Here is a 144,179-nt window from a genome sequence, read left to right as displayed (position 1 = left end):
TGCCCGCGGCTGGAAGCTCCGCAAACCGCAGTCCACAGTGTTAAACAGGCCCAACACTCCAGAGCTCCACAAGGCGATCCCCAGTAAAGGCGGCGCCCGCTCTGCGATGGAATTCAGTGCTGCGCCGCTGCTGAAGCTCTGGCCGGTCTCCGACAGGAAAGGACACGCCATTCCAGATGGTAGGCTGCGAGGAGAGGGCAAAGTTGCGACTCGGAGAAAACCCGCACATCCGACCAGGTAGTTTCCCCTCTTTCCCCCTTCCCACCCCCCACATTAAAAAGACTAAGAAACCTCCTGAAACATACTTTTAGACAGACTAAAAATAACAAAAAAGATGAAAGGACTGACAAACTGCTGGCGAGGCTGCTGCTCGCAGCGCCTCCCGATGGATAGGTTCCAGAAGAGCAACATAGAAAACAAACAGTCGGGAACAGCTCTGTCCAAGCATGCAAGGAATTACAGAGATTTGTAGATGTAGCCCAGTCCATGACACAGACCAGACACCACACCATTGTAGATGTAGCCCAGTCCATCACAAAGACTAGACTCCCCACCAATGACTCCATCTAAACTTCATATTACTTGGATAATAGCTTTCCTATTAGTATTCAAAACAATTTTAAATTAAGAGAAGGACATTATAATTTAAGAGGGTTGTGTATTTTTTAAACATGTAAAGTGAGAACCAATGTAAAATATAGATGTGTCTCAGTTTTGGGAGTCAAATTATGGAACGGGCTTAGTGATGAGTTGAAATTTTGTAGCTCTCTGTCGAGTTTCAAAAAAGCCTTAAAATGTAAAATAATTAAGGATTATAATGTACAATGATTAAAATGTAAAATAAGTAAGGATTACAATTTAGAGTAAATTTTTTTTTCCTTTGTAATGCTGATATTCTGGGTCATTTTATGGATTGTGTAGGATAGGCAAAAATAAGCTTTGTGGCTTCAGCCTATTCCTTTTTTGGTCATTGATTATGTGAATGTTGTGTGAAATGGATACAGTGTTGGTTCAAATTCACACAGATTGTAAAGTTTTGTTCTTTTTAATATATGACCAAAATAAACTATTCATTCATTCATGCTGCCTTATAAAAGCAACCAAACTAATCAACTTGTCCAATCCCAGTCATTCCTGCTTCTCCCTGCTCCCATCCGGCAGAAGGTACAGAAGCTCAATAACGTTCTCCACCGGACTGAGGATGAGCCTCTGTCATCAGGCTTTTGAACTTGGGTACTGTCCAATTCACCTGTACCCCATTGCGGACATTGGGCTTTGTCTCTGGAACTGATGCGTTACAATGCTGAGAACAATATTCTGCACTCTGTATCTTCCCCTTTGCTCTACCTATTGGACTTGAGTTTAGCTTGCGTAGCATTAAATTATCTGATTGGATACCGTGAAAAACAAAGCTTTTCACTGTACCTCTATCCACGTGACAATAATAAACTTGAAACTAAACCGTCAACTTTGAAACTTGGATCTTCATGCTGCTGTCTTTATATTTGGTGTCTCTCTACCTGTCATAAAACCATAAATTCAGCAGTTCATAAGTGATAGGAGCAGAATTAGGCCATTCAGCATTCAATCATAGCTGATCCATCTTTCCCCCTCATCCCCATTCTCCTGCCTTCTCCCCATAAACCACTGATACACATACTGATCAGGAACCTGTCACTATCCGCCTTAAAAATACTCAGTGACTTGGCATTCACTGCCTTGTGGCAATGAAATCCACAAATTCACCACCCCTCTTATCCGAACATGCCAGTGGACTGTTCCTTAGAGAATGTCCTTCAGTTTGTGTCAAGAGTAGTAATCCCTCTTCCTTCTTGCAGTTTGAAGATTTGACTTGCTCTGTCACATTTTACATGGAAGATACAGAATCCTAGGGTCGTGGGTAATACAGAGAAATGTTGCATTTTAGGAAGTCTAACATGAGTAGGACCGACACAGTGAATGGTAGGTCTCTGGGGAGTGTGTGGAACAGAGGGATCTAGTGGTTCAAGTGCTTGGTTCCTTGAAGGTGGAGTCACAGTTAGATAGTGTGGCAAAAAGACTTTTGGCACATTGCCTCATCAGTCAGCGTATTGAGTATAGAAGTTGCAGTTGTATAGGGCGCATTTAGAGTATTGTGTTCAGTAACGAGCTCCATGTTATAGGAAAGATGTTTACAAGTTGGAAAGGGTACTGTGAAAACATATCAGGATGTTGCCAGGACTAGAGGGTCTGAGCTATAGGGAAAGGTTGAGTAGGCTGAGACTCATCCGCGGAGCGCACGCGGACGAGGGGTGATTACATCATGTGTATAATCATGAGAGGAATAGATCAGGTAGATTCACAGAGTCTCTTGCCCAGAGCAGGTGAATCAAGGACAAGAGGGCATAGATTTTAGGAGAAATTATTTAATAGGAATTTGAGGGTTAACTTTTTCACATAAAGAATGGTGGGTGTATGGAACACGCTGCCAGAGGTGGTAGTTGAGGCTCAGACTATCCCAATATTTAAGAAACAGTAAGACAGGTACACGGATAGGACATGTTTGGAAAGATATGGACAAAATGCAGGCCGGTGAGACAAGTGTAGCTAGGATGTGGTGGCCGATGTTGGCAAGTTGGGCTGAAGACTTTGACAATTCCACACTAGGATAAAGGTTTTGACTGTCTACCCTATCTATGTGTCCCGTGATTTTATCTAGTTCTGTTTTCTCTTTCCTCTGCCTCCGGCATTCCAGAGAAAACAATCCAAACTTGTCCAACTTCTCCTTGTAGCTCATCCCACCTAATCCAGCCAGCATTCTGGTAAACCTCCTCTGCACCCTCTCAAAGGCCTCTGTGTCCAAGTAATAAATGCCCTTGGTGGCATTCATCTCTCAACCAAGTTTACCAAAACAGGATACAAGCATTTACATATATATGAAACCTTGCTATTAAATTGTGGAAGAAGGATTGTGGAACTGCAGATGCTGGTTTACACTGAAGATAGACACAAAATGCTGGCGTGACTCAGCGGGACAGGCAGCACTTGTACAGGGACATGGATATGCAGAGAATAAAGGGAATTCTCTGTGGACTGTCACCTTGTCGTGACCGTGGAGAAGCTTGTGTGAATCTGAGATCCTGAGACCAATGCCGTCTGGAGATATGCTCCTGGTAGGGCCACCCATGGCAGTAAGGTTGAGGGGGAGAGCAATCCAACCAAGACCTCAATAGTGGAACAGGTGGAGGATGATGGCTGACCTTAGTGGAGCGTCACAACGGCTGGGAAGGCAGATGAAGGCTGCAGCAGAAAAGGGTCTCCCGTCGTCTTGGACTCCATGCCACTGGATCCTGACCCAGATCTGTCAAAGACCGTGGGGTGGTTGTCTGTGCACCAGTCTCCCCATCTATGCCTCTCATAATTTTATACACTTCTATCAAGTATCCCCTCAACCGCCGATGAAAACAATCCAATTCTATCCTTCCTCTTCCTGTAGCCGAAACCTTCTAAACTAGGCAGTATTTTAGTAAACCTCTGCATCCTTTCCAAAGTCTCCCCATCCTTCCTGTAATAAGGTGACCAGTACTGAACGTAAGTACGTAACATTTCTGTCCAAATATTCCACTTAATGTTGACAGTTATTAATTAAGGTTCATGGAAAATATGTTTTTTGTGGATTATCCTGGACAAAATCTGCTTCTATTTCTTTGTTTTTGACCAGTGAAAACACAGACGAATCGTATACGTGCGATGCTTTCCTCAATAAATTGGATAAATGTACAACTCGTGGATCTAAAAGAAAAATTTATGGATGGGTTCCATTTCAAAATTATAGGACTTAATGCAACTGCCTATACTGGCTACGTTATTAAACTGATTAAAAAGGTCTCCACCAAGGTTAAGGAAAGCATACCAGGAGCTCAGGTAAAACTTTATAAGAAATGCATATTCTGTTATCCAGTGAATTAATCCCCAGGATCTAATGGGATCTGTCCCAGGTTATTGAGAGAGGCAGGAGAGGAAATTGCCAGGGACTTGACCAAGATTATTGCATCTTCTCCAGCCACAGACGAGGATAGGAGAGTAAACAGTGTAGTTGATTCATTTAAGAAGGGAAGTTGAGTAGTTTTCTTCCGCTGACTGGTTGGCACCCACAAAAGCTTTTCATTGAACCTCGGTACACGTGTCAATAAACTGAACTGAACTGAACTAGAGAGAATCCAGAGAATTCTAGGCCAGTGAGCCTCACATCAAGCTATAGGAGAGGATTATTCAGGATAAGATTTACTATTTGGAAGAGAATAGGTTGGTCAGGGACAGTCAACATGGCTTTGCACATGGTTTATTAACTCGATCGAGATTTTTGAGAATGTGCCAAAGCTGATTGATGAGGCTAGGGCGGTGGATGTTGTCTATATGGACTTTAGTAAGGCATTTCAGAACGTTCCTGATGGTATGCTGATCCACAAAGTTAAGATGCATGGGATTAGCAGTGACTTCGGTTTTTTAGTTTTGTTTAGAGATGCTGCATGAAAACCGGCCCACCGAGTCCACACTGATCAACGATTCCACACATTAACACTACCCTACACACAGTAGGGACAATTTTACATTTATACCAAGCTAATTAACCTACAATCCTGGATAATTTTGGTGTGTGGTAGGAAACGGAAGATCTCAGAGAAAACTCACGCAGAACGTCCAAACTCCGCACAGCCAAGCACCTGTAGTCAGGATCGAACCAGGATCGAACCCGGATCTCTGGTGCTGTAAGGCAGTAGCTCTACCGCTGCACCATCATGCCTCCCTTGATCGTATGGATTCATAGCCAGCTTAATGTGGGAAGGCAGGGGGTTGTGTTAGACGGATAATATTCAGGCTGGTGGTCTGTGACCAGTGGAATTCCACAGGGTTCTGTGCTAGGACCTCTGCTGTTTGAGATATAAAGGCTGTCAAAGTATACAGCAGGATATAGATATAGCTACAGAAATAGGCAGAGAAATGGCATATAGAATTTAATCCAAGCAAGTGTGAAGTGTTGCACTATGGAATGTCAAACGTAAATTGAAATGATATAAATAATGGTATGCACCTTAACAGCATTGATGTGCAGATGGATCTTGGGGTCCAAGTCCATGTCCCTAAAAGGTTCAACACAAGTAGATAGAGTGGAAAAGAAGGCATATGGCAGATGAAGGGACTTGTCCCAAAATATCACCCATTCCTTCTCTCCAGAGATGCTGCTTGTCCCGCTGAGTTACTCCAGCTTTTTGTGTCTATCTTAGGCAAATGTAATGCTTGCTTTCATTGGTCAAGGCTCATACCCAATGAGTTATGAGGTCATGGTGCAGTTTTATGAGACTTTGGTTCAGTAGACAATGGGTGCAGGAGTAGACCATTCGGCCCTATGAGCCAGCACCGCCATTCATATCCGCTGACTCCACTATTTTTAAGAGCCCTATCTAGCTCTCTCTTGAAAGTATCCAGAGAACTGGCCTCCACTGCCCCCTGAGGCAGAGAATTCCACAGACTCACAACTCTAAGTGTGAAAAAGTGTTTCCTCCTCTCCCGTTCAAAATGGCTTATCCCTTCTTAAACTGTGGCCCCTGGTTCTGGACTCCCCCAACATCGGGAACATGTTTCCTGCCTCTAGCATGTCCAAACACTTAATAATCTTATATGCTTCAATAAGATATCCTATCATCCTTCTAAATTCCAGAGTATACAAGCCCAGCCACTTTATTCTCTCCACATATGACAGTCCCGCCATCACAGGAATTAACCTTGTAAACCTACACTGCACTCCCTCAATAGCAAGAATGTCCTTCCTCAAATTAGGGGACCAAAACTGCACACAATACTCCAGGTGTGGTCTCACTAGGACCCTGTACAACTGCAGAAGGACCTCTTTGCTCCTATACTCAACTCCTCTTGTTGTGAAGGCCAACATGCCATTCGCTTTCTTCACTGCATGTGTACCTGCATGCTTATTTTCATTGACTGATGAACAAGGACCCCCAGATCCTGTTGTACTTCCCCTTTTCCCAATTTGACCCCATTTAGATAATAATCTGCCTTCCTGTTTTTGCTCCCAAAGTGGATGACCTCACATTTATCCACATTAAACTGCATCTGCCCACTCCCCCAACCTGTCCAAGTCACCCTGCATTCTCATAGCATCCTCCTCACAGTTAACACTGCCATCCAGCTTTGTGTCATCTGCAAATTTGCTAATGTTACTTTGAATCCCTTCATTATGAAGGGAAGGGTGGCACGGTGGCGCAGCGGTACAGCTGCTGCTTTACAACACTGGAGTCCCAGGTTCGATCCTAACTACGGGTGCTGGCTATATTGAGTTTGTACATTCTCCCCTTGACCGTGTGGGATTTCCCAAGGTGCTCTGGTTTCCTCCCACATCCCAAAGATGTAGAGGTTTGTAGGTTAATTGGCCCTATGTAAATTGGCAGAGGACGTAGGTTTAAGGTGAGGGGAGAAAGATTTAATAGGAACCTGTGGGGCAACTTTTAGATGAAACGGTGGCACAGCTGTAGCGTTAATATTTTACAGTGCATGGGGTGCCGGAGACCCATGTTTGACCCCGACTACGGGTGCTGACTGCACAGAGTTTGTACGGTCTCCCCGTGACCACGTGGGTTTTTTCCAAAATCTTCGGTTTGCTCCCACACTCCAAAAACGTACAGGTTTGAAGGTTAATTGGCTTGGTGTAAATTGTAAATTGACCCAGTGTGTATAGGGTAGCGTTAATGTGCAGGGATCACTGGTCGGTGCAGACTCGGTGGGCTGAAAGGCCTGTTTCCGCGCTTTATCTCAAAATATGATTAAGGAGATGTGTGGAGGAAGGTGTGTGCACAGAGGGTGGTGGGTGCCTGGAACATGTTGCCGGGGTGGTGGTTGAGGAAGATACGATGGCATTTAAGAGAGTTTTGTAGAGGCATATGGATATGCAGGGAATGGAGGGATATGGATTATGTGCAGGCAGATGTTTGGATTAATTATAGTGGCATGGTGGAGCAGCGGTAGAGCTGCTGACTTACAGCGCCAGAGATCTGGGTTAGATCCTGACCTTGAGTGCAGTCTGTGCGGAGCTTTACGTTCTCCTTGTGACCGTGTGGGTTTTCTCCGGGTGCTCCGGTTTCCTTACACATTCCAAAGACGTACAGGTTTGAAGGTCGATTGGCTTTGGTAATATGCCCCTAGTGTGTAGGATGTAAAATTAATGGACAGGAGATCGATGATCGACGTGGGCTCGGTGGGACGAAGAGCCTGTTTCCACATTGTATCTATAAGCATAGGCATGAGCTAAGATAAGAGTTGGTCTTGGCAACATGTTCAATACAGACATTGTGTGCTACATGAGCCTGTTCTTGTGCTGTACTGTTCTATGTTCTACGTTCAGAAGGCTGCAGAAGTCAAGGCAATGGATATTTTTAAGGCAGAGATTGATAGATTCTTGATTTGTACGGTTGTCAGGGGATATGGGGAGAGGGCAGGAGAATGGGATTAGGAGGCAGAGATCGATTAGCCATGATTGAATGGTGGAGTATTGATGGGCCGAATGGTCTAATTCTGCACCTATGTTGACTTATGAAATAACAGTGAAGCATTTGAAAGTGAAATAATGATTTTCAGAACATTGAGATGCCCAGTTTTAGATAAACCCCCCCCCCACCCCCCCTTCCCTTCCCTCTTCCCTGTTTATCATCTTGATTCACATCCATTTTTCCTCTTCCAACCTCCCTTCTATTGACTCCATCTACACCTCACGCTGCCTCAGCAAGGCTGGCAGCATTATCAAGGATGGTCACTCCCTCTTCTCCCCTCTCCCATCAGGCAAAATGTATAGAAGTGTGAAAACGCACACCTCCAGATTCAGGGGCAGTTCCTTCCCAGCTGTTATCAGGCAACTGATCCATCCTACCACAACCAGGGAGCAGTGCTGAACTGCTATCTATCTCCTTGGAGACCCTTGGACTAACTTGATCGTACTTTGCTGACTTTACCTTGCACTAAATGTTATTCCCTCACCATGTATCTGAAAATGGATCAATTGTAATCATGTATTGGTCTTTCGGCTGACTGTTAGCTTGCAACAAAAGCTTTTCACCGAACATCAGTACAGGTGACAATAAACTAAACTGGGTTGAAACCCCTTCTTCCATTTATTCCCCAGGTCTCATTTAACGTTCCTTGGATTTGTAACACCAGTACTACAGTTTGCGCTGACCTTGTCTCAGCTTCCAAACATGCTGATTATGTTCATGTGGCCTCGTTTGACGTGCAGAAGCATATGTGGACAGATTGTTTTGCAAAAGCAAATGCTCCCTATCACCAGTCCATGACAGGTAAGTGGAATAAGCCAGAAGCAAAATCCTGCAGATGCCAGAAATGTGTAATATAACAGGAAATGCTGTTATATTTGCAGGTCTGGTAGCAAATGCGGAAAGAGAAACAGAGGTAATGTTTATAAATACAGTATAGAACGTGCCCCTCAACCCACCGAATCCACGCCGACCAGCGATCACCCATTCACACAACTCTGTTATCCTACTTTCCTATCCACTCCCGACACACTCGGGGCAATTTACAGTGGGACCAGTTAACCTACAATCCTGTGTAGGAAGGAACTGCAGATGCTGGTTTACACCGTCGATAGACACAAAATGCTGGAGTAACTTAGTGGGACAGGCAGCATCTCTGGAGAGAAGGAATCGGTGACGTTTCGGGTTGTGACTCCTTCTTGAGCTTGAGACTGCTTATATCTCTGTGTCTCCCTCTCCCCTGACTCTCAGTCTGAAGAGGGATCCCAAACCGAAACATCACCCATTCCTTCTATCCAGAGATGCTGCTTGTCCCACTGATTTACTCCAGCATTCTTGGTCTATCTCACCTACAAACCCGCACGTTTTGGGATGTGGGAGGAAACTGGAGCTCCTGGAGGAAACCCATGCGATCGCAGGGACGCTAGTACTGCAGGATCAAAGGGAACTGAGAAAGTGGGCAAAATAATAACATATGGAATTTAACTTGGACAAGTGTAAGATGTTGCATTCAGGTAAATTAGGGCAGGACCTACACTGTAAATAGCAGGATACTGGGGAGTGATGTGGAATTGGGTGATCTAGGGGTAAAGCAACATAGTTCCATGAACGTGGCAACACACAAAGAGGATGAGAGTTGCCCAAGCAGAAGGCAAAGATTGGAAGGAGATGCTCTTATCATATGTAGCAGCATATAGAGCTACACCACACAGCACAACGGGGCCGAGTCCCGCACAATTGTGATTTGGAAGGAAAATGAGATACCATGGGTTAGTGACATGTTAAATGATTAATATGTGAGAGATCATGAAGCAGAAAAGAAAGGGGCATCAGGGGTCTATGCAGACAGGAGACAAGGTGCCAGACCATCAGATGTGAGGCCAGGAGATGAGGTGCGAGTGAGGAGAGAAAGTGCAAGCAAAGTGGTCACACCCTTCTTTCCACAACCACACTCAGTGGTGCCCAGACAAGGGAATACAATGACTGTCCAATCGTCAGAAGGAGTAAATTATGATAGAAACACATTTATGTGAAAAAGTATCACCATTGTGATAGTCCAGGGACACTGCAAAATCAAGTTCAGACTGTGGGGGATCAGACTGAAGACAGCCAAATTGATGAGCCAAGAATGCACGAGTCTGAGGAGGAGACTATGTGAAAGCAGAATCGGGATGATGAACTGGTGGAACAGGACATGACAGATCAGAATCCAGTACAGATGCAGACAGAGGCAGTGGTCAGAGCAAAGCATCAGATAAGACCACCCAAGAGATACAAGAACTATGAGATGTATTGACATGTGAAAGTGATGCGTTATCAATGTAACGAGTGCCATATCCTAAACGGTGTTGGAATGTTCAGTTTACAATGTGACGATACAGATATCCTTTTAGTTTGATAAGGGAGGGATGTCATGGTAACTGACTTCATATTTACATGTATCATGTCTTACTATGAGTCAGAAAGGTCATAGGACGTATGCTGCCAGGATGTAAGGGAATGACAGATGAATAAAACAAAGAGTTTTTGTTCAGTGTTCTTGAAGCGTGTTTATTACATTCGGATCCAGGCAAGGATCTGACACTCCAGATTCAGGGACAGTTTCTTCCCAACCATTATCAGGCAACCGGACCATCCTATCACCAACTAGAGAGCGGACCTGAACTACTATCTACCTCATTGGCAACCCTCAGACTATCTTTGATCAGACTTTACTGGCTTTATCTTGCACTAGACGTCATTCATGTTAATCCCTTTATCGTGTATCCGCTCGATTGTAATCATGTATTGTCTTTGCACTAACTGATAAGCACGAAACAAAAAGTATTTCACTGTACCTCAGTACACATGACAATAAACTTAACAAATAAACTAAACTACCATTATCTGAAGTTTTTGGCTGGCCGAGGCCTCCCGTAATAAGATCTACTTGTCTAGGTTAAATGTTACTGCTGTCATTATTTTCTATCCCTTTCAGGAATCTCCAGTTATATAGAAAACGGCATGAAATCCGAGAAGATGATATTGATCGTTCCATGGTTCGGTCATGATTATCCATGCATTCGTTTGGTTGAGGTAAGATGTTGCTCTTGCCTAGATTTACAAGGATTGGGTTTTGAAAGTAAGTGGCAGGTTGAATTAAAGATTGGTTTCACAGAAGCTTAACAGACACGGCCACGCAGTAGAGTTGCTGCCTTAGAGCGCCAGAGATCTGGGTTCCATCCTGACTATGGGTGCTTGTCTGTATGGAATTTATACCTTCTCCCTATGACTTGTGTGGGTTTTCTCTGGGATATCTGGTTTCCTCCCACACTCCAAAGATGTGAAGGTTTGTAGGTTAATTGTAAATTGTCCCTAGCTTGTAAAATTGTAAATTGTCCCTAGATTGTGTAGGATATTGTTAGTGTGCGGGGATTACTGGTCAAAGTGGACTCAAAGCTAAACTAAACTAAGTGTGTAGGAAGGAACTACAGATTCTGGTTTACACCGAAAATACACACAAAATTCTGGAGTAATTCAGCAGGACAGACATCTCTGGATAGAAGGAAAGGGTGACGTTGCGGGTCGAGACCCATCTTCAGACTAACCTAAGTTCTATTTTCTCAATCGTTTACAATTTTCAGGCAGGTAGATGTGAATTAGAAAAGATAGCTTTTCATAAAGCACCCTGCAGTAATGTCAGAGCAACCAGGATCCCGTACAAAGATGTCATGAAACTTTTGCCCAAGTCAATGTCCGGAAAGATTTGGGATGACGACCAGAAAGCCCCATTTTTTGTCTACAAGGTAAGACCACTGGAGAATACACAGCTACGGTCAGTACATACAAATATGTTTTATATTATGGAAACATTGTCGTGTTTAACAAGTCAATTCACTTCCCAATTGAGTTGATGAACGGACCTGCCCAAGTCCGCAAAGAATCTCAGAGAATTGTGGATGTAGCCCAGTCCATCACACAGGCCACACTCCCCACCATCTACACTTTGCATTGCTTCAGAAAAGCATAATCAAAGACATGTCCCACCCCAGTCATTCCTTTTTCTCCCTGCTCCTGTCCGACAGAAGGTACAGAAGCTTGAACACACGGACCACCAGCTTCAGGAACAGCTTTTTCCCCTCTGTTACCAGGTTTCTGAACAGTCCTTCCACAAGTCAGTACAATTAGTCCAATAGTCCAATCCCCTACAACTCCATTGCGGAATTGTGTATTTTCTCTGGACCTGATGCGTTACAATGCTGAGAACTATTTTCTGCACCCTGTATCTTCCTCTTTGCTCTACATATTGTACTTGAATTTATCTTAGTTGTATTTATCAAGGTATTAGCAGATTTGATTGGATAGCATGCAAAACAAAGCTTTTCACTGTACCTCGGTACACGTGACAATAATGATCATAAACCTATAATATGAATCAAGATCTCGCAAATGTTAAATATGTATTCCAGATCCTCCAGTCTACCTCATTGTAGCTCTTGCACTTTTTCCCCCATAGAAAGTAGCACAATACAACACAGGAACTGGCCCTTTGACCCACCAGGTCTGTACGGAAAGTTAATAGGATCCAACTTTCCAGTCTGATAAAGGGTCCCGACCTGAAACGTTACCTGTCCATATTCTCCAGAGATATTGCCTCACCCTCTGTTACTCCAGCACTTTGTGTCTTTTTTATTATAGACTTTAAACTGCTTTGTTAAAGAAATCCAGCAGTGTTTCTCGGCCAGTGCACTGAACCAAACTAAGCCCACTCTTTGCTTCCACAACAGAAAGGTCAGGCGTTCCACGAAGTCTGGTACGACGATCCAGAGAGCATTTCATTGAGGACTACTTTCTTGAAGAAGTTCAAGCTGAGAGGCATTGGCATGTTGAATGCAGAGTTTGTCAACTATAGTTCTGATCCCTTTATTGCGATGAAAACTGAGGAGATGTGGAACGCTCTCTGCCCTCCCTGAGAGAAACGCCAAGCTTACGGTCATTTAATTATCATCAAATGTGACCATTACACTTTGCAATTAAACTTGGCTTTGAGTGAGTAGTATTGAACACACACAAAATAATATATTATTGCAGATCTGGGGATCAGTGCTTTGTCTAAAGAAAGAATTATCATCCACTAAATAAAATATATATAACTGTAATTTTCGTCAAAGGTCCCTATATCCTGACACAACTTTATACTTATGTCATATAGTCATACAGCATGGAAACAGCATGGGTGGTCATGGTGGCACAGCGGTAGAGTTGCTGCCTTACAGCAAAATGCAGCGCCAGAGACCCGGGGTTGATCCCGACTACAGGTGCTGAATGTATGGAGTTTGTACGTTCAGCAGTGTAAACAGTCCATATTGTGGGTGTGTGGGGGCTCTGGTAATGCCCTTAGCTCTTGTCAGACAGCGTTTGTAATCAATGTCCATGATGGAAGGAAGAGAAGTCCCAATGATTTTTTACGCTGTCCTCACCACTCTCTGAAGGCACTTCCAGTCCGCAGCTGTACAGCCACCGCACCACATAGAGATGCAGCTGGTCATGACTGATTCAATGGTGCTTCTGTAGAATGTGGTGAGGATGGGAGGGTGGAGGTGTGATCTTCTCATCCTACGGAGGAAGTACAAACGCTGCTGTGCCCGTTTTACCAGAGATGTGATGTTTGTAGTCCAAGTTAAGGTATCCGTTATATGCACTCCCAGGAACTTGATGCTTTTCACCTGCTCCACTGCTAAGTTGTTGATGCACAGCGGAGTGTGACTGGGCTGATTTTACTTTCTGAAGTCGACGACAATCTCCTTGGTTTTGTCCACATTTAGGAGAAGGTTGTTCCTGCTGCACCAGCTCACCAGCTGCTCCACCTCCTCTGTGTATGCCTGGTCGTCGTTGTTGCGGATGAGGCCCACTACTGTTGTGTCATCCGCATATTTGATGATATGGTTAGTAGTGGACCTGGCGACACAGTCATGTGTCATCAATGTGAAGAGCAGCGGACTCAGGACACAGCCCTGAGGGGAGCCGGTGCTCAATGTGATGACCGAGGAGGTGTTCTTCCCCACCCGCACAGACTGGGGTCTTTCAGAAAGGAAATCCAGGATCCAGTTGCATAGTGTGGTATTGAATCCTAGGGGTGCCAGTTTGCTCACCAGATGCTGGGGGATTATCGTATTGAATGCTAAGCTGAAGTCAACAAACAGCATCCGCATGTGGGTGTTCTTCTCCTCCAGGTGTTGTAGGCTCAGGTGGACTGCAGAGGAGATAGCATCCTCTGTGGAACGGTTCGGGCGATAAGCAAACTGGAACGGGTCAAAACTGTTGACTGCTAGCTGACGATGTAAAATTGGCTTAATGGAAGGAAGCAGAGTGTGATGGTGGAAGGTTGCTTATCGGACTGGAGGCCTTAGTTTAGTGGTGTGCCTCAGGGATTGTGTCACAAATCCTAACCCATTGCTACTTGTGGTTTATATCAATGATTTGGATGAGAATGTGCATGGCATGATTAGTAAGTTTGCAGATGACATTACAGTGGGTGGTATAGATAGTGAAGATGGTGAGCAACAATTACAGCAGGACCTTGATAAGCAGGTGGGTTGAGGAAGAGCTAATGGCATTTAATGCCGATCAGTGCAAGGTGGTGCATTTTGGTATGAAAGGCCAGGGCAGGACCTTCATAGTGAATGGTCGGGCCCTGGGAAGTGTTGCAGAGCAGATCTAGGCATACAAGCATATAGTTCCTTGAAAGTGGTGTCATAGACAGGCCCTTACGAAGCTTTTCCGAAAGGGGGGTGGCATGACAAACTTTTATGTGAAATAATATGCGCGCATCGCACATCACGAGCACGAAGCGGGCCCTGGAAACTCTGGGGTTCTAGATACCCTCTGGTGCATTCTGTGCCTTATTTTGGAGCATTTTTGCACCATATGTATGACCAACTAGACTAAGTGGGACTCGTTGGGTCCCAGCATCACACGGGAGGGCTGGTTCCCCAACGCAATATTCCACCTCTCCACCAATTCCAATATTGGTGGCCAGTGGGGGCTTTCTGGAGCGCTAGTTTGGGTGTTGTGGGCTGAAGGGACTGGATTTCAGAGGGCTAGTATGGACATTGTGGGCCGAATGGATTCTTGGGCTGGTGACTCAGTCACTCAAGCCTGTTGTGCTGGCAGCTCACTCACTCACGGCTGGTTGGCTGGCAGTTGACTCCCGGCTATTCCTTGAAATTCCATTTCAAGCAGGGTGCAAGGACATCAAATTCAAGTGCAGTTTCTTACCACTTCAAGCAGGGTGCAAGGCCACCAAATTCAAGTGCAGTTTCATACCATTTCAAGCAGGGTGCAAGGCCACTAAAGACAGTGAGTCGTGACCTCCCCCTCCTCCATCTTGCAGAGACTGAGCCACGCCCACACTTCTGGGTTTTATAGTCCCTCACACCCCTCCCAACAGAAGGGGCCTGGCCTTCATGGCGTGATTGACAGAAGAGAGAATCTCAACACATATTTTTCATCGATGGGAAAAATCCTTGGCACCTGATGAGTGGAGGGATACTCTGAGTAAGATGGCCAAAAATCACAGCCGTATGTGGTAGCGTTTTTTCTAAAATCGATATAAAGCGCAAACAGGAAGTGGTCAAGATTCGACTTTTAATTATATATAAGGCAAGGCAACTTTAATTAGGCAAGGCAACTTTAATTAGGCAAGGCAACTTTAATTAGGCAACACAGCGTTAGCATTTCCAAACCAAAGACAACACAGCTTTAGCATTTCCAAACCAAAGGCAACACAGCTTTAGCATTTCCAAACCAAAGGCAACACAGCTTTAGCATTTCCAAACCAAAGGCAACACAGCTTTAGCATTTCCAAACCAAAGGCAACACAGCTTTGGCATTTCCAAACCAAACGCAACACAGCTTTAGCATTTCCAAACCAAAGACAACACAGCTTTAGCTTTTCCAAACCAAATGCAACACAGCTTTAGCATTTTCAAACCAAAGGCAACACAGCTTTAGCATTTCCAAATAAAAGGCAACACAGCTTTAGTATTTCCAAACTATATTTTCAAACCACATTAAGGGCACTGACAGGTCAGTAAAACCACTCACAGTTTAGTAGACATGTGTTCAGTGTTATTCACAGCTCAGACTGAAAGACAGGACCCTTTCGCTCCCCCATCTTGCAGAGACTGACTGAGGCACTCAACACGTCCGGGTTTTATAGTCCCTCCGGAAGGGGCGTGGCCTTCAGGAGAGAGAATCTCAACATTTTTTAAACACTAATAACTCTTGTTTTTTATCAATGGAAAAAATCCTCTTGTCCTGCACAGCGGAGGGGGAATCTGAGTAAGATGGCCAAAAATCACAGCCGTAAGTGGCAGCATTTTATCTAAAATCAATATACAGAACAACAGGAAGTGGTCAAGATTAGACTTTTAGTAATATAGATATTTCAGAAATAATTTTGGTTGATTCAAGAGTAGTGGGTGGAATGGGATTGGGATCATTGTTGTATAAAAAAATTTAAATCATGAATTGAAGTTGTCCTTGTTTTAATAACCAAGTTGTACTGTTGTAAAATGTTATGTAAATGTTATAAAGGAACATGCAAAAACGGCAAATAAAATACTGTAAGTTTTTGCAGTAAAGAAAACCTTTTTTTAGAAAATGTTTTTGTGTTGATTTGATTGCCTGTTACTGTTTGACTGAGTTAGTGTGTGCAGTGCATCTTTAATGGTCCTCCTGACCTAACAACTTCACATCACATCAATTTCAACATTTAGTTCAACCTCAATTTCCATCATGAAAATTGAATCAAACTAAATGGTGCATTTACATTACTATGATCGCTTTCAAACGAACCTATTTTACTGTCATACTATTATAACACATTCTAGTTCCATGATGACTCATAAACAAGATCACAAATCACATTTTGAATTCTCAAACACAATGTGATTGTGATTAATTGCTGAGCTGCCAAGTTTCACCAAGCATTTCCGTACTTTGATGGCAGAAAATCAGTATTTTGTTGGGGAAATCTGTATTTCTAACATAAATGCAATAGAACGTACTACACAGGATTTTTGAAAATCAGTATTTTGCATGCAACCTCATGTATTCTCCAATATCAGTATGGAATATTGAAAATCTGTACTACTGAATTGTGAAACCATTTTTGAAATGTGAATTTATAATTTTTGATTTTGATTCAATCATATTATAAAATAACTATAAAACTCTGATCTTGGATGTGTGTGTGTGTGTGTATTTATTTATTTGTTTGGGTGTTTTGACATCTTCTCGAAAAAACGACGCATGAACGTGAATCTTTTTACATATTCTGCTGGAGATTTACCCCCTGGAGTCTGAAATTGGCTTACCTGAAATGTTTTTGCTTTATTTCTTGAATTATTAATGTTTACAAATCCAATCAAACTTTGACATCAAAACGCCTGTTTTTCGTTGATGACGTGACAATGGATCTGCCTGCCTGCCATCTGCTCGCGCTGCGACTGATGTCACCTCTCACCCCTCCCTCGTTCAAAAGTTGCCCTGTCGACTGAAGATGAAAGATCATAGTTGAAGACTGCGTCGACCCGACCGGTGCTCCTTTGGTCGACACTCACTCGCTCGCCCGCCGGTTCGTGCCTCGGCTTGGATCTCTTCCCATCCCCTCTCTCTCTCTCTCCCCTTTCCCCTCTCCACCCCCTCCCCCCTCTCCACCCCCTCCCCCCTCTCCAACCCCCCTCCCCCCCTCTCCACCCCCTCCCCTCTCTCTCTCTCCCCCCTTTCTCTCCTCCCCGCTTTCCTCCCCTCCTCCCCTCTCTCCACCCCCCTTTCTCCCCATCTCTCTCCCCACCTCTCTCTCTCCCCTTCCTCCCTCTCTCCCACAGGCCGCCCCCCTCCCCCCCGCAAACTCGCGTTGAGGGGACGGGACGTAATGGGTCCCACTTGGTCTAGTAACTATAAAAAGTCTGACCTGCGATGTAAGTGTGTTTGTTCGTGTGTGTGTTTGTTCATGTATAATCATATCTTCTTAAAAAAAATGACGCACTACCGGTAACATTTTTTACATATTCCGGTAGAGATTTGTCCCCTGGAGTCCAAAACCTCCTTATCTGAAAATGTCATGCTTTATTTCTCGAGTTATTAATGAAAATCTTCAAAAATTGACAAACTTTGAAGTCTTGCTCGCCATTGTCGTCACCCACCCCACCAACCCTCCCTCCTCCTTTGGTTGATGCCCGCTCCCTGCTGCCCACTCCCCGCTGCCTGATGCTCCTGTCCTCCCCTCCTCCTCCCCTCCTCTCCCCCCTCCTCTACCCCCCTCTCCCCCTTCCTCTCCCCCTTCCTCTCCCCCCCTCCTCTCCCCCCCTCCTCTCCCCCCCTCCTCCCCTACTTCTCTCCCCCTTCATCTCTCCCCCCCCTCCCCTCCCCTCCCCTCCCCTCCTCTCCCCTCCTCGGCCTCTCCTCTCATCCCCCACTCTTCTCCCCCCTCCTCTAACCCCGCCCCCCCCCCCGAGGGGGAGGGATAGAGATGGAGAGGGAGGGGTGGTAGAGAGGGAGGGGGCAGAGAGGGAGGGGGCAGAGAGGGAGGGCGATGGGGAGAGGGGTAGAGAGGTAGAGAGAAAGGGGGGTAGAGAGGGACGTGGTAGAGAAGGAGGGGGTAGAGAGGGAGGGTGAGGGGTGGGGAGAGAGGGGGTAGAGGGGAGGGGAGTTGCGAGGGATAGAGCGAGGGGTGGTAGAGGGAGGGGAGGTAGACTCGGAGGGTGGTAGAGAGTGTGGTTGAGAAGGGACAGAGAGGGAGGGGGTAGAGAGGCGTAGAGAGGGAGGAGGAGGGAGGGGGTAGAGAGAGAGAGGATAGAGAGGGTAGGGGATAGAGAGGAAGGGGGGTTAAGAGAGAGAGTGTAGATAGGGAGGGGAGAAAGAGAGGAAGGGGAAGGACGACTTGTTTTATTTGATCTTATTTGATTGTGCATGCCAAGGGTGAGTACATTGGTGGAAACAGGGTGAACCACGTGAGGGTTGCAATCTCCCACCCCTGTCCCAATTAGGTCCATCGTGATTGAACGTCTGTGAGGAGGCACTGTGACATCATCAATGGAAAGTGCTGCAAGAGTCTCCCACTGAAATAATTTATTAAAACTTTAAAAACTTCGGAAATATAGGTTGGAATGCAACAGGAAAATATTTATCCTGTTGAGGGAGAACAAGTGAGTGGCATGTGTGAAAATGGGAAGGCTGTGGCCTAGCATTTGGAAGAAGATACAAATTAAGGAGATTAAAAGAAAGCCAACACAACCCCGGCTCACACAGACATTTAGAATGTTAAGAACAAAGGGAAGAGCCTTGGTATAATATAGATAGGTGAGGGAGAGGGGGTCTGGAAAACAGAAATAATTGAAGAGACGAAGAGTGTGTGTGGTGTCCTGGACATAGGTCGGTAGGAATTGGGCCAGGGCGGTTAGGTTGGAGTCAAGGTGTGTGGAAATGAATTCAGTGGGACAGGAGCAGGCAGAAGCAATGCCACCCATTCTTTCTCTCCAGAGATGCTGCCTGACCCGCTGAGTTACTCCAGCATTTTGTGACGATCTTTGGTCTAAACCAGCATTGGCAGTTCCTCCCTATACATAAACTACATACGTCAGGGAAAAGGGAAAATTATAGCACCCATAGTTAGGATTAAACTGGCGCTGTGAGACAGCAACTCTACCGCTGCGCCACCATGCCGTAACTACCCCATTCACCATAATCCGCTCGATCAGCCTACCTTAGCGGACATTATCTAATGCCTTACGGAAATCCATGTAGACAACATCCACTACACTATCCTCATCAATCGTCTTTGTCACCTCCTTGAAAAAACCCAATAATGTTACTAAGACACAAGCTGTTGCATAAAAAGCCATGTTGCCTGTCCCTAATTAACCCATTTTCATCCAAATGAGAGTTAATCCTATCCCGAGGGATCCTGTCCAACAGCTTCCTATCAATCACATGAGGCTCTGTAATTCCCTGGAATATACCACCTTTCCTTCCTAACATCATTGGCTACGCTTCAGTCCTCTGGGACCTTGCCTGTGGCTAGAGATGATACAAAGGTCTTCATCATTGACCCAGTAATCTCCTCTCTTGTCTTGCTCAATTCCTCAGGTCCCTTTTAAATCTAAAGTTAACCTTTAGATTTTAGACTTTAGAGGTACAGCACGGAACAAGCCCTTCAGCCCACTGAGACCGTGCCGACCAACGATCACGAAAACACTAACTCTTTTCTACACACTAGGGACAATTTTACAGAAGCCAATTAACCTACAAACCTGTACATCTCTGGAATGTGGGAGGAAACTGAAGCAAACGGAGCCAAACCCCCGCGCTCACGGGAAGAACATATAAGCTCCATACGGACAGTTCCCATAGTCAGGGTCAAACATGGGGGTCTGACGCTGTCAGGCATAACTCTACCACTGCACCATCGTGCCGCACTAAACCTAAACCTTCAAGTTTTAGACTCTCCTAACCTGGTAAAATCTGTAATCTGTAATACTAAACTGCCATATCGACACCCTTCGTGACTTTATAAACCTCAACAAGGCTGATTTCTCCCCAGGGAAAATAGTCCCAATTTATCCATTCTCACCTCTTATCTGGCCAGTGCCAGCAACTTCCTTGTGCATCTTTTCTGCACCGTCTCCACTTTAATAAATCTTGGATTACAGTGTTTCCCAGAAACTTACCCTAAAACTTAGGCTTGGGCGGCACAGCGGTAGAGTTGTTGCCATACAGCGCTCACAGCTCCAGAGACCAGGATTTAATCCTGTCTACAGGTGCTGTCTGTACGGAGTTTGTACATTCCCCCCGTGACCTGCGTGTGTTTTCATCCAAGACCTTCGGATTCCTCCCAAGACTACAAAGACGCACAGGCTTGTAGGTTAATTGGCTTGGTATTGATGTAAAAATTGCCTCAAGTGTGGGATATTGTGCGGGCATCGCTGGTCGGTGGAGAAACGGAGTGCCGAATGGCCTGTTTCTGTGCTGTATCTCTAAACTTAACTGAAAAAAAACATTTAAATTTCACCCATCAGAGGGTTAAACATTTGATGCAGAACATGATTTCTCGCCAGATCAATCTCATTCTTTGAATCACTTTGTCAATAATTTTATTTTCAGGAGGCTGACAGACATGGTGTTCCCAGTGTTGCCTCACTGTCTGTGAAAACAGTTCCTTATCAGTTGGTTTCCAAGGATCTGTATGTTTTCACAATTTAGACTTTAATTGTTTCCGTATCTTAACCTTGTCCTCATCTGTCCTCATTTCTCCATTTTATGCCTGCAGCCTTTTACTATTAATATTGCTCTCTTACTGTCATGTGAAAAGCTTTTGTTTGCAAGCTATCCATTCAGGTCATTACAAACATGTGTGCAATTAAATCACGCACAAGTACAACGGGTAGTACAAAGTAATCCAGAAATCGGAGGTGCAAAGGGACTCGGGAGTGCTGGTGCAGGATTCCCTAAAAGTTCATTTGCAAGTTGAATCGGTAGTGAGGAAGGCAAATGCAATTCTAGCATTTATTTCAAGAGGGTTAGAATGCAAAAAATGGGGATGTGATGCTGAGGTGCTGGTCAGGCCGCATTTGGAATATTGTGTGCAATTTCCGGCCCCATATCTGAGGAAGGATGTGCTGGCTCAGGAGAGGGTCCAGAGGACGATTATGAGAATGATCCCATGAATGAGTGGGTTAACGCATGATGAGCCTTTGATGGCACAGGGCCTGTACTCGCTGGTTATGGGGGGATCTCATTGAAACGTACCGAATAGTGAAAGGTCTGGATAGAGTGGATGTGGAGAGGATGTTTTCACTAGTGGGAGAGTCTAGGACTAGAGGTCATAGACTCAGCATTAAATAATGTTCCTTTAAGAAGGAGATAAGGAGGAATTTCTTTAGTCAGAGGGTGGTGAATCTGTGGAATGCATTGGCACAGAAGGCTGTGGTGGCCAAGTCAATGGATATTTTTAAGGCAGAGATAGATAGATTCTTGATTAGTACGGGTGTCAGGGGTTATGGGGAGAAGGCTGCGGAATGGGGTTAGGGGAGAGAGATAGATCAGCCATGATTGACGCAACTCTACTGCTGCGCCACCGTGCAGTTGTAACCACATTCAGTCTAATCTAGGACAACGCAGGCCACTAGTTTGTGCTTTTCATCCATCCAATGGTCCACCCTCTCCATTGCCAGTGCGCATGTCTGGAGCCTGTGTCTTGGCCATTGCTCAACTTGGATCTCCATCTCCCAGTCTCGACACCTCCACCGTCAAACAACACGAGGGCGACAGGCACACAGGTACACCACCACCTGCAGGCGCCCCTCACTCCATCAGGCCTGAATGTCTAACTCTGATCCTCAGTTTCAGTTTAATTTATAGTCACGTGTACCGAGGTACAATAAAAAGCTTTTGTTGCATGCTAACCAGTCAGCAGAAAGACAATACATGATTACAATCGAGCCATTCACAGTGTACCGATACATGATAAGGGAATAATATTTAATTGAAGGCAACACAAATAAAGTCCAATCAAGGATAGTCCGAGGGTCACCAATGATGTAGATAGTAGTTCAGGACTGCTCTCTGGTTGTGGGAGGATGGTTCAGTTGCCTGATAACAGCTGGGAAAAAACTGTCCCAGAATCGGGAGGTGTGCGTTTTCACACTTCTATACATTTAGCCTGATGGGAGAAGGGAGAAGAGGGAGTGGCCAGGGTGCGACGTCCTTGATTATGCTGCTGGCCTTGCCGAGGCAGCTTGAGGTGTAGATGGAGTCAATGGAAGAGTGGTTGGTTTGTGTGATGGTCGTGGCTGCGTCCACAATTCCCTGCAATTTCTGTGGATGCTGAGGCGGAGAGGAGAGCTCTTCAGCGTGTCGTCCACAGAGCGCAGAAGATGATTAATACACAGCTACCAGCCTTAGAGGGCATCTACCACACACGGTGCCTCAGGAAGGCCGTCAGCATCCATAAAGACTCCTCACACTCTTGTAATGGACTGTTCGAACTACTTCCCTCCGGCAGACGTTACAAGGCCTTCTACACCCGAACCTCCAGACTCAGGAACAGCTTCATTCCCAGAGCTATAGCGGCTCTGAACCGGCCCTGCTGAGTGCCCCCCACCCCCATGGACTGTCTCCCTCGGATGGTCACGTCGCACAGACACATCTGCACTTTAGTCTTTTTGAACTGTTTTGACTATTTTACTATTCTTTTACAACCATGTTCTCGGAGTATCTAAATCTAAATTTTATTAGTTATTTATGTTATGCCATCGGATGGAAGCTGCATACCAAATCTTGTTGCGCTTATGTGCAATGACAATAAAATATATTATTATTATTATTATTATTCTTGCGGTCTTGGATGGAGCTGTTCTCAAACAAAGCTGTGATGCATCCTGATAAAAATCATTTCTAAATCCTCCACCCTCACTGAGTTGATGCTTGGGACCACAGGAGGAAGTCCTCCATCCAGGAGATCGCAGCAGTTCAAGAAGATGGTTGACCACCAATCTTCCTGAGGGCAATGTGCTTGCTGTAAACAAACACAATTGGGACCAGAGAAACCATAATTATCATGGCTGTAACCCTTTGGAATGGACGATGGACACAAAATGCTGGACTAACTCAGAGGGTCAGGCAGCATCTCTGGAGAAACATAGAAACATAGAAAATAGGTGTAGGAGTAAGCCATTTGGCCCTTCGAGCCTGCACCGCCATTCAATATGATCATGGCTGATCATCCAACTCAGTATCCTGTACCTGCCTTCTCTCCATACCCCCTGATCCCTTTAGCCACAAGGGCCACATCTAACTCCCTCTTAAATATAGCCAATGAACTGGCCTCAACTACCTTCTGTGGCAGAGAATTCCAGAGATTCACCACTCTCTGTGTGAAAAATGTTTTCCTCATCTCGGTCCTAAAAGATTTCCCCCTTATCCTTAAACTGTGACCCCTTGTTCTGGACTTCCCCAACATCGGGAACAATCTTCCTGCATCTAGCCTGACCAACCCCTTAAGAATTTTGTAAGTTTCTATAAGATCCCCCCTCAATCTTCTAAATTCTAGCGAGTACAAACCGAGTCTATCCAGTCTATCTTCATATGAAAGTCCTGACATCCCAGGAATCAGTCTGGTGAACCTTCTCTGTAAGGCAAGAATGTCCTTCGAGCAGTCGGTAACGTTTCTGGTCGAGACCCTTCTTCAGCCTATCTGAAGATGTGTCTCGACCTGAAATATGGTCTGAAGAAGGGTCTCAACCTGAAACATTAACTATTCCTTTTCTCCAGAGACGCAGTCTGACCCGCTGAGTTGCTCCAGCTTTTTGTATCTATCTTCGGTTTAAACCATCATCCACAGTTCCTTCCTCAAACTTTTACAAAGGACTGCCCATGGAACAGGTTGAGCTGGGCATATCAGTAACCACAATGGGATACCGGAGAGATGGACGTGAGCTGCATAATCCAACAGAAATTGTGCAGCGAGGCACGAAGAACTGGAATCTCCAGCTAAAGCCAAAGTGACGGAGGAACTCAGCGGGACGGGCAGCATTGGTGGCGGGACATTTCAGGTCGGGACCCTTCTTCTGTGGAATGATGCATGCCACCTTCTCAGTTTCAGATGGGCCAAACATAACAATTTCTCTTTGATACATTCCCGTGTTGCCATTAGCAGGGATTCACAATCTGTGTGTTCCATCTCTGCGCAGTAAAGACCTGTCCAGGGCAGTTCTATTGGCGTTAGCACGGTGCTGTTCTTTGCTGCCTGATGCTATCACCATGGAACTGAAACACAGCGGACAGAGAGAACCAAATAAACATTGATCAAAAGCTCGAGAGGCCACCATTCAGATCTTATCTTCTGCTGAGGGTGGAGCTACTCTTTGGAAAGACTTTACACTTTACAAACCATTTTCGACAGAGGATGGTTTGAAACTTGCGTCAACGGTTCACTGTCACCACGGAGGGCAGGAGAAAGAAAAGCAATCACGTACGGGCCAAGTTAATAAGTGAAATCCGTCGGAGGTCCCGAGGACAGGACAGAGCTGCGGAGGACAGCATGTGCCGAGGTTTGGATGTGGTCTTGGCGGTGCTGGTGATATGGGCTGGCAGTGGATCTGGGAAACCAAGCAGCAAATGTAAATGTATTCATGCAGCCCTCTGCCAACCTATACCCCAGAAGATTCACCATGCAATGGAGGTGGGTGACACGTACTGCTATGTAACGGGCTTACAGGTGGGGGGGGAGCGAGGGCTAGGGTGTATTGGCATGAAGGCGCAAGAGATGGCAGCACAGTGGCGCAGCTGGTAGAGCCGCTGCCTCGCGGCACCAGAAACCCGGGTTCGATCCTGACCTCGGGTGGTATGGTGTGTGTGTGTGGAGTTTGCACCTTCTCCTTGTGACCACGTGGGTTTCCTCCGGGTGCTCCGGTTTCCTCCAAAGATATGCTGGTTTGTCGGTTAATTGGCCCCAGAGTGTAGGGAGTGGATGAGGAAGTGGATAGCATAGAACTAGTGTGACGGGCGATCAAATGTCAGTGTGGACTTGGTGGGCTGAAGGACCTGTTTCCGTGCTGAATCTCTAATCTAATGGTGCTGGAATCTTGAACAAAAAAAAAGCAAGTAAAGTCCTGGCCCAAATACTACAATCCTCCTTTGTTTAAATTAATAAATTGGTCCTGGTATTAGTTTACTATTGTCACATGGAGCGAGGTACAGTGAAAAGCTTTTCATAGTCATAGCAGATAATTAGACAGTCTGAAGAAGGGTCCAGACCCGAAATACTGGGTGTACTGGGACAAATCTTTGATTGGGTTAGTTGCTTTCCCGGGGTAACATGTAGTGCAGAAGGAGTCAATGATGAGGAGAATGGTCTGTGTGATGGACTGGGCTACATCTACAACTCTGCGATTTGCAAATGTAACAGTAATGTGTAACTGACACCCCTTGTACCAGGTCCTTGTCTTTGACACTGGAGGAACAGATTGGATGTTTTATAATTGGCCTAAGGTTACGACTGTTGTGGCCATGGGGAAATATAACCCTGAACTCCTGTGCCATGCTCATGCCAATGGTGTTCGAGTTTTTATTCGAGGTAATTAATTTTATTTCAAAAATATGAAATGTTTTTCTGCATCCTGAAGATGATGGGTCACAGATCTAAGATAATGACCAAGGGAGGCACAAGGGTAGCCTTGGTACCTCGAGTTGATCCAGCCATCTCCAACACGTTAACAAGCGGGCCTGAGCTACAGGGGGGGAGGGGGGGGGGGGGGGCAGGCTTGGACGTTATTCCTTGGGGTGCAGGAGGATGAGGGGAGACCTTATGAAAGTGTCTAAAATCATGAGAGGAATACACAGGGTGAACACACATTGTTTTTACCACAGAGTAGGGGAATCAAGAACCAGAGGCTGAGGGGAAAGATTTAATATGAACCCGAGGGACAACATTTTCACAAAGCGATGCTGCCTGACCCGCTGAGTTACTCCAGCATTTTGTGTCTGCCTTTAGCTATGCGGAGAGGTTGGGCAAACTTGGATCGTTTTCTCTAGAGCATGGAGGATGAGGGGAAACCCTGATAGAAGTGTAGAAAATTAGGAGAGGCACAGGTATGGTAGATAGTTGGAGTATTTTCTCCAGGGTAGGTTCAAGGTGAGAGGGGCAAGTTTTTTTTAACACAATGGCGTTTGAGTGTATTATACTGTCATGTGTACCAAGATACAGTGATAAGCTTTTGTTGCGTGCTGACCAGTCAGCGGAAAGACACTACAATATTACAATTGACCGTCCACAGTGTACAGATACATGATAATTGGAAATGCCGTGAATAACGTTTAATGCAAGATAAAGCCAGTAAAGTCTGATTAAAGATAGTCAGAGGGTCTCCAATGAGGTAGATAGTAGTTCAGGATTGCTCTCTAGTTGGTGATAGGATGGTTCAGTTGCCTGATAACAGCTGGGAACAACCTGTTCCTGAATCTGAAGGTGTGGGTTGGTGCCTGGAACATGTTGCGGGGAGGGGTGGAAATGATAGTGGCATTTAAGAGGCAGGCATGAATGGAGGGGTATGGAACACTGCAGAAAGATAGGGGTAGTTTAATTTGGCATCAAGGTCGGCACAGACATTGTGGATCAAAGTTGTGTTCCTGTGTTGCACTGCACTAAACCTTCGCTCTGACTTCCTCCTGACTTTGGGAGCTCTGCCTAACAAATCAAAGATAGACACAGAATGCTGGAGTAACTCAGCGGGACAGGCAGCATCTCTGGAGAGACGGAATGGGTGATTTCCGGTCGAGACCATTCTTCAGACTGAGATTTAGGGAAGAGGGAAACTAGACGGTATGGAAGGGTTGGTTTCAAAGAGAATGTCAGCTGTGAAAACGACAGATCAAAGCAGATGATGGCCATAGAGCTGGAGAGCAGGAAGAATCACAGAGGGGAGGCAGCGAGAGAGGGTGGTGCAGAACTCTAGTCGAAGAGAGGAGGAGAACTTCTTCAAAGTAGGCATACCTTGATGAAATTTCACAGTGCAAAGTAGGCATATGTCGTGTAACGGTTAAACAGACAATTTCAGCTAAAATGTGAAATGGAGTTATCAGCTAAATTAGCAGCCCTCCATTCCATAGCCACTTGAAAACAATTTCTCCAAAAATTGACCTTGCACCTGTGTTCATTGCCTCAGAGCATAGCCTTTCTCAGGCCATTCTATGGGAAAGCATAGCGTTGGTGAACAAAACACAACAGCAATCGATGGGTAGACCACCCGCACCCCCCCCCCCTGCCGCTCAGAAACATTGCAGACAAGGGGAGCTTATGACTGGCTAGGGGAGGGGGCAGTGGCACGATCTGCTCTGATAAGAAATGCCATAAAAGATGGTGTTGGGCGCCGTTTCGGGAAGAGAGCCCCAGCCTTGGACCGTGTCGCGAACGTGCCAGGTGATCTTGAACATAACCTCCTGCGGTGTGCTCTGCTGTACACTCGGGGTTTGCGAGTGCGATCGGGGATATTTGGGGTTACGTGAGTGCATGTGCCTTATTTAGTAGTGTAATAAATTACTGAGTGAATCAAACTCTGTTGTCTGAATTTATCGAACACAACTGCATACTCAATATTGGGGTTATTTGGGGATCTTTGATCTTATCAAACTGCATTCATAACCGATGACCTTTGTGATTCATCAGACAATCTCCCACCATTGAAAATTCTAAACAATGCACAGAAAAGAAGAAATTGGATTAAAAAAAATGTGGATTTAGTAAAAAGTAAAGGTATGGATGGATTGAGTTTACACGTCAATGAGCGTGTTGTTAAATATTCTAAGCAGTCACAAGGAATAACTCAAGCTGTTCGTGAAGTCTTTGAAAAATTCCATAAGGAACTTCCTGGATCAAGGGTAAATGTATTTTTTTAATGTGATAAATTTAGTTTTTTAATTAAGTATGAAGGCAAATTAATTTTTTTGTGTTATGCAGATTGAAATTGATACAAATTGACTTTAGAGTTTAATTTAAACTTTAGAGATACAGCATGGAAACAGGCCATTTGGCCCATTGAATCCGCACTGACCAGTGATCACCCCGTACACTAGCACTATCCTACACACTAGGAACAATTTACACTTTACAGAAGTCAATTAACCTATAAACTTGTACGTCTTTGGAGGGTGCGAGGAAACCGGTGCATCCGGAGAAAACCCACGCAGGTCAAGGACAAAGGACAAAGGACAAAGGACATTTATTGTCACATACACCAAATGGTGTAGTGAAATTTGTCTTGCCATGCAGCACACAGATAAAGATTAGACACACCATTAAAGAAATTTAACAGTAAGCATAAAAACATCCCCCACAATGGTTCCCACTGTGTCCAGTCCCCATCCCCAGGTCACGGGGAGAACGTTCAAACTCTGTACAGATAGCACCCGTAGTCAGGATTGAACCCGGGTCTCTGGCGCTGTGAGGCAGCAGCTCTACCTCAGAGCCACCGTACCGCCCAAGGCACAATGTGTAGCAAACTTGGTGCTATGCAGAAAGGAACAATTGGATTATGGAAACAGACTGTGAGAAGGTAGGACCACTCAGCGATAACGGAGTGAGTTTATGCCTGGGAGACAGAGTGTGTGGGAGAGGTACTCAACAAGACCAAAGAAGGACCCGGCGTAGGGGGGGGGGGGGGGGGGGGCACCGAGGGAACAAAGAGGGATCATTGGGGAATACATTGGATAATTTGTACCTTGTCGGCGCCCTATAGGTAGTGCCTCTTTGCATACCTTTGTGTACGGTACACAAAACAAAGAAATTCACTGGGAAGTATCCGTAATAAAGTATCAGTCAATCAATCAAAAAATCAATGAATGAGAACTTTGCATTGGATTGTCCAAGCAAAGACATGGAAGACAGTGAGATCAGTGGGGCTGTGCTGATAAATTAGGGAGATGTTGAGATGATCAGGGCGGCACGGTAGTGCCATGGTAGAGTTGCTGCCTCATCGCGCCAGATACCCGGGTTCACTGACTACGGGTGTTGTCTGCACGGAGTTTGTACGTTCTCCCTGTGACCTGTGTGGGTTTTCTCCGGGTGCTTCGGTTTCATCCCACACTCCAAAGGCGTACAGGTTTGTAGGTAAATTAGCCTTGATTTCATTGTAAATTTTCCCTAGCGGGTGTAGGATATTGCTAGTGTGCGGGGATCGCTGGTCGGCACGGACAAGGTGGGCCGAAGGGCCTGTTTCCGCACTGTATATCTAGACAGAATTACAAATGTGGGAGAGGTGCTCGAGGAGAACCTTGCATTAACATGGAGCACAGTGAAATGAGTGGGGCTACGCCGATAGTCCAGAGAGATGGTACGATCAAGAAGGAAACATAGAAACATAGAAAATAGGTGCAGGAGTAGGCCATTCGGCCCTTCGAGCCTGCACCGTAGGAGTAGGCCATTCGATATGATCATGGCTGATCATCCAAACTCAGTATCCCATCCCTGCCTTCTCTCCATACCCCCTGATCCCATTAGCCACAAGGGCCACATCTAACTCGCTCTTAAATATAGCCAATGAACTGGCCTCAACTACCTTCTGTGGCAGAGAATTCCATAGATTCACCACTCTCTGTGTAAAAAATGATTTTCTCATCTCGGTCCTAAAAGACTTCCCTCTTATCCTTAAACTGTGACCCCTAGTTCTGGACTTCCCCAACATCTGGAATAATCTTCCTGCATCTAGCCTGTCCAACCCCTTGAGAATCTTGTAAGTTTCTATAAGATCCCCCCTCAACCCCCTCCCCTCTCAAGGTCATAAGGTCATATGTAATAGGAGCAGAATTAGGCCATTCGGCCCATCAAGGCCACGCCACCATTCAATCATGGCTGCTCTATCTTCCCTCTCAACTCATTCTCATGCCTTCCCCCCATAACCCCTGACACCCATCAGGGTTTTAAACATCTCCTTTAAACATTAAGGTGGATAAATCCCCAGGATCTGATGGGCTCCATCCCAGGTGTTATTGAGGGAGCATAAGACAAGACCCCAGTTACTGTTGTTCTTGCATCCACCATCACCGGTTCCCTCCCCACCAGTCCCTCCCTCTCCAGTTCGCCTTTCCTTGGGAACCGGCCGGGGCCGGGCTCAGTGGCTCCCTCTACAGGGTTGTTTCCAGTTCTGCAGCGGGTGAGCCAGGCCTGCCAAATGCCCGATGGTCCTAAACTTCTGGGTAACAAACTAGAAGAGCTCCAGTGCTGGAAGAACTTGGTATGTCGAGCAGTCCTGATAGAACATAGAACAGTAGAGAACAAGAACAGGCACTTCAGCCCACAATGTCTGTGCCGAACATGATGCAAAGACCATCACTTATCTGCCTGCACGTGACCCATATCTCTCCATTCCCTGCATATCCCTGTACCTGTCCAAAACTCTCTTAAACACCACTATCGTATCTGCCTCCACCACCACCACCAACGCATGCCAGGCACCCACCGTAAATGTAAAAAAACTTGCCCCGCAAATCTTCTTTAAACTTTGCCCCTGTGATCTTGAACCTAGTATTTTGATGTTTCCATCCTCGGAAAGAGATTCCATCTATCCTTGCTATGCCTATCGCACAATGCAAGGTTTTGATTTTAAAGGTTGACAATTCCTTTCATTCATTCATTCATTCCCTCCGCAGATGCTGCCTGACCTGCCGAGTTCTTCCAGCACTTTGTTTCTTGCTTCTCCCAGCATCTGCAGTCTCTTGTGTCTCCAAACTATGTGGTGTTTCACTGTGTACAGCTGTGAACACTGTAAAAACACACAGTTCCCATAAAGCACATGTGCTTGTGTAGGAAGGAACTGCAGATGGTGGTTTAAACCGAATATAGACAAAATGCTGCAGTAACTCTGGAGAGAAGAAAATGGGTGACGTTTCTGGTCGAGACCCTTCTTCAGATGCATGTACTTTTAGTCTGTATGAAAGGAATGTAAGGTCAATACAAAGAGGAGTCTTGGCACCATGTTCGGCACCAACATTTTGGATTGAAGAGCTTGTTCTTGTGCAGCAGTGTCTAATGTTCTAAGTTCTAAGAATCAAGAGAGTTTAATTGTCAGATGTAGCTGCAACTGAACAATTAAATTCTTACCTATTGCAGCTTTACAGCTCCATTAACGCAATAACATGCAGATAATTATACAATAAATGAATAATCAGTGGCACAGCTGGTAGAGCTGCTGCCTCAATGCAGCAGGTTCGATCCTGACCTCGGGTGCTGTATGTTTGGAGTTTGCATGTTCTTCCTGTGACCACGTGGGTTTTCTCCGGGTGTTCCCACGTTTAATCCCACGTGCCAAAGACATGTGGGTTTGTAGGTTAATCGGCCCTCTGTAAATTGCCCCTGGTGTGTGGGGAGTGGATGAGAAAGTGGGATAACATAGAACTAGTGTGAACGGGTGATCAATGGTCAGCATGGACTCGGTGGGCCGAAGGGCCTGCTTCCTTGCTGGGTCTCTATGCTATCGTGAAACTAGGTAACCAAACCACAATTGTCTGTGTGACCATCCAATGTCCTTTCTCACCGGTCTTTAGCTGATAATTGATGCCCCCTGGAAACCAGAATGTGCTTATGGCCGATGTTACGAATATGAAAAATTAGCAAATTACGCCGACTATCTCTTTGTGATGAGCTACAATATGCACACTACAAACAATGATGAGTGCTTTGCAAAGTCAAATTCCCCCTACACTAAAATGGTATCAGGTATGTACAGTAAGACCTTTCACTTTAATATTGACCAGCCACGCTTCAATGTTAATCTGAGACATGTTTTGCTTGCCTAGGCATCAAGTCATATATAAATCTGGGCATTGCCCCCAGTAAGCTTATCATGGGAGTGCCATGGTTTGGCATTGATTATCCTTGCAAGAAGTTGCATGAGGTAAGGAGAAAATAATCCATTTGATAACTAGTCTTAAATGGGACATTGATTTGTAGTTTAGAAATCGCAATATTTTTTCTTAAAATCATAGATTGCTTTTGAACCATTTCAACAACATTACTTCTGATGTAAAGATGTTTAATATCTATTTTATATCTTCTTTTCATTATACTAACCTTCAGCCCTGAAGCACTATCTACCTCATTGGTGACCCTCGGGCTATCTTTGATCAACTTTGCTGGCTTTACCTTGCATAAACGTTATTCCCTTATCATGTATCTATACACTGTAAATGGCTCGATTGTAATCATGTTTTATCTTTCCGCTGACGAGCGCTATCCAGGCAAATCATACCATATATGATTCCCAAAAAGCTAATCTGCAAGTTGAATCGGTAGTAAGGAAGGCAAGCACAATGCTATTTCAAGAAGGCTAGAATACAAAAACAGGGATGTAATGCTTAGGCTCTCTAAGGCACTGGTCAGGCAGTATTTGGAATACGGTGAGCAATTTTGGGCCCTATATCTGAGGAAGGATGTGCTGGCTCTGGAGATGGTCCAGAGGAGGTTTACAAGAATAATCTCAGGAATGAGTGGGTTAACATATGATGAGCGTTTGATGTCACTGGGCCTATACTCACTGGAGATTATAAGGATGAGGGATGATCTCATTACTGAATAGTGAAAGGCTTGGATAGAGTGGATGTGGATGTGGAAAGGGTGTTTCTACTGGTGGGAGAGTCTAGGACAAGAGGTCATAGCCTCAGAATTAAAGGACGCTCCTTTAGGAAGAAGCTGAGGAGGAATTTCTTTAGTCAGATGGTGGCGAACCTGTGGAATTCTTGCCACAGAAAGCTGTGGAGGCCAAGTCAATGGATATTTTTAATCACTGATGTCAGGGGTTATGGGGAGAAGGCAGGAGAATGGGGTAGAAGGAAGAGATGGATCAGGTATGATTGAATGACAGAGAAGAATTGATGGGCCGAATGGCCTAATTCTGCTCCTACCACTTATAACTTTATGACCTTAGTTGTACTGTATGCAAAGCAAATAATCTCACTGTACCAAGTACACCTGACAATAAAGTGTCAATCAATCAATCAATACTTGCTTTTGACCTCCTTATATTTTCCAGTCAGGTGGGTGTGAATTGATAAATAAACGTGGGAAGCATCCATGCAGTTTCCAATCCGGAAAAAAAGTCCCGTACAAGACTATCACCGAGATCCTGGCTAAAACAATGGCCAGGGTATTATGGCACAAAGAATTGAATGTACCATCGTTTAGCTACAAGGTAAGATTGTCAGTCAAAGCACCTTGCAGGCCTGAACCCGGTGTCAGCTTTAGGATATGTTTACACTTCTCCCTTTTGTGATTAAACAGTTTAGTTTAATTGCGAAAGACAGCGTGGAAACAGGCCCTTTGGCTCACCGAGTTCGCACCGATCAGTGATCTCCGCACACTGACACTATCCTTCACACACTAGGGACAATTTACACTTATACCAAGCCAACTAACCCACAAACCTGGACGTCTTTGGAGTGTGGGAGGAAACCGAGGATCTCGGGAAAAAACCCTTGCGGTCACGGGGAGAACGTACAAACTCCGTACAGACAGCACCCGTAGTCAGGATGGAACCTGGGTGTCTGGTGCTGGGAGGCAGCAGCTCTACCGCTGCGCTACCCTCACACTGATTAATCTGTTCCAAAGTAGGAAAAGAGAGGAGAAATTAGTCTTTTACCCTGTGTAGGGGAATCAAGAATCATAGGTTTAATGTGAGCCAGTCTGAAGAAGGGTCTTGACCTGAAACGTCACATATTCCTTTTCTCCAGAGATGCTGCCTGACCGCTGAGTTACTCAAGCTTTTTGCGTCTAGATCCTTTCGATGCGCCTCTTAATTTTGGCGTACGCTGCTGCTGTTACACAAAACGAGGGCCCAGCCTCTCAAGTGTTGCTGAAATAATCTATTCCAGCTTGTTTCTCACTATTTTATCTCTTTTTTCATGTCCAGCCTATGGCCATCCTTCTGCTAATGATACCATCCTGTATCCACCTATCATTCACCCAGAGATGCTGCCTGTCCTGCCTATGGTGTAAACCAGCATCTGCAGTTCCTTACTATACATATCACTTGCCAGGTTTTGTCCCCACCCCGCGCCTTCCTTTTTTCCCAGCTATAATTTATAATTATAAAAAGTAGAAACAAGTAGAAAGTTGAGACCCAACGAGTTACTCCAGCACGTTGAATTTTGGACACATAATTAACCTTTTAAATTATCCACCCTAATAATTCAATGGAGATAATTTTACTGAGATGGCCAAATAATACTAACCAGCAGATACATAAACTTTATCCCCTAATAAATTGTTAAAGATGGATGAACATTTTCATCTGTTGAAATTCTAATTTGTAAGTATGGACTTCTTTATTTCCCGACGTGTCTGACCGCATCTTATACCGCAAGCTCAATTATTTTATTTATTAAGAGTTTAAGACTGTGCCACCCCCATGTGTACAACTCTTTGATTTTTCAACAGACAGGGAAGGTATTCCATGAGGTCTGGTTTGACAATTTACAGAGTATTAAAATAAAGGTGGCTCTCATGAAGAAACTAAAACTTCGTGGAATTGGTATTTGGACAGGAAATTTCCTGACGTACAGTTCCAAAGCTGCGGAGGTGAGGAAGGCACAATCATTGTGGAACGCCCTACTCTAACAATGAACAAGAAGCATCAGCAGTGAATAACACCATTTTGTTTTCCTTCTGAAGAAATCTAGAGACCAGGACCGAAATTAGATTTAATATTTCAATTAGATTTAATATTTCATCGAATTAATGATTTCAGATCTTGCAAATTGATTCCAGAATGCACTCAAATCTTTGCTAGCAAATCCTTCAGCTGAATGAAGGCTCAAGTTGATGAAATTCAAGGGAAATTTGTGTTGTGTATTATATTAATTATGATGACAAGTGCAAGTATACACGAGATAATTACTGATATTTCATTTTCCAATGATTGAAGTCTTTGGAATGATCATTAACCAAGATGACTTCATAATATTCAATGAATGTAGTTCTTTTGCAACTGAGAGTATAAAATATTCCGATAATCTTTGTTTGCTGCTTCACATCTCAAAGTCAATTTGTTATATCTCACTGCCACACTTTACTGCTTCATTAATTTTTTAAGTCTCATAAACTTTCATAAGTCCATAGCTTCCTGAAACTGGCAACACTAGGAGATAGAATGGTAAAGGTGGTATATGATATGCATGCCTTCATGGACTGGGACATTAACGATAAGGTCTGAAGATAGCTAGTCACGGTGGCGCAGCGGTAGAGTTGCTGCCTTTTCTCCAGAGATGCTGCCTGACCGCTGAGTTACTCCAGCTTTTTGATGCGCCTCTTAATTTTGGCGTACGCTGCTGCTGTTACACAAAACGAGGGCCCAGCCTCTCAAGTGTTGCTGAAATAATCTATTCCAGCTTGTTTCTCACTATTTTATCTCTTTTTTCATGTCCAGCCTATGGCCATCCTTCTGCTAATGATACCATCCTGTATCCACCTATCATTCGCCCAGAGATGCTGCCTGTCCCGCCTATGGTGTAAACCAGCATCTGCAGTTCCTTACTATACATATCATTCGCCAGGTTTTGTCCCCACCCCGCGCCTTCCTTTTTTCCCAGCTATAATTTATAATTATAAAAAGTAGAAACAAGTAGAAAGTTGAGACCCAACGAGTTACTCCAGCACGTTGATTTTTGGACACATAATTAACCTTTTAAATTATCCACCCTAATAATTCAATGGAGTATAAGTGCGGAGTGATGCTCTACCTAGAGCTTTTCAGCGCACTACATCCAGATCCAGATCCAGGGCCTCGACCTGAAACATCGTCAATTCCTTGGATATGGATTCCTTCCATAGATGCTGCCTCATTTCGCCAGCATTTTGTGTCTACCTTCGATTTTACCACCATCTGCAGTTCTTATCTGCAGTTCTTTCTTAAACATTGAAGATGTCAGGAAATCATAACACAGCTTTATAGTGCTGTGCTTGTGGACTTTATCTTGCACTAAACGTTATCCCCTTTATCATGTATCTGTACACTGTGGAAGGCTCGATTGTAATCATGTATTGCCTTTCCGCAGACTTGATAGCACGCATAAAAAGCTTATCATTGTACCTCGGTACACGTGACAATAAATTAAACATAAACTCAGGGCCGTCAAACGCTCATCATACATTCCATCGATAGGTTTATGTTGTGTATTTGGTGCTTGAAACGGACTTTAAATAACACGGACATGGGAGGTAACTACCAAGCTTCTTTAATCTGAACTCCACATGATTCTCTCCTGCGCATGCGTACCATTGCGCAAGACATCAAATATGTTAATTATATTTCATACATAGCAGTTTACTAGTCAGGTAGTGGTTTCCTTCTGGTCTTTAGTCAGAGGGTGGTGAATCTGTGAAATCCATTGCCACAGAAGGCTGTGGAGGCTAAGTCAATTCATATTTTTAAGGTAGAGATAGATAGATTCTTGATTAGTATGGGTGTTAGGGGTTATGGGGAGAAGGCAGGAGAATGGGGTTAAAAGGGAAAGGTAGATCAGCCATGATTGAATGGCAGAGTAGACTCGATGGGCTGAACGGCCTATCATTAAATCACCTCAATCACATGAGCATATTACAATATTTATTTAGCAACTTGTAACCCTTCCTGGCTTGAAGTTTTGAAGTGTTGACACCTTATTGAGTCACATATTCCCCACCTGCTCAATGGTATTGGATTATTACTGTTACATGTACCGAGATACAATGAAAAGCATTGTATTGCATGCTATTCTGCTAGCATATTATTCCAGATTACATCAGGCTTGCAAAATGTAGTGTCCCAGATACAGAGAGTGCAGATTCCGCCGCTCTGCCCCAAACCTTGCCCCTTCTACTCCAGACTCCATCTCCTCCACCTCAGACTCCGTATCCTCCGTTCACACCGAGGTTTAGAGCCAATTTTTAAGATTAGTTTAGATTAGGGATACAGTAAGGAAACAGGCCCTTCGGCCCACCGAGTCCGCGCCCACCAGCGATCCCCACACAACTAACATTATCCTACACACACTAGGGACAATTTACACTTATACCATGCCAATTAAGTAAGTAAGGAAGTAAGTACATTTATTGGCCAAGTATTCACATACAAGGAATTTGCCTTGGTGCTCCGCCCACAAGTAACAACATGACATACAGTTACAGTTACGAATGACTCAGAAAACACTAAACATTAATAATAATAAAGCATTAATGATAAAACACCATTGATCAAGCATGTGAACCAACAATATACCAAATCAAAGGGAGGCTACAGATTTTTGGCTGTTGAGTAGAGCAACTTGTGGATAAAAACTGTTTTTATGTCTGGCTGTGGTAATTAACCTACAAACCTGCACGTCTTTGGAGTGTGGGAGGAAACGGAAGATCCCGGTGAAAACCCACGCGTTCACGGGGGGGGGGGTGGACTCTGTACAGACAGCACCCGTAGTCAGGATGGAACCCGGGTCTACTGTACCAGACAGCAACTCTATCATTGCTTCACCATGCAGCCCAATGTCTCCAGGGAGTTAGAAGGAACTACAGATGCTGGAATGTTCATAACTACTAGGAGCAGAATCAGGCCATTCGGCCCATCAAGTCTACTCCACCATTCAAAAACGGCTGATCAATCTCTCACTCTCAACCTCATTCTCCAGCATTCTCCCCATAACCCCTGAATCTTGAGTAAAACACAAAGTTCTGGAGAATCAGCATCTGTTGTGGGAATGGCCAGGCAACGTTGTGGGTCGGGGCGATTCTTCAACTCATTGTGTACATCCACCCTTCCACCACTACTTGTCGTCTAAAGCCTAAATTGACTTCTTTGACCCCCTGGATCCAGTGGGAAATGGAGGATGGAGTGAGAGGAGGCTTCCCCTAATAGTGGGATCGCTACTCAGCTGGTGTTGCTGTAAGTAAAAAGAAAGGTGGTTCCTCTTTGACTTCAAGCTTACCGTTGCTTGGGTGGAACAGTCTACTGCGTGACCATTTGCCCACTGTACTCATTTGCTGAGGAGTGAGAACATAAGGTCATAACTGATACGAGTAGAATTAGGCCGTTTGGCCCATCAAGTCTACTCTGCCATTTAATCTTGGCTGATCTATCTACAAGTTTGAAGCTTCTGTACCTACTGCCCGATGGGAGGAGGAAGTAGAAGAAATTACCAAGGTGGGACAAGTCCTTAATTAGGTTGGCTGCTTTCCCGAGGCAGCGTGAAGTGTAGATGGAGTCCATGGTGGGGAGTCATGTTCATAAGTGATAGGAGCAGAATTAGGCCATTCAGCCCATCAAGTCTACTCCGCCATTCAATCATAGCTGATCTATCTTTCCTTCCTAACCCCATTCTTCTGCCATCTCCTCATAACCCCTGACACCTGTATTAATCTAGAATTATCTATATCTGCCTTAAAAATATCCATTGATATTTGGTCTGTGTGATGGACTGGGTTACATCAACAACCCTCTGCGATTACCGAATGAGGATTAAAACAAAATCTTCCATTCATGCAGAGTGGTGAGTACCCAAGGACTTCACAGCCAACGTGGGGGCGGGTGGTGTTGTGATGCTGGGGTACGGGATAGCTCAGTGCCCTTCCGCATTACTAAGCAGCAAGGATGTTCAGGCCGTGGGGAGTAGAGGCACCGTGCAGCCGGTTCAGAGACGAGCGAGTCTTCTTCTGTGCCAACTCTGCTCGGAGGGCCTTGAGGTCCGTCAAAGTCTGCTTCCTCAGCTGTGAAAACAACAGAAGCCCCTGTAATGTCCGATTGCGATAGAAAGCTGAACGCAAGCGTCCAGAGTATTTCAAGAGTCAAGCGTTTTATTGTCATATGTCCCAGATAGAAGAATGAAATTCTTACTTGTAGCAGCACAACAGAATATGTAAACATAATATACCGTAAACAATGTGTGTGTGTGTGCGCGCGCGCGCACACACACACACACACACACACGCACACACACACACACACACACACACACACACACATATATATATATATATATATATATATACATTATATATATATATATCATGCACACATACGTACACAAAAAAAGCAATAATAGTACAATAATAACAATAATACTCTATGTTCTGAGCTTATTGGAGGATGTTGTGTTTAATAGCCTGATGGCTGCAGGGAGGAAGCTGGACCTGAACCTGGACATTAGAGTTTTCAGGCTCCTGTACCTTCATCCCGATGGCAGCCGTGAAATGAGTGTCCCTACGTACCAAAACAATTAAACATTTCTGCGTCAAAGGTTATCAGGAGAGGGCAGGAGAATGGGGTTGAGAACTAAACATTATTCCCTTCATGCTGTATCTATACATTGTGGACGGCTTGATTGTAATCATGTATTCAGACACAATGCTGATGGTACAAAAGTGGGTGGTTTTGCAGATCGTGAAGATGGTGGTGAAAAATTGCAGCAGGATCTTGATCGAATGGCCAGGTGGGCTGAGGAATTTAATACAGAGAAATGTGAGGTGTTGTATGTTAGGAAGTCTAACATGGGCAGGACCTATACAGCGAATGGTAGGACTCTGGGGAGTGTTGTAGAGCAGAGGGATCCAGGAGTACAGGTGCCTGTTCCTTGAAGGTGGCGTCACAAGTAGATAGGGCGGTCAAATAGGTTTTTTGCACATTGGCCTTCATCAGTCAGAGTATTGAGTATAGAAGTTGGGAGTTCACGTTGCAGATCTATAAGACGTTGGTGAAACCGCATTTAGAGTATTGTGTTCTGTTCTGGGCACCATGTTATGGGAAAGATGTTGTCAAGCTTGAAAGGGTACAGAAAAGATTTACAAGGATGTTGCCAGGACTAGAGGGTCTGAGCTATAAGGAGAGGTTGAGTAGGCTGGGACTCCATTCATGGAGCACTGGAGGATGAGTGGTGATCTTATGATGTATAAAATCATGAGTCTCTTGCCCAGAGTAGGTTCATCGAGGACCAGAGGACATAGGCTTAAGGTGAAGGGGAATACATTTAATAAGAATCTGACGGGTAACCTTTTCACACAAAGGGGGGGGGGGGGGGGGGGGGTGTATGGAACAAGCTGCCAGAGGAGGCAGTTGAGGCAGGGACTATCCCAACATATAAGAAACAGCTAGACAGGTACATGGATAGGACTGGTTTGGAGGGGTATGGACCCAACGCAGGCAGGAGGGACTAGTGTAGCTGGAACATGTTGGCTTGTGTGGGCAAGTTGGGCCAAAGGGCCTGTTTCCACCCTGTATCACTCTATGACTATGACAAGATGCTGGACTATCTCAGTAGGGCAGGCAGCATGTCTGGAAAAAAAGAACAGGTGAAGCTTCCGGTCGAGACCCTTCTTCAGATTATTTCTTTTCTCCAGAGATGCTGCCTGTCCCGCTGAGTTACTTTAGCTTTTTGTGTCTGTCTTCGGTTTCAACCAGCATCTGCTGTTCCTCTCTACACATGTAATCATATGTAGTCTTTCCGCTGACTGGATAGCGCGCATAAAAGAAAGCTTTTCACTGTACCCCGGTACACATGACAATAAACTAAACTAAGAGAGGGAAAAATAGATCAGCCATGATTGAATGGCAGAACAGACTCAATGGGAAAATTGCCTAATCCGGTTCTTATGTCTTATGGTCTTAGAGAACAGTATTACAGAGGATCACGTCCTTAACCCCACAATATCTTTAATTTCACATTTCATAGACCAGTACAGCACAGGAATGGGCTTTGGCTGTACATTATGCCTAGCTGATCTGATCTCATCTGCCTGCACGTGATCCATATCCCTCCATTCTCTGCAAATTGATGTTCATGTGATAGGAACAGAATTAGGCCATTCAGCCCATCAAGTCTACTCCGCCATTCACTCATGGTTGATCTATCTTTCCCTCTCAACCCAATTCTCTTCCATAACCCCTGACACCCGCACTAATCAGGAATCTATCTATGCCATAAAAATATCCATTGACGGCCTCCACAGCCTTCTGTGGCAATGAATTCCACAGATTCATCACGCTCTGACTTCTTCTTCATATCCTTCCATTTATTCTCAGGCTCTGACTTCTGGTCCTAGACTCTCCCACTAGTGGAAACAGCCTCTCCACATCCAATATCTAAGAGTCATGGAGTGATACAGTGTGGAAACAGGCCATTCGGCCCAACTTGCCCATGCCAGACAACATTGCCCAGCTACACTTGTCCCACCTGCCTGCATTTGGGAAAGCCTCTTTAAGCACAACAGTATAGGCACATGGATACGCAGAAAATGGAGGGGTACAGAACACATGCAGGCAGAGGCCATTTGTTTAACTTTGCATCATGTTCGGTACGGACATTGTGGGCTTAAAGGCCATTCCTGTGCTGTATTGTTCTATGTTCAAATGAAGAAAGATAACCAAACAATATTTGAGTTACTTGGGTTTACTTCAATGTTGTTAATTATTGTCAGTGTTTTAAGTGATTTATTTTTAGCAATTAAAATATTACAGTAAGTAGAAATTGATTGTTATTAATTTTATGAATGACAATCAGAAACACTTGTTCATGCTGGGTTTGACAGCTGGCCAAGCTTGAGGCATTCCTTAGCCAGTATTTCACTGTTTTTTCATTGCTTTTATGGGAAGGTATCTCTTGCCGCCATCCGCCACCCCATTCCAATCCACTCCCCATCCCAATAACAACATTGTGTCATACAAGGATACATCGCCACATATAGATTAGGACAGTTGTGATGAGCCATTGGACAACTGGCCTCCACAATGGGCATTTCCATAGCATCTCCTTATCTCAGCGGTGAATGTGGGCATCTCACCACCTGTGGAACGGTGGCGCAGCGGTAGAGTTGCTGCCTTACAGCGCCGGAGACCTGGGTTCGACCCTGACTGCAGGTGTTGTTTGTACGTTCTCCGGGTTTTCTCCGGATGCTCCACTTTCCTCCCACATTCTAAAGACGTGAAGGTTTCTAGGTTATTTCGATTCTGTAAATTGCCCCTAGTGTGTAGGATGCAAAACTGGGATAACATAGAACTAGTGAGAACGATTGACGTTGGTCGGCGTGGAGTCGGTGGGCCTAATGGCTAGTTTCCAGGCTGTATCTCTAAACTAAACTTGTCTGGCCCATAAAGCAAATGTAAAAAGAGTGGATAAGTAAAATACTTAATGTATTTATCGCATTAATAAAACCTGTGCATAAAACTAATACGGCACCTTCATCTCAGTGACCAACTTCATTTTGGCACTTTCCAGTCTTCGATAAAGCTGATCAATTTCGTGCTTGAGTGTTGTAATCTGAATGATTAGCTCATTCTGCAAAAGAACACGTTCGTTTAGAGACACAAGAGACTGCAGACGCTGCAATCTAGACAAAGAAACTAAGTGTTGGGGGAAACTCAGCAGGTTTGAAGTTTATTGTCACGTGTACCGAGGTACAGTGAAAAGCTTTTTGTTGCGTGCTAACCAGTCAGCGAATGACAATACATGATTACAATCGAGCCATTCATTGTGTACAATTACAGGATAAAAGGGAATTACTTGAATAACGTTTAGTGCAAGATATAATCCAGTAAAGTCTGATCAAAGATAGTCCGAGGGTCTCCAATGCGGTAGATAGTAGTTCAGGATTGTTCTTTAGTTGGTGAGAGGATGGTTCAGTTGCCTGATAACAGCTGGCAAGAAACTGTCCCTGAATCCATAGGTGTGCATTTTCACACTTCTGTACCTCTTTCACGATTGCAGAGGGGAGAAGCGGGTGTGATCGGCGTGAGACTTGCCCTTGGTTAAGATGGTGGCCTTGCCGAGGTCAGGCAGCATCTGTGGTGGCAGAGGGATGGTCTTCGGTTCAGGTCAAGACCCTGCCGTAGTTTGGGACCAAGAATAGAGTCAATCCTTGGCGGCACGGTGGCGCAGCGGTAGAGTTGCTGCCTTACAGCACTTGCAGTGCCAGAGACCCGGGTTCGATCCCGACTACGGGTGCTGTGTGTACGTAGTTTGTACGTTCGCCCCTTGACCGCGTGGGTTTTCTCCGAGATCTTCGGTTTCCTCCCACACTCCAAGGACGTACAGGTTGGTAGGTTAATTGGCTTGGAATAATTGCAAATTGTCCCCAGTGTGTGTAGGATAGTGTTAATATGTAGGGATCACTGGTCGGTGTGGACTCGGTGGGCCGAATGAGCCGTTTCCGCGCTGTATCTCGAAACTAAACTAATTATAATTTAATTGGAGTATTGTGTTCAGTTTAGAAAGGATGTTGTCAAGCTGGAAAGAATGCAAAGATAATTTATAAGGATGTTGCCACGACTTGAGAGCCTGAGCTACAGGGATGGGTCGGGCGGGCTAGAATATATAAATCATCAGGAAAGTGCCGAAAAAGAGGGAATACAGCTGATCTATCTTGCCTCTCAATCTCATTCCCCTGCCTTCTCCTCATAATCTTTGAAACCCTTATAATCAAGAACCTGTCATTCTCCGCTTTAAAAATACCCAATGACTTGTAAGTCATGACTTTGTAAGGGTGTCAAAGAAGGCAGGAGAATGGGGTTGAGAGGGAAAGATAGACCAGCCATGTTTGATGGGAGATTAGACTTGTTGGAACGAATTGCCTAATTCTGCTCATGTGTCTTATTGTCTAAGGCTAGAGCTGCACCCCAGCCACTCTCTCTTCTCCCCTCTCCCATCAGGCAAAAGTGTGGAATGGAAGTGTGAAAAACGCACACCTTCAGATTCAGGGACAGTTTCTTCCCAGTTGTTACCAGGCAACTGAATCATCCTACCACAACCAGAGAGCGGTCCTCAACTAGTATCTACCACATTGTTGACCCTCGGACTATCTTTGATTGGACGTTACTGGCTCTACCTTACACTAAACGTTATTCCCTTATCATGCATCTATACACTGTAAATGGCTCAATAATAATCATGTATTGACTGGTTAGCACGGTACATATGACGATAAACTAAACTGAACTGGAGGAAGGTTCATGACAGAAGGGGCCATACTTTGGAAGCGCTGGTAGGGGGCAGTTTGCGGAGCCGTCTCCTGGTTACTCGGGCGCTCAGCTGATGCAGCAGCTTCTGGTAGAAGGTCTCCAACTCCAGCCGTAATCTGACGGTCGTCCCTTCCAGCAGACCCGTCGCCTTCTTTGCCTCAAAGTATTGCTTCTTCCAGCTGTCACGCACTGTCAAACAAAGAACGGGGGTGGGGATAGAGGTTTACAAGACAAGTTTTCTCAGCAACGCTACAGGTGGGCGTCATGGTGACACAGCGGTAGAGTTGCTGCCTCACTGCGGCAGAGACACGGGTTCAATCCTGACTGGTTAGCGTGCAACAAAAACTTTCCCCTGTACCTCGGTGTACATAACAGCAAACAAAACTTAAACTATGGGTGCTCCCTGTACTGAGTGTGTACGTTCTCCCCGTGACCTGCATGGGTTTCCTCCGAGTGCTCCGGTTTCCTCCCAACTCCAAACACGTGCAGGTTTGTAGGTTAATTGGCTTTATTGTAAATTGTCCCTAGTGAGTAGGATAGTGCTAATGTATGGGATGATCGCTGGTCGGCGTGGAGTCGGTGCGCCGAAGGGCCTGTTCCCGCACTGTATCTCTAAAGTCTGAAGTCTAAAGTCAAGTAGACAAAACTAAAGATAGACACAAAAGGCTGGAGTAACTCAGCGGGTCATACAGCATCTCTGAAGAAAAGGAATGGGTGACATTTTGGGTCGAGGTCCTTCTTCAGGGACATCACCCATTCCTTCTCTCCAGAGTGCTGCCTGACTCACTGAGTTACTCCGGCATTTTGTGTCTATCTTCGGATTTTACCCAGCATCTGCATTCCTTCCTACAAATTAAACTAAAGACTGGCCCATCCACATACAAAACCAGAATGGGCGGCACGGTGGTGCAGCGGTCGAGTTGCTGCCTTGCAGCGCTGGAGACCCGGGTTCGATCCCAAGTACGTTTGCTCCACGGAGTTTGTACGTTCTCCCCGTGATCGCGTGTGTTTTCTCCAAGATCTTCGGTTCCCTTGCACACTCCAATGACTACAGGTATGTAGTTTAATTGGCTTGGTATAGTGTAAAAATTGTCCTTGGTGTGTGTGTGTAGGATAATGTTTAATGTGTGGGGATCACTGGTCGGTGTGGATTCATTGGGCTGAAGGACCCGTTTCTGTACTGTATCTGTACAAAAAAAAAAAAGAATTGCCTACTCCGCTCCTATTTCTTTATGTTTTGTGCACCACAGGATAAAACCACTCACCTTGGTTTTGCCTCAGTCTGTTCTGTGATAACAACGACTTTGCCTTTTTCACCAGCTCTTCCCTCGTCTTCTCAAGGCTTTTTCTTTCTTGTTTTACAGCATTTATCTGTGCAATAAGTTCTTCCGCTTCGGGTCGGAGAAAAACACAACATAAGGTTAAAAATACCATCTGCAGTTCTACTAGTATCCTTGTTTCCAGAAGATACGTTGGATAGAATGGGAGCGATGGATTAGGGAACAATATTTATATTACCCGGCCGAACGGGTTAAAACACAATTTCCATTGGAAACTTGAGAGTCAGTTAAAAGTAAAGGTCCTGTCCCACTTTCACGACCTAATTCACGACCTCTGCCGAGTTTGCCCTTGACTCATACTAGCAGCATGGTTGCCACGAGGTTGTAGGTAGGTCGTCGCAGGCCTTGATGCTAGTCGTAGATACTCGTGTCATCAAATAGGTCGGGCTGTTTTTTCTAGCATGATGAAAAATGTTCACGAGTAAAAATCGTCGTGAATTAGGTCGTGAAAGTGGGACAGGCCCTTTAAGTTAACTTTGGAAATTGACAAACAGTTAAAAAAAAAACTGTTCTCTTATTCAAACAGAAAAGGGGGGGGGGGGGGGGAAGGTGTTTCCATGTAACCTCCCTACAGTAAACAGACGCCATTGTCTCTTAAGAACACAGTGGGAGGTTACTGAAATTGACAAACAATTGTCTTTTGACACTTGTTCAATTATACTTTATTAAACATAGCAACATACCCTTGGGACCTTTCTTCTGACTGCAGGAGCAACTCAGCAGGATAATGGATAGGCAATGTTTTGGGACGGGACCGTTCTTCAGACTGATTGTGGTGGGGGAGGGGTGGGAAGCTGGAAGAGAGGCGGGAGCGGGACAAAGCCTCGCGAGTGATAGGTGGATACAGATGTGTTCTCTCAGCTTGTCTGCCTATCAACACAATCGTTATTAACCTATGCACGGTCACGACCCGAAGCATCAACCATTCCTTTGCCTCCACAGATGCTGCCTGACCTGCTGAATAACCTATCCGTATTCTCCAGGGATGCTGTTTGACCCACTGAGTTACTCCAGCACTTTGAGTCCTTTTTTTGGCTATGAGCAGTTTGTTTTGCGTATCAGATTCCAGCATCTCCAAATATTCATAAAATGCTGGAGTAACTCAACGGGACAGGCAGCATCTCTGGAGAGAAGAAATGGGTGACATTTTGGGTCGAGATCCTTCTTCAGCATCTGTAGTCTCTTGTTTAGGTTTAGGTTTATTATTGGCATGTGTACTGAATTATAGTGAAAAACTGTTTTGCATGCTCTCCAATCAAAATAGATATACTATACATAAATACAATTGCGGCAAATTCAAGTCCAATAGGTAGAGCAAAGGGGAAGATACAGAGTGCAGAATATACAATGCCCTCCATAATGTGTGGGACAAAGACCCATCATTTATTTATTTGCCTCTGCACTCCACAATTTGAGATCTGTAATAGAAAAAAATCCAATGTGGTTTAAGTACACCTTGTCAGAATTAATAACAGGCCATTTTTATACATTTTGGCTTCACAAGACCTTTTTCCAGAACTGTGGTTGCTCTTGTAAGTACTTCTTGGCAAACTGTAACCTGGCCATCGTATTTTTGTGGCTAACCAGTGTTTGCACCTTGCAGTGAAGCCTCTGTATTTCTGTTCATGAAGTCTTTTGCGGACAGTGGTGTGGCAGCAGATTTTTATATCGTTCAAGATTACTCCCTCTAGCCACTAAGGAAATTACATGGTTAAAGGAGAATGTCGTAATACGCATGTGAGCTCTCCGTGAGTACTTCAGAGCTTCTTAACAGATAAATCTTCATAACACAGTCTTTTGATTAATAGTTTCTTTATTGTTGAAGAAAAACAATGTATACATCCGACCTTATACTCTGACTCGTAAACTCTAATCTTCGTCAAACTCCAGCATATCGCTTAAAAGTTAGATAACTCCTCGTGTCTCGGTTAATCGTCACATGGTCGAAGAGTAAATCTTCCCCATGCAAGTTCAAAACTAAACTAAAAACTAAGCTTCTGTGCAAGAAACCTAGCACCAAACATGCCCTAGAATTCGTAATAAATCCCACCCACATAATAACAGGCAGTCTAAAATTTAAAGACACATGCCATCATTAATGACACACAAAACAAGCCAAATGGCCACTACAAGTGGTCATTGACAAATCCACACCTGAAGAGTGTTTCTGATCTGTCGGACAGGTGTTTGGGGATTTTTTTATTATAGAGAGAATTCTTCTGTCATCAGCTGTGGAGGTCTTCCTTGGCCTAGCAATCCCTTTGCGATTAGTAAGCTCACCAGTGCTCTCTTTCTTCTTAATGATGTTCCAGTTGATTTTGGTAAGCCTAAGGTTTGGCTGATGTCTCTAAACGCCCTGTCCCACTTTCCCGAGTTATTCACAAACTCTCCCGAGTTTTCCCCTTGATTCGAACTCGGGGAATTACGGCAATAGCCATTCGTAGGCACTCGGGGAATTACGGTAATAGCCATTCGTAGGCACTCGGGGCTATTTTTTTAACTCTTGGACATTTTTCAAAATGTTGAAAAAAACATCCTGACTTACCTGATGATCCGAGTTCCTACGGCTGGCATTACGAGCCGCTACGAAACATCTACCGACTCCTACGAGCTCGCTACCGACGTTCCCCGAGTTCCAATCAAGGGGAAAATGCGGGAGAGTTTGTGAGTAACTTGGGAAAGTGGGACAGGGCCTTATCAGCTTTATTATTGTTTCCCAGTCTCATAATGGCTTACTTGACTTTGTTCCTCATGTTGATAAACAGCTATAAAAGTTTCTAAAAGTGATGGAAAGACTGGAGGAAAGACTACATTCCCAAAATCTTTCCTCCAGTCTCCAGAAAGACACACCTGAGCAATTACAAACACCTGTGAAGCCATGTGTCCCAAACATTATGGTGCCCTGAAATGGGGGGACTATGTACAAACACAGCTGTAATTTCTACATGATGAAACCAAAATGTATAAAAATACCCTTTAATAAAATCTGAAAATGTGCACTTTAAACACATGTAATTTTTTTTAACTACTAATCTCAAATTAAATTACAAATTACAAATCTCAAATTGTGAAGTACAGAGGCAAATAAATAAATGATGGGTCTGTCCCAAACATTATGGAGGCTCCATAGATGCTGCTGCACCCGCTGAGTTTCTCCAGCATTTTTGTGTACCTTCGATCTTCCAGCATCTGCAGTTCCTCCTTGAACATTATGGAGGGCTCTGTAGTTTCCAGCATTGTAGCGCATCAGTTCCAGAGACAAAGTCCAATGTCCGCAGTGGGGTAGAGGTGAATCGGACAGTAACCTAACTTATGGAAGGGCCGTTCAGAAGCCTGATAACTGAGGGGAAGCTGTTCTTGAGTCTGGTGGTGTGCGTTTTCAAGCTTCTGCCAGACGGGAGGTGGGGAGAAGAAGGAATGACCAGGGTGGGACAAGTCTATGATTATAGTGGCTGCTTTTCCGAGGCAGCGTGAAGTGTAGATGGAGTCAATGGTGGGGAGTCTGGACTGTGTAATGGACTGGGCTACATCTACAATGGTGGGGAGTCTGGACTGTGTAATGGACTGGGCTACATCCACAGCTCTCTGCGATTTTCTGGAGTCTTAGGCAGTGGTGTTCCCAACCCAAGCTGTGATGCTTACTATACATAACAGTTTATCTGTTTATCTGTTATCCAAGGAAAATTATCCACAGCTAATTTGTTCCTTAATTCCATTTCCCTGCGGCTCTGAAGTCTGAAGAAGGGTCTCGACCCGAAACATCACCTTTTCCTTTTCCTCAGAGATGCTGCCCAACCTGCTGAGCTACTCCAGCTTTTTATGTCTATCTTCGGTGTAAACCAGCATCTGTAGTTCCGTCCTACACTGACCATTACCTCAGACTGGCTTGAATTGCAAGTGTGAAATTGGAGCAAGTACTTACTGTCTGTTGGCATGTGGGGCCTTTGTACATCGGCAGTCAGGAGAGGTGGAGGTGGCGGAGGGGAATACTGCTTCTCACCAAGTGAATAATCCAATTCTCTGCCACTGCTGCCCGGTGTCTGAACAAGGACACAACAGATTGTAAATTTCCTGAGAAGTGACCTTTGAGACACACGCACAGAATAGACCAGGAACAGGCCTTTCGATCCACAATGTCCCTGCAGATCATGATGGCAAGATATGTGGAAGGCACGGTGGGGCAGCAGTAGAGTTGCTGCCTTCCTGCACCAGAGACCCGGGTTCCATCCTGACTGCAGGTGCTTGGCTATACGGAGTTTGTACCTTCTCCCCGTGACCTGCGTGGGTTTTCTCCAGGTGCTCCAGTTTTCTCCCACACTCCAAAGACATGAAGGTTTGTAAGTCAATTGGCTTGGTATAAATGTAAATTGTCCTTCGCATGTGTAGGATAGTGTTAGCATACGGGGACCGCTGATTGGTGTGGAGACGGTTGGCCGAAGGGCCTGTTTCCGTGTTGTATTTCCAAACTAAACTAAATAAACTAATCTCATCTACCTGTATGTGATCCATATCCCTCCACTTCTTGCATATCTTGCATTAAAAAAACCTCTTTAACACCTCTATCATATCTGCCACCACCAACCCTGGCAGTGTGTTCCAGGAACCCACCACCCTGTCTAAAAAAAAACTTAACCCACAGATCGCCTTTTAGCTTTGCCCCTCTCACCTTAAAGCTATGCCCTCAAGTATTTGAACCTCACAAAGTTGAGACTTTTATTTAGAGATACAGCGTGGTAACAGGCCATTGCGGAAATCCCAGGGGGGGGAGACATGTCCCTCCATGTTTTGAGAAGAGTGGGGGACAATCCGGATTTTAAAATTTGGTGGAAAAAAAATCTATTAAAAATTTCCGCTTTCCGCAAGACATTGGGGGTGTCACTATAAGTGCTTGTTACATGTTACTATTAACATCATACTAACACGATGTGTCACCAATTGTGTTTTGACCATCAAGTATTATGGGCCTGTCCCAATTAGGTGACCTTTTAGGAGACTGCAGGAGACTTTGCAGTCACCACATGGTCGCCACAAGTTCGCGGATGGTTACCGGAGAGTCGCCTTCATGGTCGTGAGGAGTTCCCACATTTTGGGAACTAGTCGCGGCCTCATTATGGTCACCGAGAATTTTTCAACATGTTGAAAAATTAGTGGCCACTAGAATGAAGTCGCCATGGAGTGTAGTGCGAATTATCGAGCCGTAAGGTCACAAGGAGGTTCTAGTGGGTTGCCAGGAGGTCGAAGGTTCTCGGATGTGTGTGTGTGTGTGTGTGTGCATGTGTGTGTGCGCGTGCGTACGTGCGCGTGCGCGTGCGTGTGTGTGTGTGTCGCCGTTCCAGTTGCCGGTTTTTCAGGCGACTCCCGGCAACTTGGCAGTTGCCTATGTGGGACGGGCCCATTACTAAAGGTATTCTCGGTGAATTTGTTAAAGCTGTCTGATGCGGGTACAATTAGCATTCGAACTAATTGGATGTATTGGTGAATGGGAAAGATTTAAACGGATATCGGATTTAAACGGGTCAGGTCATTAAGGGCTCCGGTCGAACGGGTTTCCTGGGTGGCTTGCAGGTAAGTCCCTCATTCACGGTCACTCACATTATTTAGTTTTTTTTTCCATCTCTCTCTCTCTCTGTCTCTCTCTCTCTCTCTCTCCCCTCCAAGGTTAGTTTTTCTGTTTGCCTTTCTTTGCTTCAGTATTATTTGTTTAAGTGTTATTTATCACATTGTAGCTTTTGAAAGATTCAAGCGGGTATCAGACGCTTTCTAAGGGATGATTCGGCCCGTTCGCGAGGCCTTTCATCGCCCGGCGTGGCTTAAAATTGGCCACAGAACCTTCCATCACCCCGCGGTCAGGCAGTCAAACTGCTGCGTCAGGGCGGACAAAGCTTCTGTTGCTGGGGTTCGGAGTCGGTCACCAACCAGGTCAGCTCCCAATGTTACCGTCCACAGGGCCCACGGCCGAAGCCTCCGAAGCCTGACGTAAGTGCCACCAAGAAATTGTGTCCGCCCCCTCCACCCCCAAGTTTCGATAGTGATTTCCACCCCTGTGTGCCCACCAAGTCCATGCCAACCAAGGATCACCCATACATTCGTTCCATTCTATACACCAGGGGCAATTTGCAGAAGCTAGTTAACCCACAAACAACGTCTTTAGAGTGTGTGAGGAATTCGGAGCACCTTGAGAAAACCCATGTGGTCACAGGAGAGAATATAATCAGGATTGAACCTGGGTGTCTGGTGCGTGAGGCAGCAACTCTACCGTTGTGCCATTGTGCTGACTGTATACTGTACATAAAGAGTATACATACAGTAAAGATAAATATAACTGAAAAATTGAGTTTATCTTCTTGTACACCTGTGGACTCATGTAAACTAGTTGCTTAAATGGATCAGGAATTTGCAATTAACAGCACCCTCATCGACCCCAATGGGATCAAGTGCATAACACTGGTGTGGCACTAAACCCTGGAGCTTCTCTAATCTCCGGGGCGTCTGAAGAAATGTCCTAACCCAAAATGTTGTCTGTCCATTCCCTCCATAGATGATCCGCTGAGTTCCTCCAGATTCCATCATCTGCAGTTCCTTGTGTCCCTTGATTATCATAAGACATAGGAACAGAATTAGGCCATTCGGCCCAAGGGTGACACAGTGGCGCAGCGGTAGAGTTGCTGCCTTACAGCGCCAGAGAGCCGGGTTTGATCCTGACTACGGTTGCTGTCTGTACGGAGTTTGTATGTTCTCCCCGTGACAACATGGGTTTTCTCAGAGTGCTCCGGTATCCTCCCGCTCTCCAAAGAAGGACAGGTATGTAGGTTAATTGTTTTCCATTAATTGCTAATTGTCAATAGTGTGTTGGTTAGTGTTATTGCGTGGGGTGATCGCTGGTCAGCATGGACTCGGTGGGCCGAAGGGTCTGTTTGCATGTTGTATCTCTAAAGCCTAAAGAGTTTGCTCCACCATTCAATCATAGCTGATCATCTTTCCCTCTCTACCACATTTAGTTTAGAAACATAGAAAAATAGGTGCAGGTGTAGGCCATTGAGCCCTTCGAGCTAGCACCGCCATTCAACATGATCATGGCTGATTATCTAAAATCAGTACCCCATTCCTGCCTTTTCCCCATACCCCTTGATTCCGTTAGCCCTAAGAGCAAAATCTAACTGTTAGCTTATACTCTAGTTTAGACTAGAGATACAGTGTGAAAACAGGCCTTTCTGCCCACCGAGTCCACACCGACCAGCAATCCCCGCACATTAACACTGTCCTACACACACTAGGAACAATTTACATTTACAAAGCCAATTAACCTACAAACTTGTGCATCTTTAGCATGTGAGAGGAAACCAAAGATCTCGGAGAAAACCCACGCGGGTAACGGAAGAACGTACAAACTCCGTACAGGCACCACCCATAGTCGGGATCTAACCCAGGTCTCTGGCACCGCAAGGCAGAATCTCTACCGCTGCGCCACCATTCCGCACTGTTCTCCTGCCTTCTCCCCATAACCTTTGACACCCGTATTACAAATAGCCAGTGACTTGGCCTCTACAGCCGCCTGTCGTAACTGTTCCATTACCAAGGATCAACAGCCCACGTATTGGTTTGGGCACTTTCACATTTCATGGAATGATGCTGGAATTAAACCAGGTGAGAAGACCTCGAGTTCTGAGAAGACCATACAGGTTTGCCCAATATTAAAATCACACTAATACCTGGCTGATGTCTTGTCCAACACTTCTGGATCCTGGATCTCGACCAGCTTGCTGACTGAAAAGTAGAATTACAATGGTTTGTGAATCAGTCTTTGTTCTACTCACACAGTGGCAGCCCATCCACCCACCCATACCCTCAGCCATCACCAGTTCAATGTGGTTGCTGTGTGCCGCATCAACAAAACGCACCGCCCCTACATACCCATAGAGTCAAGAACCAGAGTACATAGGTTTAAGGTGAGAGGGGGAAGCTTTAGCAAGAACCGGCAGGTGGCGCAGCGGTAGAGTTACTGCCTTACAGCGCCATAGACGCAGGTTCGATCCCGACTATAGGTGCTGTCTGTACGGAGTTTGTACGTTCTCCCCATGACCGGCGTGGGTTTTCTCTGAGATCTTCGGTTCCCTTCCACACTCCAAAGACGTACATGTTTGTAGGTTAATTGGCTTGGGTTTATATACTTTGGTAAGTGTAAATTGTCCCTAGTGTGTGTAAGATAGTGTTAATGTGCGGTGATCGCTGGTCGGTGCGGACTCGATGGGCTGCGCTGTATCTCTAAACTGAACTAAACTAAACCCGAGGGGAAACTTTGTCACACATAGGGTGGCGGGTACACGGAACGAGCTGCCAGAGGAGGCAGTTGAGGCAGATAAAATAACATTATTTTAAATAATAACAATAGTGGGATAAAAAAAAACTAGTTTAGTTTAGTGTAGAGATACCGCATTGAATCAGGTCCTTCGCCTCACCGAGTTGACGGCGACCTGTACACTAGTTCTATCCTGTAACCAAGGGGCAATTTACAAAGCCAATTAACCTACAAACCCACACATGGTGGCGGTGCAGGCTCGAAGGGCCGAATGGCCTACTCCTGCACCTATTTTCTATGTTTCTATGTTTTTATCTTTGGAATGCAGGAGGAAACCGGAGCACCCGGAGGAAATCAACGCAGTAACGTGGAGAATGTATATACTCCGTATAGACAGCACCCGTAGTCAGGATTGAACCTGGGTCTCTGGTGTGGTGAGGCAGCAACTCCACCGTACCGCCTAACACTTTGTTTGGGTCGGAGCAGTGTTTGTGTGATCACTGGTCGGCGCGGACTTGGTGGGGATGAAGGGCCCGTTTCCACACTGCATCTCAAAAGTAAACTAAACCAGGCAGACAGTTTTTTCCTTTAGTTTAGTGTGGTTTAGTTTAGTTTATTGTTTATTCTCACATGTACCAAAAAGCTTTTGTTGCAGGCTAACTAGTCAGCAGAAAGAATATACATGATTACATTCCAGCCACTTATAGTGTATAGATACATGTTAAGGGAATATCGTTTAGTGCAAGGTAAAGCCAGCAAAGTTCGATCAAAGCTAATCTGAGGGTCAACAAAGAGATAGATAGTAGTTCAGAACTGCTCTCCAGTTGTGGTAGGATGATTCAGTTGCCTGATAACAGCTGGGAAGAAACTGTCCCGGAAGAAGCTGGGAAGAAATTGGGACTTGATTAGATGGAGCATCTTGGTTGGATGACAAGAGTGCGAAATGGCCAAATACAGGCAAGTGGGGCTAGTGTAGATGAGACGTGTTAGTTCACAAGTCCATGTTGGGCCAAATGTCCCGTTCCATGCTGTATGACTCTAAAACATGACTAAAATGTACCTTTTTTTTCTTTGATTTTCTAAGTATTCCACATCCCTGTCATCCAGCGATTCTGGGATTCCCGAATCCATTGTGTTATTGCTGTGGATCCTGGTTTCCTTTGGAATTGAATGGCTAAGCATTAGACCAGGTCCCACGGAAGAAACTTCTGGAAAAAGCACACTTACAATAAGAGAAAAGTCAGAATGTCATTGCATCATTATTTAAGCTCTTTCTCAAATGGTCATCTTATTCCCACTTCTTGGCCCACTGGTTTCTGAGCACCAGTGCGCCATTTACACCAGTCACCATCATTGGCACAGAGAGATCAACAAAGGAGAAATTGGACAGGATGGATTAATAGGAAAGGTTGTCTTGTTGAGTCTCATTGTTTGCATTTCGTTTTCACCTAGCTCACAGCTAACGATAGCCTGCTTCCCTTATCATTGTTACATTTTTGCATATCTTTCATTCATTTGTTCTATATCTCCCTTTATCACCAATATCTCTCTTTTCCCTTTCCCCTGACTCCCAGTCTGAAGAAGGGTCTTGACTCATCACCAATTCCTTTTCTCCAGAGATGCTGTCTGACCTGCTGAGTTATTCCAGCTTTTTGTGTCTATCTGTTTAATAGGTTGCTGGTTTGGCAACAGCTCTGCCCAAGACCGCAATAGAGTGCAGAAAATTGTAGATGTAGCCCAGTCCATCACAGAGACCAGGCTCCTCACCATTGACTCATCTACACTTCACACTGCCTTAGGAAAGCAACCAGCACAATCAAGGACTACTCACACCTCGGTCATTTCCTCTTCTCCTCCCATCGGGCGTAAGATATAAAAGCTTGAAAGTACATACCACCTGATTTAGGAACAGCTTCTTCCCCGCTGTTATCAGACTACAGAATGGTCCATGCATAAACTAGGGAGTAGTCCCGATCTTCCAACCTATCTCATTTTGGACTTTGGACTTTTTCTCTGTAACTGTAGTATGACAACGCACTAACATTATATTCTACACTCTCTTTTCTCTTTGCACTAACTGTTGTGTATGGTTTGATTGTACTCACATATATATCCCTCCATTACGTACATATCAATGTGTCTATCTAAAAACCTCTTAAACACCATTATCATATCTGCGGAGAGAAGGAATGGGTGACGTTTTGGGTCGAGACCCTTCTTCAGACTCGATCCGAAACCCATTCTTTCGTCACCCATTCTTTCTCTCCAGAGATGCTGCCTGCCCCGCTGAGCTACTCCAGCTTTTTGTGTCTATCTTCGGTTTAAACCAGCACCTGCAGTTCCTTCCCACACAAAAACATATCTGCCTTCACCACCACCCCTGGCAGCGTATTCCAGTCACTCACCAACCTCTGTGTAAAAGAAAATATGCCCTGCACATCTCCTTGAAACTTTGCTTCTCATTTTAAAGCTATGCCCTCTAGTCCTAGGCATTTGCACCCTGAAAAAGAAGGTTCTATCTGTCTACCCTGTGTATGTCTCTAATAATTTTATATACTTCCATAAAATCTCCCCTCAACCTCCAAAGCTCCTGAAACCATGGTTGGGCCACATTTGGAGTATTGTGTGCAGTTCTAGTCGCCCCATTGCAGGAATAAGTTGGAGGTGATTAGAGAGCGTGGTCATAAATTCCTAAGTGATAGGAGCAGAATTAGGCCCATCAAGTCTACTCCGCCATTCAATCATGGCTGATCTATCACTCCCTCCTAACTCCATTCTCCTGCCTTCCCCCCATAACCCGTCACCCATACTAATCAATAATCTATCTATCTCTGCCATAAATATATCCATTGACTTGGCATCCACAACCTTCTGTGCAGAGCAGTGAAGAAAGTGAATGGTATGTTAGCATTCATAGCAAAAGGATTTGAGTATAAGAGCAGGGAGGTTCTACTGCAGTTGTACAGGGTCTTGGTGAGACCACACCTGGAGTATTGCGTACAGTTTTGGTCTCCTAATCTGAGGAAAGACATTCTTGCTATAGAGGGAGTACAGAGAAGGTTCACCAGACTGATTCCTGGGATGGCAGGACTTTCATATGAAGAAAGACTGGATAGACGGCTTGTACTCGCTAGAATTTAGAAGATTAAGGGGGGATCTTATAGAAACTTACAAAATTCTTAAGGGGTTGGACAGGCTAGATGTAGGAAGATTGTTTCCGATGTTGGGGAAGTCCAGAACAAGGGGTCACAGTTTAAGGATAAGGGGGAAGTATTTTAGGACCGAGATGAGAAAAACATTTTTCACACAGTGGTGGATCTGTGGAATTCTCTGCCACAGAAGGTAGTTGAGGCCAGTTCATTGGCTATATTTAAGAGGGAGTTAGATGTGGCCCTTGTGGCTAAAAGGATCAGGGGGTATGGAGAGAAGGCAGGTACCGGATACTGAGTTGGATGATCAGCAATTATCATATTGAATGGTGGTGCAGGCTAGAAGGGCCGAATGGCCTAATCCTGCACCTATTTTCTATGTCTAGGAGGTGCCTGGATTAGAGAATATTAGCTATAAGGAAGGCACATGATATGCTGGTCTTCATTGGTATAAAGTATAAAGTATCCTTTAAAGTAATTCAAACTGTCTCCAGTTTGAACGAAATTGCATACCTTGCAGTCATAACAAAAAAAAAATAGAACACACAATGAACACAGTTTAGCATCCATCACAGTGAGTCTACCAAGCACCTCCTCACTGTGATGGAATGCAAAAGTCAGGGCATTATAAAAGACTGGAGGTCATGATGTAGATTTATAGAGTTTTAGTGAGGCTGCATTTGGAGTATTTCATGCAGTTCTGGCCGCCTCATTACAGGAAGGATGTGACGGCTTTGGAGAGGGTGAAGAGGAGATTTACTAGAACTATGCCAAGATTAGAGGGTATTAGCTATAAGGAGAGGTTGAACAGCCTGAGATTGTTTTCTCTGGAATGCTGGACATTGAAGGAAAATCTAATGGATGCATATGCAATTATGAGAGGCATAGAAAAGTCAGAACATTTTTCCCAGGGTGGAATTGTCAAATACTCGTGGCCATAGCTTTAAGGTGAGAGGGGCAAAGATTAAAGGAAATGTGTGGGTCAAGTTTTGTTACTCAATGGTTGGTGAGTGCCTGGAACGTGCTGCCAGTGGTGGTGGTAGAGGTAGATATAATAGTGACATTGAAACTATCGGATAGGCACATGGGTATGTAGTGAATGGAGGGATATAGATTATGTGCAGGCAGATAAGAGTTGGGCTTGGCATCATGTTCAGCACAGACGTTATGGGCCGAAGGGCCTTTTCCTGTGCTGCACTGTTCCATCTCTACATTGGGAAAGGTTGGACAGGCTAAGACTTTATTCTTTGGAGAACAGGAGGATGAGGGGTGATCTTATAGGGCTATGCAAGATCATGAAAGGGATAGATAGCGTAAACGTAGTCTTTCACCCAAAGTAAGGGAATCAAAAGAGGAAAGTGTGCGGGAGGAAAGATTTAATTGGAACCTGAGGGGCAACTTTTTTTTACTCAGAGGGTGGTGGGTGTATGGAACGAGGTGCCGGAGGACGTAGTTGAGGCGGGTTCTATGACAACATTTTAAAAAAAAATTTGGACAAGGATATGTTTAGGATAGGTTTAGAGGGATATGGGCCGAACACAGGCAGGTGGGACTAGTGTAGATGGGGTATGTTGTTTGGTGTGGGCAAGTTGGGCCGAGGGGCCTGTTTCCTCACTCTGTGCCTCTCTGGTGATCCCTGGATGTCCACACACCTGTCCCGGAGTCTTGTTTCCGCAGCTGAGCCGGACGCTCGTCCAGTCGATCCCTCATTATCCTCGGCTGGGAGGGTCTCGAGATTTTTTCGGTTGGTAACCCGTGCTCCCAGGCACAGTACACATCTGACTGCGGAAAGTCATCGCCTTTAAATTCTCTCAAATCCCCATTCTCTGAAGGTCCACTTGTTGATGTGCGATGCTGGTCGTTCCCAGTCATCTCTGGGGACCCTGCAAGGTGAAGCCTGTTGGAATTCTGCTCTCCCCTTGTATTCTTCTCGTCTCGGTTGGAACTCACTGGTCTGCGTTCCGTTAAGTAGTCGTGGTGCCTGCCCAGTCCCTTGTCAACACACACATGGCACGTGCAACTGGAGGACTTGCAGCCACCTGAAGACTCATTGCCATCCAAGGGCAGTCCTGGATGAAGGACGTAGGTGTCTGAACCTTTTCTAGGACGTTGCAGAGATCCAGGCCTCAACGTCCCACTCATCCATCTTCTGCCAATGAACCCTGCGCAGTGCAGTATGTAGAGTTCTGGTTGGGGAGCCTAGATGGTCAGAAGGTTAGAACATCAGCACCAGTTACAAGCAGAGAACCAGCAGAAGATAACACTTCAAAATTCTCTCCAAGACAATTCATGAGGTCTACCTACATGAGGAGGTGCGAAGGACTTCACCTTGAGTTCCAGTTCTTGCTTCGATCTGACCTGAAAATGAATCATCGTGGAATCATAGAAGCATAGAAACATAGAAAATAGGTGCAGGAGGCCATTCGGCCCTTCGAGCCAGCACCGCCATTCATTGTGATCATGGCTGATCGTCCCCAATCAATAACCCGCGCCTGCCTTCTCCCCATATCCCTTGATTCCACTAGCCCCCAGAGATCTATCTAACTCTCTCTTAAATCCATCCAGTGATTTGGCCTCCACTGCCCTTTGTGGCAGGGAATTCCACAAATTCACAACTCTCTGGGTGAAAAAGTTTTTTCTCACCTCAGTCTTAAATGGCCTCCCCTTTATTCTAAGACTGTGGCCCCTGGTTCTAGAACATTTGTCAAACATGATCTCCCCTTCGTAAATCCATTCTGACTCACACCGACCCTGTTACTGCTATCCAAATGTGCTGCTATTACATTTTTAATCATCAACTCCAGCATCTTTCCCACCACCGAAGTCAGGCTAACTGCTCTGTAATTCCCTGTTTTCTCTCTTGCTCCTTTCTTAAAAAGTGGGATAACATTAGCTACACTCCAATCCACATGAACTGATCCTGAATCCATTGAACATTGGAAAATGATCACCAATGCGTCCACAATTTCTAGAGCCATCTCCCTGAGGACCCTGGGATGCAGACCATCCGGCCCATTAGCCTACCCAATGCTATTTCTCGCCTAATGAACATTTCTTTCAGTTCCTCTACCCCCTTAGATCTTCGGTCCTCCAGTTCTTCTGGGAAATTGTTTGTGTCTTCCTTAGTGAAGACAAATCCGAAGTACCTGTTCAACTCTTCTACCATTTCCTTGTTACCCATAATAATTTCACCTGTGTCTGCCTTCAATGGACCCACATTTGACTTTGCTAACATATCTAAATAAGCTTTTACTGTACTTCTTTATATTCCTGGCCAGCTTCCCCTCATACTTCATCTTTTCAGCCCGCATTAACCATATAACCATATAACAATTACAGCATGGAAACAGGCCATCTCGGCCCTTCTAGTCCGTGCCGAACACTTATTCTCACCTAGTCACATCTACCTGCACTCAGACAATAGCCATCCATTCCTTTCCCTTCCACATACCTATCCAATTCATTTTTAAATGATAAAATCAAACCTGCCTCCGCCACTTCCACTGGAAGCTCATTCCACACAGCTACCATTCTCTGAGCAAAGAAGTTCCCCCTCATGGTACCCCTAAACTTCTGTCCCTTAATTCTCAAATCATTGCCCGCTTTGTTTCTTTCTGTTGTCCTATGAAAGTTTCCCAATCATCTGGCTTCCGGCTACTCTTTGCTGTGTTACATAGAAACATAGAAAATAGGTGCAGGAGGAGGCCATTTGGCCCTTCGAGCCAGCACCGCCATTCGTTGTGATCATGGCTGATCATACCCTATCAATAACCCGTACCTGCCTTCTCCCCATATCCCTTGACTCCACTAGCCCATAGAGCTCCATCTAACTCTCTCTTAAATCCATCCAGTGATTTGGCCTCCACTGCCCTCTGTGGCAGGGAATTCCATAAATTCACAACTCTCTGGATGAAAAATTGACATTTTTCTCACCTCAGTCTTAAATGACCTCCCCTTTATTCTAAGACTGTGGCCCCTAGTTCTGGACTCGCCCAACATTGGGAACATTTTTCCTGCATTTAGCTTGTCCAGTCCTTTTATAATTTTATGTTTCTATAAGATCCCCCTCATCCTTCTAAACTCCAGTGAATACAAGCCTCGGTGTTATACATCTTTTCTTTTAGTTTTATTCTATCCCTAACTTCTCTTGTCAGCCACGGTTGCCTCCTACTCCCCTTAGAATCTTTCTGCCCTTTTGGAATGAAACGATCCTGCGTCTTCCGGATTATGCCCAGAAATTCCTGCCATTGCTGTTCCACCGTCAATCCTGCTAGGATCCCTTTCCAGTCTACCTTGGCCAGTTCCCCTCTCATTGTGGAACACATGGCAGCAACCCGGCCGATGGCTCATCGGTCAGTCAGCGTAACCGGGAGGGAACTGAAGACGTCAGACGCGAGGAGCGAGGGCCGGTGGGAGGGTGAACCGAGGTAATGCTAGCTGTAGGCTACAAGGTCAGCTGTAGGAGGCGCCCTCGAGACACAAAGATGGTCGGACAGGCGAGGAGAAGAGAGGAGATGAACGTTGGTTCGCGGGAGCTGCTCCAGTGCATCGAGTGCGCGGGCCGACCGGACTTTGGGCTTTGAATAACGGCGGCGCCCGCATATGTAATATATGCAAAAAGAATGTCACTGTGCAGTTGCATACGTGAGACATAAAGCACTTTGAACTTTTAAGGCACATTTTGGCCATTTTTAAATGCAAGGCATCAAGCACTTCTAAACTAAAACTAAACTGCAAATTAGCCAACACAATGGCTGCACATTCTGCACACATTTATACGTCACCGTTAATCGTTCAAGCCTCCGACCACACAGACCGAGAGACTTACCACGGCCAAACTCCTCCCCACACATTTCAGAAAGGCAAATTTATCATCGACTGTCTCAGCTCCCAGGAGATTTCCAATCTGCAGCCTTAGTGCCTTCAAACTCAGGTCAGGCAGTACCCTGTAGAATGAAGTACGCCCTGCTTACTTACAACTCCAAACTGGCCGACAGTTTTATGTGCAGTGATAATTAAGGGCTCAAAAAAACTGTAAACAAAAAGGTCTGCATTCCTCTCTTGACTCTGGAACTCTGGAGCTGAGGGACCCTGACGATGAGATTTGGACATTAGGACATAATGTCCTAGTTCAATTTAGTACTAGTTCAGTTTAGTTTAGTTTATAGTTTATTTTAGTTTAGTTTAGAATTACAGTTTATTTTAGTTTAGTTTAGAATTACAGCGTGGAAACAGGCTCTTCAGCCCGCCAGGTCCGCTCCCACTAGTGATCACCCATACACTAGCACTATCCTACACACCAAGGACGATTTACAGAAGCCAATTAACCTACAAATCTGCACGTCTTTGGGATGTGGGTGGAAACTGGAGTACCAGGAGAAAACCCACGCGGTCACGGGGAGACCATACAAATTCTGTACAGGATTGAACCCGGGTCTTTGGCTCACTGAGTTACTCCAGCATTTTGTGTCTATCTTCGGTGTAAACCAGCATCTGCAGTTCCTCCGTTCACAGGTTTGTAGGTTAATTGGGTTCTGTAAATTGTTCCTGGTGTGTAGGGTAGAACTTGTGTACGGGTGATCACTGGTCGGCGTGGACTCAGTAGGTTGGAGGGCCTGCTTACACACTGCAGCCCTAAACTCAAGTCAACTGGGGCTAATCAGCAAAGCTAATCTATAAAAGATATGGTGCAAGTTAGCAACCTATGTGTGATTATATCAGTACTGGGCAACCAGAGAAACAATTGTTGCCTGGCAGACCTCTAGAATAATACGCTCTATTGTCAGAGTGCACAGCTCTGCTTTATACAGGTAACCTGAGAAAACAGACACCACCAATAAATAACTGTCCACCAGTATTATAACAAAAAGGCCAGTCTAACCATTCACCGAGACAACAGAAAAGGGGGAGAACTTTTATGTGAAGGCATTAACATTTCAGACGTTAGCCTAATGTATATTTCTCGAGGCAATCTATTTGTTATCCCTCATACAAGAAAGTAGCCTTTGTATCGTTTTGAATCCCGTACACAGTGTAATATTACCCTGCCAACATACTGTAACGAATCTCGCTCTGAATTACAAGCCACCACTCCCCTGAAATTGCAAGTCACCCCTGGTCCAGTGTTAACTTACCGAATAGTGAAAGGCCTGGATATAGTGGATGTGGAGAGGATGTTTCCATAAGTGGGAGATTCTAGGACCAGAGGTCATAGTCTCAGAATAAAAAGACGTTCCTTTAGGAAGGAGATGCGGAGGAATTTCTTTACTCACAGGGCGGTGAATCTGTGCAATTCATTGCCACATAAGGCTGTGGAGGCCAAGTCAGTGGATATTTTTAAGGCAGAGATAGATAGATTCTTGATTAGTACGGGTGTCAGGGGTTATGGGGAGAAGGCAGGGGAATGGGGTTAGGAGGGATAGATAGATCAGCCATGATTGAATGGCGGAGTAGACTTGATGGGTCGAATGGCCTAATTCTGCTCCTATCACTTATGAACTGGTCAGCCTCTGCATTGCAAGCCATCATTCCCCTGGCATTACAAGTCACCCCTGTCCTAGTCTGAATTCAGCCTCTGTATTACAAGCCACATCTCTCCCTGCACGTTACGTTACTGTTCCCACCTGTGCTAAAATTAGAACTTTATGGGTAGCAGAATGGTTCAGTGGGTAGAACTGCTGCCTCACAGCACTGAAGACCCACACTCGATACTGACCTCAGGGGTGCCGTCTGTGTGGAGTTTGCACGTTTTACCTGTGACCGCGTGAGTTTCCTCCGGGTGCTCCGGTTTCCTCCCGTATCCCAAATATGTGTGGGTTTGTAGGTTAATTGGCCCTCTGTAAATTGCCCCCTAGTGTGTATCCTAGTGCACCTCAAGGCAACTGAATTATCCAGAGAGCTGTCCTGAACTACTATCTACCTCTTTGGGGACCCCGGACTATCCTTGATCGGGCTTTATTGGCTTTACCTTATGCTAAACTTAATTCCCTTATCATGCTCCTTTACACTGTAAATGGTTTGATTGTAAGCATGTATTGTCTTTCTGCTGACAGGATAGCACACAACAAAAGCTTTTCACTGTACCTCGGTACACATGACAATAAACTAAATTAGGGAGTGGATGAGAAAGTGGGATAACATAGAACTAGTGTGAATGGGTGATCAATAGCCGGCATGGATTCAGTGGGCCGAAAGGCCTGTTTCCTTGCCAATGTTCCCATGTTTCAATCAATTGAAAAAATTAAGTTTAAAATTTGTTAAAATAGGGTGATGATAATACTGCATTCACAGTCAAAAGACCAGAAAAAGGTGTTTATACTTTTTTTTAGAAATACAGGGCAGAAAACAGGCTCTTCGGCCCACTGAGCCAATCACACACTAGGAACAATTTACACTTATACCAAGTATACAAACCCAAGCCAATTAACCTACAAAACTGTACATCTTTGGAGTGTGGGAGGAAACCGAAGATCTCGAAGAAAACCCACGTGGTCACGGGGAGAACGTACAAACTCCGATTCTCTGCTGCTGCATACGCTGTAAGGCAGCAACACTACCGTTGAGCCACCGTGCCACTCTCAGAAGTTAAAGGGAATTCATCATATCTCCAATGACTTTACCAACTTCTACGATGCACTGGAGGAAGCATCCAATCGGGATGCATCACAGCTTGCTTTAGTAACAGCTCAGCCCAAGACCCCAAGAAACTGCAGAGAGTTGTGGGCACCGTCCATCACACAGACCAGACTCCCCACCATCAAGCCCATCTACACTTCATGCTGCCTCGGGTAAGCAGCCAACATAAGCAAAGACCACTCACACCCCGGTCATTCTCTCTTCTCCCCTCTCCTGTTGGGCAGATGATTAAAACACTTGAAAGCGCTACCATCAGACTCAGCAACATTGTTATTAGACTCTTGAAAGGACCGCTCATGTGCTCAGGTGTAATTGTCAATCTTTCAATCTACCTCATTGCAGCCATTGCACTTTTTCCCCTTACCTGCACTTTCTCTTTTTAACTGCACTCCACCTGCACTCTATTTTCTCTTTTGTACTACCTGTTGTACTCATGAATGATACGATTTGACAATATAGCTAGCAAATTAAGATTTTTCACTGCTTCTTGGTACAGGTAATAATAATAAACCGATATCAATATTACTCAAATGCATATTGTAACAACTCTTTACATAGTCAGATTCGGGATAGAAACATAGAAACATAGAAATTAGGTGCAGGAGTAGGCCATTCGGCCCTTCGAGCCTGCACCGCCATTCAATATGATCATGGCTGATCATCCAACTCAGTATCCCGTACCTGCCTTCTCTCCATACCCTCTGATCCCCTTAGCCACAAGGGCCACATCTAACTCCCCTCTTAAATATAGCCAATAGCCTCAACTACCCTCTGTGGCAGAGAGTTCCAGAGATTCACCACTCTCTGTGTGAAAAAAGTTTTTCTCATCTCGGTTTTAAAGGATTTCCCCCTTATCCTTAAGCTGCGACCGCTTGTCCTGGACTTCCCCAACATCGGGAACAATCTTCCTTCATCTAGCCTGTCCAACCTCTTAAGAATTTTGTAAGTTTCTATAATTCTAGAGAGTATAACCAAGTCTATCCAGTCTTTCTTCATAAGACAGTCCTGACATCCCAGGAATCAGTCTGGTGAACCTTCTCTGCACTCCCTCTATGGCAATAATGTCCTTCCTCAGATTTGGAGACCAAAACTGTACGCAATACTCCAGGTGTGGTCTCACCAAGACCCTGTACAACTGCAGTAGAACCTCCCTGCTCCTATACTCAAATCCTTTTGCTATGAAAGCTAACATACCATTCGCTTTCTTCACTGCCTGCTGCACCTGCATGCCTACTTTCAATGACTGGTGTACCATGACACCCAGGTCTCGCTGCATCTCCCCTTTTCCTAATCGGCCACCATTTAGATAATAGTCTGCTTTCCTGTTTTTGCCACCAAAATGGATAACCTCACATTTATCCACATTATACTGCATCTGTCAAACATTTGCCCACTCACCCAGCCTATCCAAGTCACCTTGCAGTCTCCTAGCATCCTCCTCACAGCTAACACTGCCCCCCAGCTTAGTGTCATCCGCAAACTTGGAGATATTGCCTTCAATTCCCTCATCTAGATCATTAATATATATTGTATATAGCTGGGGTCCCAGCACTGAGCCTTGCGGTACCCCACTAGTCACTGCCCGCCATTGTGAAAAGGACCCGTTTACTCCTACTCTTTGCTTCCTGTTTGCCAGCCAGTTCTCTATCCACATCAATACTGAACCCCCAATGCCGTGTGCTTTAAGTTTGTATACTAATCTCTTATGTGGGACCTTGTCGAAAGCCTTCTGGAAGTCTAGATACACCACATCCACTGGTTCTCCCCTATCCACGCTACTAGTTACATCCTCGAAAAATTCTATAAGATTCGTCAGACATGATTTACCTTTCGTAAATCCATGCTGACTTTGTCCAATGATTTCACCACTTTCCAAATGTGCTGCTATCCCATCTTTAATAACTGACTCTAGCAGTTTCCCCACTACCGATGTTAAACTGGTCTGTAATTCCCCGTTTTCTCTCTCCCTCCCTTCTTAATAAGTGGGGTTACGTTTGCTACCCGCCAATCCTCAGGAACTACTCCAGAATCTAAAGAGTTTTGAAAGATTATTACTAATGCATCCACTATTTCTGGAGCTACTTCCTTAAGTACTCTGGGATGCAGCCTAACTGGTCCTGGGGATTTATCGGCCTTTAATCCATTCAATTTACCCAACACCACTTCCCGACTAACCTGGATTTCACTCAATTCCTCCAACTCCTTTGACCCGTGGTCCCCTGCTATTTCCGGCAGATTATTTATGTCTTCCTTAGGGATGACTGGTTTATTCCTGTTAATCTACCTGTAAGCGACCAATATCATTTAATTTACTGTTGTACGCTGCGGTAGAGTTGCTGCCTCACAGGGCCAGAGACCTGGTTTGATCCCGACTACGGGCGCTTATCTGTACGGAGTTTGTACGCACTCCTGCGTGGTTTTATCAGAGATCTTCATTTTCCTCCCACACTCCAAAGACATACAGGTTTGTATGGCAATAAGTGTAAATTGTCCCTAATGTGTAGGATAGTTTTATTGTGCGGGGATCGCTGGTCAGTGAGGACTCAGTGTTTCCGCACTGTATCTCTAAACTAAACTACTTAATGCTACAGGAATGGATGGAAACCTAAATGTCATTGAAAGGGATCGATAAAATTAAACAAAACATAAATATAAGGGGCGTAGACTGAAACTGCTGCGTTAATGTTAGAATAGATGTTGACAAGTTTACTCACAAAAGGTTTTTCAAATGACTTCTAAGAAGGATAATAGAAGCAAACAAATGATACGGGATCTGTCGGTAAATAAAGATTTAGAAAAATGAATCAGAGTTAATCCTTACCTGACAAACCCGACAGAGATGAATTTACTAATGGCGTGGGTGGAAACAGTGTTCAGTGCGTTGTTCCACAGGTCATCCGGAACACAAAAGACATGCAGCTCCAGCACCTGAAACAGTTCATATCCACAGGCATGTCAATGGCCAAAATCCCAGTGTTACACATCGTGGAAACAGGCCTGTCGGCCCACCGAGTCCATGCTGACCATCCATCACCCCCTTCACACACTAGTTCTACATTATCCCACCTTCTCATCTACTCCCTGCACACTGGAGGCAATTTACAGAGGGCCGATTAACCTACAAACCCGCACGTCTTTGGGAAGTGGGAGGAAACCAGAGCACGGTGGGCGGCATGGTGACGCAGCGGTAGAGTTACTGGCTCATAGCGTCAGAGACCCAGTTTCGATCCTGACTAACATGCTGTCTGTACGGAGTTTGTACGTTCTCTCTGTGACCTGCCTGGGTTTTCTCCAGGATCTCCGGTTTCTGCCCACATTCCAAAGACATGCAGGTTTGTAGGTTAATTGGCTTGGTATGATTGTAAATTGTCCCCAGTGTGTGTAGGATATTGTTAGTGTGCGGGGATCACTTGTCGGCATGGACTCAGTGGGCTGAAGGGCCTGTTTCCGCGCTGTACCTCTAAACTAAACTAAACACCTAGAAGAAACTCATATAGTCGCGGGGAGAATGTGCAAACTCCACACAAACAGCACCCGAGGTCAGGATCGAACTCGGGTCTCTGGCGCTGTGAGGCAGCAGCTCCACCACTACTGCCGCCCCAACCTTGGCACAATAGTATAATGGTACTCTATTTATCACTTGTATCAAGTTATAGTGAAATTCAGTTTTGTATTCAGTTCAGTACAAGCATCACTGTGCATGAGCACTTAGATACATCATAGATAAGCACCTCAGCCACAGTACAAGTGGTGGGAGTAGTACACTCAGTACACATAGTCGCCTGTTATTTGGCACTGTCTGAGTCCCAGTTTGTAAGTATAGCTAAGTGTAAAGGTTTCCAATAAAGAGGGAAGTGTCTCAACCCAGAACGTAATTTGTCCGTTTTCCTCCACAGATGCTGCCTGCCCCACCGAGTTCCTCCGTCACTTTGTGTTTGGCACTGCATATATGTGCTTGACAACTATCAACTCGTTGAATCACCTTAAACCTTTATTTTCCCCCTGCATGATGGAACACAAGTGCAGTCAGTACAGAGTGTCCTCCATGTAATATTGCTATTTTGGCCAGCAATCTGCGTACATAATATCTGTCCGGGAGGGTCACTGAGAACATCGGCAGCAAGATTATTTTTTCCAAGAAGTGGTTTTGTGCTGAAAGTAAAGCAATAAGAATGTGGGGAATGTGTAAACAGATATGGTTGTTAGGGGCTGTCACCTCTGTTTGCTTTTATCTGAATTTATAACTGAATTGTTCATGAAATGATTGCAGTCTTCAGTATCAGCTTACAAATGGTGGCTTGGTGTTGTTTTTTCTTGAAAATAAAAATTAGACCAGGAGAAAATGAAATAAACAGCTTAAATTAATGGGCGGCATAATCGAATGGTTGGGCTTTATACATTTGCCAGGCTATATATCAAGTACTGACCAAAACAATTGTTTGGTGCTTGATGTTGTTATGTGCACTGTTAATAAATGAATTTTACATGAGATGAAATTTACTCAGGGATGTGATAAATGTTCGCCTCTGTCACACAAATCATAGCGTCTGTTCCTATAATCATAACCACGAGCCAACAGAAATGGGTGTTGTCAACAGACCTTATCCATCCTCCTGCAGGGGACATTTGGAGCTGTGTGCAGGTGCCTTTGAAGCATAAAGAGTTGTACAGCATCGCACAAACCAACCTCTCTTCCATTGACTCCATCTACACCTTGCACTGCGTCGGCAAGGCCAGCAGCATAATCAAGGACGAGTCGCACCCTGGACATTCCCTCTTCTCCTCTCTCCCATCGGGCAAAAGGTACAGAAGTGTGAAAACGCACATCTCCAGATTCAGGGACAGTTTCTTCCCAGCTGTTATCAGGCAACTAAACCATCCTACCACAACAAGAGAGCAGTGCTGAACTACTATCTACGTCATTGGTGACCCTCGGACTATCCTTGATCAGACTTTGCTGGCTTTACCTTGCACTAAACTGTAAATTTTAATCAAGTATTGTCTTTTTGCTGACTGGGTAGCACACAACAAGCTTTTCACTGTACCTCGGTACATGTGACAATAAACTAAACGAAGCATAGAAATAGGCTCACCTCATTTATGATTTGGAAGGAACTGTAGATGTTGATTTACACCGAAGATACGCACAAAATGCTGAGTTTGATCCTGACCTCAGGTGCTGTCTGTGCAGAATTTGAACGTTCTCCCTGTAACCGCGTGGGTTTCCTCCGGGTGTTCCGGTTCTCGCCCCCCCCCCACATCCCAAAGACGTGTGGGTTTGTAGGTTAATTGGCCCTCTGTGAATTGCCCCGTGACTAAATTGCCCCAATGAGAAAGTGAGATAACATAGAACTAGTGTGCGCGGGTAATTGATGTTTAAAGGAAATATATGGGACATGTTTTGTTCTGCACATGTTGAGTGCCTGGAACACTGCCAGCGTTGGTGGTGGAAGCAGATACTGCCGTTTATAAAAGGCTTTTAGATCTGGATAGAGTGGCTGTGGAGAGGATGTTTCCATTAGCGGGAGAGTCTAAGGCCAGAGGTCATAGTCTCAGAACATCGCTTATGCATGCCCTGTAGAGATGCTTGATTAGTACAGGTGTGAGATGTTATGGGAAGAAGGCAGGAGAATGGAGTTAAGAGGGAGAGATAGATCAGCCATGATTGAATGACGGAGTAGACTTGATGGGCTGAATGGCCTAATTTTGCTCCTATCACGTATGATCCTGCTTGACCTGCTGAGTTACTCCAGCACTTTATGTCCTTTTCTGTAAACCTGCAAAAAAACAGTGTCTATGATGCACTGGTTTGGCCCCACAATGATTTAGACTGAAGAGTAATTCTTGCTCTGAAACGTCAACTATCCATGTTCTACAGAGATGCTGCCTGACCCGCTGAGTTACTGCAGCACTCTGAAAAGTCACCTATCCATGTTCTGCAGAGATGCTGCCTGACCCGCTGAGTTACTCAAGCAATTTGTGAAACGTCATCTGTCCATGTACTCCAGAGGTGCTTCCTGACCCGCTGAGTTACCCCAGCTCTCTGTGAAATGCAGGGCTGCCGAAATTGGGTGAGATTTGGGAGTGAGAAATTGCGAGAGACCAAGCCCGAGGGAGCTTTTGCATTTTTCTGCTTGAAATTGTGCAATCTGGTGCATACTGTAGCGAGTCTTTTAACTTACACTTGAATGCAATATTTATGCTTTCAATTGGATTAGCTATGAATAAGGTTAGGCTAAATTACATTCCTAATTACATTCCACAGTAGAGCCAGGCTCTGATCAACAGGTGCAGCACATGAATGATTTAGTGTATTCATGTATGGAAATCAGATTATAATCAGCACTTGGCCTTTGTGCTTGGTACCTACTTGCAGCTTGGTACTTGTGCTTAGTACCTACTTCCAGCAGCCACTGGTTGTCCTCCAGGATGCATCGAGCCGCAGCCAGGTCCATGCCGGTCACCAGGGCGAATTCGGCACAGAGACTCTCACGGCCACGGCGCAACCCTTCCGATGCCTCCAACGGCCCGGGACTCTTGCACTGAGGCTGCACCATGGCTGGAGCTGCAGCGAGCGACTCGCCAGCCCGGCAAACACTCGCCAGCCCCGGCTCCCCATCCGCATCTGCTCCCGCTGCTGCTTCTGCTTCCATCCCTCCATCCGCCCCGGTTCTCCAACACCCGCGACCGGGTTGCTCAGAGCACAGCAGCGCCTCGTCCAAAGCCGGAGATATTGAAACATGTCTAGCCAAAAAAGTGGGGGGAGCTGCAGCCTCCCCGGTTCCGCGGCCCATGTATCTCTCTCTTGCTGCTCGGCAGCCTCCGTCATATCAGACGCTTCCCGCAAATCCTTAAATTCCGACTGCTGCCGGGAGTAAGACATGGCCTTACTTGACACTCTGGGTGACACTGATTCACTGCCCGGTCCGTGTCTTTCAATGTAAATTTGCATGGGGACATGGTTTGGAGGTGTGTGACGGTTCGGTCAAGTGAGAATAACAGTGAATAAGAATGCTGCTGTCTTGTCAACAGATGTGCACACAAGCAGTTCATATCAGTTTTGAAATTCTCATTGATCACAGAATTTCTCACGACAGAGCGTGAGAAATTCTGTGATCAGCGTGAGCGTGAGAATTGGGCGAAATGCTTGATTCTCAAGCTCAATGCATGAGAGTTGGCAGCTCTGGAAACGTCACCTATCCATGTTCTCCAGAGATGCTGCCCGACCTGCTGAGTTACTCCAGCACTCAGTGAAACGTCACCTATCCATGTTCTCCAGTGATGCTGCCTGACCCGCTGAGTTACTCCAGCACACTGTGAAACTTCACCTATCTATGTTCTCCAGAGATGCTGCCTGGCCAATGAGTTACTCCAGCACTTTGTGAATCGTCACATAGAAACATAGAAAATAGGTGCAGGAGTAGGCCATTCGGCCCTTTGAGCCTGCACCACCATTCAATATGATCATGGCTGATCATCCAACTCAGTATCCTGTACCTGCCTTCTCTCCATACCCCCTGATCCCTTTAGCCACAAGGGCCACATCTAACTCCCTCTTAAATACAGCCAATGAACTGGCCTCAACTACGTTCTGTGGCAGAGAGTTCCAGAGATTCACCACTCTCTGTGTGAAAAATGTTTTCTAATCTCGGTCCTAAAGGTTTTCCCCTCTATCCTCAAACTGTGACCCCTTGTCCTGGACTTCCCCAACATCGGGAACAATCTTCCTGCATCTAGCCTGTCCAATCCCTTAAGAATTTTGTACGTTTCTTTAAGTTCCCCCCTCAATCTCCTAAATTCTAGCAAGTACAAACCGAGTCTATCCAGTCTTTCTTCATATGAAAGTCCTGACATCCCAGTAATCAGTCTGGTGAACCTTCTCTGTACTCCCTCTATGGCAAGAATGTCTTTCCTCAGATTTGGAGACCAAAACTATACGCAATACGCCAGGCGTGGTCTCACCAAGACCGTGTACAACTGCAGTAGATCCTCCCCGCTCCTATACTTAAATCCTTTTGCTATGAATGCTAACATACCATTGGCATTCTTCATTGCCTGCCGCACCTGCATGCCTACTTTCAATTACTAGTGTACCATGGCACCCAGGTCTCGTTGCATCTCCCCTTTTCCTAATCGGCCACCATTTAGATAATAGTCTACTTTCCTGTTTTTGCCACAAAAGTGGATAACCTCACATTTTATCCACATTATACTGCATCTGCCATGCATTTGCCCACTCACCCAACGTATCCAAGTCTCCTTGCAGCCTCCTAGCATCCTCCTCACAGCTAACACTGCCCCCCAGCTTTGTGTCATCCGCAAACTTGGAGATGTTGCATTCAATTCCCTCGTCCAAATCATTAATATATATTGTAAATAGCTGGGGTCCCAGCACTGAGCCTTGCGGTATCCCACTAGTCACCGCCTGCCATTCTGAAAAGGACCCGTTTACTCCTACTCTTTGCTTCCTGTTTGCCAGCCAGTTCTCTATCCACATCAATACTGAACCCCCAATACCATGTGCTTTAAGTTTGTATACTAATCTCTTATGTGGGACTTTGTCGAAAGCCTTCTGAAAGTCCAGATATATCACATCCACTGGTTCTCCCTTATCCACTCTACTAGTTACATCCTCGAAAAATTCTATAAGATTCGTCAGACATGATTTACCTTTCATAAATCCATGCTGACTTTGTCCAATGATTTCACCACTTTCCAAATGTGCTGCTATCCCATCTTTAATAACTGACTCTAGCAGTTTCCTCACTACCGATGTTAGACTAACTGGTCTGTAATTCCCCATTTTCTCTCTCCCTCCCTTCTTAAAAAGTGGGGTTACGTTAGCTACCCTCCAATCCTCAGGAACTACTCCTGAATCTAAAGAGTTTTGAAAAATTATCACTAATGCATCCACTATTTCTGGAGCTACTTCCTTAAGTACTCTGGGATGCAGCCTATCTGGCACTGGGGATTTATTGGCCTTTAATCCATTCAATTTACCGAACAACACTTCCCGGCTAACCTTGATTTCACCCAGTTCTTCCATCTCATTTGACCCGCGGTCCCCTGCTATTTCCGGCAGATTATATATGTCTTCCTTAGTGAAGACGGAACCAAAGTAGTTATTGAATTGGTCTGCCATGTCCTTGTTCCCCAAGATCAATTCACCTGTTTCTGACTGCAAGGGACCTACATTTGTTTTAACTAATCTCTTTCTCTTCACATACCTATAAAAACCTTTGCAGTCAGTTTTTATGTTCCCTGCCAGTTTTCCTTCATAATCTATTTTCCCTTTCCTAATTAAGCCCTTTGTCCTCCTCTGCTGGACTCTGAATTTCTCCCAGTCCTCTGGTAGGCTGCTTTTTCTGGCTAATTTGTATGCTTCATCTTTTGTTTTGATACTATCCCTGATTTCCCTTGTTATCCACGGATGCACTACCTTCCCTGATTCATTCTTTTGCCAAACTGAAATGAACAATTGTTGTAGTTCATCCATGCAGTCTTTAAATGCCTTCCATTGCATATCCACCGTCAACCCTTTAAGAATCAATTGCCAGTCAATCATGGCCAATTCACGTCTCATACCCTGAAAGTTACCTTTCTTTAAGTTCAGGACCCTTGTTTATGAATTAACAATGTCACTCTCCATCCTAATGAAGAACTCAACCATATTAAGGCTTTATTGTATTCGGATAAGGGGGAGAATGAGGGCCAGGGCAGTTTACTGTTCTGGATGTCAGATGTGGGAGGTCATGGAGTCTGAATGCCCTCCAGACGTCCACATCTGCACCAGGTGCATCGAGATGGGGCTCCTAAGGGACCGTGTTAGGAACCTGGAGCAGCAACTCGATGACCTCTGTCTGCTCAGGGAGAGCGAGGAGGTCATAGAAAGGAGTTACAGGGAGGTGGTCACTCCAAGACCACGGGAGACAGAAAAAACGGGGTCACAGTTAGGAAGGGCAATGGGCAGACGCAGGGACTGGTGAGTACCCCGGTGGCTGTACACCTTGAAAATAAGTACTCATGTTTGAGTAAGGGTGGGGGAGACAGCCTACCTGGGGGCAGCGACAGCGGCCGGGCCTCTGGCACAAAGACCGGTCCTGTTGCTCAGAAGGGTAAGGAAAAGAAGTGGAGGGCAATTGTAATAGGGGACTCTATAGTCAGGGGGTCGGATAGGCGATTCTGTGTAAGCAGACAGGAGACCCGGTTGGTAGTTTGCCTCCCTGGTGCCAGGGTCAGGGATGTGTCTGAGCGTGTCCAAGAAATCCTGAAATGGGAGGGAGAAGAGCCTGAGGTTGTGGTACATATAGGTACCAACGACATAGGTAAAAAAAGAGAAGAGGTCCTGAGAGAAGAATTTAGGGAGTTAGGTAGAGAGTTAAGGAGAAGGACTGCAAAGGTAACAATCTCAGGATTACTGCCTGTGCCACGCGACAGTGAGAGTAGGAATGGAGCAAGATGGAGGATAAATGAGTGGATGAGGGACTGGTGCAGTGGGTATGGATTCAAGTTTCTGGATCATTGGGACCTCTTTTGGGGAAGGTGCGACCTGTACAGAAAGGACGGGTTGCACTTGAACTCGAGGGGGACCAATATCCTGGCGGGGAGATTTGCAAAGGCTACTGGGGAGACTTTAAACTAGTATGGTTGGGGGGAGGGACTCAAATTGGGAAATCTAGCAGTCAGTGTGTGAGGCAGGAGGCAGAGAATGGTAGCACTCTGACCCAAAATGTAGGGGAGAGAGAAGAAAAAGACAATAAACAGAGAATAAGAGAGGGTGGGTTTCTTAAATGTGTATATTTTAATGCTAGGAGCATTGTAAGAAAGGTGGATGAACTTAGAGCCTGGATTGACACCTGGAAGTATGATGTTGTGGCGATCAGTGAAACATGGTTGCAGGAGATACACAAAATTGCTGGGGAAACTCAGCGGGTGCAGCAGCATCTATGGAGCGAAGGAAATAGGTGACGTTTCGGGCCGAAACCCTTCTTCAGACTGATGGGGGGTGGGGGGGGGGGGGGAGAAGGAAGGAAGAGGGGAGGAGGAAGAGGAGGGCGGGCGGATGGGAGGGTGGGAGTGGACAGCTAGAGGGTTAAGGAAGGGGAGGAGACAGCAAGGGCTAGCAAAATATGTTTGCAGGAGGGCTGTGATTGGAAACTAAATATTCCAGGATTTTGTTGCTTCAGGTGTGATAGATTTGGAGGGTGCAAGAGGTGGAGGTGTTGCATTGCTTATCAGGGAAGATATTACAGCAGTGCTTTGGCAGGATAGATTAGAGGGCTCGTCTAGGGAGGCTATTTGGGTGGAACTGAGAAATGGGAAAGGGGTAGCAACACTTATAGGGGTGTATTATAGACCGCCAAATGGGGAGCGAGAATTGGAAGAGCAAATATGTAAGGAGATTGCAGATATTAGTAGTAAGCACAAGGTAGTGATTGTGGGAGATTTCAATTTTCCACACATAGACTGGGAAACACATTCTGTAAATGGGCTGGATGGGTTGGAGTTTGTAAAATGTGTGCAGGATAGTTTTTTGCAGCAATACATAGAAGTACCTACTAGAGAAGGGGCGGTGCTGGACCTCCTGTTAGGAAATGAGACGGGTCAGGTGGCAGAGGTATGCGTTGGGGAACAGTTCGGGACCAGTGATCACAATACCATTAGTTTCAATATAATTATGGAAAGGGTCAGAACTGGACCTAGGGTTGAGATTTTTGATTGGAGAAAGGCTAACTTTGAGGAGATGCGAAAGGATTTAAAAGGAGTAAATTGGGACAGTTTGTTTTATGGGAAAGATGTGGAAGAGAAATGGAGGACATTTAAAGGTGAAATTTTAAGAGTACAGAATCTTTATGTCCCTGTTCGGTTGAAAGGAAATAGTAAAAATTGGAAAGAGCCATGGTTTTCAAGGGAAATTGGACACTTGGTTCGGAAAAAGAGAGAACTACAATAATTATAGGCAGCATGGAGTAAATGAGGTGCTTGAGGAGTATAAAGAATGTAAAAAGAATCTTAAGAAAGAAATTAGAAAAGCTAAAAGAAGATATGAGGTTGCTTTGGCAAGTAAGGTGAAAGTAAATCCAAAGGGTTTCTACAGCTATATTAATAGCAAAAGGATAACGAGGGATAAAATTGGTCCATTAGAGATTCAGAGTGGACAGCTATCTGCAGAGCCAAAAGAGATGGGGGAGATATTGAACAATTTCTTTTCTTCGGTATACACCAAGGACAAGGATATTGAATTATGTGAGGTAAGGGAAACAAGTAGAGTAGCTATGGAAACTATGAGATTCAAAGAAGAGGAAGTACTGACACTTTTGAGAAATATAAAAGTGGATAAGTCTCCAGGTCCGGACAGGATATTCCCTAGGACATTGAGGGAAGTTAGTGTAGAAATAGCAGGGGCTATGACAGAAATATTTCAAATGTCATTAGAAACGGGAATAGTGCCGGAGGATTGGCGTACTGCGCATGTTGTTCCATTGTTTAAAAAGGGGTCTAAGAGTAAACCTAGCAATTATAGACCTGTTAGTTTGACGTCAGTGGTGGGCAAATTAATGGAAAGGATACTTAGAGATAATATATATAAGCATCTGGATAAACAGGGTCTGATTAGGAACAGTCAACATGGATTTGTGCCTGGAAGGTCATGTTTGACTAATTTTGAATTTTTGGAAGAGGTTACTCGGGAAATTGATGAGGGTAAAGCAGTGGATGTTGTATATATGGACTTCAGTAAGGCCTTTGACAAGGTTCCTCACGGAAGGTTGGTTAAGAAGGTTCAATTGTTGGGTATTAACGGTGGAGTAGCAAGATGGATTCAACAGTGGCTGAATGGGAGATGCCAGAGAGTAATGGTGGATGGTTGTTTGTCAGGTTGGAGGCCAGTGACTAGTGGGGTGCCACAGGGATCTGTTGGGTCCACTGTTGTTTGTCATGTACATCAATGATCTGGATGATGGTGTGGTAAATTGGATTAGTAAGTATGCAGATGATACTAAGATAGGTGGGGTTGTGGATAATGAAGTAGATTATCAAAGTCTACAGAGAGATTTATGCCTGTTGGAAGAGTGGGCTGAAAGATGGCAGATGGAGTTTAATGCTGATAAATGTGAGGTGCTACATCTTGGCAGGACAAATCAAAATAGGACGTACATGGTAAATGGTAGGGAATTGAAGAATGCAGGTGAACAGAGGGATCTGGGAATAACTGTGCACAGTTCCCTGAAAGTGGAATCTCATGTAGATAGGGTGGTAAAGAAAGCTTTTGGTGTGCTGGCCTTTATAAATCAGAGCATTGAGTATAGAAGTTGGGATGTAATGTTAAAATTGTACAAGGCATTGGTGAGGCCAATTCTGGAGTATGGTGTACAATTTTGGTCGCCTAATTATAGGAAGGATGTCAACAAAATAGAGAGAGTACAGAGGAGATTTACTAGAATGTTGCCTGGGTTTCAGCAACTAAGTTACAGAGAAAGGTTGAACAAGTTAGGGCTTCATTCTTTGGAGCGCAGAAGGTTAAGGGGGGACTTGATAGAGGTCTTTAAAATGATGAGAGGGATAGACAGAGTTGACGTGGATAAGCTTTTCCCACTGAGAGTAAGGAAGATTCAAACAAGGGGACATGACTTGAGAATTAAGGGACAGAAGTTTAGGGGTAACATGAGGGGGAACTTCTTTACTCAGAGAGTGGTGGCTGTGTGGAATGAGCTTCCAGTGAAGGTGGTGGAGGCAGGTTCGTTTTTATAATTTAAAAATAAATTGGATAGTTATATGGACGGGAAGGGAATGGAGGGTTATGGTCTGAGTGCAGGTATATGGGACTAGGGGAGAATACGTGTTCGGCACGGACTAGAAGGGTCGAGATGGCCTGTTTCCGTGCTGTAATTGTTATATGGTTATATGGTTATATTATGGTCACTCTTGACCAAGGGGCCACGCACAACAAGACTGCTAACTAACCCTTCCTCATTACTCAATACCCAGTCTAGAATAGCCTGCTCTCTCGTTGGTTCCTCTACATGTTGGTTTAGAAAACTATCCCGCATACGTTCCAAGAAATCCTCTTCCTCAGCACCCCTGCCAATTTGATTCACCCAATCTATATGTAGATTGAAGTCACCCATTATAACTGTTTTACCTTTGTTGCACGCATTTCTAATGTCCTGTTTGATGCCATCCCCAACTCCACTACTACTGTTAGGTGGCCTGTGCACAACTCCCACTAGCGTTTTCTGCCCCTTAGTGTTTCGCAGCTCTACCCATATCGATTCCACATCCTCCAAGCTAATGTCCTTCCTTTCCATTGCGTTAATCTCCTCTCTAACCAGCAACGCTACCCCACCTCCTTTTCATTTCTGTCTATCCCTCCTGAATATTGAATATCGCTGGATGTTCAGCTCCCAGCCTTGGTCACCCTGGAGCCATGTCTCCGTGATCCCAACTATATCATAATCATTAATAGCTATCTGCACATTCAACTCATCCACGAATGCTCCTTGCATTGAGACACAAAGCCTTCAGGCTTGTTTTTACAACGGTCTTACCCCATATACTATTTTGTTGAAAAGTGGCCCTTTTTGATTTTTGCCCTGGATTTGTCTGCGTGCCCCTTTTACTTTTCACCTTGCTACCTATTGCTTCTACCCTCATTTTACACCCCTCTGTCTCACTGCTCACACATTTAAGAACCCCACCACCTCTTATTCTCTGCTAATTATGTTTTTCTTCTTCCCCCCCTCCCTGTTGGGTCTGAGTGCTTCCCTTCTCTGCCTCCTGCCTCACACACTGTCTACTAGCTTTCTCTATTTAAGTCCTTCCCCCCAACCGTTCTAGTTTAAAGTCTCCGCAGTAGCCTTTGCAAATCTCCCCGCCAGGATATTGGTCCCCCTCGAGTTCAAGTGCAACCCATCCTTTTTGTACAGGTCACACCTTCCACAAGGTGTGACCTGTCACGTGTCCATGTTCTCCAGAGATGCTGCCTGACCCGCTGACTTACTCCAGCACTCTGTGAAACGTCACCTATCCACGTTCTCCAGAGATGCTGCCTGACCCGCTGAGTTACTGCAACATTTTGATTATTTTAGTTTAAAAAATCAGCAACTGCAGTCCCTTGTAGTGTTTTCTTTGTCAGGATTTATTTTATAGAAACATAGAAACATAGAAATAAGGTGCAGGAGTAGGCCATTCGGCCCTTCGAGCCTGCACCGCCATTCAATATGATCATGGCTGATCATCCAACTCAGTATCCCGTACCTGCCTTCTCTCCATACCCCCTGATCCCTTTAGCCACAAGGGCCACGTCTAACTCCCTCTTAAATATTTCCTCTGCAGTTTATTAGTTAAGGCTAAATCCAGCATTTTATCTGAATGAGCCAAGGACAATAACCAGAGTAAACGGTCACCATGGTAAATGGGAATGCTAATTCGTAAACAAGTGGAGAAATTGCCCTGTGCAACCTCAAACATTTCGGCCTATTGTAGCAAAGTTGTTTCCTCGTTACTCTTGAATGGGCAGATCGGGCTTCATCGCCCTGTCTTCTCAGTGTGCTGGGCTGAGGCAGACATTTAAGTTCCTTAGGTTACCACGGCAACAGTGAGCCATTTAAACCAGGGTGGTGGCTTTGTTTTATAACTTAATGGAACTATCTATTGTGTTTCTCAAAGACTGGGCCAGCCTCGTAAAATGCATAAGTAGGGATGGGGAATCCATGCACACAGAGTTCTTCGTGCCTGCCTCTCTTATTTTTCTCAAGTCACAAAGCAGAGGAAACTGAAAACAAGTAACTGCAGGTGCTATGGGGGGGGGGGGGGGGGGGGGGGGGGGGGGGAGGGTGCCAGTGTAATTGAGCAGGTCAGACAGCATCTCTGGAGAATGTGGATAGGTGACGTTTCGGCTCCCGATGCCACCTATTTGCAGAAGGGTCTCAACCCGAAACATCACCTATCCATGTTCTCCAGAGATGCTGTTTTCAACAAAATCCTCCCTCATCCTTATTCCCTTATCATGTATCTATACACTGTGGACGGCTCGATTGTTTTCATGTATTGGCTTTCTGCTGACTGGACAGCCTGCAACAAAAGCTGTTCACTGTACCTCGGTACACGTGACAATAAACTTAACCGAAACTGACCTTCTAAACCCTCTCTGAAGAAATTGTCCCTCAGATCTCTTTTAAATCTTTACCCTCTCACTTTCAACCTGTGCCCTCTAATCATGGACTCCTCTAGAGTGGGGGGAAAAACTGTGGCAGGAGAATTGGGGTAGAAGGGAGAGAGTTGATGGGCCAAGTGGCCTCATTCTGCTCCTATCACTTATGACCTTAAACTCCAGGGATAAAAGACCCAGCTAGCCAGCCTTTCCATAAATGATTAAAGGGGATGTGCGGGACAAGTTTTTATTTTACTGTTTGTGATGGGTACCTGGAACATACGCTACCAGGTGCAGAGGCAGATATGATAGCGGTGTTTATGATGCTCAGAGTGTTCACAAGTCAAGAGTGTTTTAATGTCATGTGTCGACCCCCCCCCGATAGAACAATGAAATTCTTACTTGCAACAGCACAACAGAATATGTAAACATAATACACCGTAAACAATATAGTAAATGACAAAATTATATATATGTATATATATTGCATACATATATAGATGGTAGACTCAAAATGCTGGAGTAACTCAGCGGGACAGACGGCATCTCTGGAGAGAAGGAATGGGTGACGTTTCTGGTTGAGACCCTTCTTCAGACTGAATACATATACAGTATAGATGTACACACACACAAAAAACAAAAATACTGCAAAAAGGCAAAACCAATGCCCCCAAGTGTATTATTAGGAGGTTAGTTTAATGTGGTATAATGTTCAGTACAGATAATGTGGCCAGAGGGCCTGTTCCTGTTTGTATTATTCTATCTCCTATCTTCTGGATGGGGATGAGAAGTAACCTGATAGATTGTGAGACAATAGACAATAGGTGCAGGAGTTTCATTCAGCCCTTCGAGCCAGCACCGCCATTCACTGTGATCATAGCTGATCATCCACAATCAGTACCCCGTTTCTGCCTTCTCCCCATATCTCATGACTTTGCTATCTTTAAGAGATCTATCTAACTCTCTCTTGAAAGCTTCCAGAGAATCAGCCTCCACTACCTTCTGAGGAGGAGAATTCCACAGATTCACAACTCTGTTTTTCCTCATCTCCGTTCTAAATGGCTTACCCCTTATTCTTAAACTGTGGCCCCTGGTTCTGGACTCTCCCACATCGGGAATCGATAGTCAACCCATGATTTTACCCATGTCCTCCGCCCCTCAGCACAGAGAGCCGGCTAATACAGTCAGCAGGCGAGCTCTGGTATTCATCAGTGTTCACGCCCTCTCATGCTAACAAGCTACTCCCCGTTTCACTATCCCGACCCTCACCTGATTCCTCCACCTCTCATTCCAACCTCACCACCCTATGTTGCTCAGAAGCTCATTACAACGCAAGTCACAGTGCTCTCGCTATAGAAACAAGGAACTGCATATGCTGGTTTACAACAAACAAAGGCACAAAGTGCTGGAGTAACTGAGCAGGTCAAGAAACATCTCTGGAAAAAAGATAATAGGTGATGTTTCGGGATGGGCCTGAAGAAGGGTGCCAACCCGAAACGTCAACAACTATTTTTCTCTGGAGATGCTGCCTGACCCGCTAAGTTACTCTCGCATATTGTGTCTTGTCTCGATTTTCTTCTGACATATTTTGCAGATAATGATTAGAAGACAGTGCTTTAGAGATATAGTGCATGGAAACAGGCCCTTCGGCCCATTGAGTCTGCACTAATCATCAATCACCATTTACACCAATCCCATGTTTACTCTCCCCACACTCCCATCAACTCCCCCCAGAGTCTACCACTCACCCACACACTGGGGGCGATTTACAGCGGCCCATTAGCCCAAAGACCCACTCGTTTTTGAGGTGTGGGACGAAACCGGAGCACCCGGGGGAAACCTACGCGGTCACAGGGAGAACGTGCAAACTCCACACAGACAGTGCCAAGAGGTCAGGATTGAACCTGGGTCTCTGGCAAGGCAGTGACTCTACCAACTGTGCCATCCTGCCCTCAGTTCCCCACCTACACCAATCCTGTTAATCAGCACCTGGGTCTATTACGCACCATTTCATGAATCTTTTGGATAAAACACCAAACCAAGGGCACGACTTAGCTATAAACTCCCCCTCTCCGTTTTCCCCCTACCCTGGTGGGCACCCATTACTCCCACTATCCAGCTCCACCCCATTCCCACTCCCCCTTCCACCTATATCCTTAGAGGGCGGTGGAGGCCGGTTCTCTGGTTACTTTCAAGAGAGAAAAAGCTCTTAAAGATAAAGGAGTCAAGGGTTATGGGAAGAAGGCAGGAACGGGGTACAGATTGTGGATGATCAGCCATATCACATTGAATGGCGGTGCAGGCTCGAAGGGCTGAATGGCATAACCCTAATATAGACAAAATGCTGGAGTAACTCAGCGGGACAGCTCTGAATAGAAGGAATGGGTGACGTTTCGGGTCGAGGCAAGAAGGTTTGTAGGTTAATTTACAATACTGGCCCCTGTTTCTGGAATCCCCAACACCAGGGAACATTTCTCCTGCATCTAGCCTGTCCAATCCTTTAAGAATTTTATATGTTTCCATGAGAACTCCTCATCCTTCACAATTCCAATGAATATAAGCCCAGTCGACCTGTTCTTTCTTCATATGTCAGTCCCGCCATCCCGGGAATTAACCTGGTGAACCCCCGCAATAGCAAGAATATCCTTCCTCAAATTAAGAGACCAAAATTGCACACAATACTCCAGGCGTGGTCTCACCAGGGCCCTGTACAACTGTAGTAGGACCTCTTTTCTCCTAAACTCAAATTCTCTTGCAACGAAGGCAAACAGGGCATTAGCTTTCTTCACTGCCTGATGTACCTGCATGCTTACTTTCAGTGACTGATGTACAAGCACACCCAGGTCTTGTTGCACTTCCCCTTTTCTGACACAATTTAGATAATGGCCTGATGGTGTATTTTATGGTGTAACAATCCCTGTTCCAGGCGTACACTGGTCCTATCCCCGAACTCTACCTCCGCTACATTGACGACTGCTTTGGTACTACCTCGTGCACCCATATAAAACTCACTGACTTCATCCACTTCACCACTAATTTCCATACTGCACCCAAATTCACTTGGACCATCTCCCTACCGTTTCTAGATCTCACCGTCTCCATCACAGGGAAGACTATTGAGCGACATCTACCACAAACCTACTGACTCCATAGTTATCTTGACTACACTTCTTCCCACCCTGCTTCCTGTAAAGACTCTATCACATACTCCCAATTCCTCCGTCAACGCCGCATCTGCGCCCAGGATGAGGTGTTCCATACCCAGGGCATCGGAGATGTCCTCATTCTTTAGGAAACGGGGGTTCCCCTCTTCCATTATAGATGAGGCTCTCTCTCGGGTCTCCTCGATATCCCACAGCTCCGGTCTTAATCCCCCTCCCCACATTCGTAGCAAGGACAGAGTCCCCCTTGTCCTCACCTTCCACCCTATCAGCCGTCGCATACAGCATATAATCCTCCAACACTTTCGCCACTTCCAACGGGATACCACTACTGGCCACATCTTCCCATCTCTACCCCTTTCTGCTTTCTGCAGAGACCATTCCCTCCGAGACTCCCTGGTCAACCCGTCCCTTCCACCCCAACCACCCCCTCCCCAGGTACTTTCCCCTGCAACCGCAGGAAATGCAACACCTGTCCCTTTACCTTCCCCCACGACTCCATCCAAGGACCCAAACAGTCTTTCCAGATGAGGCAGAAGTTCACTTGCACTTCCTCCAACCTCATCTACTGTATCCGCTGTTCCAGGTGTCAACTTCTCTACATCGGTGAGACCAAGTGCAGGCTCAGCGATCGTTTCACTGAACACCTCTGCTCAGTCCGTCTTAACCTACCTGATCTCCTGGTTGCTCAGCACTTCAACTCCCCCCTCCCATTCCCAATCTGACCTTTCTGTCCTGGGCCTCCTCCATTGTCAGAGTGAGGCTCAGCGCAAATTGGAGGAACAGCACCTCATATTTTGCTCAGGTAGTTTACACCCCAACGGTATGAACATTGTCTTCTCTAACTTCAGATAGCCCTTGCTCTAACTCTCCATCCCTTTCCCCTTCCCAGTTCTCCCACTAGTCTTACTGTAACCTACTCCATTCTATTTTTGTCCCACCCCCTCCTGTGACATCAGTCTGAAGAATGGTCTCGACCGGAAACATCGCCCATTCCTTCTCTCCAGAGATGCTGCCTCACATGCTGAGTTACTCCAGCATTTTGTGTCTATCATTCAGAAAATAATGTGCCTTCCTGTTCTTGTCACCAAAGTGGATGACTTTCATTTATCCTCATACTAACATATGGCATCTCTGTGTGGTATCTCAGCTGCATGGAGGCGGAGAGGAGAGCTCTTCAGCGCGTCGTCCACAGAGCGCAGAAGTTTATTGGGACACAGCTACCAGCCTTGGAGGGCATCTACCACACACGGTGCCTCAGGAAGGCCGTCAGCATCCATAAAGACTCCTCACACCCTTGTAATGGACTGTTCGGACTACTTCCCTCCGGCAGACGTTACAAGGTCTTCTACGCCCGCACCTCCAGACTCAGGAACAGCTTCATTCCCAGAGCTATAGCGGCTCTGAACCGGCCCTGCTGAATGCCCCCCACCCCCCCTGGACCGTCTCCCTCAGATGGTCACGTCGCACAGACACATCTGCACTTTAGTCTGTTTTGACTGTTTTACTGTTTTAATGTTCTAATGTTCATTTTACAAACCATGTCCTCGGGGTATCTAAATTGTATGTTATTTAAGTTATGACATTGGATGGAAGCTGCATACCAAATCACGTTGCACTTATGTGCAATGACAATAAAAGATATTATTATTATTATTATTATTATTAAACTGCATCTGCCCATTCACTCAAACTATCCAAGTCACCCTGCAGCCTCTTAGCATCCTCCTCGCAGCTCACACTGCCAGCCAACATTGTGTCATCCGCAAACTTGGAAATGTCTCATTTAATTACCTCGTCTAAATCGTTAATATACATTGCAAATAGCTGGGGTCCCAGCACCAAGCTTTGCGGCCCCCCACTAGTCACCGCCTGTCATTCTGAAAAGGGCCCGTTAATTCCTACTCTTTGCTTTCTGTCTGTTAACCAGTTCTCTATCCATGTCAAGAGGCAGGAAACATGTTCCTGATGTTGGGGGAGTCCAGAACCAAGGGGCCACAGTTTAAGAATAAGGGGTAAGCCATTTAGAACAGAGATGAGGAAACACTTTTTCACACAGAGTGTTGTGAGTCTGTGGAATTCTCTGCCTCAGAGGGCGGTGGAGGCCGGTTCTCTGGATACTTTCAAGAGAGAGCTAGTTAGGGCTCTTAAACATAGCGGGGTCCAGGGGGATGAGGCAGGAACGGGGTACTGATTGTGGATGATCAGCCATGATCACATTGAATGACGATGTTGTCTCGAAGGGCCGAATGTCATACTCCTGCACCTATTGTCAGTTGTCAATAATACCTTACCCCCAATACCAAGTGCTCTAATTTTACACACTAATCTCTTGTTGATTGATTTATCTTATCTTACTTCAAGTAATCATTGCTTTCCCTCTCTCTCCATCCCTTCCCCACTACAGTTCTCCGACTAGTTTCACTATCCTCTTGATTCATTTTACTGATTGTATGCCTCCGTCAACTTCCCCTCAGGTAACAATGCACCATTCTACATTTCCTGATCATAGTCTGTTTTGATCTGTAGTTTTCACACCCAACCCAACCATATCCCCATGTCTCCCTCTCCCCTGATCCTCAGTCTGAAGAAAGGACTGGTCCCGAAACGTCACCCATTCCTTCTCTCCAGAGATGCTGCCTGACCCGCTAGGTTACTCCAGCATTTTGTGCCTATCTACACTGAGGGACTTACCCCACAACTGGGGGCTCTGCGGGCTCCTGAAGATCTCATGGTGTTGGTCCTTGCACTTTGCAATCTCTGCGAGTGCCGTGAAGTACTCGCTCCAAGAGCAGCGGTGTAAACGCTTCTGGTCCCGGGGCAGGAACCGAACCGCCCACTAGCCTTGGGGGCGGGCTCAGACACCTGGACCAATCCAAGCCCTGCACCACCTCGGATTGACAGTCGCTCTGCCCAATCAAGCTGCAGTCCTGCCCCATTAGGGAACGCCCCAACCTTGAGTGCTCCAATGGGGTTCGGGACGTTGTGCAATAAAGAAGTGAAGAAGTGATTTACTGACTAATCCCTGGGTTTGTCCAGTGTCAAACTAAAACACTTAGATCTGCGGAGGAAGGAACTGCAGATACAGGTTTATACCAAAGATAGACACAAAGTGCTGGAGTCAGGGATGGATCTACTATGAAACGAATGAAGCTTAAGCTTCAGGGCCCCTAACATGTTCCCGATGTTGGGGAGTCCAGAATCAGGGGCCACAGTTTAAGAATAAACATAGAAACATAGACAATATGTGCAGGAGTAGGCCATTCGGCCCTTCGAGCCTGCACGGCCATTCAATATGATCATGGCTGATCATCCAACTCAGTATCCCGTACCTGCCTTCTCTCTATACCCTCTGATCCCCTTAGCCACAAGGGCCACATCTAACCCTCTTAAATATAGCCAATGAACTGGCCTCGACTACCCTCTGTGGCAGAGAGTTCCAGAGAGGGGTAAGCCATTTAGAACGGAGACGAGGAAACACTTTTTCTCACAGAGAGTTGTGAGTCTGTGGAAATCTCTGCCTCAGGATGGAGGCAGGTTCTCTGGATGCTTTCACGAGAGAGATAGATGGGGCTCTTAAAGATAGCAGAGTCAGGGTATACGGGGAGAAGGCAGGAACGGGGTACTGATTGGGGATGATCAGCCATGATCATATTGAATGGCGATGCTGGCTCGAAGGGCCGATTGGCCTACTCTTGCATCTATTGTCTATTGTCTAATCCCGGAGGGGCCCCAGAAGCGACTTTAGTCCAAATATTCTTCCGATTTAAATCGGAATTCCGATTTTTGTGCTTTCCAAGAAATGAATCTGAAAATGAATCACCTCGACTAAACCCCTCGCCTCGACTAAACTTCACCCCACACTTAAACCTCAACTCACTAAACCTCGCCTCGACTAAACCTCCCACCCCACATCTAATCCCCGCCTCGATTAATCGGCGCCTCTCTCCCGCTCCCGCGGGGAGGGACTGAGGCTGCAGCGGGCGGGGGGCAGGGTTTGACTTCAATGTCAGCGCGAGTCACCCCTCCCCTCCCACCGGCTCTCGCGGGCAGTGCGCCTGCTCCACTCGCCACGCTAGGTCCCGCCCCCCCTGGTTGGAGCCGTTCCGCTCATGTGAGGTGCCGCCAATGGCCGAGGGGGGTCTATAAATAGCGGGAGAGAGGCAGCGATTAGTCGATGAGCAGATTAGGTGTGAGGTAGAGTTTAGTCGTGAGGTGGGAAGTTTAGTTAAGTTGAGGTGGGAGGTTAAGTTGAGGTGGGGTTAAGGTGAGGTGGGGTTAAGGTGTGAGATGAGGTGTGAGGTTTATTTGAGGGGCTAGGTTTAGTGAGGTACAGTTTAGTCGAAGCGAGGTCTAGGTGTGAGGAGAGGTTTGGTAGTGAGGTATCGTCGAGGCCCGCGTTTAAGTGAGGCGTAGGTGTGTAGGTGAGGGGAAGTGAGCGCAGGTGAGGTGAGGAGAAGTGGTTGTCTGAGCTCAGGAAGGGAGACCAAGGTGCTGCTGAAGGCGACGAGACCACTGCCTTCTGTGGCAGAGAATTCCACAAATTCACAACTCTGGGTGAAAAAGTTTCTTCTCATCTCAGTGCTAGGCAAAGAGACATTTCAGGTAACATATTTTTTGTAAAGATTTTTTAGCTGTATGAGGCCATTTATTGAAACATATAAGATTATTAAGGGCTTGGACACGCTAGAGGAAGGAAACATGTTTCCAATGCTGAGAGAGTCCAGAACCATGGGCCACAGTTTAAGAAAAAGGGGTAGGCCATTTAGAAGAAATACTTTCTGTTGTGAATCTGTGGAATTCTCTGCCTCAGAGGGCGGTGGAGGCCAATTCGCCGGACGCTTTCAAGAGAGAGATAGATAGAGCTCTTAAAGATAGCGGAGTCAAGGGATATGTGGAGAAGGCAAGAATGGGATGCTGATTGTGGATGATCAGCCATGATCACAGTGAATGGCGGTGCTGGCTCGAAGTGCCGAATGGCATATTCCTGCAACTATTATCTATTGTCTATTTCATGAAATATATATCTTTTGGGGATTATTTTACTGCCTATGTCTTAGAAAAATTATAAGCTTCTATTATGTAAACTACCAGCAGAAAGCTTGAGAATCACTTTCAATGTATTGAAAATGAAAGCGCTTCAGGGGGTGTTGTCCCCTGAATCCCCACTGGGGCGCTGCCCCTAGCCCCGCCAGGGACCTAGCCAGCCTCCTGGACCCCCGGCCAATACTTCCTACTTTTTTTATGAAGGTAAATATCATGCTTAGTCCACATTGCTTAAAAATGTTGGGTCTACTGTATGAGAAGGGGTTTAATAAAAAATAAATATTAATAATATAGTGTAATTTAACACAAAATAATAGTTAAAATGAAAATTTAAAGGTTATTAAAGTATCATGTAGGCTAGCCGTAAACAAAAAAAAGTTCAAATTAAGGATGTTTCATTCTAAATATATTTAAAATAAAATAATTATAAATAATTTACAACACTAACATTTATGGCAGAAATTAAATTTTGTGGTGATCTGTCGTGGGACAACCCCATTGAAGAAGATAACAGTAGTTACCCAGACCTCGTTGCTGGTTGCGAAGGGGCCCCCATAACAGTTCAAGCTTCAGGGCCCCAAAAATGTAGGTCCGCACTGGTGTCAGGGCGATGAAGCCAGATCTGCCCATTCAAGAGTAACGAGGAAACAACTTCGCTACAACAGGGTGAAATGTTTGAGGTTGCACAGGGCAATTTCTCCACTTGTTTACGAATTAGCATTCCCATTTACCATGGTGACCGTTTACTCTGGTTATTGTCCTTGGCTCATTTAGATAAAATGGTGAATTTAGCCTTAACTAATAAACTGCAGAGGAAATAAATCCAGACAAATAAAAGGCTACAAGGGACTGCAGTTACTGATTTATTTAAATAAAGGAAACAAAGTCAGCGGGTCAGGCAGCATCTCTGGAGAACATGGATAGGTGACGTTTCAAATCGAGAACGCTTCAGATCGAGAATTACTCTTCAGTCTAAATCATTGTGGGGCCAAACCAGTGCATCATAGACACTCGTTTTTGCAGGTTTACAGAAAAGGACATAAAGTGCTGGAGTAACTCAGCGGGTCAGGCAAGATCATAAATTCATAAGTGATAGGAGCAGAATTAGGCCATTCAGCCCAACAAGTCTACTCCGTCATTCAATCATGGCTGATCTATCTTTCCCTCCTAACCCCATTCTCCTGCCTTCTTCCCATTACATCTCACACCTGCACTAATCAAGCATCTCTGGATAGGCGATGTTCTGAGGCTATGATCTCTGGTCCTAGACTCTCCCACTAATGGAAACATCCTCTCCACAGCCACTCTATCCAGGTCTAAAAGCCTTTTATCAACTCCACTAGCTTATCTGCTTCCACCACCACTGCTGGCAGTGTTCCAGGCACTCACTATGTGCAGAACAAAACCTGTCCCATATATTACCTTTAAATATCAATTACTTGCTCACACTAGTTCTATGTTATCTCACTTTCTCATCCACTCCCTACACATGAGGCAATTAAACTACAAACCCGCATGTCTTTGGAATGTTGGGGGAAAACCTGAGGAAACCCACTCGGTTACAGGGAGAACGTTCAAATTCTGCATAGTCAGCCCCCAAGGTCAGGATCGAACCCGGGTCTCTGGTGCTGTGAGGCATCAACTTAACCAGCTGCGCTACAGTGCTGCCCAAATTAATCCCATTAAGCAGTATTGGTATAGGCAGGTAACATGAGCAGCATAGATGAGGTGAGGCAGCATCTCTGGTGCACCTTTCTCTCCAGCGATGCTGTCTGTCCCACTGAGTTACTCCAGCATTTTGAGTCTATTTTCGGTGTAAACCAGCATCTACAGTTCCTTCCAAAACATAGATGAGGTGAGCCTGTTTCTATGCTTCATTTAGTTTATTGTCACGTGTACTGAGGTACAGTGAAAAGCATTTATTGTGTGATACCCAGTCAGCAAAAATTATTAAAATTAAGCCATTTACAATATATAGATACATGATAAGGGAATAACGTTTAGTGGAAAGTAATGCCAGTAAAGTCTGATCAAGGATAGTCCGAGGGTCACCAATGACATAGCTAGTAGTTTAGCACAGTTCCCTGGTTGTGGTAGGATGGTTCAGATGCCTGATAACAGCTGGGAGGAAACTGTACCTGAATCTGAAGGTGTGCATTTTCACACTTCTGTACCTTTTGCCCGATGGGAGAGGGGAACAGAGGAAGTGTCCGGGGTGCGACTCGTCCTTGATTATGCTGTTGGCCTTACAGGGTGAGGTGTAGATGGAGTCAATAGAAGGGAGATTGGTTTGTGCGATGCTGTACAACTCTTTATGGTTCAAGGGCACCTGTACACAGCTCCAAATGTCCCCTGCAGGTGAATGGATAAGGTCATCCATTCCCTGATTTATATCCCATGATACACGAGGTATGCAACAGAAATATTGACCTGGTCACATTAAGCTCTAACCCTGGTGACAACACCCATTTCTGTTGGCTCATGGTTATGGTTATAGGAACAGATGCTGTGATTTGTGCGTCAGAGGCGAACATTTATCACATCCCTGAATAAATTTCATCTCATGTATAATTCATTTATTAACAGTGTACATAACAACATCAAGCAACAACAATGGTTTTGGTCACTACTTGATATATAGCCTGGCAAATGTATAAAGCCCAACCATTCGATTATGCCGCACATTCATTTAAGCTGTTTATTTCATTTTCTCCTGGTCTAATTTTTATTTTCAAGAAAAGACACCAAGCCACCATTTGTAAGCTGATACATTTCTGCAAACATTTCATGAACAATTCAGTTATAAATTGAGATAAAAGCAAACAGAGGTGACAGCCCCTAACAACCATATCTGTTTACACATTCCCCACATTCTTATTGCTTTACATTCAGCACAAAACCACTTCTTGGAAAAAATAATCTAGCTGCCGATGTTCTCAGTGACCCTCCCGGACAGATATTATGTACGCAGATTGCTGGCCAAAATAGCAATATTACATGGAGGACATTCTGTACTGACCACACTTGTGTTCCATCATGCAGGGGAAAAATAAAGGTTTAAGGTGATTCAACGAGTTGATAGTTGTCAAGCACATATATGCAGTGCAAAACACAAAGTGCCAGAGGAACTCAATAGGGCAGGCAGCATCTGTGGAGGAAAATGGACAAGTTATGTTTCGGGTTGAGACACTTCTCTCTTTATCGGAAACCTTTACACTTAGCTACACTTACAAACTGGGACACAATTAGTGCAAAGAACGGGCGACTATGTGTACTGAGTGTACTACTCTGACCACTTGTACTGTGTCTGAGGTGCTTATCTAAGATGTATCTAAGTGCTCATGTACATTGATGCTTGTACTGAACTGTATACAAAACTGAATTTCACTGTAACTTGATACAAGTGATAAATAGAGTACCATTGTACTATTGTGCCGAGATTGGGGCGGCTGTAGTGGTGGAGCTGCTGCCGCACAGCGTCAGAGACCCCAGCCCGATCCTGACCTCGGGTGCTGTTTGTGTGGAGTTTGCACATTCTCCCCATGACTATATGAGTTTCTTCCGGGTGTTTAGTTTAGTTTCGAGGTACAGCGCGGAAACAGGCCCTTCAGCCCACTGATTCCGTGCCAACCAACAATCCCTGCACACTAACAATATCCTACACACACTAGGGACAATTTACAATCACACCAAGCTAACTAGACTACAAACCTGTATGTCTTTGGAGTGTGAGAGGTAACGGAGATACTGGAGAAAACCCAGGCTGGTCACAGAGAGAACGTACAAACTCCGTACAGACAGCATGTTAATCAGGATCGAAACTGGGTCTCTGACGCTATTGGTCAAGTCAAGTCAAGTCACATTTATTTATATAGCACATTTAAAAAAACAACTCTCGTTGGCCAAAGTGCTTTACATTTGTTATAAGAATAGTATAAACAAACATACTACATACATATATACATATAGCCCTCGCTCAGTGGACGTCAGGAAAGGCTTGGGAGTATAGATAAGATTTTAGTCTTGACTTAAAGGAGTCGGTGGAGGGGGCAGTTCTGATGGGAAGGGGGATGCTGTTCCACAGTCTAGGGGCTGCAACCGCAAAGACGCGGTCGCCCCTAAGCTTATGCCTAGACCGCGGGATATTCAGCAGCCCCAAGTCGGCCGATCTGAGGGACCTGGAGGTGGAGTGGTGGGTGAGAAGACTATTAATGTACGAGGGGACAAGCTCATTGAGGGCTTTGTAGACATAGAGGAGGGTCTTGAAATGTATACGGAACCGCACATGGAGCCAGTGGAGAGAGGCCAGGATCGGGGTGATGTGGTCCCTTTTTCGGGTGCCCGTCAGGAGTCTCGCTGCGGCGTTTTGGACCAGTTGCAGGCGGGACAGGGAAGATTGACTGATGCCAGTGTAAAGAGAGTTGCAGTAATCTCAGCGGGAGGAGATAAATGTGTGGATGATCTTTTCGAGGTCATCAAGTGGAGGATTTGTTTTATTTTAGCTATCGTCCAAAGCTGAAAGAAGCTAGCTTTTACCACGGCATTGACTTGTTTGTCAAATTTCAGTGCTGAGTCAAATATCACGCCGGGGTTTTTGACGTGAGGTTTGAGTAGTGGGGTAAGACTTCCAAGACTGCCTGCTATCATTTTGATTGAGTCCGAGGGGCGAGAAGGATGGCCTCAGACTTACTCTCATTTAGTTGGAGGAAGTTCTGGGCCATCCAGCACTTTATATCCTCGAGGCAGCGGGTAAGGTTAAACAGATTTGTTTGGTTTTTGGGCTTCAGGAGGAGATAGAGTTATGTATCGTCTGCGTAGCAATGGAAGAAATGCCGTGCCTTTCAATGACTTAGCCTAAGGGGAGCATATACAGGGAGAAGAGAATGGGGCCAAGGATGGAACCTTGTGGAACCCCACAGCAGAGATTAGCTGGGGAGGAGAAAGAGTTGCCTATGTTAGCCAGCAACTCAACCGCTGCGCCACCATTTCCTCCCACATCCCAAAGACGTGCGGGTTTGTAGGTTAATCGGCCCTCTGTAAATTGTCTCCAGTGTGTAGGGAGTAGATGAGAAGGTGGGATAATGTAGAACTAGTTTGTGAAGGGGGTGATGGATGGTCAGCATGGACTCGGGGGGCCGACCGCCTGTTTCCACGATGTGTAACACTGGGATTTTGGCCATTGACATGCCTGTGGTTATGAACTGTTTCAGGTGCTGGAGCTGCATGTCTTTTGTGTGCCGGATGACCTGTGGAACAACGCACTGAACACTGTTTCCACCCACGCCATTAGTAAATTCATCTCTGTTGGGTTTGTCAGGTAAGGATTAACTCTGATTCATTTTTCCAAATCTTTGTTTACAGACAGATCCAGTATCATTTGTTTGCTTCTATTATCCTTCTTGGAAGTCATTTGAAAAACCTTTTGTGAGTAAACTTGTCAACATCTATTCTAACATTAACTTGCAGCAGTTTCAGTCTACGCCCCTTATATTTATGCTTTGTTTAATTTTATCAAAGCCCTATCAATGACTTTTATGTTTCCATCTCTTCCTGATAAGCAGTAAGTAGTTTAGTTTAGTTTAGAGATACAGTGCGGAAACAGACCCTTTCATAGAAACATAGAAATTAGGTGCAGGAGTAGGCCATTCGGCCCTTCGAGCCTGCACCGCCATTCAATATGATCATGGCTGATCATCCAACTCAGTATCCCGTACCTGCCTTCTCTCCATACCCTCTGATCCCCTTAGCCACAAGGGCCACACTGATTCCGCACCGACCAGCGATCCCCGCACACAAAAACTATCCTACACACTAGAGACAATTTACACTTATTAACCAACAAACCAAGAGTCTAGTCAATAGAGTTTTATTGTTATGTGACCCAGATAAGACAATGAAATTCTTACTTGCGGCAGCACAACAGAACATGTAAACATAATACAGAACAGGAGATAAGTTCAGTGTTTCTATAGACTATAGACCATATATACACAATAAATAACAGATAAAGTGCAAAAGTGATAATAGACTGTTATTGTTCAGAGCTTAATTGATGTTGTGTTTAATAGCCTGATGGCTGTGGGGAAGAAGCTGTTCCTGAAGTGTGTGAGTGTGTGACCAGGATGGTGTGGGTCTTTGATGATGTTGGCAGCCTTTTTGAGTCAGCGACTGCGATAGATCCCTTCGATGGTGGAGAGGTCAGAGCCGGTGATGGACTGAGCAGTGGTCACAACTTTCTGCATTCTTTTCCGCTCCTGGACGTTCAAGTTGCCGTACCAGGCCTCTCTCTACTGTCCACCTGTCGAGGTCGAGAGAGTTCTCCTTGACATACCGACCCTCCGTAATCTTCTCAGGAAGTAGAGGCGCTGATGTGCCTTCTTTATAATTGTGTCACTATGCTGGGACCAGGAAAGATCCTCGGAAATATGCACGCCCAGGAATTTGAAGTTTATGAACCTTTCCACCATGATATAAACGGGATTGTGCGTCCCTATCCTACCCATTCCAAAGTCCTATACGTCTTTGGAATGTGGGAAGAAAACAAAGATCTCTGAGAAAACCCACGCATGCCACGGGAGAACATACAAACTCCGTACAGATAAGCGCCCGTAGTCGGGAACAAACCGGGTCTCTGGCCCTGTGAGGCAGCAACTCTACCGCTGCGCCAACAGTAAACAAATTCATCATGGTCGCTTACAGGTAGATTAACAGGAATAAACCCGTCATCCCAAATCTGACTATGTAAAGAGTTGTTACAATATGCAGCAGTAATATTTATATCTGTTTATTATTATAACCTGTACCAAGAAGCAATGAAAAATCTTAATTTGCTAACTATATTGTCAAATCGTATAATTCATGAGTACAACAGGTAGTACAAAAGGGAAAATTGAGTGCGGAAAGAAAACAAGTGTTACAGTTGAAGAGAAAGGGCAGGTAGGGGAAAAAAAGTGCAATGGCTGCAATGAGGTAGAATGGAAGATCAAGAATTACACCTTAGCACGTGAGCAGTCTTTTCAAGAGTCAAATAACAATGTTGCTGAGTCTGGTACGCGCTTTCAAATTTTTTAATCAGCTGCCCAACAGGAGAGGGGAGAAGAGAGAATGACCGGGGTGTGAGTGGTCTTTGATTATGTTGGCTGCTTACCCGAGACAGCATGAAGTGCAGATGGGCTTGATGGTGGGGTGTCTGGTCTGTGTGATGGACGGTGCCCACAACTCTCTGCAGTTTCTTGGGGTCTTGGGCTGAGCTGTTACTAAAGCAAGCTGTGATGCATCCCGATTGGGTGCTTCCTCCAGTACATCCGTAGAAGTTGGTAATCGTCATTGGAGATATGATGAATTCCCTTTAACTTCTGAGAGTGGCACGGTGGCGCAGCGTTAGAGTTGCTGCCTTAAGCACATGCAGCAGCAGAGAACCTGGTTCGATCCAAATTACGGGTGCTGTCAATACGGAGTTTGTACGTTCTCCCCTTGACCGCGTGGGTTTTCTCCGAGATCTTCGGTATCCTACCACACTCCAAAGATGTACAGTTTTGTAAGTTAATTGGCTTGGGTTTATATACTTGGTAAAAGTGTAAATTGTCCCTTGTGTGTGCACGCTTGCATTAATGGGCACACACTTTGGCATTAGTGGACCGAAGGGCCCGTTTCCACGCTGTATTTCTAAAAAAATATATAAGCCCCTATACACCTTCTTCTGGTCTTTGCACTGTGAATGCAGTATTATCATCACCTTATTTTAACAAATTTCAACTTAATTGTTCAATTGATTGAAGCATGGGAACATGAGCAAGGAAACAGGCCCTTCGGCCCACTGAATCCATGCCATCCATTGATCACCCATTCACACCAGTTCTATGTTATCCCACTTTCTCGTCCGACTCTCTAATTTAGTTTTGTTTATTGTCACGTGTACCGAGGTACAGTGAAAAGCTTTTGTCGCATGCGATCCAGTCAGCAGAAAGACAATACATGATTACAATCGAGCCATTTACAGTGTAAAGATGCATAATAAGGGTAATAAGTTTAGTGTAAGGTAAAGCCAATAAAGTCAGATCAAGGATAGTCCGGGGTCCCCAAAGAGGTAGATAGTAGTTCAGGACAGCTCTCTGGATAATTCAGTTGCCTTGAGGTGCACTAGGGTACACACAAGGGGGCAATTTACAGAGGGCCAATTAACCTACAAACCCACACATATTTGGGATACGGGAGGAAACCGGAGCACCCGGAGGAAACCCACGTGGTCACAGGAAGAACGTGCAAACTCCAAACAGATGGCACCCCCGAAATCAGGATCGAACTCGGGTCTTCAGTGCTGAGCCATTCTGCTACCCACAAAGTTATAATTTCAGGTGGGAACAGTAACGTAACATGCAGGGAGAGATGTGGCTTGTAATACAGAGGCTGAATTTAGGCTGGGACAGGGGTGACTTGTAATGCCAGGGAAATGATGGCTTGCAATGCAGAGGCTGACTTCAGTTCATAAGTGATAGGAGCAGAATTAGGCCATTCGACCCATCAAGGCTAATCCGCCATTCAATCATGGCTGATCTATCTCTCCCTCCTAACCCCATTCCCCTGCGTTCTCCCCATAACCCCTGACACCCGTACTAATCAAGAATAGTAAGATTAAACGAGAACTTACCAGTTTGAAGTTTGATTTTTTATTTTATGAGGAGTTACGATCAGCGATTATGTGAAGAAGCCCGCCAGCCCACATGGGCGTCAATCTTCAAAGCAGCGGTGTGAAATTACAGATAACAGTTGTTGAACTGAACATAGTAAGATTCGAGAGAACTAGAACTACCAGGTGATCTTTATGATAAGAGAGTTGGGAGAGGAGGGCACGTAATCGCTTATCGTAACTCCTCATAAAATAAAGATCAAACTTCAAACAGGTAAGTTCTCGTTTAATCTTACTATTTTACTTCGAAGTCACGTGAGTGATTCCGTGAAGATTTCAAAGCTCTGTGATTTCATGCCGTGGATACGAGTCCATGCGTCACACACTGCATCAGTTGACCAAGGATGAGTGAAAAATGAATAATGTATTCAGACATGACATAGTTTTAAACATGCTGATGCTTTTTAATGACGAAATGATTAAAGTTTACCCACTCATCCGGGAGGAATTATAAAACAGAACCTAAAATAGAGCTGGCAAATACCCCAGTTCTGGCAATGGGTTAGTTATAAAACATTTGGAAGTTCGCTTGTTTGACCATCCCGCAGTCGCTAGGATGTGGTCCAGCGGAACATTCATAACCCTCGCTGCTGATGTTGTTGCAGCCCTGGTGGAGTGAGATTGAAAATATCAGTGTTCACTCCTGCACAAGCCAAAACCCGTTTTAACCACCTGGGGATGATCTATACTGATACCTTCTTATGAGGTTTTTTGTAACTAACAAACATTGCTAGTTCAGAGCCTCTAAGGCTTTAGGTGACCTAATGTACTGTTGTAGATGTGTGACCACACACAACCAAAGGTCCATGGGGTATGCCACGAAAACTAATTTGAGACCTGACGCCCTCGGTCTACTCTGCAAGACTAAGTCATGAACATAAGATATTATATTATTTGCAGATGTAACCATCCTGTCCAGTCATAGCTTATGCAACGTCTGGCCCTGTTGCGCTGAACCCAGCGCCATGAGCATAACCACTTTGTAAGTGATTTTGACCGAGGACAGGGATGTAGCTGGAGCCCACCAGCGACGCAGCGTCAACAGAACATTAACATCCCATATCTCCGAGTACCTGGGCCTGGGGAATTTAAGTTGAAGATGCCCTTCATAAATCTGGATATCAGATGGTGAGACCCGACAAGGTGGTGTCCCAACCCCAGCAGCAAGTATGACAACAAGGCACTTCTGGCACAACTTTTAGCACTATAACTCCATCTCTCGTGAAAATATAGCTTTGAGAGGAATTCCAAGACATCTGTTATATGTACTGTGTCATACGATATATTGGACTGTAAACCAAACACTTGATCTAGGAGATGTACTATTTCTTGGTACTATCTGTCCAGGCCGCAGTGATTACATCCACCGTACAACCTGACAGTCTGAACCCCAGGAAAGGTCTTCTCATAGTCTGCAAACCAACAATTTGATTCGCTCATGCAGTGGATGGTTCTCCCCAGTCACGGGGTAAACCAGCAGATTTTTGCGTTTGGGGACAGCCATAAAAGGCTCTGTTATCATTCCCAATATGAGTGGACCCATGGCTGTGTATGCCAGTCAGGCACTATCAAAAGCCTACGGCGGAGTCTTGCTGGATCTTAAGCAAGCACCAACTGATGAGGCAAAATGGAGGAAAGACACAAATAACATTCCTCCCCAGTGTAGCGAGAATGCATCCATCGCCACTGCCCCTGAGAATGGCTGCCATGCAACATATTTTTGCAACTGGTGATTGAGCCTAGATGCAAAACAAATCGATATTTGGTGTTCCATCGCGCCACAATGTCATTAAATACTTTGTGATCCAACATCCATTCTGTGTTGTCATTGATTTACGCGATGATACACCAGCGCCAAATGAGGTTAGGTAAACTATCACAGGATATTGACTTGATTGCACCCATGTGATTACTATATGCCACCACCGTAGTGTGTCAACTTGTAGTTGAGCATGCAGATATGCATATTCACACAATAAGCTTCTAACCCATAGAGTGCCCCTAGTGTCTTTAGGTAATTGATACCATATAACTGAGGGATTGGTAACTCATGCACATCCCATCTGCCTCTGTAACTAGAGATGGTATAGTAATTTCCCATCTTTGAGCACTAGCATCAGTTTGTTTAAACTGAAGGTTTAATGACCAAAGGTTACTAGAGCAATGCTGAATACTGTTCGTCCATCATTGTGACTTTATAGCTTCAGTTGGTAATTGCATAGGTCTGTTAACAATGACCTACATGGTACTTGAAAGCTTGCTCCTTTGCACGATGTGAGTTCTGATAATGCAAAGGCCCAAATTGCGCAGCTGAAAAAACAGCCATATATTGCCGATTATACTGGCCACTTGATGAATAAACAACAAGATTGTTACAAGCTTCCATTAAATCCAATCTCTTGCCCCAGGGCGGAGTCACATACAAATTAATAGAGTTAAAGGTAAATCCCAATAATCTATAACTCTAGTTGGTATCAACTTAAATTTAACTTGATGGATGAGAAACCCCAATTTCTCAAATATTAGTTTACAGCTGAAACAACTAATTTAGCAAGATTCAGCGTTTTTAGAATATCATCCAGATAGGCTATAACAATGTGTTTTTGGACGTTGAGCTGCCCAAGCACTGGTTTGGTAATTTGGTAAATAACCTGGGAACTGAAGTTAGCCCATTTCGCAACGCTTTAACTTCTATCGTTGCCCATCCAGTTAAATTTCAAATAACACCGGTGATCCCAGTGAATGGCAACTGAATAGTATGCATCTTTGAGATCGATGCATGCCATAAAGTATCCTATGGAAATCAGTTGTTAGACAGTAAACAAAGTTTTCCATTCTAAAAGTCTATACTGCACATGTGAATGTGAGTAAATCAAGGGTGATCCGACATCATCCATCTTTATTTTATGAAGGCGCAGGGTGTCCTTATTTAGATATCTGCTTGAATACACAAACCTTTTTGTTTGGAATGAATAAATGTCCAATTTGGTGTATATTGTATGGGTGGCAATGAGTTAAAGGAAATTCAATTTGGAACGCTTGTGTACTGTGCAGTATAAACAGATCTGATGTTATCTTTTTAGTTATAAACGAATCTGAAGTTGTCCGTCGTCATTCGTGCAAAAACAAGTGTAAACTATTACCAACTCGTAACTGATCCACACACCTCATGTTTCGTAAAGAACCAGACCCACCTACCTCCATGGTCACCGGTGGTCTTATGGTAAGCCCAAAGGCCCCTGATGCGGGTTCTGTTTCCGTCCTTGATTTGGAAAATAGGAAAATGGATTGCACATTTTCCCTCAGGGCCGGCTTGGGCCTTGGCCTGAAAGACCTTTGCCCAGAGAATCAGCTTTCAAGCTGCCACCAGCTTCAGTGAACCGCTTACTCCCGATGGAGGCGTAGCGGTGTTGTTGCCGAAAACGGTGAGGCTTTTGCTCGTCGTAGGTACCTTGACTAGTCCGACAGCTTTGCTTCTTCATCCAGGTTTTCTACCTGTTTGGCTAGGTCTTCTCCGAGGAGAAGATTTGGCGGCTGGACATTGCTGGCCTCGCCATCCATAGATACCCCAGATAGCGCTGTTCACTGCCGGCACTTTCAGGAATGCACAATTTACAGGTGTATGTTCCTGTAATGATGTGACGTGAGGTCACTGATGCTTAGCAAGCTTGTAACGTGAGGGGAAACTCTTTCCCCCCCCCCACCCCGGGTTTTCTGCCAAAGGCTGGAAGCCAATTCTTCCTGTAGCGGCTCCTTCGTTTGCGAGGATATCGCAACCCTTGATGCCATGCCAGACAATTCTTGAACCTCACGCATGAACTCCAGTATGTTTCACGGACATACTTCCGAGTTTGGAGTCAGTCACACACTGACCCCTCGCACACCCCTCCACAGAGAGGGCGTTTTGTAAGCAGCCCTGAAACAGGTGCTGCTGCAGGTCCCCGACAAATCCTGCGCTGATTTGGCCCCGTTCCACGGACCATATCAGGATGGAGCATCACCTCAGTGGGATGTACGCCCTGCGGACGCATCCATACTCCACCTGGGTAAACGTCCGAGGACGTACCCATGGAAGGGAACCCTCCTGGCCTGACGTCCCAGTCCAGGCCCCTCAAACGGCCCACGTTCGGCTGCACACCCCCTCGGGGCTGCCGGAGTCTGGAGTCGCTGACCGCACTGTCAGCGACTTGGGTAGCGAGCCCGACCGCCGCCGGCTGCCCGCACTCCCGCGGAGCCGGGATTCCCCAGGGTCTCTGTAGCCGGGTTTCCCCCGAGCCGGGTGTACCCGCCGAGCCGGGTTTCCCCGCGGAGCCGGGATTCCCCGCGATCTCCGTTCCCCGCAGAGCCGGGATTCCCCACGGTGTCCGCAGCTGGGTTTACCCGAGCTGGGTTTCCCTGTGGAGCCAGGATTCCCTGCAGTCACCGTAGCCGGGTTTCCCCGCGGCTCGCAGGATTTCGACCCCGGATTGTCTTCCAGCAGGAACTCTGTAAAAAGAGCTTCCTGCAAGTAGAATGCACAACCTGAAAATAAGTTTGAAAACTTACCTGCAAGGTTTGAAACTTACCGCTGAAGGAGCGGCGTGCCTGCCAGCCAGTGGTGCGCCATGCGTTAGACGTAATGAAGCGCATGCGGGCTGGCGGGCTTCTTCACGGAATAATTCACGTGACTCCGAAGTAAAATCTATCTATCTCTGCCTTAAAAATATCCACTGACTTGGCATCTACACCCTTCTGCGGCAATGAATTCCACAGATTCACCACCCCCTGACTAAATAAATTCCTCCTCATCTCCTTCCTAAAGGAACTAATTCTGAGGCTATGACCTTTGGTCCTAGAATCTCCCACTAATGGAAACATCCTCTCCACATCCACTCTATCCAGGCCTTTCGCTATTCGATAAGTTAACACTGGACCAGGGGTGACTTGTAATGTCAGGGGAGTGGTGGCTTGTAATTCAGAGCAAGATTCATTACAGTATGTTGGCAGGGTAATATTGCACTGTGTATGGGATTCAAAACGATACAAAGGTTACTTTCTTGTATAGAGGGATAACAAATAGTTTGCCTCTAGAAATAAACATTAGGCTAACGTCTGAAATGTTAATGCCTTCACATAAAAGTTCTCCCCTTTTTCTGTTGTCTCGGTGAATGGTTAGACTGGCCTTTTTGTTATAATACTGGTGGACAGTGTTATTTATTGGTGGTGTCTGTTTTCTCAGGTTACCTGTATAAAGCAGAGCTGTGCACTCTGACAATAGAGCGTATTATTCTAGAGGTCTGCCAGGCAACAATTGTTTCTCTGGTTGCCCAGTACTGATATAATCACACATAGGTTGCTAACTTGCACCATACCTTTTATAGATTAGGTTTGCTGATTATCCCCAGTTGACTTCAGTTTAGGACTGCAGTATGTAAGCAGGCCCTCCAACCTACTGAGTCCACGCCGACCAGTGATCACCCGTACACAAATTCTATCCGACACACCAGGAACAATTTACGGAACCCAATTAACCTACAAACCTGTGAACGGAGGAACTGCAGATGCTGGTTTACACTGAAGATAGACACTAAAGTTACTGGAGTAACTCAGTGGGTCAGGCAGCATCTCTGGACAGAAGGAACAGGTGACATTTCGGGTCAAGACCCTTCTTCAGACATCAGTCTGATGAAGGGTCACGACCCAAAACATCATCTGTTTGATGCTGACTGACCCATTAGGTTACTCCAGCAACTTTGTGGCATTTGTAAATCAACACTTGCATTTCCTCGTTACTAGCATGTTGGCCGGATAAGGAATGAAGATTGAGGAGAGATACAAAGTTTAGCACCAACTTCCGCCCATGTCTTTCCCAAAAAAAAGGAGAAAGAATTAATCTGAATCTATTTGGCCCTTTAAAATGTAGAGGGATGTGGGCCAGACACAGGCAAATAGGAAAAGCTTAGATGGGGTATTTTGGATGAGTTCATAAGTTCTAGGGCAGAATTAGGCCATTCGACCCATCAAGACCACTCCGCCATTCAATGATGGCAGATCTATCATTCCCTCTCAACCCCATTCTCCTGCCTTCTCTCCATAACCCCTGACACCCGTACTAATCAATAATCTGTCAATCTCCTCCTTAAACATATTCATTGACCTGGCCTCCACGGCCATGTGTGGCAAAGAAATCCACAGATTCACCAAAACTTCCCATTTGCCTGTTTCTGGCCCATATCCCTCTCCCTCTTGATTAAAACGAGTGTCATGGATAATGGGGAGATAGAAGGAGAATGGGGATAGAAGGGAGAGATAGATCAGCCATGGTTGAGTGGCGGAGTAGACTTGATGGGCTGAATGGCCTAATTCTGTTCCTATCACTTATGAACTTCTGAATGTCTAAAATACACAAGGTGTGTGTCCATGATCTGTGACTCTAATTAATACAGAAGGTCAAGACTAAATGTTGCCCAGGAGATACATATAGGAGGGTTATAGACAAAGTTACATTTGACAACGTGAAGCTCACGTCAGCATTTCACAATTGCAACATCGTCAAGATATGAATAGACCGAGGAGACGTCATCTTGTGTTGCCGCTCGGTACATAAGTAGCCGTGCTGTGTCCGTTGTGTGTTGTATCCAGCAAGGCTCGAAGGAGAAGATGTGCAGGAGTGTGGCAGGACTATTGTCTCTTGCTGTGCTTGCACTATGGGTCACAAGCAGTTCTTGTATCGGCGATTGTTCCTGCTCGGAACCTACCCATTGCCAGCCTCTGTCCGCAACAAAACGCTACCCGGTGCAGGTGAGTCCAAACGTATCGAATAGTGAAAGGCCTGGATAGAGTGGGTGTGGGAGGATGTTTCCACTGGTGGGAGAGTCCAGGGCCAGAGGGCACTGCCTTAGAATAAAAGGATGTACTTTTAAAAAGGAGATGAGGAGGAATTGTTTTAGTCAGAGGGTGGTGAATCTGTGGAATTCATTGCCACAGATAGCTGTGGAGGCCAAATCAATGGATATTTTTAATGCAGAGATTGACAGATTATTGATTAGTACGGGTGTCAGGGGCTATGGGGAGAAGGCAGGATAATGTGGTTGAGAGGGAGTGATAGATCAGCCATGATTGGATGGCAGAGCAGACTTGATACTGCGTGGAATCTCCAACAATTTGTCCTTGAGCAAAAGCACAAAGTGCTGGAGGAACTCAGTGGGCCAGGCAGCATCTGTGGAGGCAAATGTACAGGTCATGTTTTGAGGTGGAACTGTGGCGCAGCGGTAGAGTTGCTGCCTTACAGCGCCAGAGACCTGGGTTCAATCCTGACCACGGGTGCTGTCTGTACGGAGTTTCTCTAAAATAAAATAAATAAACTTTGTATTGGTTGATTATTGTGGAGATGAGTCATTAAAATGTATTAATATCTATTAATATCAATGCCAGATCACTGAGCAGTATAGAAACATAGCAAATAAGTGTAGGAGTAGGCCATTCCATGCTTGAAGCCAGCCATGGCTGATCACCCAAAATCAATACTGCGTTCCTGCTTTATCCCCATATCCCTTGATTTTGTAAGCCTGAAGATCTAAATCTAATTCTCTCTTGAAGACATCCAGTGAATTGCCCTCCACTGCCTTCAGTTGCAGAGAATTGCACAGATTCACAACTCTCTGGGTTAAAACATTTTTCCTCATCTCTGTCGTAAATGGGCTACCCCTTATTTTTAAACTGCGACCCCTGGTTCTGAACTCACCCAAAATTGCAGGGCTTGAAAATAATGGTTGCCCGGTTGCCAATGGTCACCTAAAGTCCCGCCGGGCAACCTAAAAGCCATGCCATTTTGTCCGCCATGGCAAGCACCTGGAACACCTACTGTTCAACTCTGAGCAGGCCTCCCTCTCTATCTCTCTCTCTGTCACTCTCCGTCTCCGCTCTCCGGCCGCTCCTCATCCACCGACACGGCCGGCCGCCTTGCACATGTGCACTGCCACGGCCAGCACATCCTCGGCTGCCCTGCACATGCTCACTGCCACAGCCTGCACATCCTCCCCCTGCACATGCGCTCAACCACGGCCAGCACATCATCGGCCGCCCTGCCACGGCAACTGGTCGGCTCCGGGCACTTTCTCTCTCCCTTTGCATTGTGGGATATCAGGCCGTCATTGCTGTCTGCTCACTACCTCGCCGCGACCGCTGAAACCCAACGTAGATTCACTCCCTGGAGCTGGAGTAACTCCCTGGAGTAACTCTTGCTTCTTGGTTTCCTGGTCCTCCAAAAATATTCCAAATGGAATTTAAACTGGAGGTCGTGGAGGGTTGACTTCAGCAAAAAATGGTTCTTGCAGAAAAAGAGCTACCTTAAATTTAGTTGCGTCTGGTTGGATAACTATGGCAGGGTGAAGACTATTCCATGCTTTAATTGTGTGGGGGAACACCATGGAGCAGCAAGCATCTCTGGATAGAAGAAATAGGGTGACGTTTCGGGTAGACACCCTTCTTTAGACTCCCTCTAGTTTTAGTGTTTTTAGTTTAATTTAAAGATACAGCGCGGAAACAAGCCCTTCAGCCCACCGAGTCCACGCCGACCACCGATCACTCGTACACTAGTTCTATCCCACACATTAGCGACGTAAGTCAAGAGTCAAGATTATTTTATTCGCTCACGTCCCAATTAGAATAATGAAATCTTTACTTACAGCAGCACAACAGAATATGTAAACATAGTACTCTGTAAACAATGTTATAAACGAGAAAACTAAACAGTGTATATTTATATCTATATCCTTTTAAAACTCTGTGTGTGTGTGTGTGTTTGTTTGTGGGTGTATGTCAGATTAGATTTTTCCCCTTTGATTCCTTGGTCCGCCAAAACCACAAGCAAAAACTCTGAGATTTTTTCCATTTCGCTAGCGATTTCACTTTTACATTTGCATATCCACTCCTCATTACATTTAGACATTTTTCTGTACAAATTTTTAATAAATCCTTCCCCCCAACCACTCACTCGTTTTTTCGCCTCCTGCTGGCCAGCTACCATAACGGCTGCTGCCGCCTGGCTCTCCTCCAAAAACGCCGACATTTTTCCCAACGGCTGCTGCCGCCCAGCTCTCCTCCACTACCCTCCCCCCCCACCCCCCCGGCCCGGCTCTGTCACGCTGGCTCAAGCCAAAGATCGGCTGTTCCCCCGCTGCTTTTCGCCGTCCCCTATCCGGGGGATAAAGCAGCGGGGGAACAGCCGATCTTTGGCTTGAGCCAGCGTGACAGAGCCGGCTCGTCAACGGCCTGTCGGCCCGCAGGCGCATTGAGGGCGTACGCAGCGTCTCAACATCGTACGCAGCGTCTCAACGGCGTACGCAGCATCTTGACGGCATACGCAGCATCTTGACGGCGTACGCCTGGCCCGCAGGCTCACTCGGTATCACGCCCGCCCGCCCACTCCACCCTCCCTCCCCGTACTCGGGGTCTGAAGCACGTTTGGGGAACAGACCCAACGGGTCTGCACTTGGTCTAGTATGAATATATAACTATATAAATATATATATATATATATATATATATATATATATGTGTGTGTATAATATATTGACCCACACACACACACACACAATTTCCCTCCTGGGATTACTGAAGTTCTATCGTATAGTATCGTCTGTGTAGGAAGGAACTGCAGATACTGGTTTAAACCGAAGATAGACGCAAAAAGCTGGAGTAATTCAACAGGTCAGACAGAATCTCTGGACAAAAGGAAAATATTAGGTTTTGAGTTGAAAAAGGTTCCTGCACACCTTTGGAATGTGGAAGGAAACAAGAGCACCCGGAAAAACTCTACGATCAAAGGGAAAAGAAGCAAACTCCATACAGACAGCACCTATATTCAGGATCAATTCCGTGTCTCTAGCACTTTTAAGTAAGAAAGTAAGTTTATTGGCGAAGTATTCACATACAAGGAATTTGCCTTGGTGCTCCGCCCACAAGTAACAACATGACATACAGTGACAGTTACGAATGACTCAGAAAACACTAAACATTAATAATAATAAAACATTAATGATAAAACACCATTGATCAAGCATGTGAACCAACAAAATACCAGATCAAAGGGAGGCTACAGATTTTTGGCTGTTGAGTAGAGCAACTACTCATGGATAAAAACTGTTTTTATGTCTGGCTGTGGCAGCTTTGACAATCCGGAGTCGCCTTCCAGAGGGAAGTGATTCAAAGAGTTTGTGGCCAGGGTGAGAGGGGTCAGAGATGATATTGTCCGCTCGCTTCCTGGCCCTTGCAGTGTACAGTTCATCAATAGAGGGAAGGTTGCAGCCAATAAACTTCTCTGCTGATCGGACGATTCGCTGCAGCCTCCAGGTGTCATGCTTGGTGGCTGAGCCAAACCAGACCATGTGAGTGTGTGGCGCAACTCACATCGCAGCGGCCTCTGCAGTCCGTCTGTCTTTTTTTTATTTTTTGTCTTGTTTAATGTTGTTTATAGTGTTTAACTGTGTATGTGTGTGGGGGGGGGGAGGGGGGGGGCGGGGGTTAGGGAAACTTTTAAAATCTTTTCCCTGTACGGAGGACCCGACCATTTCTCCGTCGGGTCTCCGTTGTCGTTGGGGCATAGCACCGTGGAGCGGCCTTCAACTGGAACGACCTGGGGCTCCAGTCGCGGAGCCTGCGGACTACTTACCATCGCGGAGCTGGCCGAGTTCGGAGCGGGAGGAGCTGTGGTGGCGTGCTGCTGCCGCCCGACCCCGGAGATTCGGAGGCTCCAGCCGCAGTTCCAGTGGACGGTAACACCGGGAGCCCGTGGGTCCCTGGTGGGAGATCGCTTATCGGGGCTTCCGCAACGGCCGAGTTGCGGGGTTGAGGATGACCTGGAGCGGGGCCTTACATCGCCCGGCGTGGCTTTAAATGGCCGCAGGACTTGCTAGCGCCTGCCGGGGGCTCCAACATCAAGACCCGGAGCGCGGCCTTGCATCGCCTGGTGCGGCCTTCAGGACCGCGGGACTTACTTACCATCGCCCGCCGGGGGCTTTAACTCTGACATCGGGAGGAGAATGGGGAGTGCAGGGGAGAGACTTTGCCTTCCATCACAGCGAGGAGGAGATGCGCTGTGATGGATGTTTGTGTAAATTGTGTTGTGTTTTGGTTCTTCTACTTGTTTGTATGACTGCAGAAACCAAATTTCGTTTGAACCTCAATGAGGTTCAAATGACAACAAATAAATTGTATAATTGTATCATTGTTGTATGGAGAAGGTGAGAACAGACTCTACGATGGCCGTGGAGAATTGGACCATCATTGCCTGTGGCAGATTGTGCTTCCTCAGCTGCCGTAGGAAGTACATCCTCTATTGTGCCTTTTTGACTGTGGAGTCAATGGTAGCCCCCCACTTAGGGTCCTTGGTGATGATGGTTCCTAGGAACTTAAAAGACTCCACAGATGTGACTGTGGTGTTGTTGATGGTGAGTGGGGTGAGGGGAAGGGGAGCTCTCCTAAAGTCTTCAATCAATTCCACTGTCTTAAGAGCAACGGCACCAGGACGCCAGCTGTGACACTTCCTGTCTGTAGGCAGATTCCTCCCGATCCTGGATCAGTCCAATCAGGGTTGTGTCATCCGCAAACTTGAGAAGCTTGACAGAGGTGTCTGTGGAGGTGCAGTCGTTGGTGTAGAGGAGAGGTGAGAGTATGCAGCCTTGCGGTGCTCCTATGCTGAGCGTTTGCGGGTCCGAGATGTGCTTTCCCAGCCTCACATGCTGCTTCCTGTCTGTCAGGAAGCTGGTGATGCACCGACAGAGTGGTTCAGGCACAGTCAACTCGGAAAGTTAGGAGTGTAGTAGCTCTGGCACAATGGTGTTGAATGCAGAGCTAAAATCAACAAACAAAATCCTCGCAAAGGTCCCCTGGTGGTCTAGGTGCCGTAGGATGAAGTGCAGGCCCAGGTTGACTGCACCATCCACAGATCTATTGGCCCGATATGCAAACTGCAGAGCGTCCAGCAGGGAGTTTGTGATATTTTTCAGCTTGGCCAGCACAAGCCTTTCGAGTGTCTTCATGACTACAGAGGTCAGTGCAACATGCCTGTAGTCATTAAGACAAGTAATCCTTGGCTTTTTGGGTACAGGGACAATAGTGGAGACTTTGAAGCAGGCAGGGACAGTACATGTTTGCAGGGACTGGTTAAAATTGTCTGTATAGACCGGTGCCAGCTGTTTGGCACAGAGCTTAAGAGTAGAGGGGGAAACATTGTCAGGTCCAGGAGGTTTCCGGCTTTTTTGTCCTCTGAAAAGCCTCTCCGTCTCCTTTATTTTTATTGTTGATATTGGATAAGTGATGTTGTGCAGCACCAAGGGTGTGGGTGATTGGGTGCGAAGTGGTGATTGGAGGGGGGTGGGTGTAGAAGAGCCCAGTCTTTGCAGACTGAGTTCAGGCTGTGAGTGGGTGTGAAGTGTTGGCTGGGGTGAGAAATGTCCAGTCTTTTCATGCTGCAGTCTTGCCTTAAGTAGGTGTGAAGTGGTGAATGGGAAGGAGAGGATGCAGGGTCCATTCTTTGTAGACTGGGGTCTGGCTGTGTTGGTTGGGGAGGGGGGGAGGGGGTACCAGAGTTATGTTTCTGATTTTCAAACCTGCAGTAAAACTCATTCAGGTTGTTGGTCAGCTGACGATTGTCCAAAGAGCGGGGGAATTTCCTCTTGTAGTTGGTAATTTCTGGCAAGCCCTTCCAAACTGAAGAAGAGTCACTAGCTGAGAACTTTCTGCTCAACTTCTCAGAGTACCTTTCCTTGGCAGCTCTGATTCCTCTTCTCACCTTGTACTTGGCCTGCCCGTAGAGGTCTGCATCCCCGCTCCTGTAGGCCTCCTCTTTAGACCGTCGGAGCTGTCTGAGTTCTGCAGTAAACCAGGGCTTGTTGTTGTTGAACCATGTCCGGGTCTTAGTTGGAATGCAACTGTCCTTGCAAAAGCTAACATATGATGTTACAGTGTCCGTATACTTATCGAGGCTTGTGGTTGCTTCCCTGAACATATTCCAATCCGTGCAGTCAAAGCAGGATTGTAGGTTCTCAATGCCCTCGCTTGTCCACCTTTTCTTTGTTCTGACCACAGGCTTAGCAGCTTTTACTTTCTGCCTGTAGGTCAGAATAAGGTGAACTAGACAATGATCAGAGAGACCCAGACCCGCCCGGGAAACAGAGCGATATGCGTTCTTGATTGCTGTATAACAGTGATTGAGTGTTCTCTCCCCTCTGGTGGGGAAGGTAACATGAAGTCTGGATTTTGGAAGGTCACGGCTGAGGTTAGCTTTGTTAAAGTCCCCCAAAACAATGACCATGGAGTCCGGGAAGTCACTCTCTGCCCTCCATACCTGGTCAGCGAGTTGCATTTGTGCCTCACGTACGCAGGCTTGGGGGGGAATGTAAACTCCAGCGAAAATAAAGGAGTTAAATTCCCTCAGAGAGTAGGAGGGTTTGCAGTTTATAAAGAAGGATTCGAGGTTGGGAGAGCAGAAATTTGGCAGTACCGTGATGACGCTGCTCCAGTCCTGGTTGGTATAGAAGCATATTTCACCGCCTCTTGATTTTCCCGCTGCCTCCACTTCGCGATCCGCTCTGTGAAGTTGGAAGCCAGCCACTTGCAGCGCGCTGTCCGGGGTCGGCTCACACAGCCAGGTCTCGGTGAAACACAGGGCAGCGGCTCGAGAGAAGTCCTTGTTTGTCCGATGCAGGAGTTGCAGTTCGTCCACTTTGTTCTTGAGTTTGCCAGGAATATGCTCGGGAGTGGTGTGCATGAACTTCGTCGCCGGAGTTGGGTGAGTGCTCCAGGGCGCTTCCCACGGGTCCTCCTCCGTCTCCAGGCCTTGAACGCTGCCACAGCCCCGCCGACGAGTATGTCCAAATAATCCAGTGAGTGAGAGAAATCCGGAACGATGTTTGGAGGTACCGTATGTCCGATGTTTATGAGTACCTCTCTCATGAAAGTAATCTTTGTAGGGTTTTCACAGATGACACAAACGAGCAAACACATACAAAACAGTAAGGAGCAGTACACCGTGTCCGCCATCGTCGGTGCCAGCAGCAGCAGCTACACTGCAAACAGCTACTTTTGCTTAGGCAGCAACTTTATGGCCAATGTACTGCCCCATAGTCTTGAACTGAATTAAAACATAGAGTAGCTGTAACAGGGGACACAACGTGACTTAGAGACTTAAGACTGAAAATGGATAGTTTATTTTTTTTAGTAACCAAAGTTATCAATGTATAACTCTTTGTGTGTTGTAAAACAAAATATAGTGGCACAGATGGTAGACTTGCTGCCTCACATGCCAGAGATCTATGTTCGATCCTGTCCTCAGGCACTGTCTGTGTTGAATTTGCACATTCTTGTCTCTGTAAAATTGCCCCTAATGTGTTGGGAGTGGGTGAGGAAAGTGGAATAACAGAACTTGTGTGAATGGGTGGTAGACAAAAAAGCTGGAGAAAATCAGCTGGTTAGGCAGCATCTATGGAGCGAAGGAGTAGGCGACATTTTGGGTCGAGACCCTTCTTCAGACTGATGGCGGGGGGGGGGGGGGGGGGGGGGAAGAAAAGAAGAGGAGGAACAGTAGGCTGTGGGAGAGCTGGGAATGGGAGGGGAAGGAGGGAGAAAGCAAGGACTACCTGAAATTGGAGAAGCCAATGTTCATACCGCTGGGGTGTAAACTACCCAAACGAAATATGAGGTGCTGTTCCTCCAATTTGTGGTGGGCCTCACTCTGGCCATGGAGGAGGCCCAGGACAGAAAGGTCGGATTCAGAATGGGAGGGGAAGTTGAAGTGCTGAGCCACCGGGAGATCAGGTTTGCCTATTGCGAACTGAGTGGAAGTGTTGTGCGAAGCGATCGCCAAGCCTGCGCTTGGTCTCACCGAGGTTGATCATACGCTAAATATTCCAACCACATTTTTGTTTGGAAGTGGAAAGAAATAATAGAAATTGCATTCATTGCAACGTGTAAAAAGAGTTGATATACTGTATTATAATTTTGCTGCATGTCATTGTGGTATATATCATGTCTTGATTGGTGAATATGTTTAGTTTGTGACTTTATTTGAAGGAGAAATAATATGTGAGTGCTTCATTGAGCATAATTCCAACTAGTAACTATGCACTTCATAGAAACATAGAAAAATAGGTGCAGGAGTAGGCCATTCGGCCCTTCGAGCCTGCACCGCCATTCAATATGATCATGGCTGATCATCCAACTCAGTATCCTGTACCTGCCTTCCATACCCCCTGATCCCTTTAGCCACAAGGGCCACATCTAACTCCCTGTTAAATATAGCCAATGAACTGGCCTCAACCGAGCACATCCGAGCACATTATCGCACGCGTCATGCAAGCCATCTGAACCAACTAAACTGTCATTTGGCAACCTAAAAAGCTGCCTCGGTTGCCCGGCTGGAAACAGAGAAAAAAGTTAAGTGAGAGCCCTATATCAGGAAATGTTTTCCTGCATCTAACCTTCCAATCCCTTGAGAATTTTATATGTTTCTATAAGATTGCCTCTCATCCTTCTAAATTCCAGTGAACACAAACCCAGACGATCCATTCTTTCATCATATGTCAGTCCTGCTATCCCCGGTATTAACTTGGTGAACCTACGCTGCACTGCCTCAATGGCAAGAATGTCCTTCCTCAAATTAGGAGACCAAAACTGCACACAATACTCCGGGTGTGGTCTCACCAGGGCCCTGTACAACTGCAGTAGGATCTCTTTGCTCCTAAACTCAAATTCTCTTGCAATGAAGGCCAGCATGCCATGAGCTTTCTTCACTGCCTGCTGTACCTGCATGTTTACTTTCAGTGACTGACGTAAAAGCACACCCAGGTCTCGTTGTACATCCCCTTTTCTGAATCTGACACCATTCAGATCACAATCTGCTTTGTTCTTGCCACCAAAGTGGATAAACTCACATTTATCCACTTTTTACTGCATCTGCCATCCATCTGCCCACTCACCCAACCTATCCAATCATAATTTAGTAATATGGCAACAAGAGTAGAAACAAGCTTTTAAAAGATGCACTTGAATATATAAAGTAGATTCATTGAGTAGGCGGCGCGGCTCTCGTCAGCAGCGGCCTCTGCAGTCCGTCTGCGTTTTTATTATTTTATGTCTATGTTTTTATGTAGTTTTTGTTATTTTTGTTGGGGTATGTGTGTGGGGGGGTTGGGGGTAACTTTTAAATCTCTCCCTGCATGGGAGACCCGACCTTTTCTTTGTCGGGTCTCCGTTGTCGTTGGGGCTGCAACGAGGAGCGGCCTCCAACAGGAAAACCGGGAGCTGTGGTGCCGACTACTCACCTCACCGTCGCGGAGCTGGCCGAGTCCAGAGCGGGTGGAGCTGTGGTGGACGCTGCTGCGGCCCGACCCCCGGAGATCCGGTGGCTGCAACTGCGGGTTTGGCGGACGGCACCGGGAGCCCGCGGGTCCCTGGAGGGAGACCGCTTTTCGGGGCTTCCGCAGCGGCGACTTCTCCCGCCCGAGTTGCGGGGTTGAAGAGCACCTGGAGCGGGGCCTTACAGCACCGCCCCGCGCGGCTTGGAATGGCTGCGGGCTGCGAGCGCCCGCCGGGGGCTCTAACACCAAGACCCGGTGCGCGACCTTGCATCACCCGACGTGGCTTAAACGGCCACGGGACAATTCGCCATCGCCCGCCAGGGGCTTTGACTTTGACTTTGACTCTGACATCGTGGGGGAGAGTGCAGTGGAGAGAGAAGATTTTTTGGCCTTCCATCACAGCAATGTGATGGATGTTTATGTAAATTATGTTGTGTCTTGGGTCTATTTGTTTGTAATGTATGGCTGCAGAAACGGCATTTCGTTTGGACCTCAAGGGGTCCAAATGACAATAAATTGAATTGAATTGAATTGAATTGAGTCATACAAGATAGATACTGGCCCTACGGCCCAACTTGCCAATGCTGACCAAAATGCCCCATCTACACTAGTCCCACCTGCCTGCATTTGGCCCATTTCTCTCTAAACCGATCCTATCCATGTAACTGTCTAAATGCTGTTGCAATAGTTAAACGTTGCGATAGTTCCTGCCTCAACTACCTCCTCTGGCAGCCCATTCCTTGCAACCACAAACCTTTGTGTGAAAAAGTTACCCCTCACATTCCTATTAAATCTTTTCTCCCTCACCATAAATTGACAGTCTTTCACCCAGCGATGGGGAATCAAGAACTAGGGGACATAGCCCTGAGAAGCTCATTTCTCACACAAACGGTGGTGGGTTTATGGAAGGGTTGGCGCCTGGTCTCACCCAGGTGGGTGTATGGAACGAGCTGCCAGGAGAGGTAGTTGAGGCAGGTGCTATACCAACATTTATAAGACACTTGGACAGGTACATGGATAGGATAGGTTTTGAGAAATATTGGTGAATGTGGGCAGGTGGGTCTAGTGTAGATGGGGCATCTTGGTCAGCATGGGCAGGTTGGGCCGAAGGGCCTGTTTCCGTGCTGTGTGTCTCTACTACTCTGAGCCCAAATGGCAGCACAGTTTGGTTACACAGAATAACTTGTTACTATGCTAACAAGTGGGTAGAACAGTAATCACACAGCTGCCTTCAAACTAAGCTGCAGGTTTGATCTGTTCACCTGCACCTCTTGGTCTTGGAGCGTAAGTGAACATGCTGCCGAGAAAAATAATTTAAAGAGAATTTGCTTCCCTTTCATTTTTTTCCAAATGACTGTTTCACTTCTCTCCCAGCTCTTTGCATTTCACGGTGGAGGAAAAGATTGGAAGCATTACGACTGGTCAAAGATCACGACTATTGTCACCAGTGGAGTATATGACCAGGAGCTTATGTGCCATGCTCACGCACACAACGCTCGAGTTGTCACGGAAGGTAACTGATGTTCCTTTTCTAATTCAATCCTGATTATCGCAAGTCACACAAAGATGTACAGTGTAGCAGGCAGAGTGCAGCACAGAATCTGACCAGACAAATACTAGGAAGGGGTTGGAAGGAATTGCTGATGTTAGTTTACACCAAAGATAGACACAAAATGCTGGAGTAATCAGCGGGTCAGGCAGCATCTCTGGAGAGAAGGAATAGTTGAAGGAATAGGGACTAGGAACGCTTTGCTCTGCTCCCACCTCCCTTTTCCAGATTTCTCAGCCCCTCCCACTACAATCAGACTGAAGAACGGACCCGACCCGAAACGACGTCTGTCCATTTTCTCCACAGATGCTGCCTGACCCGTTGTATTTCTCCAGCCATTTACCAGAACCTGGCGACTCACTGCGTTCTGTTCCAGAAGAGGATCTATTGTACTCTTGTACTGTCTGATTTGACCGGTTTGCATGCAGAACAAGCTCCTCACTATCGGAGTACCTTTTTCTGGCGAAAAATTAAAACTGGGAATGCGACTCTACCGTGGAACCGTTTAGAACTCAACAGAGGAGGACAAAGGGGTTAATTAAGAGGGGGAGGGGGAGAGCATGAAAGAAAGCTTGTGGGGGAAACAAAAACTGACTAAAAGCTTCTTTAGGTATGTAAAAAGGAAATGTTTGGTGAAAAATGAAGGTTCCTTACAGTCAGAGACAGGTGAATTTATAATGGGAAAGTAGGAAATGGCAGAACAGTTAAACGAATACTTTGGTTCTATCTTCACTAAGGAAGACACAAACAATCTCCCGGAAATACTAGGGGACCGAGGATCTAGTGGGAGGGAGGAACTGAAGGGAATCAACATTTTTCAGAATATAGTGTTAGGTAAACTGTTGGGGCTGAAGGCAGATAAATCCCCAGGGCCTGATGGTCTGCAACCCAAAGTACTCAAGGAGGTGGCTCTAGAAATCGTGGATGCATTGGTGATCATTTTCCAATGTTCTCTCGATTTAATCAGTTCCTGGGGATGGGAGGGCAGCCAATGTAGCTCCACTTTTCAAGAAAGGAGGGAGAGAGAAAACAGGCAATTATAGACCAGTTAGCCTTACATCAGTTGTGGGGAAGATGCTGGATCGAAATGAAAGATGTTATAGCAGCGTATTTGGAATGTAGTGACAGGATCGGTCAAAGTCAGAATAGATTTATGTAGGGGAAGTCATGCTTGATTAATCTTTTGGGATTTTTTAAGGATGTAACAAGTACAATGGATAAAGGAGAGCCTGTGGATCTGAACTTTCAAAAAAGCTTTTGACAAGGTCCCACACAAGAGATTATTGTTCAAAATTAGACCACGTGGTATTGGGGGTAGGGTATTGACATGGATAGAGAACTGGTTGGCAGACAGGAAGCAAAGAGTAGGAAATAACAGGTCCTTTTCAGAATGGCAGGCAGTGACTAGTAGGGTGCCGCAAGGCTCGGTGCTGGGACCCCAGTTGTTTACAAGATATATTAACGATTTAGACGAGGGAATTAAATGTACCATCTCTAAGTTTGCGGATGACACAAAGCTGGGTGTCAGTGTGAGCTATGAGGAGGATGCTATGATGCTGCAGGGTGACTTGGATAGGTTGGGCGAGTGGGCAGAAGCATGGCAGGTGCAGTATAATGTGGATAAATGTGAGGTTATACACTTTGGTGGCAAGAACAGGAAGGCAGATTATTATCTGAATGGTGTCAGGTTAGGAAAAGGGGAAGTACAACGAGACCTGGGTGTCCTTGCACATCAGTCACTGAAAGTTAGCATGCAGGTATAGCAGGCAATGAAGAAAGCTAAGTGCGAGAGGATTTCAGTTTTGGAGCAAGGTCCTACAGCAGTTGTACAGGGCCCTGGTGAGACCACACCTGGAGTATTGTGTGCAGTTTGTGTCTCCTAATTTGATGAAGGACATTCTTGCCATTGAGGGAATGCAGCATAGGTTCGCAAGGTTAATTCCCGGGATGGCGGGACTGACATATGTTGAAAGAATGGGTCAACTGGGTTTGTATTCACTGGAATCTAGAAGGACGAGAGGGGATCTTATAGAAACATATACAATTCTTAGAGCATTGGACAGGATAGGTTGGACAGGGTAGATGCAGGGAAAATGTTCCCGGTGTTGGGGGAGTCCAGAACCTTCTTCGGCCGCCCTCGGTCATGGCTGACCATTGGTGTCTCCAGGGTTGGAGGACGCCTGTGCCCGACTTTATTGAACGTGGGGAGACTGGTGCACGGACAGCCACCACACGGTCCTTGACAGATCTGGGTCTGGATCCAGTGGCATGGAGTCCAAGACGACCGGAGACCCTTTTCTGCTGCAGCCTTCATCTGCCTTCCCAGCCGTTGTGATGCTCCACTAAGGTCAGCCATCGTCCCACGCCTGTTCCACCATTGAGGTCTTGGTTGGATAGCTCTTTTTCAGAGTCCTCCCCCTCAACTTTACCGCCATGGGTGGCCCTACCTGGAGCATAGCTCCAGACGGCATCGCTCTCATTATCTCAGGACTACATAAGCTTCGACAACACGACAAATTGAGAATCCAGAACCAGGGGTCACAGTTTAAAAATAAGGGGTAGGCCATTTAGGACTGAGATGAGGAAAAACATTTTCACCCAGAGAGTTGTGAATCTTTTGAATTCCCTGCCACAGAAGGCAGTGGCGGCCAATTCACCGAATGTTTTCAAAAGAGTTAGATTTAGCTCTTAGGGCTTAGGGGATCAAGGGATATGGGAAAAGGGATATGGTACTGTTTTGGATGATCAGCCATGATCATATTGAATGGCGATGCTGGCTCGAAGGGCCGAATGGCCTACTCCTGCACCTATTTTCTATTGTTCTATGTTTCTATCTTCCTAAAGGAACATTCTTTAATTCTGAGGCTATAATCTCTAGTCCTAGATTCTCCCACTAGTGGAAAAACATCCTCTCCACATACACTCTATCCAAACCTTTCACTAATCGGTAAGTTTCAATAAGGTCCCACCTCATCCTTCTAAACTCTAGTGAGTACAGGCCCATTGCCATCAAACGCTCATCATATGTTAACCCATTTATTCCTGGGATCATTCTTGTGAACCTCCTCTGGACCCTCTCCAGAGCCAGCTCATCCTTCCTCAGATGCGGGGCCCAAAATTGCTCACAATGCTCCAGATGCGGCCTGACCAACTCCTATTGAGCCTCAGCATTATATTGTGAATCCTGTACATCTTAATCTTCTGGATCAGCCTACCATGAGGGAGGGACCTTATCAAAAACCTTACTAAGATCCATGCATACAACACCCACTGCCCTACCTTCATCAATCTCCTTCATCACCTCCTCAAAAAACTCAATCAAGTTAGCGAGACATGACCTGCCACGTACAAAGCTGTGCTGGCTATCCCTAATTAGCCCAAAGGTAGACACAATTGCTGGAGTAACTCAGAGGGGCAGGCAGCATCTCTGGAGAGAAGGAATGGGTGACGTTTCGGGTTGAGACCCTTCTTCAGGCCTTATTAGACCGTTCTCTCCCAATGGGAGTAAATCCCATCACAGTGGGAGATATAATTTATGGTACTTGAAAAGTAAGGTTTTTGTGAATAATCCTGGACACAATGTTTCTATTTCTTTGATTTTTACCAGAGGAAATAGGGCTAGGTGAATTGTTTGACATTCGTGTCCAAACATCTTGGATAGACACCAAATTGCACACGATTCGAGAAAGACATTTGGACGGAGTTCATTTGAAATTTAAATCTGTCCGTGACGCTGCATTTACTGCCAAATTGCCCAGCCTGCTTGACGAGATCAAAACGAGGTTCACGCAAAGAATACCAGGATGTCAGGTAAAAGTCTTTACAAAAAAGTTCTATTCTGTTATCCTGTGAGTAAATCCCCAGGACCTGATGGGATCATTCAACTTTAAACTTTGGAGATACAGCTGTGGAAACAGGCCCTGCAATACTTACCTACACACTAGGGACATTCACAATTTTGTAAATTCACAATTACAGGGTAATGTACCTACAAACCTGTACGTCTTTGGATTGTGGGAGGAAACCGGAGCGCCCGGAGAAAACCCACGCAGGTCACAGGGATAACGTAGAAACTCTGTACAGACAGCATCTGTAGTCAGGATCAAACCCGGGTCTCTGGCGCTGCGCCTCTGTGCCGCTCAAAATCTATCGCAGATTATTGAGAAAGGCAAGGGAGGAGATGGCAGTGGTCTTGACAAAGATCATTGCGTCTTCTCTAGGTCCGGTCCAATGTTGTTCCTTCATTTAAGAAGGGAACTGGATAGAATCATGTGGCTGTATGGTGGCTGGGGATGATGGTGGAACAGTAATGGCAGGTATTTCTGGGAATAATCTGGAGGATGCAGGATCATTTCATTCCAAAGAGGAAGAAAGATTGGAGTAAGAGGCGACCGTGGCTGACAAGGGAAGGCAAGGTATTGTATAAAAATAAAAGAGAGGACATATAACATTGCAAAGATGAGCAGGAGGACAGAGAATTGGGAAACTTTTAAAGATCAACAGAAGGTAACTAAAAAGGCAATATGGGCAGAAAAGATGAAGTACGAAGGTAAGCTAACCAAGAATATAAAGGAGGATAGTAAAAGCTTCTTTAGGTATGTAAAGAGGAAACAAAATAGTTAAGCCAACTAATTAGTTAAGTCCCTTGAAGAAAGAAACAGGTGAACTTATTATGGAGAACAAGGAAATGGCAGATGAGTTGAACAGGTACTTTGGTTCTGTCTTCACTACGGAAGACACAAGCAATCTCCCAGGTGCAATATGGGACAGAAGACCTAGGGTGACGGAGGAACTGAATGAAATTCACATTAGTCAGGTAATGGTCTTGGGTAGACTGATAGGACTGAAGTCTGATAAATCCCCAGCGCCTGATGGTCTGCATCCCAGGGTACTTAAGGAAGTGGCTCTAGAAATCATGGACACATTAGTGATCATTTTCCAATGTGCTATAGATTCAGGATCAGTTCCTGTGGATTGAAGGGTAGCTAATGTTATCCCACTTTTTAAGAAAGAAGGGAGAGAGAAAACAGGGAATTATAGGCCAGTTAGCCTGACATTGGTGGTGGGGAAGATGCTGGAGTTGATGATTAAAAATGTAATAGCGGCACATTTGGATAGCAGTAACAGGGTCGGTGTGAGTCAGAATGGATTTACGAAGGGGAGATCATGTTTGACAAATGTTCTAGAATTTTTTGAGGATGTAACAAGTAAAATGGACAAGGGAGAGCCAGTGGTTGTACTGTATCTGGACTTTCAGAATGCCTTTGATAAAGGATTAACGGGTCCCTTTCAGAATGGCAGGCAGTGACAAGTGGAGTGCCGCAAGACCCGGTGCTGGGACCGCAGCTATTTACAATATACATTAATAATTTAAGATTCAAGATTCAAGAGACATGCACAAATTGGTACAGTGAAATTTGAGGTCACCATACAGCCACATGAATTAAAAAAAACACGATAGCATTTTAACATAAACATCCCCTGCACAGCGGAATCAAAGTTTCCTACTGTGAGGGAAGGCCAGTCATCCTCCTCTTTGATGTTCTTTGATGTACAACCTTGGTCGGGGCCTCCCGAGCCCTCCGCAGCCTTCCGCAGTCGCCGCTATGGGTGGCCCGATGCTCAGGCCCTCACGCCGGGATGATAGAACTCCAACATTGGCTTGGACCTCCGAATCGGCCACTTCTTACCGCTCCCGAAGTCCACAGGCCACACTGAGCAGAGACCCACGCTGGCGGCTCTCGGCAAAGGGCACCGCGATGTTGAAGTCAGCGTCGCCCGCGCTGGAAGCTCTTCAAACCACAGCCCCGCGATGTTGTTGCAGCAGGCCCAGCACTCCGGAGCTCCAAACGGCGATCCCACATGAGGCATTGCCCTACTCCGCGATGTATCCAGCTCTGGTCCGGTTCCCGGCAGGAAAGGCCGTGCCAATCCAGGTGGTAGGCCACGTGGAGGGGGGCAAGGACGCGACTCGGAGAATAGTCGCATCCTCGCCAGGAGGCAACTGGGAGACGGTTTCCCCCTTACCCCACCCCCATCCCCCACATAGAAAAACTAAAGAAACCTCCAAAACACACTTTTCAACAAACTAAAAAATATAAAAAAGATGGGAAAAATGGAGACTGTAGCCCGAGGCAGCCTTCATGCGGCTCCCCTAGATGAAGGAAATAAAAGTAACAAATTTGCAGATGACACAAAGCTGGGTGACAGTGTGAACTGTGTAGAGGATGCTGTGAGGATGCAGGGTGACTTGGACAGGTTGGGTGAGTGGGCAGATGCATGGCAAATGCAGTTTAAGGTGAATAAATGTGAGGTTATACACTTTGGTGGCAAGAACTGGAAGGCAGATTTTTATCTGAATGGTGTCAGGTTAGGAAAATGGGAAGTACAACAAGACCTGGGTTGTCATATGATGAACATACTGTGTATGCGTATGGTACACCAGCTGCACAGCGGCTCAGAGGAAAGCGCTCCAGAGGGCCATTGACAACGCCCAGAGGATTGTCGGATGCCCTCTCCTTACCTTGGAGGACTTACACAGTTCCCGCTGCATCAAAAAATCCCAGAGTATTATAAAGGACATTTCCCACCCCGGACACTCCCTGTTTGAACTGTTACCATCAGGCAGACGGTACAGATCTACAAGGACAAGGACAAACAGACTTAAAAACAGTTTTTACCCCACTGCTATAAAGGCACTAAATGTAGCCGCCAAGGAACGCAGGGGCGATACATACATACATGAAATCGACAGAAGGATGTAGGGCTGGGTGTTTATGCGTGCTATTTTTATGATATTTATTTTTGTTGTTTATCTTTTTAAATATTTTACCTTGTATGTATCGTTAGCTTTTAGAAATGTTTGAATGGTGCACTGACTGGCTGACATTTTACAATTTCGTTGTACATGGTTCATGTTACAATGACAATAAAGAAACTATTCTATTCTATTCTATTCTACATCAGTCACTGAAAGTAAGCATGCAGGTACAGCAGGCAGTGAATAAAGCTAATAACGAGAGGTGTTGAGTATAGGAGCAAAGAGGTCCTTCTGCAGTTGCACAGGGCCTTGGTGAAACCACACCTGGAGTATTGTGTGCAGTTTTGGTCTCTTAATTTGAGGAAGGACAATCTTGCTAGTGAGGGAGTGCAGCGTAGGATCACAAGGTTAATTCCCGGGATGACGCGACTGTCATATGATGAAGGAATGGAGCAACTTGGCTGGTATTCACTGAAATTTTGAAGGAAAAGCTGGAATTTTATAGAAACATATAAAATTATTAAAGAAAGGTTTTGGCACGAAACGTTGCCTATTTCCTTCGCTCCATAGATGCTGCTGCACCCGCTGAGTTTCTCCAGCATTTTTGTGTCCCTAAAATTATTAAAGGATTTGGACACGCTAGAGGCAGGAAAAATATTTCTGATGTTGGGGGAGTTCAGAATATGTTCAGTTTAAGAATATGTGGTAGGCTATTTAGAACTAAGAAGAGGAAAAACGATTTCACCCATAGTTGTGAATTTGTGGAATTCTCTGCCTCAGTAGGCAGTGGAGGCCAATTCACTGGATGCATTAAAAATATAGTTAGGTAGAGCTCCCAGCGCTAGCGGAATCAAGGGATATGGGGAAAAGGCAGGAAATGGGTACTGATTGTAGATGATCAGCCATGATCACATTGAATGGCGGTGCTGGCTCGAAGGGCCGAATGGCCTACCCCTGCACTTTGTTCTTCTTCGGCCCCCTTCAGTCATGTCTGACCATGGGTGTCTCCAGGGTGCTTTTCCCTATATGGAGGACGCAAGTGCATGATTTTATTTAACGTGGGGAGACTGGTGCACAGTCAACCACTCCACAACAGATCTGGGTCAGGATCCAGTGGCATGGAGTCCAAGACGACCGGAGACCCTTTTCTGCTGCAGCCTTTATCCACCTTCCCTTGCGTTGTGATGCTCCACCAAGGTCAGCCATCGTCCTTCTCCTGTTCCACCGTTGAGGTCTTGGTTGGATTGCTCTTTGTCAGAGACCACCCCCTCGACCTTACCGCCATGGGTGGCCCAACCAGGAGCATAGGTCCAGATGGTATCGCTCTCAGAATCTCAGGTCCACACACAAGCTTCTCCACCACGACAAGGTGACAATCCACATTATTTTCTCTGGAACGCCAAAGATTGCATGGAGACATGATGGAAGTATATATAATTATATGAGAGGGATTGATATGGTAGACAGTCAGAACCTTATTCCCAGGATGGAAACATCGGATATTAGAAGGCATACGTTTAAGTTGAGAGGGGCAAAGTTTAAAGGAGAAGTGGGTGCCTGGAACACGTTGCCGGCGATGGCGGTTGAGGCAGATACGATGGCATTTAAGAGACTTTTGTCGAGGCATATGGATATGCAGGGAATGGAGGGATATGGATTATGTGCAGGCAGATAACAGTTGGTCTCGGCATCATGTTCAATAAACTGTGACAATAAACTAAACTAAACTAAAATGTTCAGCACAGACATGATGTACTGAAAGAGCCTGTTCCTGTGCTGTACTTGTTCTATGTTAATGATAAAGTAACATTGATGTACTTGTAGCTGATGAAATAGTGATATTTAGAACATTGGGTTGTTTAGGTAAACAACTCCACCCCCCCCCCCCCCTTCTGCCTCCTCTTCCTCCTCCCTGTTCCCCACCTAGATTCACACCATTTTCTCCTCTTCCTTTCCCCCTCCCCACCCCCATTCCCTTCCATCTTCCACCTGTATCCTTCACACTTCACGTCACCTCTATCCTTAACTCACACGTTTTTCTTTTCATCTCTGGCCTTTACCCAATCACCAACCAATCAAACTCCCTCCCCATCGCTCTCAAACTTGCGTGGAAAGGAACTGCAGATGCTGGTTTACACCAAAGATAGGCACAAAATGCTGGAGTAACTCAATGGGTCAGGCAGCATTTGAACTCTGAAGAGGAGTCTGGACCTGAAACGTCACCTATCCACGTTCTCCAGTGATGCTGCCTGACCCACTGAGTTACTCCAGTACATTCTGTTCTTCTTGATGAACCAGCGTCTGCAGTTCCTCCAGATGCAGGACAGATTGTTCCCTGTGATCAGGCAACTGAATCATCCTACCACATCTAGAGAGCAGTCCTGAACTACTATCTACCTCATTGGTGACCCTCGGACTATCTCTATCTATGATTGGAATTTTCTGACTTTATCTTGCACTAAACGTTATTCACGTTATTCCCTTCATCATGTATCTGTACACTGTAAATGGCTCGATTGTAATCATGTATTGTCTTTCCGCTGACTGGTTAGCACGCAACAAAAGCTTTTCACTGTACCTTGGTACACGTGACAATAAACTAAATGAAACTCAAACTCAAACTCGGTACTTGATACTTAGCTGTAACGTATATGGTGCTCCATCCTGCTACAAGGTTCCCTGGAATTCTCATTCGAACCATAGGATTTATTGAGGATAAATTAGACACAACAAAATGACATAGCTCTGAATTTTACTGGTGAGTTAATCCCCAGTTCCAGGAATGGGAAGGTTTCAATTTGAATCTTCATACAATTGCTCAAAAGTCATAGCATGATACAGCCTGGAAACAAGCCCTTCATTCCGACTTGCCCATGCTGGCCAAAATGTCCCATCTACACTAGACCCACCTGCCTATGTTTGGCCCATATCCCTCCAAACCTGTCCTATCCATGTACTCGAAGGTACACAAAATTGCTGGGGAAACTCAGCGGGTGCAGCAGCATCTATGGAGCGAAGGAAATAGGCGACGTTTCGGGCCGAAACCCTTCTTCTGAAGAAGGGTTTCGGCCCGAAACGTCGCCTATTTCCTTCGCTCCATAGATGCTGCTGCACCCGCTGAGTTTCCCCAGCAATTTTGTGTACCTTCGATATTCCAGCATCTGCAGTTCCCTTTTGAACACTATCCATGTACTCCGTCTGTCTGTATGTCTGTATATCTATCAATCTATCTCTAAAACTCTCATCTTGACCACTTCCTCGCTGTGTTGTAATAACATTTTTCTCAAAAACGATACCCCATAGCGCTATGATTTTTCACCACCTTACTCACCATTCTCCTCTGCTGCATCAAATAACTTTTGTTCCAATCGGTGAAATTGTACAAAAGTTGTGAAGGTTTTTAGGGTTCCCCCTCCCCATCCCCCACAACCCCCCTCCCCGACAGCCCCTGCCTCCCCCTCCCCCACACCCCCACTCACCCGCTCGCCCCTCCCCCACACCCCCTGTCCCCCACAACCCCCCAAACACCCCCTCCCCCACAAAACCCTCTCCCAGTCCCCCCTCCCCCACACCACTACCTCCACCACTCTCCCCTCCCCCACACCCCTCCCTCACCCGCATCCCCCTCCCCACATCCCCTCCCCCACAGAACTAGCCCAAGAAAAGTTTACTCGGCCCACAATGTCCGTACTAGCCCTCCGGAAACACAGTCCCTTTAGCCCACAGCACCTATACTAGCCCTCCAGAAAGCCCCCCACTGGCCGCCGCCTGAAGCCGTCCCCCTACCCCGGCGACAGGACGCCCCCTACCCCAGCTTCTACCTTCCACCTGAAGTCATCCCCCTCCTCCGTCTACAGGCCGCTCCCGCCAGCTCCTGCCTGAACCGTCCCTAGCTACAGGATGCTCCCCCCATCGGCACCCGAGAGCACCCGCCTGAAGCTATCCCCTTCCCCTGGCTGCAGAATGCAATAATAGACACAACAAGAAAGAATGGACTGAATAAATCTCATCTTTAACGTTTAAATTGTTATATTTTAAGTGTTATTCACATTTTAAGCTTTAATAAATCCCTTTTCCACTTGCCGTGCCCGTCAGCTGCGCCTGCGCAGTAATACCTGCGTGTTCTACATCACAATGGGAACCCAATGGGCGGGAATGGCTGCGCCGCCAGAGAGTTGCGAAGAGTGGATGGGGGGTGGCGGGGGGGTTGAGGGGGGATGGAGGGAGTGCAGGACGCTTCCACCCACCCCCACTGGCCCCGGACATTCCCCGCCTGAAGCCGCCCACCTCCCCTGGCTGCGTGACGCACTTTCCCCCTCCCCCACCGGCTCTCGACAGCCCTGGCCTGAAGCCGCCCCCCTCCCCTGGATGCAAAACACTCCCCCCTCACACACCAGCCCTGACAGCCCCCACCTCAAGCAGTCCCCCTCCCCCGGGTGCAGAACGCAACAAGAACGGCAACACATACACACCACCCCTCCCACCCCACACCCCCCTCCCCTTCACCCCCCTCCCCCCACACCATGCTCTCCCCCCTCACCTCGCTCTGCCCCCTCACCTCGCTCCTATACCCTCTTGCCCACACACACCCCCCTTCCCTCTCATCCCACAGCCCCCTTCTCTCCCCTCCCACACATGACAGGAGGAGGAGGCAGTGCTGGGGGATGAGGGGAAATGAGCCGCACCTGCGCAGTTAGGGGCTATGGGTGAGTGGTGGAAAATAGTGTTGGGGGAATGGGTTGAGTTGGGGGAACGGGTGAGTGATGGAATATTGCATTGGGGAATGGGTTGCGTTGGGGGACCAGGCATCCCGTCTGACGGACCCAACGGGTCCCACTTAGTCTACTGTTTCTAAAAGATTGCGATCTCTGCCTCAACTACCTCCTCCGGCAGCTCATTCCATGCACCTACCATCCTTTGTGTGAAAAAGTTGCCCCTCAGGTTCCTATTAAATCTTTCCCCCACTGTGTACAAAATCATTGAACATCGAAGATAGAATGGTGCATCACATGAACAGACCTTTCAGCCTACAGTTTCTGTGCCAGAAATGATGCCAAGTTAAACCAATCTCCTCTGCTTGTACATGATATTCGTTGGAGCGAAGGAGGCTGAGGGGTGATCCTATAGAGGTGCATAAAATCATGAGGTGAATAGATAGGGTGAATGCAGCGTTATGGCGAGAGGAGCAAGATTTAAAAGTAACATGAGAGGCAGCTTAGTCACTTAGAGAGTGGGTATGTGGAACGAGCTGCCAGAGGAGGGAGTTGCGGCAGGTACTAAAACAGCATTTAAATGCGACTTGGATGGGTACATGGATAGGAAAGGTTTGGAAGGATATGGGCAAAAGGGGCTGGCACTCACCACCCTCTGTTAAAGAACTAGCCACACAGATCTCCTTAAACGTTGCCCTCTCATTCCTAAATCCATGCCATCTAGATGTTTTGATGTTTCCTCTCTGGGAGAAAGGTTCTGACTGTCTATCAAACTGACTATAAAACTGGTTCGACCGTGTGAAAGAGACATTGTTGTTATGGATGAAGAGTGAGTGGAAACAAGATGGGTGTAACTAGGGCTGGACCACTGAGGAAACACAACAGCTGAAACCCCTTCTTCTATTTGTTCTCCAGATCTCATTTAATGCTCCTTGGATTTGTAACTCCAGTACTACAATTTGCTCTGAACTCGTCTCAGCTTCCAAATATGTCGATTATGTACATGTGACCTCATTTGACGTGCAGAAGCATATGTGGACGGATTGCTTTGCAAAGGCAAATGCTCCCTATCACCAGATCCAGACAGGTAAGTGGAATAAGCCAGAAACAAAATCCTGCAGATGTCACAAATCTGAAACAGAGCAGAAAATGGCAGAAATCATTTGCTGGTCAGGTCGCAAATGCGGAAAGAGGAACAGAGGTTGCCATTAAAGAGACTGACTAAGATGCCCCATCTAACAGAGGTAATGATGTTAAGAACACTGGGGAGGCCAATTTTAGGTAAAGACGATGGAATTGAGTGCAACATCTCCAAGTTTGCGGATGACACGAAGCTGGGGGGCAGTGTTAACTGTGAGGAGGATGCTAGGAGGCTGCAAGGTGACTTGGATACGTTGGGTGAGTGGGCAAATGCATGGCAGATGCAGTATGATGTGGATAAATGTGAGGTTATCCATTTTGGTGGCAAAAACAGGAAAGTAGACTATTATCTGATTGGTGGCCAATTAGGAAAAGGGGAGATGCAACGAGACCTGGGTGTCATGGTACACCAGTCATTGAAAGTGAGCATGCAGGTGCAGCAGGCAGTGAAGAAAGCGAATGGTATGTTAGCATTCATAGCAAAAGGATTTGAGTATAGGAGCAGGGAGGTTCTACTGCAGTTGTACAGGGTCTTGGTGAGACCACACCTGGAGTATTGCGTACAGTTTTGGTCTCCTAATCTGAGGAAAGACATTCTTGCCATAGAGGGAGTAGAGAAGGTTCACCAGACTGATTCCTGGGATGTCAGGACTTTCAAATGAAGAAAGACTGGATAGACTTGGCTTGTACTCGCTGGAATTTAGAAGATTGAGGGGGGATCTTATAGAAACTTACAAAATTCTTAAGGGGTTGGACAGGCTAGATGCAGGAAGATTATTCCCGATGTTGGGGAAGTCCAGAACAAGGGGTCACAGTTTAAGGATAAGGGGGAAGTCTTTTAGGACCGAGATGAGAAGAACATTTTTCACACAGAGAGTGGTGAATCTCTGGAATTCTCTGCCACAGAAGGTAGTTGAGGCCAGTTCATTGGCTATATTTAAGAGGGAGTTAGATGTGGCCCTTGTGGCTAAGGGGATCAGGGGGTATGGAGAGAAGGCAGGTATGGGATACTGAGTTGGATGATCAGCCATGATCATATTGAATGGCGGTGCAGGCTCGAAGGGCCGAATGGCCTACTCCTGCACCTATTTTCTATGTTTCTAAAGGGAAGAGTGGTAAGTCCAGGATTGGGGATGTACAAAGATTGGGGGGAGGAGGTACACAAAAATGCTGGAGAAACTCAGCGGGTGCAGCAGCATCTATGGAGCGAAGGAGATAAGCAATGTTTCGGGTCGAAACCCTTCTTCAGACTGGAGTCAGTCTACCCCACAATAGAGGGGGAGTAGTTGTACAGTTTGATAGCCACAGGGAAAAAAGATCTCCTGTGACGATATGCACTGCATCAACCAGTCTGTTGACTTCCGTCAACACCGTATCTGCGCCCAGGAAGAGGTTTTCCATACCAGGTCATTGGAGATGTCCTCATTCTTACGGAAATGGGGGTTCCCTTTTTCCTTTATAGATGAGGCGCTCACTAGGGTCTCCTCGATATTCCACAGCTCCGCTCTTGCTTCCCCTCCCCCCATTCGTAACAAGGACAGAGTCCCCTTTGTCCTCACCTTCCACTCCATCAGCCGTCGCATACAGCACATAATCCTCCGACATTTACACCACCTCCAACGGGATCCCACAACTACCCACATCTACTCATCTCCACCCCTTTCCACTTTCAACAGAGACTGTTCCCTCCGCAACTCCCTGGTCAACTCGTCCCTTCCCACCCATACCACCCTCTCACCAGGTACTTTCCCCTGCAACCGCAGGAGATGCAACACCTGTCCCTTTACCACCCCCCTCGACTCCGTCCAAGGACCCCAACAGTTTTTTCAGGCGAGGCAGAGGTTCACTTGCACCTCTTCCTCTTCGACTGTATCAAGTTGTATCAAGACTGTATCAACTCAAGTTGGCGATATGCAGAGTACTGCCCTGCCGACTACAAATTCAGAAGATTCAGAAGACATCCGCTGTTCCAAGTGTGGACTCCTGTATATCTGAGGAACAGCACCTCATATTCCGCTTGGGGACCTTAAACCCCAGCGATATGAACATTGACTTCTCTAATTTCAAGTAGCCCTTGCTTTCCATCTCTGTCCATCCCCCACCTTCCCATTTCTCCCACCAGTCTTACTGTCACAGACTACATTTTATCTCTGTACTGCCCACTACCCTGACATCAGTCTGAAGAAGGGTCTCGACCTGAAATATTACCCATTCCTTCTCGCCAGAGATGCTGCCTGTCCCGCTAAATTACTCCAGCATTTTGTGTCTACCTTCAATTTAAACCAGCATCTGCAGTTCTTTCCAACACTGTTGCTGAAGGTGCTCCTCAGGTTGACCAGTGTGTCATAGAGGGGGTGAGCTGTGTTGTCCAGGACGCTCCGCAGTTTGAGGTGCATCCTCTCCTCCAAGATCATCTCCAGTGAATCCAACTCCACCCCCAGGAAGAAACCAGCCTTCCTAATGAGCTTGTTAATCCTCATGGAATCCATGGTCTTCGCCCTGCTGTCCCAGCACACGACAGCGAAAAAAATGGCACTGGCATCTTGATAAAACAACGATTGATAATACGCTTCATTTGCCCAGTTCAAATATTAATGCTGTCATTATTTTCTGTCCCTTTCAGGGATCTTCACTTATATCAAAAAGGGCCTTCGTCCCAAGAAAATTATATTGATCGTTCCATGGTTCGGTTATGATCATACTTGCAATCACTTTATTGAGGTAAGATGGGTGAAGGGGTTCCAGTGGATGTAGTGTGTAAAGGAGTGATATCTGACACACTGTAACCTTTACTGGTAGTTTATTATAGCACATGGCACACACGTCCCAGCACTGACTGCATCCAGCCTTCAGGCGTACTGGGACCTAGTGGGAGGAACAAAGGGAGGATACTACAGTTATACTAATATGATGGGGCGTGGTTAGTGGTGATGAGGTAACTACATTATAGGTTGCATGCATAACCCATCTACATCCTTCCCCATACAATTTAAACAAGTTACAACAATGGCAGGTTTGTTATACAGAACCTGCAAAGCTAAGCATACTCTCCGTAGCGAGCCGGAGGTTTTACAATCCGACCCGAGCGAGTGCGCACCGCATCTTCACCCTCCCCACCCGAAAGAAGAGGAGGAGGGACAGGAACAGAAACAGGACGGGGAGAGAAGGTGGGCGGAGAACCCAGCTTGGAGGGGGAACGGAGAGGCACAGGTGAGCCAGGTGAAACAGAAGGGGTAGAATGAGCAGAAGTGGGAGAAAGAGAAGACCTTGCAGGGGACAACAGAGCCTGAGGAGCAAAACCGGGAGGAGCAGGGGGGGTACCCGAGGCAAAAGGACCGACCGTGGCATGCAGGGAGCAGGGGGTACGTTAGTGGAGGAAGGCTCGACACGCGATGGAGGGGTATACGGAATCGCAGGAGGTAGTTTGGGCTCGTTAACCGCCAACAGGTGCTGGCGGCTGCGTCGGTATACAGTCCCTTCAAAATCCACGAGGTAGGACCGTGGCGCGCTGTCAAACCCGACAACGGTGGCAAGTCGGGAGTAGCCGGTGGGCGTCTGCAAACGGACGACCTGTCCAGGCATCAGTGGCGAAAGAGGGCGGCAGGATTTGTCATGCGAGCGGCGCTGGATTTCGTGCTTCTGGGCAATAAGTTGCTGGACATCAGCAGGCTGCAGGACTTTGGGCATCAGGGACTGCTGGGCAATAGGCATCGGAGGGCGGACAACACGGGACATGAGTCGCTGGGCAGGGGATCCCATGGTACTGTCTCTGGAAATGTTCCGAAGGTTCAGGAGACCCTGATAGAAATCCCCGTTCGAGAGGCGGGTTTGTTCAAGCAGGTGCTTAGCGCTGCGGACCGCCCGTTCAGCTAGACCATTGCTCTGCAGGTACTCCGGGCTGCTGGTGAAATGATTAAAGTTCCACTTTGCAGCAAACGCACGAAATTCGGCGCTGGTGAACTGGCGTCCGTTGTCTGTCTGCAGCCGGACAGGGGAACCAAACGTGGCAAAGTGACGGCGAAGTTTGCTGATCACCATCTCGGAGGTGATGGCAGGGAGGAGGTCCACCTCAAACCAATTTGAGTAAGAGTCTACTAGCACAAGGTATTGCTTCCCACGCCAGTCGAAAATATCGGCAGCCAGAGAAGACCAGGGCATGTCAGGGGCAGGCTGCTGCAAATGCGGCTGTCTTTGCTGATGCGGGGCAAGAGAGTTACAGTCCGGACAGGAATCCACCCTGGCCTGGATGTACTTAGCCATGACCGGCCAGTAGTACTGTTCCTGGGCATGCGAGATAGTGGCATCTGCCCCGGGATGCCCCATGTGGGCGGCGTCAAAATACAAGCCATGCAGCGAGGCAGGGACGACCACTTTGTGTCCTTTGATAATAATGCCGTCCCGGAGGACCAACTCATCGCGGACCAAAAAATAGGGGTGGACGCTAGCAGGCAACGAATTCCGTTTGGTGGGCCACCCGCGCTTGATGACAGCAGCAAGCTGCTGCAGGTCGGGGTCGTTTGCGGTATGTGCAACCAAGCACTGTAGTTGCTGAGAAGGGACGAAGTTAACGGTCAGTACCTGTAAGTCCGACTGCTCGAAGGGGTGCTGGTCGCAGGAGGCCCGGGGGGCCCGGGACAGCGCATCAGCCACATGCATCTCGGTGCCCCTCTTATATATGATTTTAAAGTCAAAGCGCTGTACTGCAGCATCATCCGCTGTAGCCCGGCAGGGGCGCAGTGTATAGGTTTGTTCAGTATCGTTACCAGTGGCTGGTGATCCGTCTCAACGGTGAACCTGGTGCCAAATAGGAAGTCCTTAAATTTCGAACACGCGAAAACCACCGCCAGCAGCTCCTTCTCTATCTGAGCATAGCGCTGCTCTGTGTCCGTCATGGTCCTAGAGGCATAGGAGATGGGCAGCAGCGAGTCATCAGCGTGGGGTTGCAGGCAGGCAGCACCCAGTCCAAAGCGAGAGAGCAAGTGACCACGATCGGGCGCTGTAGATCAAAGAACTTCAGGGTAGGTGTGCTGACCAGCCTCGTCTTTAGCAGGTCGAACGCCTGCTGGTGGTGTGGAAACCATGCCCAGGCAATGTCCTTTTTAGTGAGCTGTCTCAGGGGTGCGCTCAATTCGCTGAGGTCGGGGATAAACTTCCCCAGGTAATTCACCATACCCAGGAAACGCTGCAGACTGACAACGTCTGTCGGGGCGGGCAGCTCTGAGATGGCGCTGGTCTTTTGCGGGTCTGGCTTCAACCCTTGGGCCGTAAAAATGTGGCCAACATATGTGACCTCAGGCACCCGGAACTTGCACTTTGACCGATTAAGCTTCAAATTTATCTGCCGAGCACGGTCCAAGATCCGTCGGAGGTTGCGGTCATGTTCGGCCACATCCCTCCCATAGACCAGTATGTCGTCCACAATGATCGCGCAGGGCAGACCTGCAAACAATTGTTCCATTGAACGCTGAAATACCTCGCTGGCGGAGTTGATGCCGAACGGCATCCGCAAAAACTTAAACCTGCCGAAGGGCGTGCTGAACGTGGTCAGGTCCGTGGAGCGTTTGTCCAGGGGTATCTGCCAAAACGAACTTCTGGCATCGAGGACGGAGAACACTGTGGCTTGTCCCACCTGGGCGGCAACATCTTCGACAGTCCTCATGGGGTAGTGGTGCCGTTTAATCGCCATATTCAAGTCCTTGGGGTTGATGCATACCCGTATCTCATTTTTTCCTTTCTTCAACGTGGCGACCATGGTGGAGACCCATTCGGTTGGATCGCTGACAGCCTCCAGCACTCCCATGTTGACCATGTCTTTCAGCATACTCTCCACCTTGCCCTTCATGGCGAACGACACTCTATGGGGTGGACGGATCACAGGCACCACAGATGGGTCAGTCACGATCTTGTACACCAACGGCAGCTTCCCCAACTTGTCGTCAAACAAGTCTGGGTACTCGGATAGTGGATCCATCACAGCTTGCACCTCGTGGACCGTACGGTCAAACGACACCAGACCAAGATCCTGGCATGCCTGGTTGCTCAGCAACGTCACACAGTCACTGTCCAGAATAAAGAAAGACAGGTCCTGGGAAGATTTCTGCAGCACGCAGTGGAAGGTCGCCCTCCCCACAGGTGTTAGTTCCTCTCCCCCATATGCACGCAAAACAGAGCGATCTGCAATCAGCAGCTCATTCTTCCTTATCTGGTGGAACAGCTTTGTTGACATTACGTTCACTTTCGCCCCCGTGTCCAGCTTAGCAGAGAAGGACTTGTTGTTTACAATTATGTTCACAGAAGGATCAGGGAGGCGAGATCGGCTGTGGAGGAGAGTGTAAATACTTACATCTCCCGTGGAATAGCTGAGCTCAGAGTCGGGGGCAGCGTTAACAGAGGACTGAGAATCCATCTCGCTATCAACTTGCAGAAGGTTGTTTGGGAGTTGTCTGGGAGCTGAGGGCACATTCCCACGGGACCGGCAGGCAGCTGCAAAATGGTTCCTTCTCCCGCAGAAATTGCAGGTCTTCCCAAGGGCTGGGCACTGTGATTCTGTGGAATGCTCGTAATTGCAGTTTGGACACTTTTTAGATCTCGGGTCCCGGGATGTACGAACGGGCCGCGGTGGAGGGCGAAAGTTGTCCTTCATACGACGTTGTCCAGCAACACCAGTTAGATTTATGGCTCGGCTGTTAGACCCCCTCTGCCCATGCGGAGGGGTGACCACTTCGGCAATGCGGCACGCATGCATTGCCTGAGTCAGGGTTAGGTCAGGCCGTTGCAGCAGGTCGGCACGTAGCTTCTGATCAATCATGCCAGTGACGAGAATGTCTCTGGTGAGCTGGTCGCGCATGGTTTCAAATCGGCACCGCTGGGCAAGGTGCCGCAGGTCGGCGATGAAGCACTCAACAGGTTCATCCGGCTGTTGCTTGCGTGAGAAGAACCTGGCCCGCTCCAGTATACGGTTGGAGGGCAGGTCACATATCTCCGCGAACTTGCACAAAAGACATACCGGGTCGTCGGCCGATTCAGCTGGCTCGACCGGCTGCTCGTTGTCATCCAGGACTGCTGGTTCGTAGACAAAGGCTTGAGCTCTCTTCATTGCGTCGGGACCGGCCAGGTTGAGCAGGAGTGATGCTTTGACCGCGGCTGGGTCGTTCCGGTGCGCAATATTGACGTAGTGTGTGTAGTCCATCACAAAAGTCGACCATCGCTCCGCAATGTCAGCGTCGAAGACAAGGGGAGATGGCTTTCGGCATGAGGATGCCATGTCAAGGGAAACCCAACACTGGGCACTAACGGGGACAAAATAAATGAAAACCGGTAAACGGGAAGCGCGAGTTTTAAACTTCTGACGCCATGTAAAGGAGTAATATCTGACACACTGTAACCTTTACTGGTAGTTTATTATAGCACATGGCACACACGTCCCAGCACTGACTGCATCCAGCCTTCAGGCGTACTGGGACCTAGTGGGAGGAACAAAGGGAGGATACTACAGTTATACTAATATGATGGGGCGTGGTTAGTGGTGATGAGGTAACTACATTATAGGTTGCATGCATAACCCATCTACATAGTGTATCTAGACTTTCAGAAAGCCTTTGATAAGGTCCCGCATAGGAGACTGGTGACTAAAATTAGAGCACATGGTATTGGGGGTAGGGTGTTGACATGGATAGAAAATTGGTTGGCAGACAGGAAGCAAAGAGTAGGAGTGAATGGGTCCTTTTCAGAATGGCAGGCAGTGGCGAGTGGAGTGCCGCAAGGCTTGGTGTTGGGGCTGCAACTGTTTACCATATATATTAATGATTTGGAAGAGGGAATTAGGAGCAATACTAGCAAGTTTGCGGATGACACAAAGCTGGGTGGCAGTGTGAACTGTGAAGAGGATGTTAGGAGGTTGCAGGGTGACCTGGACAGGTTGAAAGTTGGCTTACAGGTACAGCAGGCAGTGAAGAAAGCTAATGGAATGTTGGCCTTTATAACAAGAGGATTTCAGTATAGGAGCAAAGAGGTCCTTCTGCAGTTGTATAGGGCTCTGGTGAGACCACATCTGGAATATTGTCTACAGTTTTGGTCTCCTAATTTGAGGAGGACATCCTTGTGATTGAGGCAGTGCAGCGTAGGTTCACGAAATTGATCCCTGGGATGGCGGGACTTCATATGAGGAAAGATTGAAAAGACGAGGCTTGTATTCACTGGAGTTTAGAAGGATGAGGGGGGTCTTATAGAAACATATAGAATTATAAAAGGACTGGCCAAGCTAGATGCAGGAAAAAATTTCCCAATGTTGGGCGAGTCCAGAACCAGGGGGCACAGTCTTAGAATCATGGGGTCATTTAAGACGGAGGTGAGAAAAACCTTTTCACCCAGAGAGTTGTGAATTTATGGAATTTCCTGCTGCAGAGGCAGTGGAGGCCAAATCACTGGATGGATTTAAGAGAGAGTTAGATAGAGCTCTAGGGGCCAGTGGAGTCAAGGGATATGGAGAGAAGGCAGGCACGGGTTATTGATAGGGGACGATCACCCATGGTCACAATGAATGGCGGTGCTGGCTCGAAGGGCCGAATGGCCTCCTCCTGCACCTATTTTCTATGTTTCTATGTTTCTTTGTTGCCCCTGAGGTAAGATGTTAGCACGCTGCAAAAGCCTTTCACTGTACCTCGGTACACGTGACAATAAACTAATCCGAAACTAATCTAGTGAGAGGTTTCGCAGGCCAGGACTTAGGAAAATGGATCGGGTGAACACACAGAGTCCAAGGTGGATGAATCAAGGACCAGAGGATGTAGGTTTAACGTGAGAGGGGAAAGATTTACTAGGAAACCGAGGGGCAACATTTTCACACAGTGAGTGGTGGCTGTATGGAACGAGCTGCCAGGAGGTAGTTGAGACAGGTACTTACAACTAAATAGATGGGACAGGTTTAGAGAGATATGGGCCAAATGCAAGCAGGTGGGTCTAGTGTGGATGGGGCATCTTGATTGGCCTGGGCAAGTTGGGCCAAAGGGTCTGTTTCCGCTCTGTATGACTGTGACTTTATGACTCTATTTAGATTACCTTTATCCTTTAGATTAAACTTGCCTCACTGCAGTGTCCTGGAGAAACGAATCTTTGACACTAAATAAGAAACAAGACATATCATTGTTTTGTTTAGTTTAGAGATACAGCGAGAAAACAGGCCCTTTGGTGTCCACGGTGACCAATGATCACCCGTAGTTCTATCCTACACACTAGGGACAATTTACAGAGCCAATTAACCTACAAACCTGCATGACTGAAGTGTGGGAGGAAACCGGAGCACCTGGAGAAAACCATGTGGTCACAGGGAGAGCGTACAAACTCCGTACAGGCAGCACCCGTAGTCAGGATCGAACCCGCGTCTCTGGCGCAGTGAGGCAGCAACTCTACCGTTGTGCCACTGTGCCACCCCTCATCATTTTATACTCAACTTCTTCTCATTATATGAACCTTTGGTTGGATTTATTCTATATTATTTCAATAACCTTTTACATTAGGATTTGAAATATTTGTTTTATTTTAGTATTGTACTGTGGGTAGCATATTGGTGCAGCAGGTATTGCCACTGTCTCAAGGCATCAGCAGATGAGGTGCCAGCCACTAGTTCATCTTGAAGAAGGTAAGAGGCCAAAGACAGAGATGGGAACTGGGTTGAGGTGGAGATTTAAATTAACAATTTGGCATGGTGTCGCAGCGGTAGAGTTGCTGTCTTACCGTGCCAGAGACCCGGGATCAACCCTGACTACGGACGCTGTCTGAATGGAGTTTGTACTTTCTTTCTGTAACTGTGTGGGCTTCTTCCGGGTGCCCGGTCTCCTACCACACTTCAAAAAACAGGTTTGCAGGTTAATTGGCTTCTGTAACTTGTCCCGATTGTGTAGGATGGAACTACGGGTGATCACTGGTCAGCATGGATTCAGTGGGCCGAATGGCCTGTTTCTCGCTTGACTTCTTTACCTATCAATCAGTCATTCTTTTATCGTATTTTTTTAAATTACCAAAGCGAACATTTTTATGTTTAGTTTAGTTTAGAGATAGCGTGGAAACAGGCCCTTTGGCCCACCGACCAGCGATCCCCGCACACTAACACTATCCTACACACTTGGGCAATTTACAATTATATCAAGCCAATTAACCTGGAACGTGGGAAGAAACCGGATCACCTGGAGAAAACCCACACGGTGACAGAGAGAACGTACAAACTCCGTACAGGCAGCACCCGTAGTCAGGACGAACCCGGCGTCTGGCGCTGTGAGGCAGCAACACTTTATTCGCCAAGTAGGTTTTGCAACATACGAGGAATTTCATTGGCCAGGTCAGTCATACAATTAAAAGTAACAGATCACATCAAAAACACATTGTAACATGAACATCCACCACAGTGACTCCTACACATTCCTCACTGTGATGGAAGGCGTAATAAAGTTTAAGTCCTTCCCTTAGTTCTTCCTCGGTCGTGGGCTTCGATCCCTCAGTTGACTGGATGATCATAACTCCCGTGGCTGGTGGCGTCGAGGCGATCCGCTCACGCATCGAGGGGATGTCAGCTCCCCCGCGCTGGACGATCGAACCTCGCGTTGGGGCTGGTGAACCTTCCGTGACGTTGGAGCTCCCGACTTGGCCTCACCCGAGACTGCGAGCCCTTGATGTTGAATCCGAGGTGGTCGAGGTGGGAGCGATCCCAGGCAACGGATCAGCTCCGATGTTAAGTCCACACCCACAGTGGGGCTCACGACAGTCCGAGGAGGCTTCCAGCTCCATCGATGGTAGGCCGCAGAGCCCAGAGAATGTGATCCGAAAATGGATCACATCTCCGTGACGGTAAGAACCTGAAAAAAAGTTTCCCCCGATCCCCTCCCCCCTCCCCCCACATAAAACAAACTGAAGAACATTAAAAACAAAACTTTTAACAAACTAAATAATAACAAAAATAATGAAAAAACGCACAGACTGCCGGCAGGGCAGCCATCTCCCCGATGCCCCTGGTGGTCTACCGCTGCGTCACCGTGCCACCCTTTCTACTTTCTCATTCATTTATGATTTTCAGGCAGGTAGATGTGAAATACATAAGATAGCTTTTGAAGGAGCGCCCTGCAGTAATGTCGGAGCAACCAGGATCCCGTACAAAGATATCATGCAACTTTTGCCCAAGTCAATATCCGGTAGGATTTGGGATGACGACCTGAAAGCCCCATTTTTTGTCTACAAGGTAAGTCCACTGGAGAATACACAGCTAAGGTCAGTACATCCAAATATGTTTTATATTATGGAAACATTGTCATGTTTAACAAGCCAATTCACTTCCCAATTGAGTTAGTGAACAGACTTGCCCAAATCCGCAAAGAATCGCAGAGAATTGTGGATGTAGCCCAGTCCATCACACAGACCACACTCCCCACCATTGACATCGTTCTGTATCTTATCATGTATCTGTACACTGTAAATAGCTCAATAGTATTCATGTATTGTCTTTCCGTTGACTGGTTAGCACGCAACAAAAGCTTTTCACTGTACCTCTGTACACGTGACAATAAACAAAACTAATCTACACTTCACACCACCTGAGAAAAGCAGCCAACATTATCAAAGACTTGTCCCACCCTGGTTATTCCTTCTACTCCCTGCCCATTCCAGCAGAAGACACAGAAGCTTGAAACTGCGCACTACCAGACTCAGGAACAGCTAATTCCCCTCTATTATCGGGTTTCTGAACGATCCTTCCATAAGCTAGAGTACTGTCCAATTCACCTCTACCCCGTTGCAGACATTGGACTTTGTCTCTGGAACTGATGCACTACAATGCTGAGAACTATTTTCTGCACTCTGTATCTTCCCCTTTGCTCTACCTGTTGCACTTGAGTTTGTCTTTGTTGTATTTATGTATAGTATTGTCTGATCTGATTGAACACCCTGCAAAACAAAGCTTTTCCCTGTACCTCGGTACACGTGACAATAATTATCATAAAGCTATAAAATAAACCTAGACCTCTCATATGTGTTAATGATGTAGTCCAGGTCCTCCAGTCTACCCCATTGTGGTTCTTGCACTTTTTAAAAATTGAATATAGAACATTGTAAATAAAGCATGATGTATAAATATACACGCATTATCTAGATTATAAGAGAATAAATATTCTGGCAGAGATTTATATTCTATTTCTTTATTCCAAAGATAAGTTATGGAACAAGCTTCCAGAGGAGGTAGTTGAGGCAGGGACTATCCGAACATTTAAGAAAAAGTCAGACAGATACATGGATAGGACAGATTTGGAGATATATGGACCAAATGCATGCAGGTGGGACTTGTGTAGTTGGGACATGTTGGCTGGTTTGGGCAAGTTAGTTCGGATGGTCTGTTTCCACGCTGTATCACTCTATGACTCCTAGAAATACCATTTTAAGATGTAAAAACAAGGGACTGCAGATACTGGTTTACAAAATAAGGGTGCAAAGTGTTGCAGTAACACAGTGGGTCAGGCAGCATATCTGGAGAATATGGATAGGTGACATTTTTCGGACACTTTGAATAGGGCACTTTGTGTCCTTTTGAGATTTTTAAATTTAGGTGTGGGGGGGGGGGGGGGGATATTTAATAGGAACCTTAGGACCAACTATTTTACACAAAGGGTGGGAGGTATATGGAACAGATTGGCAGAGAAGTAGATGAGGCATGTACCATCACAACCAACACATCACCCATCCATAAATAGGCACAAAAAGCTGGAGTAACTCAGCGGGTCAGACAGCATCTCTGGAGAAAAGGAATAGGTGACATTTTGGGTCAAGACCCGTATTCAGACTTTTCCAAATGTCACCTATTCCTTTTCTCCAGATATGCTGTCCGACCCGCTGAGTCACTCCAACTTTTTGTGTCTATCTTCGGTTTAAACCGGCATCTACAGTTCCATCATACATGTCGCCCACCCATGTTCTCCAGGGATGTTGCATTAAGGGCCGGTCCAACTGTACGATCTAGTTCAAGAGTTCTTCCGAGTTTCCCCTGATTCAAACTTGGAGAATTATGGTAATAGCTGCTCGTAGGTACTCGGGGCTCTTGTGGACATTTTTCAACATGTTGAAAAATCTTCACGAAACTTCACGAGCTTACCGCGTTTTCCGAGTACCTGCCATTAGCGTTACGAGCCGCTAAGAGACGTCCCGAGCTCCGACATTCCCGCTATGTACATTCTATGTGCTTACCACGAGTTTGATTTTTTTTTAAACTCGTGAGAGCTTTTGAATGACCTCGTACAGAGGCCCTTTACCCTCTGAGTTACTCCAGCACTTTGTGTCTTTTTTATCATGGACTTTGCACTGTTTTGTTAAAGAAATCTAGCAGTTTTTCTCTGTCAGTGCACTGAACCAAACTAAGCCCACTCTTTGCTTCCACAACAGAATGCTCAGACGTTCCACGAGGTCTGGTACGACGATCCAGAGAGCATTTCATTGAGGACGACTTTCTTGAAGAAGTTCAAGCTGGGAGGCATTGGCATGTGGAATGCAGAGTTTGCCAACTATAATTCTGATCCCATTGCTGCGATGAAAACTGAAGAGATATGGAACGCTCTCTGCCCTCCCTGAGAGAAACACCAAGCTTACAGTCATTTCATTGTCATCAAATGAGACCATTACACTTTGTGTGAGCTAACACACATAATTAACATATTAATGCAGATCTGGGGATTAGTGCTTTGTCTAAAGAAGGAATTATTATCCACTGAATAAAAACAATATAACTACATAACTCATCCCTTCCTAACCAAACCATCCCCTCCCCAGTAACTTTTCCCTGAAAACGCAGGAGATGCAACAACAGTCGCTATACCTCCTCCCTCGACTCTGTCCAGAGACCCTGATAGTCATTTCAGGTTAGGCAGAGGTTCACTTGCACCTCCTTTGACCTCATCTACTGTATCATTGTTCAAGATGTGGACTCTTCTACATTGGCGAGACCAAACGCAGACTGGGCAATCGTTTCGCTGAACACCTTCGCACAGCTGGCGTGAACCAACCTGAACTCCCGGTTGCTGGACATTTTAATTCTCCTTCCCATTCCTACACATACCTTTCTGTCTTCAGTCTCCTCCAATGTCAGAGTAAGGCTAAACGCAGATTGGAGGAACAGCACCTCATATTTCGTTTGTGTAGCTTACAGCCTAGTGGTATGAATATTGATTTATCTCACTTCAGGTTGTCCTGGCATTCCCCCTCTCTCTATCCCTCCCCCACCCAAGCAGCACCACTTCTAGTGTTCACCCATAACAAAGAGGTAACAATGGCCTATTTCTTCAGTTATTTTTTTGCATATCTTTCATTCATTGTTTTTTATCTTTCGACATCATCGTCCATATTTCTTGTTTCCCTTATCCCTAACCAGTCTTGACCTGAAAAGTCACCAAATCCTTCTCTCCAGACATGCTGCCTGCCCCGCTGAGTTACTCCAGCTTTTGGTGTCTATCATATCATATCCTTATAACTATAAAACTCTGATCTTGGATGTGTGTGTGTGTATATGTGTATATTTATTTGTTTGTATGTGATCACATCTACTCGAAAAAACAGCACGCTAGCAGTAAAATATTTACATATTCCTGTAGAGTTTTATCCCGTGTAGTCCAAAATTGCCTTATCTGAAAAATTCCTGTTTTATTTCTCGAGTTATTTATGAAAATGTTCACAAATCTGAAATATCTTTGAAAATAGAAACCGAGCGGCTTTGGCTGATGATGTCACAATGGATCTGCGTGCTGCGTCCGCGTCTGTGCTGCCGGTGACGACACCTCCGCGACCTGCTGACCCCCCCGCAAGCTGCACCCGGACCTGAGCTGCCGCCCACCCCACCCCACCCCCGTGAGCTGCCGATTTCCCCCCCCCCGCGAGCTGCCCCTGGGCCTCGAGCTGCCGCCACCCCCCTCTCTCTCCCCCTCTCTCTCCCCCCTCTCTCTCCCCCCTCTCTCTCTCCCCCCTCTCTCTCTCCCCCCTCTCTCTCTCCCCCTCTCTCGCTACCCCCTCTCTCCCTCCCCCTGCTCTCTCTCCTTCCCTCTCCCTCCTCTCACCTCCCTCTCCCCTCCCTCTCCCCTCCCTCTCCCCTCCCCTCTCCCCTATCCCCCTCTCCCGCCCTCCCACCCCCTCCCTCCCTCCCCTTCACCCCCTCCCCTCCACCGCTCCCCCACTCCCCATCTCCCCCTCCCCCTCCCAACCCCCCCCACCCACCCCTCCCCGCGCCCTCTCTCCCCCCTCCCTCTGTCTCTGCCGCTCTGTCTCTGCCCCTCTCCCTCTGACTCTGCCCCCTCTCTCTGTGCCCTCACTCTCAATCCCGCTTCCTCTATAGACGCGCCTGCGAGTTGGGCGCTATGCTTCAATGGATAGGTAAAAGGAGCCAATTAATAATATTAATATAATATCAAGGGGGGTGGTTAGTGTGTGGGGGATAGTTATGGGTGTATGTGTGGAGGGTGGTTAGTGTGTGTGTGACTCCGCAGGATGCCCCCACGCAACCGCACGTTTAGAGGAGGGGGCCCAATGGGCTCCACTTGGTCTGGTATTAAAAGTCTGATCTTGTATGTGGATGTGTGTGTGTTTATTTATCTGTGTGTTGTTGCATCTTCGTGAAAAAACGACGCGGTAACGGTAACATTTTTACATATTCCGCTAGAGATTTTTCCTGTGGAGTCCGAAATCGCCTTATCTGAAAATGTCGAGTTATTACTGAAAATGCTCAGAAATCGTACAACAATTTGAAATAAAAACGAGTGTCTTTCGCTGATGACGTCACGATGGGTCTGCATGCCTACCGTCTTCCTCTCGCTGCGAGAGACGTCATCGCCCCGACCACTCCCCCCCACCCCCCTGGTTATTCAAAAGTCACAGAAAGAACGAGCAAGTCGGGCAGGTTGTTTCCACAGCCTGCAGCCCGGAGTAAGGGAGTATTGCGTTTGGCAACCAGCCCTCCCCTGTGACGCTGCACGCCACCCCACCCCACCCCACCCCACAAACTCTACCCCCCTCCCTCTCTGCCCCCCCCGCTCCCTCTCTGCCCCCTTCCCGCCCCGTCTCTGCCCCGCTCCCTCTGCCTCTACCCGCTGCCTCCGCCTTCTGTCCTCTGCCCGTCCTCTGCCCTCTGCCCACTGCCCTCTGCCCCCTGCCCTTTTCCCCCTGCCCT

The 144,179-nt window shown here is 46.3% G+C and overlaps 2 protein-coding genes across 2 annotated transcripts; one reads left to right on the top strand and one right to left on the bottom strand.

Moving 5' to 3' along the window:
* Positions 1-38,454: 38,454 nt before the first annotated feature.
* spata1 (spermatogenesis associated 1) lies at positions 38,455-86,591 on the bottom strand. The gene is made up of 12 exons (XM_033029084.1): positions 86,464-86,591; positions 67,280-67,386; positions 61,652-61,769; positions 59,128-59,181; positions 58,476-59,022; positions 54,735-54,882; positions 53,088-53,142; positions 49,301-49,418; positions 45,304-45,429; positions 44,049-44,227; positions 42,261-42,359; positions 38,455-38,799 (listed from the first exon to the last, which is right to left on the bottom strand). Exons 1-12 carry the CDS (start codon positions 86,500-86,502, stop codon positions 38,671-38,673), a joined length of 1,719 nt encoding a protein of 572 aa, XP_032884975.1. The 5' UTR covers positions 86,503-86,591; the 3' UTR covers positions 38,455-38,670.
* A 17,596-nt stretch (positions 86,592-104,187) lies between these two features.
* Positions 104,188-141,612, top strand: LOC116977416 (di-N-acetylchitobiase-like). The gene is made up of 5 exons (XM_033027845.1): positions 104,188-104,281; positions 127,839-127,946; positions 130,623-130,720; positions 139,065-139,226; positions 141,413-141,612. The coding sequence occupies exons 1-5, from the start codon at positions 104,188-104,190 to the stop codon at positions 141,596-141,598; spliced, it is 648 nt and encodes a 215-aa protein (XP_032883736.1). The 3' UTR covers positions 141,599-141,612.
* Positions 141,613-144,179: the final 2,567 nt, after the last annotated feature.

This window comes from Amblyraja radiata, chromosome 10 (genome assembly GCF_010909765.2).
Source record: "Amblyraja radiata isolate CabotCenter1 chromosome 10, sAmbRad1.1.pri, whole genome shotgun sequence".
Taxonomy (NCBI): Eukaryota; Metazoa; Chordata; class Chondrichthyes; order Rajiformes; family Rajidae; genus Amblyraja; species Amblyraja radiata.
Note: the sequence above shows the minus strand (reverse complement) of the source record. Positions and strands in the feature narration are given on the sequence as shown.

Excerpts from the sequence above, each read along its gene's own strand:
- spata1 (XM_033029084.1), bottom strand. The coding sequence starts at position 86,502 with ATGAGATCTTCAGGAGCCCGCAGAGCCCCCAGTTGTGGG. Across the intron at positions 54,883-58,475 it reads GAAACAAGACTCCGGGACAG|AAGTTTCTTCCGTGGGACCT; the intron begins GTGTGTGGACAT and ends TGCTTTTTCCAG. Across the intron at positions 42,360-44,048 it reads CCCCTACCAGCGCTTCCAAA|AATGAGCTAATCATTCAGAT; the intron begins GTATGGCCCCTT and ends GTTCTTTTGCAG.
- LOC116977416 (XM_033027845.1), top strand. The coding sequence starts at position 104,188 with ATGGGTCACAAGCAGTTCTTGTATCGGCGATTGTTCCTGCTCGGAACC. Across the intron at positions 127,947-130,622 it reads CTATCACCAGATCCAGACAG|GGATCTTCACTTATATCAAA; the intron begins GTAAGTGGAATA and ends TGTCCCTTTCAG. Across the intron at positions 130,721-139,064 it reads CTTGCAATCACTTTATTGAG|GCAGGTAGATGTGAAATACA; the intron begins GTAAGATGGGTG and ends TATGATTTTCAG.